Genomic DNA, 142,834 nt, shown 5'->3' on the forward strand with positions numbered 1-142,834 from the left:
GCTCCGGCTCCGAGCACCCTAAGGACGCAGTGAGCCGGGCTAGGGCACTACTGGGGAAAGGCGGCAGTCCCCATGAGCCCCAGCCCTAGGGTTGCCGCTCTTTAAATGTGGGGAAGTGAGTGATAAAAACCTTCGGTCTCCATTGATCCACCTGGTCATGGTTTCTTAACCAGATAATTCATCCCCATGTGGACTTCCTGACCCCAGGTGGGTCATTAATTTGGCGATTCTTGCTGTCCTCCAGTTTTTACCTGACTCCCACCCCCCAGTAGCCCCCAATTCATACTGGGAGGCCAGAGCATTGATTTCAGAATGAGGGTGTTTGGCAATGAGGTTGTCACACACTGTGACCACTCTGAAAACAAGTTACTCATACTCAAACTGCTCCCTGCCGAGATAATATGGACTCCCAAGGTACCATCACTCTCAGACCTCACATCCTTGAATTAAAAACTCTAAATCCTATGCTGCGGATCCTAAAGTCAAAGAAACAGCAGTGTCTTGGGAAAGGACCAGATTTGGAATCATGTATATCTGAGTTCAACAGCAACAACAACAACAGGATTGAGAACCTGTCAGTCATTGTCCTCTGCCCATTTATTTGTTTTTCTATCTGTTTTTGAGCTATCTAACCATTTGGCTGACCATCCATTTATTCCTCCGTCTATAATATACCTGCCTGCCTGTTGGTGATCTATTTTCATCTGTATTCATTCATATTCTTTCTCATTCTCTCTCATCCATTTGTCTATTTACTGATCATGCTGTTTCTTTGTTCATCTGTCTGCTGTTGGTATATACATGCACATACTATCTATCTGCCTCTCTTATGGCCTGTCAACCTGCTTGCCAAATTGCCTGTCCATTTCCATTTATATATCTGTACAACATTTTGTCTATATTTCTATTTTCTTCCTTCCTCCCTCCCTATATCCTTCCTTACCTTCCTTCCTTTCTCCCATCATCCATCTACAGCTGTTCATTTGATAAATATGTATCCAGCACTTACTGTGTGCTCAGCTTTGTGCTAATCTGGGGATAAGATGTGATTCCTATCCTCAAGGAATGTGTGACCTGGAACTTACCGTGAAGAAGAGTAACAATGAAACAATTTTCACCGCACAGCGGGTAAGGGCTGCTATGGTGTTGTGTAGAGGTGGCTGTGGGAACACTGAGGAGACTTCAAAACAGACTGGGGTCAGGGATGGTTTTCTGGAGAAGGTATCGGGAGCCTGTTTGTCTGCGTATGTCTCCATCTGCCAGTCCTTCCATTTATCCCTCCATGCCCCAATCCATATTTACATTTGTCTAATCCAGGGGTGGGGAACGTCCGGCTCATGGGCCATATAAGGCCCGTGAAATCATTTGGTTTAGTCTTGCCAAGGCATTAGGGGTGAGTTAATTAAATGTTTGACCAAATAGAGCAGGCTAATTTTTAAGTTGATAATTTTGTATGGCCCGTGAATGATGTTATAAATATACAAATGGCCCTTGGCAGAAAAAAGGTTTCCACCCCTGGCCCAATTCACCTCTGTCCATCTGTCTACTTACCTAGTATCCATCTACAAACCATCTGCTTATCTCTTTGTCAGTTGACGAGTCTTTTTATTGTCTAGCTGTTGGTCTACTGGTCATCTATCTGTATGTCTTTCTGTCTACTGGTTGGTCTCTCCCTTCATGTATCTCCCCAATTTTCCATTACTTGTCTGCCAATTTGTCAGTTGATTTTTATAGCAATTGCGATACTTTTAGCTGTAACAGATAACCCTACCAAACGTGGCTAAGATGGTAAGAAAAATATTATCTCACATAACAAGAAGTTTGGGAGGGAGATTCCCAAATGGTTACTGTGGCCCGGTGGCATCCTTCGGCACTCAGAATCTCTCCACATCTCTCCTCTGCCATCCTTAGCATGTCAGCTTTTGATTCAGGAGAAACCGCAAGGTTTCAAAAAGGCTGCAGCACCTCAGCACATTATATCTTCACACAGAAAAATCCAAACTCCAGGAGGAGAGAAAGGAGCACATCTCTCCCCCAGGTCCTTCTGTAAGTGTGAGGTAAAATTTCCCCCAAGAGGCTGAAACCGGTTTGGCTCAGCGGATAGAGCGTCGACCTGCGGACTGAGAGGTCCCAGGTTCGATTCCGGTCAAGGGCATGTACCTGGGTTGCGGGCACATCCCCAGTAGGAGGTGTGCAGGAGGCAGCTGATCGATGTTTCTCTCTCATTGATGTTTCTAACTATCTCTCTCCCTTTCTCTCTGTAAAAAATCAATAAAATATATTTTAAAAAAAAATTCCCCCAAGAAAGTCTCCTTTACAGGCTTCTTCCCACATTAAAATGGTCGTAATTGTATCATGTGTCCATTCCTAAATGAATCCCCAGCAAGGGGAATGGAAATTACCATGATTTTCCTGGATCAATGAAGAGTACCCTCTGAGGCAAGAGAGGGGTTCAACCCTCCCCAAAGGACTTGGTCTGCAAACGCCAAACAAAAGAGTGGGTTCCATTAGCAAGGAAGGAGGCTAGAACATGGGGCCTGACTATTGGTAGGCCTATTCTGCATGCTGAGCTATACATCCATCTTTTCTGTGCAATCAACTGCCCATCTAGCTGTCTATCGATCGGTTTGCCTGTCTGTTGGTCTGTCAGTCACTCCTGGAGACTGTCTGCCTGCCTGACTATTCATGTCAGTCTGTGTGTATATCTGTACATCTATTTATCTGTGTCTCTATTTCTCTTTTGGTCTGTCTATCAATAAATCTATTCATCAGTTTGTGTTTAGTCAGTATGTCTATCTGTCTCTGTCCATCCATCCATCTTCAGTTTCTGTCCACTACTGCCCTTCTCTCCCCTACTTGCCCCATAGTTAACAAAATGGCTAGCTCATTTCCTTGTTTCCACCACAGAATAGTCTGAAATAACTCTTGAAACTCATCACTCTGAACAAAGCACAGACCACATGGCCCACATTCCCGTCAAGAGAGATGGCAGCAGGAAAAGATCAGCGGAGTTCCCACCCGACTACCCCACGGTGCAGCGTCTCCCCTCTTTCCAGATCCTGCCCAGAGTCTGGGCTGCTCATGGTCTCTACCAGCGGTGGTCAGGCTCTCCCTAAGCTACCTGAGCTCCCAGAGTGATTTTGTTTATTCATTCATTCTTGAATGAATCTTTATTGTGTACCTACCATGTGCCATCCTTTCTTAGGTGGTGGGGATACAGAATGGATACATGGTTCCTGTCCCTATGCATAGGGGCTTATAGTGTATGCATAGACACAGCCACACTTATATAGGCTTATACACCATGATGGATGCTCCCCTGTGTGTGCACACACAAGTTCTCCAATATATATTTATAGACAAGCACAGCCACACGCAGACCCTGCCAGCCTCTGTTGAGCCTAATATGTGTATGGCCCTTAAGTGAGTGCTGTTCAAAGCACATCTTTAAAAAAAAAGGACTTCTTCTCGCCGAAACCGGTTTGGCTCAGTGGATGGAGCGTCGGCCTGCGGACTGAAGGGTCCCAGGTTCGATTCCGGTCAAGGGCATGTGCCTGGGTTGTGGGCACTTCCCCGGTGGGGAGTGTGCAGGAGGCAGCTGATCGATGTTTCTCTCTCATCGATGTTTCTGACTATCTCTCTCCCTTTCTCTCTGAAAAAAATCAATAAAATATATTTTAAAAAAATAATAATAATAATAAAAAAAAAGGACTTCTTATACACATACAGGCACACATTTACACAGCCGCCTGCTCTGGAACCCCAGCAGCAGAGCACAGGAAACTGGTAAAGGACTATTTCTGTCCCCACATCGAGTCTCATTCATTTATTATTTTTTAATCCTCACCCAAGGATATGTTTTCCATTGCTTTTAGATAAAGTGGAAGGGAAGGGGGTGAGAGAGAGGGAGAGAGAAACATCAGTGTGAGAGAGACACGTCGACTGGTCACCTCCCTCACGTGCCCCAACTGAGATCAAGGATCGAGCCTGCAACCGAGATACATGCCCTTGACCCTCAATTGAACCCGTGACCCTTTGGTATGCGGGCTGTAACCACTGAACAACCAGCCAGGGCCCCACATCTGGTCTTGGCTCCCTGCATGACCTCGAGCAGTCACTTCTTGACCATGCCATGTGCAAAGGGGCAATGCCTGGCCCAGAGATGATCAACCCCCTCATTCCCTTGAACCACTCTGCTCCTGGTCCTTTATGTGTAAAAGCTGCTTCTGGCCTGTCTCTCACTGCGAGCATGTCTCTCCGTCCTCCCCTCTCTGCCTGTCTCGTTCCCATGCCTGAGTTCATGTCTGAGTATACGTTTGAACTGCTGTGTATGCCCATGTGTGTCTGCTGTAGCTCTCTGAGTATTTTTGCCCAAGTTTGTGTGTGTACACACACATACACACACACACACACACACACACACACGCACGCACACGGATACGCGCTTGGCTCCCCTAATATGCTGAACGGGCCATTACGCCTCTTGCATGTGGGGCTGGGGGTAGGTGGGGAGGGGGGACACAGGGAGGCAGCAGGATTCTGTAAGAACATTAAATCCCAAATAAAGTAGAAATATTTTTTAAAATTACCGACTTCCCGTTTTCTCCGAAATGGAGTGAAACGAGGCTGGTCCCGAGGCGGGGGCTCCGCGGGGCCAGCCACTGGAAAGGGGCAGCGCTTTATTTTTTATTTTTGTAATAAGAGGAACTGAATTAGAAAAAACCGGGAAGGAAGAGCAGAGTCAGATTGTTAAAGGATTCAATGAGCTGTGGCCAATGTATTCGAAAGGTGCTTAAGGCAGCAGAGCCGCTCACCAAACACACTCGCACGCAAACGCGCACACACACTGTCACACACACAGTCACACACACAGCCACACCAAGGCACCACGCACCACCATCACACTCACACCACCAAGACAAAGGCACATCAGCCACACTGGCTCTGGGGCACACCCCGGAGACACACACAAGACACGGAGACACACAAACCCACCCCACACACAGCCGCACTACTCCCCGCGATGCACGTGTCCAGCTTAGTGCCAGAGAAACGCACAGGCACCTCACAAAATCATCTCCTGCAAACAGATACACACACGAGGCCAACACCCAAAGACACACACACACAGTCACAGTCACACAAAGGTATTCACACTCACCACTCCTGGACCCACACAGACATTTTTATATATTTTACTAACTACCAAATACACATCTAACACCTGTACACTCACTCGCATAACAAACTCATTGCAAATAGCTCACACTTACTCAAATACATGTCCTCTCACCCAGGCACCCACTATGACTGATACACAAAGACAGTGAGTCCCCCAGGCACACCCACACCATTGCACTGTCCCCCATCAGGCCCCACATGCAGTTATTAACAAGGAAACCGCACGCTCAGGGAGAGGTTTACAGTTGAACATTTATTTCCGTCTATTTAAGCCCCACGATCGTCCTGTGAAACAGGCACCCTGATCTCTCCTTAGAGGGACTGCCATGAAGCTTAGGGGTTAAGTGATCTGCCCACAGCCACACTCCTGAACAGGCTAAGCCAGGACGCAAGGTCCTGGTTTTAAAATTTAAATTCCCACATGCAGAGAGCTGAACTAACAAAATATGGTCTCATGAGCCCAGCCTTGCGCTCATTTATTCACGCAGATTCACTTTCACACCCCGGACGACACCCGGTGTGTGGCACCGCACACAATGTCACGCACCCTCACGCACAGTCACCCCTCCACCTCCCTTTCTGTTTGTGTAGGTGCTTCCTAAGCCTGCCTCCCCGGGTAGGCGGAGCTAAGGTAATGTTTTAGGGGCACAGAGCGGGCACGAGCCAGGCTCTTCCTCTCAGTTACACCTTGGAGCCACATTCCTCCCACTCCCCAAAGGAAACCCCGCCTGGTGGCGGCCCCAGCCCCCTCCTCCAGGGCCTGGGAAAGGTGAGCTCCAGCTTCCCTCGCCCCACCTCCCACACATTCTAACCAGGGGACATTAAAAAGTGCTGACAGGGCTGGGGAGAGGCCACCTGCCTTCCCGCCAGTAGGGCCACTTTCATCTCAGCCGCCTCCTACCACAGCCACCCTCCAGGCCTTCCCTCCCCCAGGTCCCTCTTTATTAATCTGGCCCTGTCTAGCCAACCCGACCCGCCAGGTTGCCCCCATCACCCTTCTCCCCTCCAGTGCCAGAGGGGGAGGCTCCTACTCCCCAACGTCCCAGGCCCAGCCCAGCCAGGCAGAGGCTCCACTCCCCACATTAATCATCCCAGCGGCCATGGCGAGTGCCGCCAACAGCCTCGGAGATGCTCATTCTCCTGCGGATTTACAGCAGGACCCGAGGGCCACGCAGGCCCCCAGACAGAGACATGCACACCTCCGAACCTCCCCACGTCAGGGCACGAGCGCCACACCGACAGTCCTACGTTCACCCTGCACAGCGGCACGCAACCTCCCACCCCATCAGCCACACCTGCTGTTGTCACAGTTTACACAACACCCACCATGACAGTCCCACACAATGACACCGATAGCCATACGGTAACAGTGACGACACCCACAGTGGCCATCATTTATAGCACCACAGTCTACACATTCACATACAAGCACTAGAACATATCTCCCATCAGGTGGGTTGCCCATGATGATAATCAAACAGTTACTGGGCTCATAGTGGCACTTAATAACTTAATATTTATTGAATGAATAAATGATGGAGTAACAACACATTCACACACTACACTGCACACACTACACTACCTTAGAGTCAAAACGCATATGACACAAAAAGTGGAAACAAGCCCTGCTGAGAATGCCCCAAGCAGCATGTGACCGATGTCAGTAAGGCAGACAGAAGAGGAGATGGAATGAAAGGAACTCAGCTTGCACAGGGTTGGATACAGGGCATTCAGTTACCTTTCGCAACTGGAGACATTATTTTTTAATCCTCACCTGGGAATATTTTTTCCATTGATTTTTAGAGAGTGGAAGGGAGGGAAGAGGGGGAAATGGGGAGGGGAGATGACGTAAGAGAGACACATGAATTGGTTGCCTCCTGCACACACCCCAAATGGGCTGGGGATCAAACCTGAGATGCATGCCATGCCCTTGACCGGGAATCAAACTCGTGACCATTCAGAGCATAGGCTGACACTCTAACCACTGAGCCAAACTGGGCAGGGCAGGAGACATCTTTTTGAAACACAAATCTAATCCTAGAATAAAGCTCTTGTACTTCTAATATATATATAATTGATTTCAGAGAGGAGGGGAGAGGAAGGAGGCAGCCAATCAATGATTCTCTCTCATCATTGATTTTTCTATCTCTCTCTCCCTCTCCCTTGCTCTCTGAAATCAATCCTATATAATAAAAGGCTAATATGCAATTGTCCCCTCAGGAGTTTGACGGACTGGGAGCCCTATGAGGGAAGATAGTGTCAGTTTTTACTTCCATTGACTCCCATAACTGGTACCTACTAGTCCTGATGGCCTACTGTGTGCCCAGTGCATAGTAGGTGCTCAATGAACATTTGTTAAGGCGTGAATGACAATCACAAAGTATATAAAAGAACACTAGAGGAACAGCTCAGCTACAAGTTGATGAGTCCTAGAATTCTAGAACTGAGAGGAATTTGGGGCAATCCCAAGTTTTTGTGAACTTGTGCAAGTCGCTTCATCTCTCTGGACCTCAGTAAATGTTCTCGCTTGCAAATAAAGACATCAGACTTTCAGGATGTGCTCCGCGGAGCTCTAGGGGTTGCCAGGAGCACCCAGAGCTGCTATGGGCAAGAGCTGGAGCAAAGGTAAGCAAGCTGCAGCCACAGCACTTCTGCTTTTATCTCTGTGAGTGCACGGATGCATGTTTTCAGAGTTGAATAGAGGTTCTAAAGTTTAAAATAGTCTTTGAAATCCCTGGGCTAGGTGATCTCTAGTTCCCTTCCAGAATATGAGGCAAAATGGTTCTGAAACAGTAAGACACAAGAGCACCTGCTGCTTTTTATCTGCAACGGCATCTAAGTGGACCCCCCATCTGCAGAATCGACAGAGGAAAGGAGCAATAAGAATTGAATGAGCCCAATTGGAGGAGGAGTCCTAGAGGAGAGGAGTTTTCAACATCTTCGGCTGATTCCTGGCTCTGGTGACAGACTCAAAGAGACCAGGGAGCTGGGGGAGGGACCAGGGCATTGCTTCCCAGAGGGGCTGTGATCAAAGCAAGAGCCAAAAAAAAGGCAAGTCTGGCCTGAGTAGGAGCAGAAGACGTGGGGGGAGGGGAAGAGGGCACAGGGTGGTCCACAAGCTTTCTATAAGGCCTACATGCACAAAGGATGGCCAACATGAAAACTCTAGTCACATCACCTTCCGGGAGCTGAACTCTCCTGGGGAAGGGAAAGCTGAGGGCAAAGGAGTTGGAATTGCTGAGTCTGGAGGGAAGGGTAGGAAAGTCAGAAAAATCAGGATAGTTATAGAACAGGGCTGTTTTTCTGTGTTCCCTGAGGCTGGGGAAGAAGGATTAGCCTAAACTGGGGACTTGGGAGATGAGGGTGGGGGAAGGGGGGTGGAGCACAGAAAGGCCAGAGAATCTAATTGAGTGGAAGAAATCCACTACTTTGTACCTAAGTTGGGGAAGGTGGGAGTGGTACCTTGGGAGCCCCTTAGCTCAGAGAACCACCCCCTCTCCTACTCCTTTCCCTCCATCAGCTTCAATGTCCCCTCTCATATACATCCTCTTCAACCTGCCTTCAGAACCACACTCCCTCCTTCTTTCCTTGAACTCCTCCAGCCCACCAGCCATCTGCACCAACCGACTCCTTCCTTCCGTGCTCCACTGTCTATCTCTGCCTCCACCTTACCCTTGTGGCAGTCACTTGCTTTGGAAGCAGCCAGCCCCAGGCCTCTTCTCTGCTGTGATGTCCTTCTGGAAGCTCTCAGCCCCCTCCTAGTTCTCTGACCTCACTCATTCTCTCCCAGCAACTCTTCCTCCCTCACCTGCATAAAGGGCCCGACTCAGTCTGAAGGTTTTCAGTGCTTCCCCCTCCACACTCTCTTCCCATGACCAACTTATCTACAAGCAGGAATTCAAATTCAACTAGCAACCAATAGGAATGACCCTCAAAGGGCCCTATTTTATTTTATTTTTTGATTTTATTTTAAATCTTTATTGTTGAAAGTATTACATATGTCTCCCCACTTCCCCCTCACTGACCCCTTTCAGCCACCCCCACCCCAGGCCTTCACCACCGTATTGTCTGTGTCCATGGGTTATGCATGTATGCATACAAGGTCTTTGACTGATTACCTCCCACCCGCCCACCCTTCCCCGCCTTCCCTCAGAGTTTCCGAACTCAGTTCCATGCTTCCATGTCTCTGGATCCACTCCGTTCATCAGTTTATTTTGTTACTTAGATTCCACATATGAGTGAGATCATGTGATACTTGTCTTTCTCTGACTGACTTATTTCATTTGGCATGATACTCTCCAGGTCCCTCCATGCTGTCTCAAAGGGTAACAGATCCTTCTTTTTTACTGCTGCGTAGTATTCCATGGTGTAAATGTACCAGAACTTTTTCATAAAGGGCCATATTTTATATGTATATTGAGCATCATGGGTCCTCAATGGATGTGGATTAATGACTCCCAAATTGGCACTTCAGTCCTGACTTCCAACTGGCACCTCCAGCTCCTCACCAGATCTCCCCTCACCAGACATCTCCTCCCAGACTCTCCATCATCACTGTAAACTCACTGTGATCACCTTAAGTCATTAACAAGCTCATCTCTCCCAGAATTCCCTTCCAGGTCAGGCACCTACCAGATTCGGCCCAGCCCACTCTGCAGTCATGCATCTTTACACTGGGCTTTCTTTCAAGCGACCCACAGTATTGCTACTGCACACTTCAACCCCAAACCTAGCCCAGGTGCCTTTCCTGCCAGGGTTTGGCCCCACTCTCCTAGTTGGTGCCTAGATTCTCCCCTCCCACCCAATCTCTTCCCTGACTCCTTGAATGGTCTTCCTAAATATGTCATGCCCCTCATCCAGAACCACATGGCTCTCTACCTGGAACACTTTTCTCTCCTCTAGTCTCCTAGTTTAGCATTAGCTCCTGGTTCCAGGTCACTTTCTAACTAAATGCTACAGACTGAATGGTGTCCCCACCTCCCTGCAAATTCATGTTGAATTCTGCTCCCTGCCCAGAACCCTCAGCCTGGCCTTCTGGGGTTTGGTTCCAGCCTACTTTTGTAGCCTTCCCCCTACCCTCCCATCCAGGAAGCTTTTCTTCTAATGGGGTCTGACTCTTCCCAGCCCTTTATAGACCTCCAAACTCATTTCAAATGCCCAACATTTGCTCAAGCTGCTCTAATCTCTGAAACTGCTACTCTTTTGAGGAGTTAAATCCCGAGCATCCTTTCCTGTTGAGTTTCTCCTGCACATTCTCAACTGGGATATGACTGACCACTGGCTCCTGGCTCCTGCCCACTGAACACCAGTAGCTCCTCCAGGCCACTGTGACAACAAAAATATCCCTGGTTGAGAACCACTGGTTGGATGCTATTCTCGCACCTTTCCCTCACTAAATTACCAACATGAAGGCATTGAAACTACTAGAAAGGGCAGATATTGAGAATAGTCAAGTTCTAGAAGGGAAAGGAAGGACAGAGAACCTCTAAAAATTACCAATATGCACCAGACCTTCTTTCACTTTCCTCAGAGTCCTTAGCTTCTGGCTGGAGTAATGATAATAATAACAATAACAGCAGGTATAATGATAGTAATAATAATACATAGCATCCCCTTAAGTAGCACTTTCACTAGATACTGTTTTAAGGCAGATATACTAGTATATATATTGATTTAATCCTTACAAAAATCTATGTAATAGTATTACTATTAGTCTCACTTTACAGATAAGGAAAGTGAGGAAGAAATTAAATACTTGCCCAAGGCCTATCTACCTAGTAAGTAGTTGATTAAAAGGGATATCAACCTGGCCAGTGTGGTTCAGAAGTTAAGCGTTGACCTATGAACCAGGAGGTCATGGTTCCATTCCTGGTCAGGGTACATGCCCAGGTTACGGGCTTGATCCCCAGTAGGGGGTGTGCAGGAGGCACTGATCAATGATTCTCTCTCGACATTGATATTTTTCTCTCTCCCTCTCCCTTCCTCTCTGTAACCAATATAAATAAAAAATAAAAATAAAAAGAATAATTTTTTTAAAGGCATATCAGAAAGCACAGACTTTGGAGTCAGAAAAACCTTTCAAATGCCCCCAACTGGCTGTGTGACCTTGGCCAACTTACTTCTTCTCTCTGAACCTCGATTCCCTCCTTTGCAAAATGGTAATAACAACACCTAATTCGAGCACTGATTATGCCTGGTGTTCTCTAAAGTGAGATGCAACCCAGCGCCTCCTCTCTGAAGAGCGTAGCGTTGCTATTAATCACGTGGCATCTTATGAGCTGCACATCAGTGATGCTTATTTACCTACGGCCTGTTATTACATTGAAGGCCCAGGAGAACCTCTTTTTGCCACATTCTTTGAAGACCAAGCTGAGGTGAAAAGGGAACATGGAAAGCAACTCATAAGATATCTAAGAGGACGTGCGAGTAAAATCTGCCTCCCGGTGGTTAAGAGGCCTGAGGTAGATGAACCGGAATACTAACTAGAACAGGGGTGGGCAAACTTTTTGACTTGAGGGCCACAATGGGTTCTTAAACTGGACCGGAGGGCTGGAACAAAAGCATGGATAGAGTGTTTGTGTGAACTAATATAAATTCAAAGTAAACATCATTACATAAAAGGGTACGGTCTTTTTTTTTTTTTAGTTTTATTCATTTCAAACGGGCCGGATCCGGCCCCCGGGCTGTAGTTTGCCCACGGCTGAACTAGAGTCTGCTCTGGAACTGGAGAACAAGTTCCCAAGCTCCTGCTGGGCCTGCTGATCACAGCTTCTGCCAACAATGAATCTGATCTCTTACGCTTCATAGGAAAGCACCCGGACAAAGAGAAGAGGAACACAAACTACCTGGAATGCCAGCTTGTACACCCAAACTTCGATTCTCGAACATCTCCCTATCTCGGACAATTTGCTTCTCAACCTGACAACCCTTTCATGCTGATACCTATATGACCAGCCACGTGTCTCTCAGGCAAAAACAAGAGAGAGAATGCAGAAGTATGAGTCAGTTTACCACTGTTAAGATCTCAGGATATTGTGCTGTGCATATTTTCATGGGTTTTTTTTGCTTTTGTTGCTGCTTATAATTATTAAATTTTCACTTTTTACTGTACATTTTCTTTCCTTTTTGTTAAATTTTCATTTATATTTCATGTCCTTTTTGTTTTTAAGAAGTTTATTTATAGATTAAACAGTACATTAAACATGTACTGTATATAAGAAAGGTTAAAACAGGGAGTCATGTGGGAGTCTGGAATGGGTTAATTCAATTTAAATTATTTCAAATGGGGGGAAAAATTATTCGGTTTTTGAATAGCCTTCCGGAATGATTGAAGTTCGAGAAACGAGGTTCCACTGTATATCATAAGGAATTAGAACAGCAGGCCCAGGAGGAGGACGATCCATTTAAAAACCCTGCAGAAGTGTCAGGTGAAAAGACCTAACATCCAAAGGCAACAAAGCAAGTCTTCCCATTGCCGTAGGTCCCAAAATCTGCTACTTAAGAATCTTAAATCTTCTCTATTTGACAGAAGACTGCTTTCCTTCATTGGTGTGTGTACAAATAAATCTGGTTTTGCATTATTAAAAACACACACAAAAAACCTAATTCATGGGGGGGGGGGCATGTCTTGTAAGGATTAGGTTAGTTAATATAGAACAAAGTTGGGCACAAAGCAATGCTCCCTTCCCCTGCATCTCTTCATGCTCTTCTTCCCTCTCAGAGCCCATCTCAGATACTTAAAAATAGTAATGGTGATGCCTCACATTTCAACTCAGACTCTTGACCCCCACACTGCATGGCCACCACATTGCTCCATGAAGCCCTCCAGGCTGGGCTCTAGCAGCTACCCCTCCTTTCCCCCTGGGGGTGGGGGCCCTCACTGCTCTTGTGGTGTCCTGGCCTCTGGGCTTCTGAGACTGTTGTAATTTGGTTGTACCGTGGCTGTTGCTCCATCCTTCTCCCCAAATGCAGAGCATCAGACCTGGTCCAAGGCAAATCCTAGTCCAGCTGCACTGGGTCCTTGGCCTACTAGGTAATACATTGGATGTCCAGACTGCTCCTTTGGTTCCAACTCTTCTTCTGTGTCCTTCCAGCCCAGCCTACCCTGGCCACCCTTACGTCAAGGACCGACCTCAACCTTGACTCCTACTTTTAGACCAAAGCCTTCGTTCAACCGGAGCCCCAAGACTTCACCCCTTTTTCCCCACCTGAAGCTTTGACCTCTTCCAGGCCCTGGCTCCCTATTCTTCCTTTCCCTTCTACAACTCGGCTATTGTCCGTGTCTGCTCTTTCTAGTAGTTTCAATATCTTCCTTTCCAATGGCTCCTTCTCCTCTGTCTTCTGTCCACACATTTGCTCCTCTCCTGCTGACTAACAAAGCTTTGCTGCAACTTCTTTTTCAAAATATGAGCCTGTCTCCAGTCCTCTGTGTATTTCTCAAAGGATAACACAGTTGTCTATACTTGCTGCCTGCATTTCTTCTCCACCAACTCACTCTTTAACCCCTACCATTCTGTTGACCTCTTAATCGCCAACTCTAACGACCTTCACTGTGTCCTCGGCCCCACCCCCTACACCAAACTCCTCTTCAGAGTCTGAGCCTGTGACCATCCTCCTGTGTCCCCTTCCATTTCAATGATCTCCAAACTCTTGGTTCCACTCTGCTTACCTGGGAAGTGCTTCTCTGGCATGTTCATACCTGCCCCTGAAACCCTCTTCTCTCTCCATCTCTGTGGGTGCTCTCACCTGATCCTCTAGTTCCAATCCTCACTGCCCATACCCTGAATTTCTTTCCTCTTGTTTCCAGCCTGTACCTCCTGCTATAGCCAGATCTCTCTGCCCTCTTTCTCACTCTGCTCTAACAGTGGTCCCAGCCTCCTACCCTAGCTGATTTCCTTACTGTCCTCCAAACCTCAGATGAATTCAGGGCTCTATAGCTTTCCTCCCCTGTAGACAGACCAACATGCCCCCTTTTTTCACCCCAATATATTTTTCCTTCATTTTCCATAAAATCATAGTCAGAAAAAAAACCACTAAAAAGAAATCCGATCCATTTTAAGGTGCAGCTCCAGCTGTCCTTGCTCTATGGGGCCTTCCTGGCAGGTGCTCGCCACCTCTGACCTCCTAGGTGTTTACCGGCAGAGCCCACAGCCTCCTACTGATGCTACAGAGTCTCCCTTTTCTGTAGGTAATGTGTGAGTCTTGTCTCTCAGGCCCTAGAATCCCAAGAGGCTTAGAATGTGGGGTATCCACACAAGGTGTCTATTCCCCAGCACCAAGCTGAGGGAGACTGCATTGGATGGTATCTAAGTTCGCTTCCAGCTCCATATTCAAAAATTTGGAATCTGAGGATTCTTTCTAGAATGTTCCTTTGGGAAGGTCTTCAGAATTTCTGGAAGGTGTTTTCAGTGAGCAGACATCCACATGTTTATGAGCTGCTGACAAGAATACTCCCTTTTGGGGGGTTGAGACCCAAGAGAAACCAAGCAGATCAAACATTATTCTGTATATGGAGGGAGGTAGAGGAAAGAGGAATGTTCTAGAGACCGAGTCCCTTTCCTCAAGTCAGTCAGGAAATCCAGAAAGGATCTTTTAAAATCTCATTGCATAAGTTAACCTTCGCCTACACACACACACACACACACACACACTCACTCACTCTTCATCTATATCCCCTGGGAGCAGGAAAGTTTCCTTAGAAGCTCTTAAGAAACAACACAGTCATAGCCTGGGCTCAAGTCTTCACCAGGAATCACAAAGCATGGCTGCCCCCATGGGGCTTCATTGAGCATCGCAGTCTCCATCACTGTCTTCTTGGCTACATGATACAACCCCCATCTCTAGCCCCCCAGGAAAATGCCAATGTGCTCCATCCTATCCTGTCAGCTCCTTTCTCTCCCTGTACAGTCTGACCTCATGTCCTTCAACAACCCATTTAACTCCACACTCCAGTATACCACACAACCCCGTTGCTCCACCACTATGTGTCCCCCACCCCTGGTGCCAGCACCCCAACTCCTCTATGGACTTCAGTACATTCAATCTTTTCATTTTGTCTTAAACATCCATTTGAAGTTAAATATTGTGTCCCATTTCCAGACCCTCTTCCCACCATCTTGGCTACAGTCACCTGGAGAGCAAGCCTGTGGACTCTTGTCAGCTCACCACCATCCCCTCCTGTGGGCTCCAAGAAAGAGAATTAAAGCACACTAAATAGACTTGTATGTCCTAGGTCAGTTTCTCAATATGTGGTCAGAGGACCATGGACATTAGAACCATCTGGAGAAATTGTTTTAAATGACAATTTTCTGAGCTCCATCCAGGACTACTTTAATGACTGATGGTGAGAAATCTGCAATTTCAAAAAGCTCTTCTGGTGACTCCTGTAACAGTCATTGCCCTAGATGCCTTATTCATTCAATCCTAACAACTCCATGGACTTGGCAGTGTTGTTCTACTTCAGACAGTTAAGGAATGCAGGGAATTCAGGCTTGTGCATGACCCCATAGAGAGGTGCCAGGGGGAACCCTCCTGCCATAGGAGCAGCCCTCTGCACCCTGGGCTCTGTGTTGGAGCAGACAAGAGGCCACATGCAGAGTACCTCAGGCAGAATGCGTGGCCCTAACAGTAGCCACATCTGGATTCCATGTGTCTGTGCTGCAGGCAAGCTTTTCCATGCCCAGTCATCTTGCCACACAAGAGGTGCCCCACCCCCACACCTAAGCAGAGAGGCCCCTAGGGCTCCCCGCAGTGGGGAGTGCAGGAAGTACAGCTGCGGCCTAGAGGCCCAATCCTTTCCTGCCACAGGCTCAAGATCCCCGCATGGAGCGAGGGCGCCACACTGTGACAAAAGTGAGAACTGCACGAGCCGGGGGAGAGTGCTGGAAAGGTAGTACTTGAGGTCCAAATTTGCAGGTTCCTCCTCACTTCACGCCCCATCTTCAGCTCACTCCCATACTGATCCCCATCCTTAGTAACTCCTAATCCCCTGACTTCAGGAAAGCCTGGGATGAGATTCACAGACCAATGCCTTTGGGTACCGACAGGAAGTGAGGAAAAAGCAGCCCCTATATCTTCTCCCAAATCCCAGAAAATTGCTTCAGATACAACTGTATTTCCCCCAAGGGGGTGGGGGGTGGTCAGATTACACAACACTGTCCTTCATTCCAGAATCTCAACACTACAGAATTTCTGGCAAATTTCTGGTAGTATTCAGGACCATTGCCATGCTGGCTGCTTGTCCAAAATATTCTCTCATTTGTCACCGACCTTTATAAGAAGGACCTCAGCATTGGACCCAGTATTCCAGAGGTAGTCAGACAATCTCAGAAAGCATCTCCCTTGATCTGGCTGCTCCTTTTTGGTTAATGCAATTCGTGGCTGTATTAGAGGTTTTAACAGTCACATCACACCATTGACTCATATTGAGCTTGCAGTCAACTAAACCCCCCAGGTCTTTTCATCATGAACTGCTGTCGAGTTGGGCCCGCCCCCCACCCAGTACTTATGTCATTGATTTTGTTTTAACCTAAGTGCAGGACTCTACATTTATCCCTGTTAAATTTAATCTTGTTGGTTCCAGCCTGTTGAAGTCGTTTTGAATCCTGGCTCTTTCATGCAAAGTATTAGCTGCCCCTCCTAGCTCTATCACCTGCAAACTTGATGAGCCTGCTTCCTCAGTCAGTTGTCAATAAAAATGTCAGACAGGACACAGGCCCAGGCTGAGCCCTAAGGCATACTGCTGGAGACTTCCCTCTAGTCTAGGCTGACATGGCTCCATTAATCAACTCTCTGGGTCTGGCTCTTTACCAAGCACATCGTCATTTGATTCAGATGTTTCTGCTACATCTACAGATATTTTGAGAGGCTGTCGGCTGCATTGCTGGAAATTTCTCCTGCCCCAGGCTGTGGCCCCAACATCACGGACATGTCCTCTTTCTACTCTCCAAATCTTTATCATCATTTATTTAACCATGCCTTCAGGGAATTATAGATTTCCAATGGTGCCTCCTCTGGCATCTCTTGAGTTAAGATGTTTCTGAGCTTCAGGATCTCCTTGGTTATAAACAACTGTTGCTATTTCCTATCCCATCACCCTGGTGCCTCCTCTGAGGCCTTATTCACATGCGTAAAAATGCTCTCCTGCCGCCTTCTCCTCTGCCTACAAATAGGTGTGGTGGCTTCTCTTACCTCAACAGCCTTCTACTAGCTGCCCTCCTAAACTATGTTGGCTTCTGTCTCCCAATCCAGTAACTTCCACCCTCATCTCCCATGTCTCTTGAACCTTCACCAATCTTCCAAGCCTCAGTTGAGTAACCACATTGCCCAGACCGTGAGCAGTGATGGTGAACATGGGGTCAGGGCTTGAGAGTCAGTCAGAAAATTCACAACCAACCCTGAGAGATCAGGGATAATCAGGTATGGGAGCTCATAAAGCAGAGAGCCTGGGAGCCCTCACACAGCAAAGCAAGGCTGTGGTCAAATAATGAGGTGATCAGGAAGTTCACAGGAACTGAGACATGGGGTTGGACCCTAGGCAAACTGTCTGGGCACAGACAAGTGCAGCAAACACGAAGAAGTCCAAGCCTGAAAACTTTTTTTTCTCTCTCCCCTTTTTCAATCATTATTGTTAAAAGTATTACATATGTACCCTTCTTGCCATCCCCGCCCCCATTTCCCCCCTTCCATAGGAACTTCTTACATATTTCCTGTAGGGTTGACACCAGTCCTGGGCCCAGGTCAGATGGGAAAAGACAGCCCGGCTGGAGTAGGGAAAATAAAAATGGAGAGGAAGGCAGGGCCTGGCGCTTTTCCAGGGCCCTTATCCCAGGCTATAAATCAGCTGTTAGGAACCTCAGAGAGCCTCTAGTTCAGGGGTCACACATCCAAAAATCTATGTGGGACAGACAGGTCACAGAAGTCAGACAAACCAGGTATCAAGTACAAAGTGAGGAGTGGTGACAGTGGTAAGCTGGAAGGAACATGCCCAAGGAGTAGAACCTATTCAGCTCCAGTCAACTGTAGTTGCACGGGAAATGGGGTTTTATTGCTGTAGATCTTCTGATTTCTCAGAGAAGCCAAAAATCTAATTTTTTAGATGAAAAGTTTATCTTAAATGTTGCCAAGTACTTGGATAAGCTTAGTGACTTGGGTTTGTGGTAATACTACACTTGAGTTTCCATGTGAGAAACAACTCTGACATCCATAAGAGTTATTTTTGTGCACAGAAATAATTATCCAGAAATTACTTGGTTTTAAAAGTTATATTCAATTTTCAAAGTTATATATTCAAAATCCTAGTTCTTGTCTAAGCTTTTAAGTTCATCTTTTACAAATTTTGTTTATAAAACAAAGTAGTTTAAGATTAATATATTTGATTTCCTTAAGTACTTCATTTATCAGACTAAAACAAACCTTTGCAAATAATTACTATATCTCCAGTAAATTAAGTTTATAAGTGTAGCAAATCTTTTAATCATTTTTAAATGTTCCAAAAATATATAGAAACTTAGCAAGACTTCAACTTAAAATTCAAGTCAAAATAAATTACTCAACACACTTTAGTTGGTATTACAAGGTAAACCTATTAGAGGCAAATTCTCTTCTACATGTCAAGGATATAAAATACAAACAGTATATATTCCTTAAAGCAAAGAGTAATACTGTGGATTAGATGTTCTTAAACATGTCTATCCATCATTCTAAGTCCTCCAGCATTAGAAGATGCTTATTGACCAAGGAAACAATTGATGGGGATCTTTTGGATGTTGCCTTCTCAGATGGCTGAGGTTGTAAAGCAATCAGAAACATGGGTTAGGCCACTGACTGGATTCTAAGGGACCCAGAAAGCCATTGTTGTGGCCTGTGTAAGCCCTATCGCCGGGCCTCCATTACTTAGTGAGGTGGTCACCCAAATCATACCCTGAGGTTTGCTGCTCTTCAATATCTAATTGCATTTTCTCACAGAAGCCTAGAATCCCACCTAGGCTACCATATACCTTGAATGGGGATAAATTTCCTTGGCTCTGAAAACACAAACCTTTTCATCTTGATTTCTGCTTTCTTTTTATATTCTTCTTTTAGAGGAAGACTACTCTTCCCGGTATTAAGATGACAGCTGGTTGAATGCGGCACTTCTCTTACAACTGACTTGTAGTCACAAATCCTAAGGTTCTCCCACAGATCTGCCCTGTCCTCTATTCCACACTGCCCCTGGATTGGCTTTTCCCTCTTGCACTCAGCACCTACCTTCTTTCTGAAAACTCTTCTCTCAACAACCTCCTTTCTTCACCCACGCTTGTGCCACCTAGATGACCATAATAATATCCCTACTCTATCTCCAATGTTGTAGAGTCCTGCCCCCCTCTCCATGATTCTTCCCCATTCACACTCCTATTCCTTTAGGGCAGCAAATTTCAATCTTTTTTATCTCATGGCTAATTATTAAAGTTCTGTAGCACACCAAAAAATATATTTTTGCCGATCTGACAAAAAAAAAAAGGGGGTATAATTTTGATTCATTCACACTGGACAGCTATTGTTGTGTTGGCTGTTGTCATTTTTAATTTGACAATGTAAGGGAAAAGAGGTCAGTGCCCCTAAGTATCAGGTATTGCATGTTTTAAAAATTCTTGGGACACACTGGTTGAAAATCGCTGCTTTAGGGCAACTGATCTCACCTTAAAAAAGGGAACCCCTAGCTGATGTAGCTCAGTGGATAGAACTGAAGGGTCCCGGGTTCAATTCCGGTCAAACCCACATGCCTGGGTTTCGGGCTCCATCCCGTGTGGCGTGTGCAAGAGGTAGCCAATCAATGATTCTGTCTCATCACTGATGTTTCTATCTCTCCCTCTCTGAAGTCAATTAAAAAAAAATTTATTTTAAAGGGAAAACTGATATTACTTGTTTACACCAAGGCATGGGCAATGAAGTCCCTTTTATGCTGGGTCAACTGGATGCTTCCCAAGGAGAAATAAATGGAGCTAACATTTATTGGACACTTCCTAGGTCGGCACTAGGTACTGGGTTGTTTCACTTAAGGTGTATCATTCATTCCCAACAAGTCACATGAGACCTGTTGAGAAATCAAAGCTCAGAGATGGTAAGTAATCTGACCATCTCAATTTTGGAACGATGAACACAAGATTCAAATCTAGGCCATGTAATTCTGACCACACTTTTTCTTCTTAAATAAAAACAAAATCTTTACTAGTCAAATGTTGGCAGAGCGGAAGAACAATGTTGTGCTGGGAAATGCCCCTTTACTATTTCCTACCGAAGTGTGGGAGGCTTGAATCTGTGAACTCCTGCAATTCTGTGGCCCACCCACTCTGGAAAAAGCTCCCCTAAACCCTTAACAACTAACATAGTGCTCACAGTATTTTCACATATATTGTCCCAATCTTGTAAGAAAGGTAGCAGTGTTAACCAATTCTAAAGATGAGGGGACTGAAGCACAGAGACGAATAGGCCCCAAGTCACCCAGCCTGTGAAAAGTACATCTAAGGCTCACTGTCCCAAACCTTGTGTTCCTTCCACTCAGCCCTAGCGTCTTCCTCAGACCCCCTCCTGCCCCACTGTCTTTGTTCTTCTTGGGACTAGGTGGTAACCTAGAGCCTAGGTCTCTGCTTCTGCTCAAGACCCCATCTAAGCATCTTCATCCCATCTTTCATGGATTTTCAGTCTTTTCCACAACCCTAGGATCTTTCTCGTTTTGTTTTTTGAAATATTTTTTTAATTTATTTTAGAGAGAACGGGAGAGGGATGGAGAGATAGAAGCATTAATGATGAGAATCAATGATCAGCTGCCTCCTGCAGGCCCCACACTGAGGATGGAGCCCATAACCCAGGCATGTGTCCTGACTGGGAACTGAACCGGGACCTCCAGGTTCATAGGTCAACGTTCAACCACTGAGTCACGCTGACTGGCTCTTTCCCGCTTTGCTTCCCCCACCCAAGTCATCTCCTCTGATTCCACTCTGAGCATCTTGAGAGTCAGAGTAGGATCAAAAAAGCCCTCTTGCCAGCAGTTTCTTTCTATTCAAGCACTAACTAAACACTGTTCAGTTTTTCTAAGAAACTATTTTCTAGTGCCCACACTGAACAGGATATTTTAAAACATTATCATAGCCCTAGCTGGTTTGACCCAGTGGATAGAGCGTTGGACTGCAGACTGAAGGATCTAGGGTTCAATTCCAGTCAAGGGTAAATGCCCAGATTGTGGGCTCAATCCCTAGTGGGGGGTGTGCAGGAGGCAGCTTGATCAATGATTCTCTCTCATCAATGTTTCTCTCTCCCTTCCTTTCTAAAATCAATAAAAACATATTTTAAATAAAATGTCATCATAATCCTCCTAACAATGTTACAAGTCATCTGCTATTTCCCACTCCCCGTAGGTGAAGTGGCTAAGACCTAGGATTTTAACTTACCTAGGATTACAGTCAGGAAGAGGCAAACTGAGATTCCACCTCAGGAGTCATATCTAAGGCCTCATTCTTCTCAAGACATCACACAAACCCTGTGGGACAATGACCACACTGATTGTAGAGTGAGTGGGGTTTTGCTCAAACAATATAGTCAAAGGCTCACTATCCAAAAACTTGAAGGGGAGCATTTGAGATCTTACTTCCTAGCATGTCATCAGTTTGGCTCAAATAAACTCATATACAAAACTTAAAGGGAACCTCAAGCCATTCTGTGGCACACCTCTAGACCAGCATGGCAGCCTCTGCATCAACCTCGACTCCTGTGTCCCTGCCTGCTGTGCGTCAGCTTGCACACACCTACAGTGCCTCTTATCCAGTGGCAGCAGGTCTGAAGCCTTCTATTTTCAATGGCAGTGTGGTTCACATATTTTTTTAATTCCTATTTTATTGTTAATCCTCCCTCACCCAAGGACATTTTTTCCATGAATTTTTAGAGAGAGTGGAAGGGAGAGGAGACAGAAAAACATAGAGGCGAGACAGACACATCAATTGGTTCCCTCCCCGATGCTCCCTGACTAGGGCTGGGGATTGAGCCTGCAACAGAGGTATGTGCTCTTGACTGGAATCAAACCCATGACCCTTCATTCCAAGGGCTGGTGCTCTCACCACTGAGCCAAACTGACTAGGGCTGGTTCACATATTTTTAAGATTAAAAAAATTTTGGAAGAACATTCCCTAAATGTCACTAAGAAGGGATAGAGACTAACATAAGCAGTAAAGTTAATCTCCTCCCTCTGCTTTGCTGATGAGCCGACTACTATACTTGCCCTAACACTAGAAGCAGGACCTTAAGTCAGGAAGCTAGATAGGCAAGAAAGGTAAAGGCTTTGAAAGAGAGAGGGCTGGCACCACTAGAAGCCACTGATGACTGAGCTCTTGCTATGGAAGTCACTCTGTTAAGTCCTTTTTAACACACTTCATGTAATCCTGACAAGGTAGGTAATGTTACCCCACACATATGAAGATGAGCTTCAGGCAGTTTGTCATTTGCCCAAGGTCACATAGCAAACAGATCTAGGATTCAAAGACAGGTATGTACAGCTCTCATTCTCAACCAATACCCTATATTGCTATATACTCAAGGTAGTAAAAACCTAGCCCAGATGTAGCTTAGATTTTGAAGCAAACAGGTGAATGCAAAGTGACTACAGAATAGCCTATAGTCCAGAGAGGGCTTAATACAAGTTAGAGAGGGGTCCTTTTCACCTATGGCTAGGGACCAGGGTCAGAGGACAAGAGGATGCGAGTGGCCACGGCAAGGGGGGCGGGGGGGCTTAGTTCAGAGAGGGGAGGGGAGAGTGGCTAGTGGTGGGAGCAGAACCTAGGAGATCAGTGGGCTATGTGTGCAAGAGGGGGAGAAATTCAGGCAGCCAGAATGTATCTCGGGTTGAGTTCTGAATTAATTGAGTCCAGCAGCTCTTCCAAGTAGGGTGGCAGGGCAGCTCCAGAGGCCAGTCTTCTGAGGAAGAGGGACTGCAAACAACCAAGTCCAATCCACCTGCACCCCAGGATGAACCTGGGCCAAAAACCAAAATGACTTTCAAAGATTCGTGGCTAACCAAAAGGCTTTCTTCTTCTTGAGGTCCATTGCCTGGCTGACAGTCCCTTCCCAGGAGTGATTAACAAAAGCCTTAAACATGGAGGAACAGAGTGTTTGTTTTGGAACTGGGAGAGAAGTCAGAGGAGAAATTCATGCCTTTTACTACTCCCCAACCCCTGGTTATCTTTCAAGCATTCAGCTTAAATATATTACTTCCTGCAGAAAGCCTACTGAGGTTGTCAGGTGTTTCTCCTCTGTGCACCTGTAACGCTAATTGCCTGCTTGTTGCCCCCATTGAACTGCAAGCACAGGGTCTGAAACAAAAATGCTCCAGAGCGCTCCACAAATGGTAGCTATTACGAGCCCTGTCTTATGTATTTCTGAATTCTCTTCTGAATGCCTCTGTCCTAGAACAATCCAACTTAAATACATCGAGGGACATGGGATAAAACTGAACCAATGGGACCTGATTTGACTGCCAAGGTACCTCACAGTGTGAGGTTGGCAACAGCTTCACCAGGTGTAAGGGGAGCTCATTCAGTGTAAAGAGCACTCTTACCTGACAGCTTCCCACCCTGTCCCCAGGCTGCTGTAGGCAGCAGTAAAGCCTGGCCGACAAGGCAGAAGATCTCAGACTCATTCCTTTTTTCCCTCCCTCTGGGACAGGTTTAGGTAACAAGGCTCTTCTGTCCGATCCCAGCTCAACATGGGTTTCTCCGGGGTATTTTCCTTATTCTCCCCTATGCTTTAATTAAGGGAGGAATCACTGAAATCAAGTTCCTGAATAAGTCACATAATGTAACCACCACCACCACTACCCTTCCCTACCACACATACCATTACAATTGAGGAAACAGGCTCAGAGAGGTTAAGTCAAACCCAGCTGGCAAGTTAGCAGAGCTAGAAGTCTGAACGAAAGACATCGGATTCCAAAATCCATGATTTTAAACACTGTGTTAGAACGTTTCTCACTGAAGTTAAGGACACTTCTGCTTCCCAAAATGTCACTTGAAGACCAGATTTTAGGTGGGGAAGAACGTGAGGCCCATAACCAGCTACGGTACTTGGAGTGGAGAGAGTGTGGGTATACGCTGACCACTGGGCCCCTGTTGCCCCAACCTCCCAGGCCTTTCTCACCTAAGATCTCCGCTCCTGACACAGGACTACTCGATATGCTGTTTCCTCCCAGAGCATACTGAAATGAAAAGAAAGCTAAACTTGGTGACTCGGGGCATCGCCAAAAACACCTGAGAGCCCTGGCTGGTGGTTAGAGCATTGGCCCATGCACTGAAGGGTCATGGGTTCAATTCCCAGTCAAGGGCACATACCTGGTTACAGGTTTTGATCCCCAGCTTGTTGGGGTGCAGGAGATTACCAATCAATGTCTCTCTCAAATTGATGGATGTTGTCTGTCTCTATCTCCCCCCTCCCTCCCCCTTACTCTATCTAAAAATCAATAGAAAAAATATCCTTGAGTGAGGATAAACAACAAAAACAAATTTTTTAAAAAACACACCTGAGAAATGCCCCCATCCCTGAAATGCTTGACCCTAAGGCACACAGACGCATTTAAATGGAAAAACAAACTGGTTCTTCCTCCCTCCCTGACTTGCCAGGCCTCACTACTGGGAAGTCTCCTGCCCAATACCCTCTCATTTGTTCTCCACTGTTCACAACTCTCTAAGCACCCTCCCTCACCCACCTCTGGAGTCCTCATTGACCATCAGCCCCTGGACTTCAAGGCTGCCAGTGTCTGAGGCTTCATCCCCCAGAAATGCACCAAAAGTTTTCAGCAGGACTCTGCTAAGGATCTCAAGACCTGTGAGGATTAAGCAGAGCTGGCTTAAGACTAGCAGAAAGAGTTAGAAAAGCTAAACCGGAAGGTACAGAATGGACAAAATAGCACGAGGTCAGAGCACACAGAGAACAGATGCACTAATCTTGAGTAAATAAACAGAACTACCACAGGTCAGAAAAGTAAGAAGATCCAAACTGGCACTCTCCACTCCTAAGACTGAGCCTTTTCGTTAATCTTATTACCTGCTCTCACATCTGGGCAGGGGCCTCAGTGCCCTCCATGTAACTAAGCTGTACTGTGGGGGGAATCAATGTTGCTGGGAGGCCCAGAATCCCTTTCTGGGGAGTCCAGGTGCTTGGAGAAGCCTGGAGGAAAGAGCTCTGCTTTCTGCTGGTCTCTCTCCTTCCTCAGCAGCCTCTAATCTTGTCCTCAGAGTGCACAATCCATGCTCTCATAACTTCTAGTGGTTTCCTGTGGTTTCTTCTCCAACTAGGCAGAAGCTCCTAGAGCAGTGGTTCTCAACCTTCCTAATGCCGCGACCCTTTAACACAGTTCTCATGTTGTGGTGACCCCCAATTTCATTGTTACAAATTGAACATAATTAAAGCATGGTGATTAATCACAAAAACAGTATGTAATTATATATGTTTTCCAATGGTCTTAGGCGATCTCTGTGAAAGGGTCGTTCACCCCCCAGGCTGAGAACCGCTGTCCTAGAGGATAAAGACCAGGTTTCCTCTGCTCTGCAGGATTGGAATGTAGTAATTACTTGCCACTGGTAGGGCACCTGGAGAGCTGATTACAAAAACATTCTTCACAAACAGCACCCATCAAAGGTACTCCATTGTTAGTCTTTGCCCTACGGTGCACTTGACACCCATCTCTCCGTGCTGGCTTATGCCTGTACGTGTGTTCCTGTGTCCATCTCAGGCTGGGGACCTGGCCCATCTCGTCTGTCTTAAGAAATACCACCTCAGCCTCCTTGTGGGAACAATAAAGGGGTGTATCCTAGGGGGCAGAAGCGAGGGTCTCCCCACACTGGCTGGCCCAGTGATAAGGATTCTTCCCCTCTGTCTCCTAACAGATTCAGATTAATGATGGCTCATTCCTAATTGTCAAATTTCTTTTCCTTCATCCTGTGTCTAATCACCAGTGACAGAAACCATTACGCAAATGAGAGCAGACGACGTCCCCCAACTGTTCGCGTTGGTAAAAACCTTGTAATTTAGAGCTCTGATTTGTAGGGGAAGCTGGTCTCCCCCAGGCATCCTGGGCATCTGCTCAACTGATGCCCAGAACAGCCCCTCCTCCATCCCCCAAACTCCAACCCCCCAACAATATCTGACTTCACGAAAGAGTAGTTTCCTCTGTACCTATTGGTGTAAAAATAGGAGCCTGCAACATGGCTGACCTCCATACAGACACAACCCCCCACCTTCCCATGGTGTCTGCCTCCACAATAGGGGTAACACGGCACAAATGATTCCTCCGTCCCAAGTAGAATTTGAGCCCAAGTGGCCCTAACCTAGGCAAGTAAAGGCAAAAGACTCAACCTCTTCTTTGGGGGATAAGGAAACAGCAGAACATGAATCAAGGTTCTTAGTGAGCACCTAGAACTAGGTCTTCAGTTCTATCAGTGCAGAAGCCAGCTGGGACAAGTCATGGACCTACTCAAGGACACACTAGGAACACGATGGGATCTAGAACTCATCCCCCCGAAGCTCCTTGCAGCACTGAACGTTACATGGCTTCCCGGCGTTTTCCCAGACGTCTTTAGCTGGAGCCCAGGAGAGCTGACACCCACTGCGGTATCTTCTGCACTCTCTTGGGCTAAACTTGCCAGCACCAGACAGTGTCCAGTGGAATGAGATCTGAGGTAGTACAAGGGAGGAGGTAAAAGAATCAACATTGGTGGCAAAGGAGCAGCAGGAGTTTGTAGCCAAACAGCATAGGTTGGAATCCTGATTGCCACAAATTACTGAACCTCTCTAAGCTCATTTCTTCAGCTGTAAAATGAGAACATCTACCTTGCAGGATAGTGAGGAACACAGATAAAAGCACTAGGAACACATTAGGTGTCTAATAATCAGGGGTCAGTATTGTATTACCCAAGGATCACAACCAATCCTGTGCAGGTCCCTGCCCCCCATTCCCCTTAGGTCAGCACAGCGCCCAGCAAGGACCAGCTGCGTGGCACACACCTCCCTGCTGCACACCACCCACATTTTTGCAGGCTGACCCAGTAATCTGCTCTCTTTCAAAGTGCGGTTGTGGTCAAGTTTATCCTCCGTTTGCCTTGGTTTCTCTGTGTGCTCCTCTTTCCCAAAAAGAGATGGAGAGATGGAGATCACTGCGATCACATTTTCCAGCATTGGCTATATTTGAAAGAACTACACTTGAGAAGGTACCGTGTTTGCAGGCACACACAGTGCATCAGAGAACCCAGAATCGGGTACTTAAAATACATACACAGATGCGCACACACAAACACACGCATCCTCAGTCCATCAGTGCACTGGAACTGTAAACTGAGCTTGGGGGTAAGAGTCATAGCTCAGACACTGAAGTAAACCTTTGGTAGGAAAAAAGAAAAAAATACATAAACCCAAATACTCCACCTCCTCTTTCCTTCCAGAGAGAAGGGACATGAGATGGAAGTGGAGGTGACAAGACACAGGGCCACCACACTGCCCAATCCCAATGAATACATGTGAAGAGGGCCCTTCGAGTTGTGCAGTGCACAGCTGCCCAGTGGTAAGCTGCAGCCCTGAGGGGTTCTCATAAGTAGCTGTGAAAAGGAAATTATACTTCTGTGCTCCACCAGTTGCCCTGACTTTTGAGGGTGTTTGTGGAACATTAGTGGGGCCTGGCAGAGGTGCTGGCTTTAAGAGACAAGGCTACATTTTTGTCCTTGTCATGAGGTGGATGACAGGTAGTGAGTTAGCTGCTAAAGCTTGACCCCATTTTGTCTACTGAGCCAGGAAGCTCTTCAGACATAGAGCGTGCAGCCTGCCTAGGCAGAAAAGGTTCTAGCCAGTCAGCCTCAGGCAGGTTGCAGTGAGACCTGACCAACATCCAATGGCTGAAACTGAGTTTAAAATCTTTAGGTTAGGTCAGGCAGTATTGCCCTGGGGTTCCCACTGCAGTAGAGAGACTTGGTAAGCAGAGAGGCAGGCCAGTGTGAACACACACACACACACACACACACACACACACACTGCACACAGGTGTGCACCCATAGAACCTAGAGAAGCCAATGCTAGGACTCCCTTGGTACTCAGCACAGGGAGTAAGAGCTGGTGCTGAAAGAGAGGAGCTGTATGTAACTGCAATTTGAAATTTATGCACAATCCTTGGTTCTTGTGTCCCAAGGCTCTTCTCTATGTATGGCTTGAGCATGAAGGTCCAAGTTGGAACCTAATTCTCTCTCATAGGAAGCTCTCCCGGCTCTCAAAGCAAGCCTTCTTCTCACTCTCCCCAGTAGAGTCCCAGTAGCCATTCCCACCCACCCTAGAACCTGATTCTGTGAAATCTGAAGGAAGCCGACCGACCTAAACATCAGGACAGCTCTGGCCCTGTAGCCTGATGTAGCGGGCATCCAAGAGCATCTCCTCTATCTCAGGCTGAGGCACGGAGGTTGCAGGAGATAGGTCTGGGACAGAGTGGGGTCCTGATCCAGAAGGGCGCAAGGAACAGAGACACACATGGGTGTGCATGCACACACACGCATACACACATCCCAAGGTTGACAGACTGACACACACAGACATGATGAAAACCAGAAGCTGGAACTCCACACACTGAATGCAGAACTTTAGGGGGGCAGGGAGAGAAGGTGCTGGGGCACAGAGGCAAGGGCACCAAGTCCCTCCAAATGGGAGTGGCTCGCCAACCACCCTGCCCTGTCCCAAACACCTGCCTCCAGGGCCATGGCAAGAGTCCAGTCCATTAAGTGCTTCGTGCAATACTAGTGCTTGGAGTCTCCTGTCCTCATCAATGAAGCGGTGTGGATGAGCTAGCGGTCACCTGGCAGGAGGCCTCGACTCCTGGCAGGCTAGTTGTATCGGCCCTTGATCATTGTGTTCAACAAGGGCCCCACCTGCAAAAAGACATGAGGAGCCAGTTAGAACTGCCTGTTCCCAGACCCTGGAGCCGGACAGGCGTGTGTCTAGAGACATTCAATGTCTAGCCAAGGGGAGGGAGAAAGCTTTCATTCAATCTTGTAAGCCCTCTAACCAACTCTCTTCCTGAAGGTCAACCCAGTGTTCGGGGGCATGGCTATCTTCTTTGTGCTCACCTTGTATTATCTTCCCTCTCACAATACCCTGTATTTGCAAGCAGCACCAAACAACAGACAGAAGGTCAGAGGAATAATAATCCTCAAATACCTAAGAGTGTTTGCATGTTTCTTTAACGTGCCTTAAGAATGTTACATGCCTTTATATACTGAAAAGATCACCTGCAATCGAGGGTAATGCCATCTCAAAACCCCACAGGTCCTTTGGATGCTGAGGATACCCACAGGATGGAGGCTAGAGTGTTACGAACACAAACCTCGCCCATTTGCCCGATGAGCCACTGGCACACCTATGTGGGAAGCAGGTCTCAACCTAGAAGAGCCTTGGCACAGCTGGGAGAGTGTGAGGAGATGCTTTACTGCTCACTTCCTGTTCCAGAAGAATCCCCTCAGGGGTCCCAGCTGGCACACAAGCCCCACGGGGAACATTACTACTAGCATGGAACAGATTATAATTGATCCGCCAGTCAGGCCCAGCTCTCAGCAGAAAACAAGGCTTTTCTGAACATACCCATAACCTCTATGGAGAGGATAACAGATATGAAACAGAGGAGCTATGGAGATTGTGACACCAATCCTGACTTTCCCTGATCACTGCCACCGAACCACAGGAGTGCCACCTTGGGGCAGCCACATACCTCTTGTGGGTTCCCCAAGGCCTCTCCAAGCATCTTCTCAATGTTTCTCATTATGGCGACTTTCTGATGGGCTTTGAGAGGATATTCAATTCTCTTAGGGGTGGGGGCCCCCTGCAAAGGAAGCAGCAGCTCAGGAAATGTCTTTAGCAGAAAGCTTCAGTGTCACCCACCATTCCTAGGCACCATCCTCCCTTCTAAGAAATACCGTTCAAGCCCATTCCTCTTCATCTCCCCAAAGACCTGGGATCACTCCAGAAATAGCCAACCTCCCCACTCTACCCCCAAATAATGTATTACACCTACCTCACCCCAGCCCCATCTAGGAAAAAACCCATATTCACCTTATACCAGAAGTTCACAGTGATGGTAATCCCCCCATTTAGTAATGACTCTATGTGATGCCACCTGCAAGAAAATAAACAGGCTCCTGTTTGCCACCAATACTTTTCAGAGGAAGGGATGGGAAACTAGGAGGAGTCCAGCGAAGAGAAATAAAAATACAGGATCTTTGTGCTCATCCTCTCACACACACCATGGGGCTAGAGATAGGGCTGTGATCTCCCCCACGTTCAGGATGCTCACATCTGGGTATACCAGCCTTCCTGTAGATCACATTAGACCAATCCTGTCACAACTCAAGGGACACAGATGAGGCTTTTCAGGGAATGGAAAAGGAAGCTCCCAAGAAGTCCTCAGTCCTAGCCCCCTCCTCACCAGTACATTGGGATGTAAAGAACATCACCAGGACCAACCACTGTTTCGTAACCAACCACGTTCTGGAAATTGGGGAACCTCTCGTAGTCAGGATTGTCAAAGTCCACCTGAGAGGTTCAAGAGAAAGAAAAAAAAATCAGTTGATCACCAAATTTTTATCATTAAGGACTATGTGAAAGTTACTCTGGTAGTCTACAAAGATGCCTTAAAAAAAAAAGACTTAAAATTTATATCCAGCAGAAAACACAGCATACATTAAAAATACACAGAGTTTCTCAGAGGATGATGTAGAGAGGCCACACTCAATACTGAGCGGTAAAGAATCCTCGGCTTCGGGGCTCCTGAGGTCAGAAGCCAAGCATCACAGCTTGCAGGTCAGAAAACCTACTCATGGCCTGCAGATATGAAGAATGAGGACTCATCCTTCACTCAAACCTTCAGGAACTTTCTCCCAGACACACTTTCTAACCAGTCAAAATTCCTACATGAAGTAACTAGGCAGCTTTCAATTTAAGAAAAGGACCTCTTTGTTTGGCCACAAAGTAAACCATATACCTCACTTGGATCCAGAAAAGACATTAAGTGACATATCTCAACTCTATTCGTCCTCCTTTTTATCAAAAAGTGAGAGCATCCATGACAAAACAGTTATTAAATCCAATAGAGACATAATCACATTTTGTTCCATGAACTATTAATCCAATCAAACAGGGTGGTGACCTGACTCCATCAGCATCAACCGTAGGGTCTGCCCTCCAGAATTAGCTCCACAGGGCTGTTTGTATTTATAAGCATGTGGGGACTGCCACAGAGGCCTGAAATATACAGGGTGGGACAAAAGGAGGTTTAGAGTTGTATGTGAAACAGTTTATTCCTGTATTATTAATTACTGTATTATTTTCCATATGAACAACTGTAAACCTACTTTTGCCCCACCCTGTATGAGCTACACTGTGAAATTATCCTCTGAGTTTGTCCAAACCTAGCATACCACCACAAGGAAGGGGAAAGTCATGCCAACCTTGGATCCCCAAGGAGTTCTGTACCTTCCTCAGATCAGGAGCTCACCTGGCTCTGTCTGTCACACGGATGATGAACAGGATATGGGTAGAGGCACTCAAACTGATCCGGAGGGAATAAAATGCATCGCTTGTAGCCCTTTATCTGAGCAAAGAAGTTCTGCTGTTCATCATAGTGAGCAGGTGTCACATTTCCTGGAAGAAGAAAGACATTTTCTTATTCAGAGCAGTGCCTCTATTTCACAGGCTGGAACACAGGGCCCAGTGCTGGAGAGAAACCAGCCTGCCCACTCAGCTAAGGCTTCCTAATAAAAAAATCAGGCAGAATCTCAGCGAATTAGGTGTTACACTTTTTAAAATACATATATATTTGAGGAGGTATTTTTTTTTTAATTTTTTTTATTGATTTTTGAAGAGGAAGGGATAAGGAGAGTGAAAGAAAAACAGATGTGAGAACAAAACATCAATCGGCTGCCTCCTGCACGCCTCCTACCGGGGATGGAGCAGGCAATCCTGGCATCAGTCCTAACCGAGAATCAAACCACCGGGAATCAAACCACCGGGAATCAAACCAGTAACTTTTTGGTGCATGGGACCATGCTCAAACAACTGAACCACACCGGCCAGGGTGGTGTTACACTTTTAATCAGTAATAAGTCCAGCAAGAAGGATTCAACATTAATTAGCAAAGTAGACTTTCTTAAATGATGGCTGTTGCCCTTACTGGAAGCAATAGCACGTTAAAATCATACTCACAAGTCTAACAAAGTAATATATTAGATATACTTGTACGCTTCTTGACCATGGCAAGAATTCAAGGGCAGTAAAACAAGAGTTAGAAACAAATGAAATGACTGGTATCAACAATGCCCTTCTTTGATCTGCATGATCTTCTTTGATGGAGTTCACTAGTCATTTTAAGTTGCATGAATACATACTTGCTTTGGGTAGCTCGTTTTTTATTCTTTATTTTGAGAATACGTTTATTAAAGCTGGGGACAGTGAAACAAAGAAGGGCCTACGAGAGAAGAAGCAACAGGAGAGAGACTAGGCAGGGATGCTTTGGCTCTCTAGAAACCTTATGGGAAAGAAATGAGCCAAGGCATAGCTGCTGTCAGCTCACTGGAGAGTCAGAGAGAAGCAGACAGGTTCTGGGGGTTAGCCCAGGACGAGCTGCAGCCGCCCACTGCTCCCCTGGTTGCAGTCTCATGGGAACCCTAGAGTTTCCTATAGGTCAGGAATTCAGAGGTGGCTTAGCTGAGTGCTTAGAGTTTAGGAGATACACACCTGTGGGGGAAAAAAAGAGGGGAACGGAAAGGCCCGAACATATTCCCGGGAGAGTGTGCCTGAGTAGTCCTTTTGGAGGGCAAAGGTTCTCAGCCTTTCCTCCCACGTCAACACACCTGTGAGGTGCAACACTTCTTAGCGCAACACTGGGGATGTTGATTCTCATAGGGGTACGAATCAGATTCCTAAAAGAGAGCTATTCAACTTGAATAAAGCAAATTATTTTAAATGCCACCTTGAATTAGTTCTGCCCTGTATGTGCTCTATCTACTCAATATAACTGGGCCCACGTATGTTGTTTATCCTTAAAAACTTAAGGGCCCCTGCAGGGCCTGGAGTGTAGAAGGCATTCTCCAGGTCTACCTGGGTGGGTCAAGATAGCTGCCTTCTTAAATGCTGAGAGTCCCTGGCATCCCCAAAGGGGGTCTGCTCTCTCAACTCTACCCGACAAATCCACTTGCCTACACTCTACCAGAGGACAAGGCAACAGAAAAATGCAGAGTCAAAAAAACCAGCTGATGTGGCTCAGTGGTTGAGCGTCAACCCATGAACCAGGAGATCTGTTTGATTCCTGGTCAGGGCACACATGCCCAGGTTGTGGGCTCAATCCCCAGTGCAGGGTGTGCAGGGGGCAGCCGATCAATGATTCTCTATCATCACTAATATTCTATCTTTTTCTCCTCTCCCTGAAATTAACAAAAATATATTTAAAAGAAAAAAAATGCAGAGTCAAGTAAACTAGAACTGGCTCCTGACAGGTCAACCAAGAGTTGGTTTCCAAGGGACAGGTTAAAAGTCAATCCATCAACTGCGCCTAAATCTGAAGTAAGGATAATCAAAGGGCGGAGAGATCTGAGTCCAGCAGTGAACAACAATGAATAATTACTCTGCTTCCTTGTTCAACCCAATTTATTCACCATTTATTTAGTATGAGCCTGACACCAAGCTAGTGCTGGAAATAATAAGAATGAGATAAGTAGCTCTCCTTTTTCTGACTGGAATTTAAAGGCTTCTCATTTTATTCAAAAGAAAACACACACACACACACAAAAGAACATATTCACATATTTGCTTGTGTGTACATAAAATTCTCTAGCAAGATACACAGTCTACTAATAACATGTGGTGCTTCCAGGGAGAGAAACTGGGTGTGGAAGAGAGATTTATCACTACGTATCTACTTATACCTTTTGAATTTAACCCCATGAATGTATTATTTGTTCAGAAGTTAAGGTTCAGCTTATATTGGAAAAATACATTCCCTCTTCTACTGGGATAAAAATCTTCTGAATACAAACAGATCCAATAGAGAAAAGCAATACTGCAGAGATCCCTAATATCTGAGTATACACATTCACACAATAACTAAGGAAGGGCAAACTTTTTAGAGTGCATGAAACTATCTTAAAAACAACATAAATTATCTTATTTCACCTTCACAGCTACTTATAAAATACTATCATGGTCCTTTTGCAGATGAGGTGGCTGAGGCTTCAGAAGTTAAGTGACTTGTTCAAAGTCAAGGAGGGAATAAATAGTGGACACAGGATTAGGAACCGGGTTTGAATGACTCCAAGCTATGCTGCTTTCTGAAAGATTTCTTACCTTCCATGCCGATGAGCAGCAGATTGGAGGTCAGCTGCCCCCAGCCACGCTTTCCCTGTTGCTTATTAATCCAGTTCCAGTTAAAACCCAAGAAGTCCATGACAATCTTCCTGCCCACAGTGTCATTGAGTGTTTGCTGCAGATACAACCTATGTTCCCCAAGAAGAAGATCCCATTAGTGCATGTACACACAGTCCCTTGGCATGGCCTCCCCACATCTGGATTCTAAGCTAAACCCACAATATCATCGCCCACAGAACAACCACTATCATGTGAATCTTAACCAACATGGATTCTCACAGAACTGAATCCTTAACGATCCTTCTTCGGACACCAAATTTCTTACTTTAAAGAAGTGATTAAGTTTTTCTGGGTCACAGCATAAATCCTTTACGAATCCAAGGAAGGTTCCCCAGAAAAATGCACATACACAGAACTTTCATACAATTTCTTTCATAGATTCCTCAAAGTCTATCCAGAGCCTACAATGATGAATCACCCTTGTTCCAGAGATTCTCAGGGCCCAAGGCATCCCTTTGGCCCTCAATGGCCATCGTAACAAATCATATAACTGTCCACCAAGAGCCAGTTCCTTCCCTGCGGGAGTGTTATTCTTCTGTACCCCTTTGAAGCCATTTAACTTGCTTTGATCATTTAATGTGCTTTGGCCAAGGAAATGTCCACAGAAGTGACTTGTGTTGCTTCCAAACTGTAATTTTAAGAACCAGCACACACTACCACCACATCTTTTCTCTCTGCCACAGCAACTGCAAAGTTTCAGATAGAAGCTACTGGGCCAATCCAGGCCCTGAAGCGAAAATGATGATGTAAGAGCAGAGCTTCCTCCTCTGTTCACTTAGGCAGCACGGACACTACAACTGGAACGATACAGAGAAGATTAGCATGCCCCTGCACAAGGATGACACACAGATTTGTGAAGCGTTTCATATTTCTCAAAAAAGAGCACAGCCCACTCCAGGTGACCTGTGATGAACATGTAGTGTGAGTCAGAAATAAAGTTGCGGAGCTCTGGCTTGAAGCCTAGTTTATCTTAATTGATTCAGCCACCTCTCTGTAGCAGCTTTCTACATCTGAAGGAAGATGCCTCATCAGGCCCAAGGCTCCTAACACCCCTAAGGAAGATCAGAAGTTACTTAAGGTATATGAAAACCCAGACACACGTAATCAAGCCCACAAGACACATTAATAAGGGGACAAGCTGGAAGGTAAGTACAGAAGCAGTCCTTTCCTGGTCCTGAGAATGTTACTTCAAAAGGCTCAAAGCTATCAGTGCCTAGCCCTAGAAGCATGATGTTTAAGGCCACTTTAACTAGAAATCTCAGTAAACTAGAAACATTAGCTACCTTTTTGGGGACATGACTCAAATGCAACCTTTGGACTCTTCCCAGAGATTATAATATACATACACATACAAAAATTTTACAAGTAACTTTAAAAGAGGCAGGACCATTCATGAAACATGAATCTAAACATTTTCCATTATACCTAAAGAGTAAATATCAAAAGAGCTCAAGAGGATGTTAATAGCCTTCATCCCAGAATCACAACAACCTGTACAATTATGCAGTGGAGTTGGTTGACGCTCAAGTCAGCAGGTAGGGTAAAACTTGCTCATAGGAAAATTTTTCCTTGAGTCCCCCATAAAGAAGAGACTACACTCACAGCTCATACTTAGGGAGGGGGAAATGCTCTCACTATAGGATAAGAAACTTAAAGTGAATGAGGAACCAGGGGATTCTTGTGTTTTATCTCATGCTTAGTCTAGTCCATATGTTCATTAAATGGAATTACACTCCACCAGCGCTATTTAAATAGCTCTCAATCTGAAGGTTGGATGTGTCTATGCATATGCACTCACATGTACACGCTGTTAATTTTGAGGAAATTAATGCATAAGACAACTCAACTCAATCAGGCTTTATAAGACAAAAATAACACATCAATCATAGTTCAGACTCTGGAAACTCTTTTAGTCGAAGTCCTCTCATTGTGTAACTGCTAAGTGTCAGGAAGATGGAAAAAAGATATTTCAAATTCATTCACTCGGCCACATACTGCTAACAGGGAGTAAGAAAGAGAACTGAGGCAGGAAGGTTAAGACGGGGCACCAAGGTGAGCTGGAGAGGGTGGTTGGCCATGAGCTTAGTGAAAGCAATTCCCCAGACGCAATGTCTGGGACCTACCCAAGAGGCTGTCCTCGTACACAGGCATGAAAGCAGAAAGAAGGAAACACTTCTTTGTGTGGTGCCTTTGCTATTGCCAGCACCACCTGGCACATCAATATCCGCCCCTCCCCCAACCTCATCTGCCCTCCCCAAAGCTAGAGGACCCTAATATCCTTCACCCCAGAATCTCAACATTTATGTAACTCTTCGGCCTTAACTATCCCCAGCCATTAGCCTGCAAACGGGTAATCTCAAGGCCAAATCCAACAACAGACATTTCTGTTCGGCTCCTCGCAGCATCTTTAAAAAGGTGAACTAGCCGTGCACATTTAAGTAAAAAGATCTTAAGTAAAAATCCTCCATTTCTGGCTTCTCTTGAAAAGCCTGAATATCTGGCAATCCTGAAACGGAACTCCCAAATGGATACAAGTCAAGCCGCGACTCCTGACTTGGAACGGGGTGTATACATTTCGCCTCACGGTGGTTTTTACCAAAACGACTTCATTTTTGTTCACCTACCGGGCCCTGGCAGGCAACGGTGACCCTCACTTAACGAAGCTGCCAAAGAACTAGAGGACCACAGTGCACGGGTCGTCCCCCTCTCATCCCTCCGCTGAGAACGCACCCGGCTCCTCCGGCTCCTCACACGAGCGCCTCCGGGCCCACAGGAACCCACCCCCGGGACCGTACCTCTCCCCGCCGCCCCGCTGCTGGATGTCCTGCAGTTTCTCAACAAACTCATGGAACTTCATCTCCTCCCGGTTGGACCTTGGCTTGAAGTTCTGGAAATTGGCCATCTTCTTCTCGTCGTAGTACAGGAACTTGTGGGTGCTGGCGCTGTACACGGAGAAGTCTCCGTGGCCAATGTTCTCTTGCAAGTAGTCCAGGTCCCATTTCAGGGCAGGATACACGAGATTCGTGTCGGTCAGCACCACAGGCTCCTGAGGGAAAACATCAGGTGAAGCAGCACAAAGGAAGTCACCCCGAGGACTGGTGGGCTCTGGTTCCGTCATTCCAGCTACTTCCCAACTTCCGAGTAACCCCGTCTGCTAGCCAACACGAACCCCTCAAGTCCCGTTTCTCCTGGCCGCCCTCTCCAGCGCCCCTCAGGCCCCAGTCCACCGCCCCGCCAGGTCCCACCTCCGTCGTCGCCCGCCTTTGACCTCTCCACCCAACCTGCTCCCTCCCCCGCCCCCGCAGGGGACACGGCCCCGCCCCCTACCTCATTCTCGATGAACTCCTCCGCCCGGGGGTCGCTCTGGCTCAGACGCGGGATGGGCCGCGTCGGGAAGCTGTAACTTCGCAGCTGGGACTCAGTCCAGGCGGGGCCGGGAGCCTCAGCCTCTTCCCGGGGTCCTCCAGAGCCTGAGGCCGCGGCCTCCGCCGCTGTAGCCGCCATTTCCGCCGCTAGGGACGGCCCCGCCGGAACCGGAAGCTCCGCCTATTCCGGAGAAAACACAACGGAAACCATAGAGATGGGCTGCGAGAAAGAGCGGCCCTGAAGCACAAAAACAAAAACAAAAACGCGGAGCCAAGACGTGGGGGAGCGCCTCCTATTGGTGACCAACAGCGCTACACCCTAGGCTCCGCCCCTGAAGACCTGGGCTAGACGTGAGTCCCACTGATGAGCGTTGCTAACCAGGTTAACCAATTCACAAAAGAGTATTGCGGCCTCAGTGTGCCCAGGCCTACACAACAGGCAAAGAAGGAGGCAAGTTTAGCGAGGAGAAAAGCAAATGATAGACCTACCTAAGGAAGTCAGAAGGAAAAGCAGTTGTCAGATTGATAGATGCTGTGGAGAGGGGAGGATGGGGGCGCGGGGGGTGCAGGATGTGGGCAAAGGTTTCTTTGAAGGCCTTTGCAAAAGATATATGGCAAGTTGAATTCTTTTAAAAGCACAGACGGGGTTGCTTGTTTGTTTGTTTGTTTGGCATCATTTGATTTTTCTACTTGTTTTTTTAAATTATTATTATTATTTTTTTAATATATTTTATTGAGTTTTTACAGAGAGGAAAGGAGAGAGACAGAGAGTTAGAAACATCGATGAGAGAGAAACATCGACCAGCTGCCTCCTGCACACTCCCCACTGGGGATGTGCCCGCAACCAAGGTACATGCCCTTGACCGGAATCGAACCTGGGACCTTTCAGTCCGCAGGCCGACGCTCTATCCACTGAGCCAAACCGGTTTCGGCAGATTTTTCTACTTGTATCACCATCTCTCCTACTTGAAGGTATTTTTGCTATGGGACCAATGTTATAGTCAAGCATGAGCATCCCACATATTCAAACAATTTATATTGATTATTAAAGGCCCTATCAATGACATCTATTACTTACTTAGTTCTTATGGCTGGCTGTTGGAGGTCAAATTCTAAGATAGATCCAGAGATTTCCATCCCATGGGTTACATGCCCTATATAATAAGTCTCTCCCCTTGAAGAAGAACAGGACTTATGACTATATAGGCTATCACTCTGGCAATGAGGTTATATAGCAAAAATATAATTAATGTCCCTAATCAGTTCACTTTGAGTTCAGCAAAGGAGAGATTTACCCTGAGTTGGCCTGACCTAATCACTCTAGCTCTTTAAATCTGAGTCTAGAAGGCAGAGACAGAAGTTAGAGAGATTTGAAGGTACAGATGATTGCCGGGGTCCAACCCCAGCAGGTCCAGGGGTCCCCAAAGGTGTGGATGGAGTCGGCGAAGAAGGAATGACACGGAGACAGCATTCAGTTGATCAGCAGCCTAGCCAGGATCTCTAGCCAGGATCTCCAGCCAAGTTCTGGTCTGGATCTCCAGCGAAGTTCTGGTTAGGATCTCCAGCCAGGTTCTGTGTCCATGTTCTCTTGCTAGGTTCTCCAGCCAGGTTCTGTAGCCATGTTCCCTCACTAGGTTCTCCAGCCAGGTTCTGTCCAGGTTCTCCAGCCAGGTTCAGTCACCAGGTTCTAGTCAGGTTCTCTTGCCATGTTCTATCCAGGTTCTGTAGCCAGGTTCTGTCTCTAGGTTCTTCAGCCAGGTTCTCTCGCTAGGTTCTGTCTCTAGGTTCTGTTGCCAGTTTCTGTCCAGGATCTTTTGCCATGTTCTCTCCAGCGAAGTTCTTCTGTCTCTAGGTTCTGTGTAGGTTCTGTCTTCTAAGTCCTGTCTTCTAAGTTCTGTCTCTTGCTGTCTTGTTACATCTGTATTTATACTAGTTGATTCCAATCCTATCAATCTCTATTCCAAAGGTTAGGGCGTTTCTTATCTCCATTCCAGGGCGTAAAGATTATGTAGCTTAAGCATGATTGTTCGTAGTTAAAGTGATTAATTACCCGCCTGGCACTTAGTTAAGAGGTTTTATTCCCTCCCTAACTTCAGGGGAAAATCCCTACCTGGGGAAACAACCTTTCTCAGAGACCTTGGTTAAAACACACAGTGCCAAGAAGGTGAGCAAACATATTAAGAACAGTATGCCATATATGCCAGGTCCCTTGAAACAGCAAGGATGGACCGGCTCCCGGCAGATGATGTCCTGTTGGCCTTTAAGAAACAAACTATATGTGGCAGAGAATGACAGATAGATTCTAGGAGTTGAGAAAGGCACGTTCAGGAAGCAACGAATCAATGTTTCTCTCTTTCCCTCTCTAAAAATCAATAAAACAAACCCTTGGGAAAGGAATAAAAAAATACACACTACAATGAGATACAACTCATATCCACTAGGATAGTGATAATAAAAAAGACAGACAGTGACAAGTGTTGAAAATTTGGAGAAATTAGAACCCTCATATATTGCTAGCAGACATATAAAATAGTGCTTCTTTGAAAAATAGTTTTGTAGTTCTGCAGAAATTAAACATAGAGTTACCCTATGACCCAGACATTTTACTAATACTACAAGAGAACTGAAAACGTACATTCACACAAAAACTTATACAAGAATGTTAACAGAAACATTATTCATCATAGTCAAAAGTAGAAATAATCCAAATACCCATCAACTGATGAATGTATAAACAAAATGTTATATATTCATATAATGAAGTATTATTTAGCCATAAAAATGAATGAAGAACTGACACATGCTACAACATGGACAAACCTGGAAAACATTATAAATGAAATGTGACACAAAAGGCCACATATTATGATTCCATTTATACAAAATGTCCAGAATAGGCAAATCCACAGAGGCAGAGAATAGATTAGTAGTTGTGGCGAGGGGAGGGTCGGGGGGGGGGGGGGGCGGGCGGCAGGATGTGCTAATGGTATGGGATTTCCTTTTGGGGTGATAAAATTTTTTAGAGTTAGTGGTGATAATTGCACAACTTTGTAAATATACTAAAAATTAACTTTATTATATACTTTAAAAGGGGGAATTTATGGTATTTAAATTAAATCTTAAAAATAAATTAGACCAACTCTGTTTTTTGACCCAAATTGGATCAATTGACTACAGATGGTGTCCAATTATCCTGAACATCAACTACTGATGCTTATTTACTAACTAGAGGCCCGGTGCACGACATTCATGCACTAGGAGGGAGGAGGGGTTCCCACAGCCGGCCTGAGCCCTTTCACAATTTGGAACCCCTCAGCAGACGTCCCCCAAGGGGTCCTTAGCGCTGCCGCAGAGGTGGGAGAGGCTCCCGCCACCCCTAATGTGTTTGCCAGCCATGAGCTCGGCTTCTGGTTGAGCGGCGCTCCTCCTGAGGGAGTGCACTGACCACCAGGAGGCAGCTCCTGCATTGAGCGTCTGCCCCTGGTGGTTAGTGTGTGTCATAGTAACAGGTTGTTCTGCTGTTCAGTCAATTTGCATATTAGGGTTTTATTATATAGGACTAGAGGCCCATTGCACAAAATTTGTGCACAGGTAGGGTCCCTAGGCCTGGCAGGTCTAGGGGGTGACCAGCAGGGCGCCCCCCCGCCCCCCTCCCCACCTTGGCTGGCCTGGAGCCTGCGGGTTGGGGGCAGCTCCTGTGTTGAGCATCTGCCCCCTGGTGGTCAGTACGCATCATTTGGCTGTTCAGTCGATTTGCATATTAGGCTTTATTATATAGGAAGGGCAAGTTGCTGTGATGTAGTCCTTTCCAAAATTTATATACCAAATAGTATATATCAGTTTTTATTGCTCTGATATATGAGAATGTCTATAATAATGAATTCTGCTCCAAAACAGTGATCACCCTAAAAGTTTCTGAAAATATGTGCATATTTACACTGTGTAAACCAAGCATGTCAAACTCGCGGCCCGAGGGCCATAAAAATTTCATAACTTAATTTTTACAATATTCGTGTTTACATAATTTTTAATAATGAACTACAAGGTTCACTAATGACTGATTACTATATTAGTGTTGCATTCATTTCCCTTATGCGCCTTATGTGCAGGTGCACCATTTCTCTCCACTAATACTAGCAGAGAATGTTTTAGCAGCCAATTGCCACGTCATTAGTCTTGGACTGACCTGTTTAGTGTGCACAACAAGAAATATTTTGCTTTCGGAGACAAGAAAAATAGGTTTATTTGCGTTACGCTTATTAATTGGTGCAGTTATTCAGTGTCTGGTAAGTTAATGTTCAAGAAAAACTATTAATTTTTATTAAAATGATTTATTATTTTATGTTAATGATTACTCATTTATTTCAGCCCTTTGTATTCAGCATGTCTCTATCAAAATAAACCTACGTTTCTATGAAAATTGAAGCTTTTGTTTTTTTTGCGGCCCACATAAACTTAAACCTTGTTTAGTTGGCCTGTGTTAGCCTTTGAGTTTGACATGCTTGGTGTAAACTATGCAAATTCCACTTGTTTAAATAAAATGAAAACATATTCATATGCAAATATAATAATGCCTTCCCTCCCCATTCTTCTAATGCTTGTTAATTGTGTTAGTAATGTAATTATCTAAATCCTGGCAAATCTGAGCCTTTATGCGGGCTCCTAAAAGCTGCCTCTGGTGATGACAGCATTGGTTTTACATTTGTTGGGTAGAGGTGACTGGGACAATCCTAAGTTAACAGGACTGAAAATGAGGAACCAATTCGAGGCAGATTTACCTGTTGCACCGCACATCAGCTGAAAGATACCCACCAATTTGGAAAACAACAAAAACAAGTAGGACCAAGGGCTGAATTTGAAGAATGATCACGTTTGGGGATGGACGGAGCAAGTGCCAGTAAAGGAGAGGAAAAGGCAAGCCGTCAGAGATGAACCCGGGCTCACTTCACTTGTGCTGCTCTTGCTGGAGGGGGTCAGCTGTCCACATGAGATGCTCAGGTCCTGAGTCCTCATTATCCTTGGATGCGTCTAAGGTAACGTGGGGAGAAAAAGAGACACAGCAATCTGAAATATGGAAGCAATGACCTGCTTGGTTTTCTCCCCTTCCAGCGTTCCCTCTCAGCCTCTGTCCCTCTGCACATCCCGCCTCTGCTTCTCAACACCCTCCACGCCCCACCCTTGTTGAACCCTTAGGACGTGTCTTCGCTACCTGCCGCCTCCACGCCTTTTGGCCCAGCTCAGCCGCCGTGACAGGCCTTTGCGCATGTGCGGAGTGAAACCTCAAGAAGGTCAAGATGGCGGCGGCCAGGGCGGGGGTTCTGGGAGTCCGATGGCTGCAAAGGGCAGGCCGGACCGTGGTACCGCTGGGTGCACGGACAGGTCCGCGAGAAAGGGCGAGGCCTCCGTGTGGGAAGGGGGTGCCTGAGGGTTGGTGTGTTGGGGGGGACGTGGGTATCGTGGGTACCGCGGCGGCCGTGTCGGGGCTGGGGGCGGAGGTGGAGCTCGCGTTTCCAGAAGAGCGGGTGGAGGGTCTCGCTGGTCCCTGGAAGACTCGGGCTCCGGCCTCCGCTGCCGCTGCCGCTTGAAATCGTCGGGGAGGCAGGCGGAACGGGGTGCCCTCTGACCTGCCCTCGCCTGCCCTCTAGCCTCCCACATCACCAAGGACATGCTCCCGGGGCCCTACCCCAGGACCCCAGAAGAGCGGGCCGCCGCCGCCAAGAAGTATAACCTGCGGGTGGAAGACTACGAGCCGTACCCGGATGATGGCATGGGGTGAGAGAGAGGGGGTCTGCGCGCACTTGGGTAGCGATGGGAGAAGGCGGCTGGGTTAGGCGGCTCGACTCTGACCCTCTCCCCCGCCCCCCAGCCTTCCCGTGACCCCTCCGAGTCAGTGGTGTGGGTGCTTTTCTCGGTGGAGGGAGGAGGGAGGAGGGAGGGGGTGGGGGTGAGCAGCTGCAGCCGGGAGGACTTCAATTTTCTCCTTGGCTCGGGTTATTTCCTCAAATGAGGAAGCGAGGTGGTAATAGCTCCCCGAGGACCCGTGAATAGCGGGAATCTTCCTTGGCTCCATCCAGAGCGCAGGGTTTCATTTGGATGGAGCATCTGCTGGGCTCAGGTGCTGTCATGCAGGCACGTGACCGGGCTGGACCTGGACTCCTGTCTTGAGAACCTTATTCGTAGATGGAGTACTCTTATATGTGTGTATATCTCTCTTTAAAAAAAAAACAAAAACCCGCTATCATTGCCGTTGGGGCTGTGGAAATCCTAGCAACTGCAGAGCAGATTAAATAGCCAATTCCCTTGCTCCAATTAATGCTACTCCCTCCTCCTCCTCTCCTGTCCTCATAGCTACCGCCCATCTCACATCTCTCGGGTTAATTATCTGAAGTGATTGCCAGCACCCTCATTTTCTATCCTAGCATCACTCTTGCAGTGTGACTTCAGCAGCTCCTATTCGTCTTGTTGTTTTCCAATCGCTTTTTGTAGTGTATGTCTAGTTGTCATCATTTCCTGTGTCTTTGATTGTGTTGTGGACAAGAGCAGCCTTGACAGCCGTCTGTATAAGTTGAACCTGGATTGGTTGGAGGGAAACCTAACTTGGCAAGAAGTCCCTTGAGGTGTTTGGAACATGAAGATGTATGCCAACTTGGTTGAGGAAAATGCTATGAAAATAATACTTTTCTAATCTGTACCCTTTTTGTTTTTACTCCAATTAGTCACGGGTTTAGACCCCATACTTCAGTTTCATTTTCTGCTCATGAAGAAATCAGAGTGACTGATAACGCCTTCCAGGCCTAGCATTATAACATTATGGGACTTTTTTCTTTTTGTTGAAAGAAGGTGAGAAAAGCTTACGGTGTTATAATATTTCAGAGTTTCATTTGAACTTTTTTTAAAAAAATATATATTTTTATTGATTTCAGAGAGGAAGGAAGGGGAGAGAGAGAGAGAAACATCAGTGATGAGAGAGAACCACTGATGGGCTGCCTCCCGCACGCCCACACTGGGGATAGGGACAGAAACCCAGGCATGTGCCCTGACTGGGAATCCAACTGTGATCTCCTGGTTCATAGGTCAACACTCGATCACTGAGCCATACCCGTCGGGCTGATGAACTTTTCATTACAATCTGGGCTTCTTTGGTTAGTTCTTTGCTTAGTGACTAAAAATTGAGATCTTGATTTGAAAGTCAGTTCCTCTGTCCTTAGGTGAGACAGTTATTTCTGTCAGTTGGTTTCTTATCTTTGAGATGAGGATACTCTGAATTATCTGAGAGACGTTGCTCAGAGCCCTTTCCAGAACTCTTGTTGTCTCTCAGGTATGGCGACTACCCAAAGCTCCCTGACCGCTCACAGCATGAGAGGGATCCATGGTATGACTGGGACCACTCAGACCTGCGATTGAACTGGGGTGAACCGGTGAGAGAACTATATCCCGTTTAACCTTTCTTCCTTCTCCCTAATGTATTCCTGGGATTTTTTATTTTTATTTTTTATAGTTCAAATAACATTTCTCTGTCCAAATAACACTAAGGTTTACTGCCCAAAGAAGCCAAGTCCATGAATCTGAGATCTGATGTTCCATGTGTGGCATGTGGAATGTGACTTCTGGAAATTAACAAGCTCTGTAAATTTCCATGATTGAGCTGTCTCTGGTCAACGGAAACTACCCAGAAACCAGCATCTCAAACTTGGCTCTCAGAGTATTGTTCAGGGCAGTAGGATGCCTTTGTCAAGCCCTGTGTCAGGCTCTGCCCACTCTGGACTGCCTGCTTTTGTAGGAAGAGCGGTATGTGACCTTCACCTGTCTTTCTGCCTTAGCTTCACTGGGACCTAGATATGTATATCAGGAACCGTGTGGACACGTCCCCCACACCTGTTTCTTGGGATGTCATGTGTAAGCACCTCTTCGGCTTCGTGGCCTTCATGCTGTTCATGTTTTGGGTGGGGGAGACTTATCCCTCCTACCAGCCAGTGGTGAGTATCTGAAGAGTGCTTTCTTATGCACATTTACTTAGCCCTGCTTCCTGGGGGAATGAAGTCTCTGGAGTAGGGACCGCCTGTGGAGGGCCTTGCACATGGGCGTGGCACAAGTACCAGAGCACTGCTCCGTCCTACATCTTGGATCAGTCTGAGTGAGAAAACACTTTAGGACTCTGTGAGGAAAGAGAATATGGAAGCCAGCTAGTCTCTAGAGTTGCCATTTGGGGACTGTACTTACCAATTATATTTCCTCAAGCTATTCACTCTAAGGTAGAGTCATGGAATCTGGCGTTGAAGCCTTATCCTTTTTGAAAGTGTGAAGGGCACCTCCTATGAGGTATTGGAAGCAGTTAAATGTCTACTATAAGCATAGACAGTTATATTTTGGAGAATGTAAAAGAAAAAATACTATCTAGCTTTAATGAAGTTGAATTTGAATAATAAGAAAATTCAAATGAGCAACATTTGAACAAATACAGGAATTTGGCAGATTTTCTGTATATATATGTGCGTAGTGAATGTTTGTACTAATGGATATGAGGTGCTGTTAAGAAGGGCTAAACTAGATGCAAAAAATATATATACACTTGGGGTGGCAGGGAGAAGTTGGAGAGAACGTTTGGGGCAAGAGAAAACGGAAGGACAAGGAGAGAGTTAGCTGGAGTGGCGCAGGCATATAAAATAATTCCTAGATAACTGGCTGCATTGGTTACCTTGAGAGCTGCTAAAAACTCAGAGTCCTGGGCTCCACTTCCTGGAAAGCCTAATTCAGTAGCTCCACAGTGGGATTCTAGAATCAATATTTAACAAGTCCCCAGGTAATCCTGATGTCCTGGGAAATCAGATGTGGAAATTGCTCTGTTAAAAATGATTGTGAGGTGAGCTGGTCAGTTTACGTTGGACAGCTTTCACTGTATTGCTAAGGGATTTGGACTTGATGGTGTAGTAACACATTATTTCAACAAATATTTATGAAGCCCCAGTTGTGTACCAGTCCAGACCTTGCTAGGGTTTGGGGATACAGGGATGACTTGGTCTGCCTCTAGGCCAGTGGTTCTCAACCTTCTGGCCCTTTAAATACAGTTCCTCATGTTGTGACCCAACCATAAAATTATTTTCGTTGCTACTTCATAACTGTAATATTGCTACTGTTATGAATCATAATGTAAATATCTGATATGCAGGATGGTCTTAGGCGACCCCTGTGAAAGGGTCGTTTGGCCGCCAAAGGGGTTGCAACCCTCAGGTTGAGAACCACTGCTCTAGGCAACCGGAAGCCATGTTGAGTTTTTGAACAGAAGAATAACATAATGAAAGCTGGGTTTTAGGACGATTATCTGGGAGTAGTCTGCAGCAGCGGTCACCAACCTCTCTGACCTCACGGACCACTGGTTGGCGACCGCTGAACTGCAGGCTAGATTGTAAGGAAAGGAACGGAAAGCAGGGAAGCTGCTGTGTTTGCAGTTGGCTGCTCAGTGCTACCTTTGCAGAGATAATCAATGTCCTGATGGTAGCTGGTATGTCTGTGTGCACTGACACGAGCCTTCCTACCAAGCCCCAGGGGCCCCAGGCTGGAGAGTGCACGCAGGGCTGGTGTGAGCACTAACTTCACTTCAGGAGAGCAAGAAACACAGTGTGGCTCTGCCATTTTTCAGTTCTGTAAGCACATCACCCTTTTCTCCTCCCCTTGAGCTGTGTTCTCTGACAGCTGTTTGTTGGTAAAGCCAGCAGCCCCTAAAGCACGTCCCAGCCGTGTCTCCTCTGTGCTTTCCCTCACTGCTGCTCCTGCACGCCTCATTTGCTCGGCCACTTTAGTGGTGGAACCATTAGAGGCTGAGTGACTTAAAGGAGATTGAGTCTGTCTCGACCCCGAGAGAGTGGGATGGATGGATGCATCGTCTCATTTAGAAAGCGTTCCCTGGTGCTCTCCCTCATTCTCATTCATTCTCTCTCTCTCTCTCTCTCTCTCTCTCTCTCTCTCTCTCTCTCTCTCACACACACACACACACACAGTGTAGGCACCATGTCTCTTACAGTCTAGGCTTTCTCTCTGCCTTGGGCTGAGCAGGGAGAGGAGTGCTCTTCCTGCCATTCTAGCCCAGCTGGGTCTGACCAGAGGCTACCACATACCCATTTACTATGCATGACCATTAAACTCAGAGTGGGATGTAGCCAGGTACTGGCTGATGTATGTTCTTGCTGACCTGTGTTTTTTCCTTAGGGGCCAAAGCAGTATCCTTACAATAACCTGTACCTGGAACGTGGCGGTGATCCCACCAAAGAGCCTGAGCCTGTGGTTCACTACGAAATCTGAGGAGGCTTCATGGGCTTCGTGCCCACTAACTGACTTCCTCATTCCTAGAGATTTAACCTTAATGAAATCCCTGATTAAACAGTCCTGTGGTATCTGTGCCTCATTTCCCCAGGATCGGCCACTGCCCGAGGAACCTCTCTTTCTTCTGCCTGCTGTCTCCCCTCCCCTCCCCCCAGAGATTGGGAGGGTGGGGGGAGTTAAGCACAAGAAGATGTTAATTTGTCGTCGCTGGGACTGTGAAAGTAGTGAGGGTTTCATTTGTACAGCAGGTGCTAAGGGTAGCTTCTTCTTTACAGGGTTGAGGAAGAAGGACATTCCTAACTTCCCAAGTTGGAACAAGAATTATGTCCCATTAAAAGACCTTTTTAATAATAATGGTTAGCTAACAAAAAAAATGGCATTCTAACATGTTGTAAGTATATTATAGGACAAATAGGTAGTGTTTTTGGACTGGCCTAGGGCTATGACTGCCTCTTAATTTTACTTCTGTTACATAAATACGTATGTCTCCTTCCAAAGCAACTTCTGAATCCTAGCTTATAAGCTAGCATTACCTATATTTACGAATTAGAGGACAGTTCAGTGAGTTACTACTGAACCTGTGGCTTTTGTTGCCTTAATAATTCATCCAAGCGCCTATATAGCCTTAGAAAGAGGAAAACCATGTTTTTGAGAGTCTATCTCAGTGTATCTGTTTTTAAGTGAACCAACTTATGTTCTTTTCTTCCTTTGGAGACATCTTCTTAAATTACAATAATATTGCCGAAAATCTGACCCATTGAAAAAGCATACATTCAACAAACCTATAGAAGCAAGTCTATTCAAGTTAAAAAAGGGGTCCTTTAATGGTTGTCCAGGCAGTGAATGACTTTTATGAGATCAGGGAGTACTTCTCATGAAATGCCTTTCTTTGAAAATCTCCACTGTCTTTTTCTGTCTTCATTCTCTGTCCTTTAGAGCAGTGGTCACCAACCTTTTGGACCTCACGGACCACCAGTGGTCTGCGGACCACCGGTTGGCAACCGCTGCTTTAGAGCATTGCTCATCATTTAACATCTGTGTGCCTCATATATAACAGACACTGATAGGCCCTGGGGATATAAAGTTAAAACAAGACAAAATAATTTTCTTTAAGTAGTTACCTAGAAGAGGAGACACAGTTAAACAAAGTGAAAAGAATTAGGGAAGAGTACACTTAAAAAAAAATCCTGCTTGACACTGATCTTATGCCTTTGGTTCAGATTTCTTTCAGAGAACTTAATCAGTAACATTTCTGCCTCATTCCCCAATTTGAGGTATTGCCTGTGGTTCAGTTATCAATCCTGTTTACTTTCCTCAGGTCTCATCCACTGTTGTGGTGCTAAATTGAAGAAATAGTACAAGGAATGGGCAGGCACAGACAATGCCCTAAATTGTCTTCTGTCCTGAATTGGAAACTTCCAAGTCCACATGAAAGGAAATCTAGGATTGTGTCACAATGACGTGGGGGCTGCCATAAGATAACCCGGTCACCATCTTTGGAGGCTATCAAGCAGGAATACAGTGGGATTTATGCATTAAATGGAAGTTTGTTTGTTTTTTTTTTAAAGCTTTTGTCTTTTTTAAAAATATATTTTATTGATTTTTTACAGAGAGGAGGGGAGAGGGATAGTTAGAAACATCAATGAGAGAGAAACATCGATCAGCTGCCTCCTGTACACTCCCTACTGGGGATATGCCCGCAACCAAGGTACATGCCCTTGACCAGAATCAAACCCTGGACCCCTCAGTCCGCAGGCTGACTCTCTATCCACTGAGCAAAACCAGTTAGGGCTTAAATCAACGGTTCTCAACCTGTGGGTCATGACCCCTTTGGCGGTCGAACGACCCTTTCACAGCGGTCGCCTAAGACCATCCAGCATATCAGATATTTACATTACGATTCATAACAGTAGCAACATTACAGTTATGAAGTAGCAACGAAAATAATTTTATGGTTGGGTCACAACATGAGGAACTGTATTTAAAGAGCCAGAAGGTTGAGAACCACTGGCTTAAATGGAAGTTTTTAATCAAATAATTTTAGATAAAAGATTTTCAGCTGCCTACAGGACATTTTTATTTGGAAATGCCATAATTCCCTCAATGAGCATAAGAAATATATGATCTTTTCATCTCCAACTCCTTTATCAGTCACAAAAGCGTGTCCAATTTTGCTTTACAAACATTGCCACTGTATTAATCCAGGCTTTCATCACCTGATACCTAGGTCCTATTAGTCTCCTAATTTGAGTTCATGCCTCCAGCCCTCTATTCTACCTCCCTGAGTGGATCCATATTGCTCGTCTCAAAATACAATCTATATCTTATTGCATCCCTACCCACAATTTTCAATAACTCCCTATTTGAGTTGAATTGGTATTTCTCAGTCTGTAACCAGCCTACTCCCCCAACTTCTAGCTCAGCCGTGGGCAAACTATGGCCCGCGGGCCGCGTTTGAAATGAATGAAACTAAAAAAAAAGACCGTACCCTTTTATGTAATGATGTTTCTTTGAATTTATATTCGTTCACACAAATACTCCATCCATGCTTTTGTTCTGGCCCTCCGGTCCAGTTTAAGAACCCATTGTGGCCCTCGAGTCAAAAAGTTTGCCCATTTAGCTTCTTTCATCCTTGCTGAGACATTACCTATGGGGCAACTCCAAGGTATACGCCTGTCTCATGTCCCGGAAAGCTTCCAGGAAAGGAAGCCCCTGGTTTACAGTACCTGGCTCTCTGCACACCTATAGCCTTTATCAACCAATAGTTTTCGGCACCAGTTGCTGGGCTGCGTGTGTCACAGCTAATTATGGCCTCGATTGCTTTTTGCCTGTTCAATTAGGTTCTACTGAGGCCCAGTCTTCTCGACTTAAGTAGGTAATGAATTAAGTGTTTTCCCTTTTTAGAGCTGGCTCCAGGCCTCGCTCAAATTGAATATCAGAACTTCCTGGTGGTCGGATCTGACCCCCTGTGGCAGAACTGGGCAATCAGGCCAGGTGAGGGGGGCCCATTAAAAGCTATCGTCCTATTACATCCTCTCGGTGGGTGGGCCGGCCCGGTTCTCAGCTTCCCGCTTCGCAGCGCGCATGGGCTGCGTGCCCCGCGGCCAGGACTATTGGCCCTTCACAGCCGCCGTCCGCAGCCCGCGGAGCCCCGCAGCCCTTCAGAAGGCCCGCCCGGCTCGCCGCTGACCCCTGACCTGGGCTCCCCCGCAGGTTGGTCTCCTCGCCGGTCTGGGGCCCTGAGAGCAGAGACACAGCCCGGGACTCGGCGGCTGCTGGCCGCGGGGGGAGCGTGACCTCCGCGGAGACCCTGGCCCGCCCGCCTCTGGCCGTGCGCCTCGGGGCCCGCCGGCTCCTACCCTCGCATTGGACCCGACTCCACGCCACCTGCCCCGGTCCCTCTTCAGCGCGGCCCCCGCACCTCCCCGGCCCGGCCGCTCTGAGTCTGCGTCCCGCTGGACAGAGGGTCTTCACTGACCCCACGCGCCGCGCCGGGAGGCGGGGAGCAGCGGTGCTGGCCGCCCTCCGTGGGGACGGCTCTGCCGGGGGAGCGGGCGCCCTCCGTCCCCGCACGTCCGCTCAGCTCTTGCTTGAAGGGTCGCAGCTCTCCCAACTGCAACGCCCCGTCCCTGGCCATTCTGACCCCATCGAGGGCCCTATTTGTGAACAGATGTCTCTGAACAAAGTAGATTAAAAGCCCTTTTCCCCAGTTTCTAGGCTGTCGGGATTTAAACACTTTATGGAGTTTCGTGTAGTTTAGACCAGTAGAAAGGTTCAAAGCATTGGGCTCTGGAGGCTGATAGGGGTTCACATCTTGACCTACCCTGTTTTCTTCTTTGTAAAATGAGGGTGATAATAGTATTTATCGGAAAAAAAATAACCCCATAGTGAGCGTTAAGTTAGTTATACATGTCAAGTGCACTAATAGCAACTCCTACTTCAGTTACGCGATCTTTTCCCAGAAACATGAAAAAGGCTTTGACCGGCAGGTGGCACTGGTAACTATAGTATGAGGTGTAGCCAGCCGGTCAGAAGATTCCTGGTGTAGCCTCAGGTGTTCAGAGGCCTCCTGGAAATGGCTAAACTTTCTTCAAGCTGGAAAGTACATTAGACATTAAGTAAAACTACTCCCTGGTTTGGTAAGTTGAGAGCATTCTGAGTGTGACTTGCTAAAGCAGGTTGCAGTAGGTCCCAAGTTTCTTCCCACAAGTTCAGTGTCACTTTTTTTTCTTTTTTAAAAAACACACCTTTTCTGCCTCCTTGTGAGCTCATTGGGGTAGTACCTTGAATGTGTGTTAGAATGGATGTCTGCATTCACTCAGCAAATATTATGAAGCACTAACTATGTGTCACGTTGCTCTGGCACTACACGATGAACAAAGCAGACACAGTGCTAGCTTCGCTCTCATGATGTTTACTTACTGGATGAGACCACTGTAAATGTAGATAAATATATGATTATAAATTGCTGCAAAGAAAAATATTGAGGCTGTTTTCGATTGGGTGGCTTACCTCTCTCAGGAGATGAGAAGCTGAGCCCGGAAAGATGGAATAAAGAGCCAGTCATGCAAAGATTGAAAGGAAGAGCATTCAAAGTAAGGAACGGATTCAAAAAGGCTCTAAGGTGGGAAGAAGCTAGGAAATGCACAAATGCTAATGCAGCTGGAGCACAATGAGTAAGGGGGAAAGTAGCAAGAGATGATGTTGAAGTAGGCTGGAGCTTTTGAGTAGGGCCATACTAAGGGGTTTGAATTTTATTCTGAATGTGGTAGAAGCCATTGAAAGATTTTAAGTATGGAATGCCAAAATCCCATTTTTTATTTTAAAAAATCATTCCTGATGTTATGTAGAGAATGAATTGGGTGATGGTATGGGTAACAGGGAGATGACCAATTGGAAGATTATTGACGTAATACAGGTGAGAGATGATATCTTCAAATAGAGTGGTGTGGTAGAGATAAAGAAAAGTAAACAGATTAAGATATACTTTGAAGGTAAAGTCTGGAAGACTCAATGAATTAGAAGGAAATAAGGGAGGAGGGAATCAGGTGATTTTCAGGTTTTTGGATTGAGCAATTTAGTGGATAGTAATACCATTTACTGAGCTAAAGAAGACTAGAGAACAGATTTTGGGGGGATAAGATGTGTAATAGAGAATTCCATTTTAGACAGACTAACTTGGTCTGCTATATCCAAGTGGAAATATTTGATTAGCCGTTGTATGTAAAAACTTGGAGCTCAAAGGAGAGATTTGTATTGGTCATATAAATTTTGGAGTCATCAACATATGGTGATATTTAAAACCAAGGGAAATGATAAAGTCATTGAGAGATTATCTGGTTTGATGGTTATCATCACCATGGGGCCTGTGACAACCATGCTTTTTGGATTTAAAGCATTAGATTTTAGTAATCAGTTAATTGAACTGTCCTTACAGACATGCAAATGGTCATGTGTTTGTCACTCTGTGTTGCCCTGAGTTGCCCCATCCCGTGATGTTGAGAGTGAAACAAGATCTTGTGTCCACAGGTGCTCCCTGGATCAGGCCCGTAAGCTGGCTGGTTTCTATTTTCAGTGAGCTGAGGGCCATGTCAGATTTCTGCCACCTACCGGTCAGACCATGAAGCTGAAGGAAATTGAGAGACCAGCTGTCCAAGCGTGGAGCCCAGCCAGCCAGTACCCTGTGTATCTGGCCACAGGTATGGTGATACTGTGGACTAGGAGCCAGGGAGGTACACAGGTCCTGGGAAGCTTAATATGCAGAATTCTTTATTGAACATCAGAGAAAGCTTTAGAGTCATGGGGTTGGCTCACAGCAAAGCAAGGAGATATTAGCTGTTTTTGGTACCTGGGGGTAGCCTTGGACTATGGCTCAAGGCTAGGCACCTCATTTTTTTTTGCAGTTACCATTTGAAAAAAGGTATACTCAGTCTTTGCTTGTTTCTCCTCCTCTCCACTCCCTATGTAAATATACCCCAAATCCATGCATATTTTGTTGCTCATACGTTGCCTCTTCCTAACTTTTCTCATGCCTAGGAACATCTGCCCAGCAGCTAGATGCCTCCTTTAGCACAAATGGCACATTGGAAATCTTTGAGGTTGATTTCAGGGACCTTTCTCTGGACTTGAAACGCAAGGGAGTCCTTTCTGCCTCAAGCAGGTACTATGTCTGAAGTGCTGGTGGGTACGCAGGGTAGACACTGATGGGGGATCCTGGGAGTAGTGTGTGCTTCTCAGGGCTCATGAGGAGACCAGTGAGGGAAGAAGGATCCTCACTAAGTTGGAGAGAAGTTAACTCTGGGTTTATGTTGCAAAACTATTTAAAAAGCACCCACTCCTTTCTGGTCAGCAGCAGCAGCAGGAGTGTTAGGCAGAATCATGTGATAGAGATGCCACCCGCAGGCCTGGACCTATGAGTACCTGATCTCTCTCTGAATCCAAAGATGCTGACTTCTTCCTCCCTTGGCTCTTGTGAAGGTAAATACCTTACACAATATCCCCGTCTTCTGCCAAAGGGAGGAGAACGAATGATCCTCTCCTCACTGCTGTCAGGGACCGACTGGGACTCATGACTCTGGCAGGCTTACAGGGCTGGCATTCACTTACTAGCATTTGGTGAGCCCATGTATACATGCCAGGCACTATGCTAAGGGCTCTGTATATCTTACTCATCCCTTGAAATGAGCCTAAGCAATAAATAGCATTATTCCCATTTCACACAGGAGGGAACCAAAACTCTGAGAAGCTAGGATTTAAGCCTCCACCTGTTTAATTCCAAAGCCTACCTTCTTTCCATTATTCAATTGCTCTTTTATAGGTTTGTAAAGATGAGGCTTCCAGTATGAAGCAATGGTCTACACATTTTTGTGCCATTGGAAAAATGTGAATTACTATATTCAAGTCATTCAATATAAAATTATATATTCAGCCCTAACCAGTTTGGCTCAGTGGATAGAGCGTCAGCCTGCAGACTGAAGGGTCCCAGGTTCGATTCCAGTCAAGGGCATGTACCTTGGTTGCAGGCACATCCCCAGTGGGGAGTGTGCAGGAGGCAGCTGAATCGATGTTTCTCTCTCATCGATGTTTCTAACTCTCTATCTCTCTCCCTTCCTCTCTGTAAAAATCAATAAAATATATTAAAAAAATAAAATTATATATTCAATGTAAATAATGTACATTTATTGTACTATTACTAAAGTGTAATTTTTAAAAGTGTAATTTATATCATTTCTTAGATTAAAAATATGAATCTTTTTCTTACAGCCCAGAGAATTATCTTGCCCATCCATCCCAGTTTAGAATACAGTGTTCCATCATCCTCTTGTGAATTTTTGGGTCCATCCGAGAGATTAGTTAAGATGTTTAGAAAGAGGTATCCTCTTCTTTATTTTCATGGTTTAATCTATAATGAGGATTAGTTATTGTCTCCTTTTTCTTGAACCCCTGTATAATTTTATGACAGTATCTGTATTTTGCAGTTTTTCATATATCTTTGTATTGCTAGTATTGGTACCTTTAGAAGAGCAGGCACTGGAGGGTTTACCCATCATGATGAGAAATTCTTAGCCTCTAAACAAGCATTTCAGAAAGGGCCTCTGACAGGGGTGAGCTAATTCAATAATGTTTCAATTCCTGGAGGTAAGAAAAGGGGCAGTGGGCAAGGGATCTTATTCTTGACAGGCCAAGCAGCAGCTTCAGCACAGTCGTGGTTCCTTAAGCTTAGAGTTCCTAAAAAAGGGGCAATATAATTGCTTAGGAAACCTTGAAATTGAATCCTAAGATCCATGTGGGCAGAGATTTTTGTCAGTTTTATTCACTGCTGTATCTCTAGCACCTAGAACAATGCTTGGCATGAGGTGCTTAATAAATATTTATTGAATGCATGAGCGAAGTAAGAAATTCCTGGGTTATCAAACTGAGCATTCCATCTATCACTTCAGTTAGTTATATTAGTCTTCACTTAGTCTAAGAGCTTTTCAAGGGTGATGGTCTTGTGCAAGTGAACTGAAGTGAAAATGTTTTGCAGCCAACTAGGTTGAAGGGACCCTTTTTGAAATGTTGGTACTGAACGTGGGCAACATGAACTTTACCTCATGTCCTGCTCCACCCTGCAGGGATTTGTGGGCTATAACCAACATAAATAGTACAGTTAATTGCACCATAATTGTTTCCAAAGATTGGTTCTCATTCCCAAAGACCTAAGGGATTACCTTTAACACAGTCCTGTTAAGGTCCTTTCAAAGAAGTCATCTGAGATAGCAGAAGCTTAAGACACCCACTTCTTTCTGTTCCAGCCTGGGTTAGGTCACTTACTCAAAAGTCAGTATCACAAACTATTGACCAAAATGATCAGGGTAGATAGAGGGCTACCCATCTACCCCTGTTTTCTCTGCTGTAAATCTTTATGCTTTAAGCTTTACTCTTTCTTTTCTTTAGTGTCATTTTCTGCATGGTTTAGTGCAGCAGTCGCCAACCTTTCGGACCTCACGGATCACCAGTTGGTGACCGCTGGTTTAGTGGGAAGCACAGTTGTGTTGGGTTGCAGCCTTAATGAGAGCTGTGTGCCTTTGGGCAAATAGAGCTCTGTCAGTGGTCTCAGGTTTCCTCACCTATGTATAAAGAACAGGCTTTACAAGATGACTTCTCAGAACCTGCTGAGCTCAAAATTCAGGTCTTGTGTTCTTTTTTTTGGCTTAGTCTCCTCCCTCCCTCCCACCTTTCTAAAAACTCCTCCTTATGTCTCTTCATTATTAACTAAACATACGCTTTTTAAAATCTTCTCCTTTCCTTTGCCTGCCCTGTTCACCAGACCCATGCCTCAACCACATTTGAATCCTGAAAATCCCCTTCTCCTCAATCCATGATGCATCAGAAAAATATCCATTTAGAAATATCTGACTGAAGAGAAGCGTTCTGAAATACTGGTATGGATGTAGATTCGTGACCACCTCAAGCGATAAATAGACTGATAAATGTCACCGAATGCAATCAGAATCAATATGGATTAGCATGTGCACTGAAGCAAGTGATGTTTGACTGGTTAGATGAATCTCACTCAAGAGAAAAGGTTTCTCGGAGAATAATACATTGTTTATGTATTGATTTTTGAGCTGAGGACATAGCTGCCGTGGTTGAATGATGTCAGAGGCCAGTGTGTGATCTGCTCTCCACCGCTGTCTTCTCTGAGGTTCTAGATCTCTTGAGAGGCCTCCATAATCTCTGTATGACCCACCCTCTTCACGTGGAGAAAGCAGGTGATCTGTCTGCCAGTACTTCCACCTTGGTTCTATCTTCTTTGGGAGCATTTTGATCTCTCTTTGGGTGCCTGTGTAAGAGACAACACCAAGCAGAAAAAAGATCACTTTGTATACTTCTCTTAGTTTTCCAGTTTCTAAGACTTGCCTTCCCTCTAAAAGATGCTAAGATCACAGAATAGAGAGAGCATGTGCTTTGCTGTTGGACATACCTGGGTTCAAATCCCAGTTTTGCCATCTACTGTCCTCTTGGACATGTTATTTAACTTCTCTGGCCCTGTTTTCTCTGCTGTAAATCTAGGATATATAGTAGGCACATAATAGGCTGGCACATACAAAGCATTCAGAAACGTAGTTCTTTTCTCAGACAGCCATTGCTCTACTCCACTGTCTTCATCTCTAGCTTGGAGCACTGCCTTCAACACTCAGTGTGACTTTTTAAGGAAACTTGGAGTTCCTCAGCTATTTTGGACTGGATGTGGACAAGCTCATTTTCACTTTAGTTCACCTGCACAAGGCTGATATTTTTCAAAAGGAACCTTTCTAAGCAAATAAAAGCAAACTCCAAAACAAAAAAAAGTACATAAATCATAGCAAGAATTTATATAGCACATATTCCTAATCACTAAAGCTTGGCCTCAGAGGAGCTTAACTGGTGTGATGTTCTGCTTTCACACACTTGAGTTTATCCTCTTCAGCCCTGTGTTTTGCTTTTCACTAGAAGCATAGCAATGAACTGGTTGTTAGGGCTGGTTCTATCTTTATGAAATTCAGTGTCTTCCCTGATTGTTCTAGGCTGGTGTGCAGTCTGATGCATCTAGTACAGTCGTTCTCACCCTCAACCTGGCTGCTGGTTAGAATTACCTGGAGGGTCTTGCTGAAAATGTAGGTTCTAAAGTCCTGTCTCTGAAAATTCTGCTTCACAAGGTCTGAGTAAGAGTCAAAGAACCTGTGTTTAGGTGCCACCTATCATTCTGTCAGGTCCTAATGTCTCTAGTGTTGCCATCATTATCCTGGGAACCTCTTTAGCAGAGAATTACATTTCTATTCTTATGTTTTCCTACCTTCCCATACAAACTTTTCTTCCTAAACCTTCCCCTTAAATGGCTTAGTTTCTATTTTCAGGCCAAGGCCACTATTTTTATTTTTACCTTTTTTTTTTTAAGTATGCTAACATAGACAAGTTGCAGACTAATACAATAAACACTTGTGTACCTTCACTTAGTTCATTGCTTGTTAACATTTTGTCACATTTGCTCACATGCTCGCATGTGCTCTCTTTCTCTCCACACACCCACAGCTGTCTCTGGTCCTCTGTCCATTTGCAGAGCAGAGCTGATCGACACTCCTTGAGCCTACTGAACGATCAATCCCTGTCCTTGCTTGAATCATCCCAGGTGTTCTCTATCACGTCCTATTCAGGCTCCAGCTTCGCCCTCACTCATTCAGTGGCTAACAAAATAGAATGTGCCGTCTACATGCTTACAGAAAGAAAATCATTTTGTCTGCATTGCAGCCACTGTAGAGGAACTGAGTCCTCTTCTCAAACCCTTTGGTGACCCCCCAACCTTGAGGTCTCTGGTACCTTCTACTCTGGTCTGTATGTCATGTGCTCTGACCATAGTGAGGTCACTGCACCTCTTCTACCATCCCCAGGTGAGGTTTTCACTACCATACCCCTCTCTGGTTCCTGTGTGACCTGTTATGGGCTTCTCTAGTCACTCTGTTGACTTTCCCACTACTACACTGACCTCTAGCCCCAGGATGCCTCTAGCCCCAGTATACTAGTAAAGCACATTCTTCTGCCCTATTAAGATCAGACAACCTTAGAAAACATAGCCTTTCTGACAATAACTTTAGACCACCATTTGTGTCACCTCTGATGTTTTTTTGTTTGTTTGTTTTTCAATCTCTTGGGGTGACATATTAATAATATATCATCTGTATATTGCATTGTGTGCTCACCACCCACAGTCTAGTCTCCTGTCACCATATAATTTGATCCTTTACCCTCTTTATCTTCTCCCCATTCCCTTCCCCTCTGGTAACCACACTACTGTTATCATAGCTCTGCTGTTTTGCTAACCTAGTCTGAACTGGTGCTCAGCTCTTGACTTCTGATAGGTTGGCTCTGCTCTTATGACTGGCCAAACAGGTTCCTGACTGGTCACCCCACTCACTTTCTTTGCTGACTGTTCCTAAGGTGAGGGATCTTAGGACACCATTCAGTGTGAAATCTGATTTCTCGGAAGGGCTGTGGAAATACCCTTGGCTAGCAGCTGGGAAATGGACAGACCACTTAGGAAGCTTTGAAAGGTTTCACGTTCCTTCTTTAGGGGCTTTGCAGAAGACCTACACCTGTCTGCAGGGGGCCCAGGGTCCATCCTTTTTTTTTTTTTTTTTTTTTGGTAAGACACTGGCAGTATCTTGTTAGAAGCATCCTCAGGAAACCAGAAAAGTGTTTCCCATAAGGTGTGTTTATTCTTCATGCTTCTGTGTCTCTAGGGCTGGGCCATGGCAGCCACACAATGCTTCAGTGAGCTAGCCACACGGGGAAGGCATGAAGTTCTTGGTTTTTTTCTCACATCCAGTTTGAGAGGGAAGAGGGGACATCAATTCTTAGTCTAGCGAATCTGCTTCTAGTTAGGGGCAGAAAAGTTTGGTCTTCCTCTAAACAGGCATTATAGATGTCAGGCATTAAAATAAAATGGGCTTGACTTTGAACCTCGATTCTGCTACTTCCTAGCTGTAAAATGGGGATAAAATTACTAGCTGTACATGCATAAGTTTCATAACTCCTCTGGCCTCAGTTTCCTCAACTGAAAGTAGAATCAATAATAACACCTTATGGCAGTGGTTCTCAACCTTGGCTGCACATTAGAATCACCTGGGAATCTTTTTAAAATCCTGATTTCTGGGCCCCATCCTCCGGAAATTCTGTTTCTTTGTTACTAATGTTGTGGCCCCACCCCATAACAAAGAAACAGAATTTCGGGAGGATGAGGCCCAGAAATCAGGCTTTTAAAAATATTCCCAGGTGATTCTAATGTCCATCCAAGGTTGAGAACCACTGCCTTATGGGGTTGTTGAATATTCAATCAGTTAATACATGTAAAGCACTTAAGATAGTGCTTGGTACATAGAAAGTATTCAATAAATGTTAGTTGTTATTTGAGTTGCGAGGATGAGGTGAAGTGACCTATTTGAAGTAGTGATCTAGGCCTATATAATATTAACTTTTAAAAAAAGTATCCCCACACAAGTCTGAGGCAGTGGCTTCCTGGCTTCTAATGTAACATAGAGGGAATAGTTTTCAGAGAAAGGGCAGGACCCAGCAGAGGAGACCTTCATTCTGGGTCTGGGATATGAGGAAGACAGGCAGGCCCCAGCTCAGGGTGGGAATGCCTGCATAATGGCAGAGGCTGGCAGAGATGCTTGCTCATATGGACCTGAACTGGTGCTGATTCAAGTTCCTCCTCTCCGTAGGTTTCACAAGCTGATCTGGGGGAGCTTTGGCAATGGGAACCTGGACGGCACCGGGGTTATTGCAGGCGGCGGGGACAACGGTATGCTTACACTATACAGTGTGACCCACATCCTGTCTCCAGGAAAGGAGCCTGTGATTGCCCAGAGACAGAAGCACACGGGGGCTGTCAGAGCCCTTGACTTTAACCCTTTCCAGGTACTACATTTCATTTGGTCAGACATGGCCAAGCCCCCAAGCAATAGATCGAATGGAAGCATTCACTTATGACTTTCAGTCTGTAACTCTGAACCCTTCCCAGGCTTTTTTCGGGGAGGCTTTGGGAGCCTCATCTATGGGTCTCTTTCCCCCTCTCCTGTTCCCATCTCTTCTGGGATGGTGGTCTCCAAAGACCTGTGCTTTGTACAGGGCAACCTGCTGGTCTCAGGGGCGAGTGATTCTGAAATCTTCATTTGGGATTTGAATAACCTGAGTGTGCCAATGACCCCAGGATCCAAGTCACAGGTGAGGAGGCTCCGGGGCTGCTGGGTACAGTGTTCAGCTGACTTTCCCAGGGAGGCAGCCAGAGCATAGGAGATTTTAGGCTTTACCACTGGAGGGCAATAAAGCTCCACAGACAATGTGCTACCAGCCAGATGATGACAGGGTTGGAGGGGAGGGGTGTGTGTGTGTGTGTGTGTTTGGATGGGTGGTTTGTGGTCATTAACTGTCTTAGGGGTTGGAGTAAGACATTGAGAGAAGACATTGTATAGCTTAGGCAAGGTTAAGCAGGTTTGGTGCAGAGGGACTCCCAGATATACCCTGGTCCTTTTTGTGGGAGGGTCAGCCTTGTCTCTGTATCTGGTTTTCCCATGCAGTCGGGGGTCTCATGTATTTCTGTCTCTAAGTGTGCCTATCTGTCAGTCTATAGCTGGGCCTATCTTTTTGCTTCCTGGCTTTTCTCTGGCTTATGCTTACAGTATCGTGAGGTAAGTTAAGAATGAATTTCATAGCATCTGTGCCCTAAAAGTAGCAATGGCTTTTTTTTTTTTTTCCTGCCTTGCTCTCTCTGGGAATCTTGGGTGTTTATGTTCCCCTTCCACACTTCCTCCTCACTTCCTCCTTTTATCCGTGAGGGTTATTTTTAAATCTTGACTCTATCCTCTCAGGAGCACCTTGAGATAGGAGTGAAACCCAAGTGTGCCTACCATTGTCTCAGCTCTGCACCAGTACCCTAAAGGAACCTCTCTGGAAAATTCAACTCCAGCTCCCTGAAACTGTCTTGGTTTGGGTAGCACCATATCTACCGTTAGGCTTTCTGTGGGTGGCTGGGAGCAGTGGAACAGCAATTGCCTTTTGGTTGGAGGGGGAGAGCAAGTTGTCCTTCACCTGCTACCCCCATCCTGCCTCAGCAGCCCCCAGAAGACATCAAGGCACTTTCTTGGAACCGGCAAGTTCAACACATTTTGTCTTCTGCTCACCCCAGCGGCAAGGCAGTTGTATGGGATCTCAGGAAGAATGAACCTATCATCAAAGTCAGTGATCACAGCAGCAGGGTGAGTCATGAAGCAAAATATAGGCTTGGGCTGTGGCTTCTCTCTCAGGCGTAGTCATTGCAGCTACTCCTCCCCAGGCCAGGGTTCTATTTGCAGCTGTTACACATGTGGATTCAGCCCCGAACAGATTTCCTATTGAGAGTGAAAGCTTAGGGACCTAAACAGACCTGATAAAGGGCGCTTCTAAGGCTCCTTACTTATCCATGGTCATCACTTATTCCCGATGGCTGTGGTGGTCTCGGTCACCTAGACGAGACACAGAACCTGTCCTTGGAGGGGTCCCATCCCTATTGGGCAGAATAGGTTCTCACTAGAATGGGCAGGTTATGTTACCCATTGGAGTCTGCTTTGTTCACAGATGCACTGCTCAGGCCTGGCCTGGCACCCAGACATAGCCACTCAGTTGGTGCTATGCTCAGAAGATGATCGTCTCCCAGTGATTCAGCTGTGGGACTTGCGCTTCGCCTCCTCACCCCTGAAGGTGCTGGAGAGCCATAGCAGGTAGTATCTCAAACTTCATCTGAATCCTTGGTGGAGAGCAGGGGCATAATGACCTGGGTAGGGGGCAATGAATGCCTCACTTTAGCCACCAAACATCCTCCCTGTCTTCACAGCCATCCCAGTGAACACACAGTCACCCAGTCCTAGCTCCAGCCCCAACCAAGAGGAGTTCCTTTAGACCCAGAGGTCATGGAAAAGAGCCTGAGGTGCCATCTAACTTCTAGAGATGGGAGTGGAGATGGGGAAATGAGAAATATTGGAGCCAGTGTTTAGCCCCTAGGAGAGTCCCCAGGCTCCCAGTTGGTAATGTTCATTTCTTTAGTGATGAGGTTGCCTTCTCCAAGACTTCTCTTTAGTAGAAGAATCTTGGCTTCTGTCTGTCCTGCACACAGGCCTGCCTCTGAAGCTGAGTTCTGGGGCCCATAGCAGAGAAAGCAGCCCCACAGTCTGTTCTTTGTGACTAAAAGGCCATGTTGCCTTTATACCTTCTTGGGAACTTTTGAGGGTTAGGTCCTCGCTACTCTCCTGAGCTAACAAGCACCTATAGGGAGGGTGCTTCTGTGATTCATGCTGATTCATAGTCCCTACTCTACAGTCAGGGAACAGAAGAAAGCCATCCTGCAGTGATCTGTGGAAGGCAGAGTGATACAGTGCACAGTGCATAGGCTCTTAGAATTGACTTGGGTTCTGGCTGTTTGCTGAAAATTCCTTAATTTTTTAAAACCCCATTTTTCTCATTTGTAAAATGAAATCAGGCTGCTCATTTTGTAGGGATGAGATTTATCAGAGCTATATAAAGTACCCTATTCAGAGTAGGCCTTCGGCCAATGCTGTGGACAGAGGGACCTCCTTCCTTTTTAGGGGTATCTTGTCAGTGTCATGGAGCCAGGCTGATGCTGAGCTGCTGCTCAGTAGTGCCAAGGACAACCAGGTCTTGTGCTGGAACCTCGTGAGCAGCGAGGTAGGCTGGCCCTTCTGTGTGCGTTCTGGGATGGGAGATGAGATGGTAGGGGAAACCCAGCAGCAGCTATGCATTCTGGGCCGCCTTATCTGTGTCAGGGTTTCCCTGATGGTGTGTTCCCTTATATTAGGTGGCATATAAGCTACCCACACAGAGCAGCTGGTGCTTTGATGTGCAGTGGTGCCCTCGGAACCCTCCAGTATTCTCTGTTGCCTCCTTTGACGGCTGGATCAGTTTGTACTCTGTGATGGGTAGGAGCTGGGACGTCCAGCAGATGAGACAGGTTGACAAGGTTTGAAGGGCTTAATAGAAAATGCTGGAGGGAGGGGGCTGCCTCTCTTTGTGGGGAGAGAGCAGGACATATGGCCTGGGAAGAAGTGGGGATATTGAATAGTAGGAGGGCAGGGCCCTGAGTTTGGGAGGGCTCTACTTTTGCTCCAGTGCCCATCTTCCTGGGAGGAAGTCAGTCCTGCCACAATACAAAAGAGGCCTTCACCTTCACTTTTGTTCTTGGGTGTTCCCTGTGATATTTCAGGGACATTGGACCTTATGCTGGGACATTATTTGGAAGTATGAACTGTCTTACCTCCCTTGCTCCTACATATCCATTTTGTGTCACATTCCTCTGTAGACCTTAGAGCCAATAGGCTACTTCATGGGAATCCCACAATCACCATTAGAGTACAGGAATCTCGTCTTTGTGGGCTAGATTAGGTATCTCAAGGATTTCTCCCAAAATGGAGTTTGTAGGTGGAGTTCCTGGCTAGGCCACCATTTCAGGCTGGTGATGCAGGTGTCCTTTTGCCCCCAGATCTCTTCCTCCTTCAGCAAAGGCCAGCCTCTCCCACCATTGCAGATGCCAGAGCAGGTGACCCAAGCATCATTGATACCTCCTCTGAAAAAAACCCCCAAATGGATGAGAAGGCCAGCAGGTGTTTCATTTGCTGTAAGTGTAGTGTGTGTATGTGCGAGGTTGTGTGTGTGAGGGCTTGTGAAGCCTACTGTGTGCCCAGCATGGAGCTACATTCTGTAGGAGATACTTTTTCCATCTACCTGTGTCTCAGAGTAGGTCCTGCTTTACTGCTCAAGCTTCCCTCTCTACCCCTTCACCTGCTTGCTGTCAGTCCTGTATAAAGGCATTGATTGCTTTAGACCTCCCGGTTATGGAGAACTGCCTGAGATGCCAACTGATTTTTATCTAATCTTTATGTGTCTGAGTAGTGAGTACTTTAAGTAGTGAGTCCAGCTATGCAAGGGTTAGCATACAAAGCAGGAAAGAAAAAAATAGATTTCATCCTGTCAGTCCTCTGCTCAAAACCCTTGACCCGCATTACCTTATTGGCTCAAAGCCAAGTATACACAGCGCCCCTTTACCCTTCCAGTTTTTATTCCCACCTTATTCTTATGTGTTCTCTATGGTCCAAATAAATATGACTCTTATGTTCTATGAGTAATTCCCCAACTCTGCTGCCTCCACCTGTACCCCATCCTTTAGCTTCTCTCTCAGGCTATTGAATCCTGGTACAGCCCTTCAAGTTTCCTCACTTAAATACCACCCCCTTTCGGAGGCCCATCTTTAACCTCATCAAACTTAACCTCACTTCTGTAATCTCACAGATTTATACTCCTGTAATGATACATTCTAACTGTACTAAACTTATGTAGATGCATGTCTCAGGACCCTACTAAGTAATAGACCCCTAGTGGATAGGGACCACATCTTCTTCATTTTTATCCCTAAAGCAGTGCTTCTCAAACTTTAGTGGGCATACAAGTCATCTGGAGCTCTTATTAAAATTCTAATTTTGGTTCATTCGGTCTGGGGTTGGGCCTAAGATTCTGATTTTCCAACGAGTTCCCAAGGTGATGCCCTTGCTGCTGGTCTGAGGAGTAGCAAGGCCCTAAAACACCTAGCCCAATGCTTTAAATACTAGGCTTGAATTAAAAGCAGAGGGATAAAAGTAGAGGCTCTTGTTTTCAGAGCCAACAGTTTTATTAGGGAGGTTAGACCAACACACTCAAGAGGCAGCGAAGTGAAGGATTCTGAGGTCACGAGACCTAAATTATTATCGATCTGTCGATTATCAGCTGTGTAACCTTGGGCAGGTCACTTCATTTAGGACTTCAGTGTTCTTATCTGTAACACAGGGATAGTGATAGCTGCCTAGCTTACGTTAGTGAATTGACATGAAGCTCAAATAAAAATATATGTAAGCACTTGTCAAACTCTTCAGTACTATACCAATCCAAATTCAGGTGGTTTTGTTTAGCACTAATCGAAGTACAGTATAGATTTTGTGCTGTAGGAGTCAAGAGAGGATTTCTGCCTGGGAAAGCTCATTAAGGAGGGGGTCTGAGGAAGGGAAATAGTAAATGGCTAGGGCAGTGGTCGGCAAACTCATTAGTCAACAGAGCCAAATATCAACAGTACAACGATTGAAATTTCTTTTGAGAGCCAAATTTTTTAAACTTAAACTATATAGGTAGGTACATTGTTATTAACTTAATTAGGGTACTTCTATGGCTTAGGAAGAGCCACACTCAAGGGGCCCAAAAGCCGCATGTGGCTCGAGAGCCACAGTTTGCCGACCACGGGTCTAGTGGAAAGATAGATATGTAAAAAATAAGTAAAATTTGTAAATGCCATAATTGGGGTATGATAAGGTGCCATAGATCACACAGAAGAAAGCAGTTTACTCTGTGGGGGATGGATGTTTAGGGAATATTTCAGAATGAGTATGATGTTTGATCTCAGTCTTTTTTGTTGTTAATCCTCACCTGAGTATATTTTCCTAAGGCTTAGGAAGAGCCACACTCAAGGGGCCAAAGAGCCATATGTGGCTCACAAGCCGCAGTTTGCTGATCACGGGGCTAGGGAATAAAGCAGGAGTTGTCAACCTTGGCTGGCTGTAATTGGAATAACCTGAAGAATTTAAAAATACTGATGCCTGGTCCCACCCCCAGAGATTCTGACTTTATTGTTTGGCGTAGAGCCTGGCAACTCCGAACAGCTCCCCAGGTCATTTTAATAAGGAGCCAAGGTGGAGAACTGCTAGAGTAAAGGGCCTTTACTAAGCTTTGTATTTATGCCGAGTGCTTTATTTTTTATTTTATTTTATTTTTTTAAATATATTTTTATTGATTTTTTACAGAGAGGAAGGGAGAGGGATAGAGAAGCTAGAAACATCGATGAGAGAGAAACATCGACCAGCTGCCTCCTGCACATCTCCTACTGGGGATGTGCCCGCAACCAAGGTATATGCCCTTGACCGGAATCGAACCTGGGGCCTTTCAGTCCACAGGCCGATGCTCTATCCACTGAGCCAAGCCGGTTTTGGCCCGAGTGCTTTATATAAAGCACCTAGTTTGGTGAGAAGGATGCTCAGGTTGAGGTGTTGTGGTGGGTGAGGGCACAGAGCAGGAAGGAACTGGGGACTTGGGGGATGTGGCGCAGTCACATAAATGAGCAGGGAGAGAGGTGCTGCAGAGGCAGGTCTGGCCATGGTTTTGAAGGATTTTGTGTACAACAAGCAGAGCAGCTTCAGGTCTCTCCTGTGGCTTTACGAAACCATTACAAGTCCCTGTGTAGCAACAGATACAGAGTTGTGGGATAATGCTTGGATTGGAGGGAGGAAAAGCCTAGAGGCTAGTAACCTATTCCAGTATTCAGGTGCGCTAGCACTGGGAATGGGACAGAGGGACCTTCACAAGAGACATTGAACAAGAGGTAAGACTTTGTTGTTGCTTGGCTATAGTTGTATAAAGACTGATGATGCCAAGGTGTTTGGTCCAGGTGACTGGGAGAAGGGTGGTGCCAGGACAGATGAGGAGAAGATGAGTACCATGTGCTGAAGATTTAAGCTGATGGTACTAAAAATGCAGAGCTGGTTTTGATATGGGGGCACATTTGCTACTCAATTCCTGATTCTATTCCATCCCCAAGTGTTTTCTTATTATTGATTTCCTATCCTAGGGTTGACCAATATAGGCCTGTCCTGTGATCCTGACTTGGTGTTAATTTTTAGCTCAAAGGCATGACCATTACCTTTCTTGTTTTTCCTCATCAGTTTGGGGGGAAGCTGGTTACTTTTGGCCTTCCCAGCACCCCTGCCCACCAGGTGCCACAGCCCTGCCTTCGCCTCGTCTTCATCAGTCAAGTCACCACAGAATCCGAATTCCTGATGCGGTCAGCTGAGCTGCAGGAGGCCCTGAGATCAGGAAACCTCCTCAATTATTGTCAGAACAAGATCCAGCGAGCGTCAGTGCAAAGTGAAAAGATGCTCTGGCAGTTCCTGAAGGTAGGAAGCCTGAAGGCTGGATGCTCAGCGGTGTTTCCCCAAAGCTGGGTACGGCAACAGCAGGAGATGCATAACCACACTGTGACCCAGATTTCAGAGGCCCTGACTCCTAGTAGGTTTTTTCCTACATGACACCCACCCTCCGGACACAAACTCTTCACCCTTTACCAGAAAGAGGCTCAAAGACCATTTGCACTAGGAAAGGTGAGGGGTACAAGTGACATTTGCCCTTTTTGCTGCTATTGCTCATGTCCTGGATACTTTGCTGGAGCTGAGGTGAAGACTTCCACAGGGCCATGCCAAAGGGCAGATAAGATGATGGGAAGGGAGAAGATGGGAAGGGAAAGGAAGGGAAGATTAGCTGAAAGAATATATCATTATAAGAAGGCTTTGAGTTTGTTTCAAGTAACCCAAGGCAAGTCATTGTGGTGGGACTCGGGGCTCAAGCCCTGCTCTACTCTGGAGGCATGGCTTCAGTTGCAATACTGCTTTAACTTCAATTTCCTTATGACACCAGGAGGAGTGCTATAGATCAAAGGAAGTAAGCAAATGAGAGGAGAGGGCTCACGAAAGAAAGATAAATAACTGACCAGGCAGACAGTGAGAGGGTTATTCAGATGTTTGGGATTGTAGAGAAGAATGCAATAAGGACATGGCCTTGTTCCAGGGGATCTGAGAAGGACGTGGGTCTGTGCCTCAGACATAGAACTTAATGAAGAAGGACACCCAGAATCTGGGACGGAGAAAGGGATTTGAGAAAGATCATCAACTATAGAGTGAAGCTGGAAGACATGTGGGAAGAAAAGAGAAAGGGAGCTTTTGTTATAAGCAGGATACAGATAATAGCTCCAGGAATGGTGGGGTGGGAGAGAGAATAGAGGGAGCGGTCAGGAGTTCAGCCTTTATTTACTCAAGCAGCGGTGTCCAGAGGACAGAGGGAAGACTGGTTGAAAAGCTACCCCAGAGCTGTCCATCAGAATGGTCCTGAAGCTGAGTGCAGATGAACATTTCCAAGGGAAGAGCATGGAAGAAGGAGGGGCCTTGAGAGGCTATGGAAAAAATTGTAGTCAGAATTCATGATTCAGTATAGGATCAATGAAGGGCCCAGACCAGCGAACCCAGGTTAGGGTATGGCTTCAGGAAGGGTTGGCCCTCAGTATCTGGTACACTGAGTGGGTAAACTGACTTTGTTTACTGTATCCATGTACTTTCCAGCAGGAGTCTTCTCAGCCTGACATTTAGACTCAGAAGACTCACTTGGTATCATCTCCTCAGAAAGATGTGAGATAGAAACCACAGCCTGTCAGCAGGGCAGCATAGGGTGCTCCCTCCTGGGGCCGTTCTTGCAGCATCCATGCAGCAGTGCAGAGTTCTCTTCAGCGCCCCAGAAGGTAGCACAGGTGCAAGGAGTTAAGATGTCCACCAGGCAGGTATATAAGTTGTCCTGGCTTAGAAGCCTCAAGCCCTTAAGAGCCAATATCTCTTGTACCAACTCCAAAAGTGTAGCTTCTAGAGCAGGGGTGGGTAAACTTTTTGACTCGAGGGCCACAATGGGTTCTTAAACTGGACCGGAGGGCCGGAACAAAAGCATGGATGGAGTGTTTGTGTGAACTAATATAAATTCAAAGTAAACATCATTACATAAAAGGGTATGGTCTTTTTTTTTTTTTTTGTTTTATTCATTTCAAACGGGCCGGATCCGGCCCGCGGGCCGAAGTTTGCCCACGGCTGTTCTAGAGTTTCTGCAAGGGATCTATTCAGTTACAAGAGTCTTTGCAATCAGGGAAGCCTAGAACATGGTGCCCCCATTGATTATTTATAGTCTATATAGTTCCAGTCCAAATGCAATTTACCAATCACAAGCAATGTTGCCTAGAAATATAGCTCATATTTTACTATTATCAGGTTACTAAGGTAACAAATGTAGGAAGTCAACTGAAGGTTCAGTTTTCAGGCAGAGAGGGAAAAGGTTTTGTTAACACAATGCCTACAGCCCAGCAGGAATCAAATCTGAGGAGAAAAAAAGGGAGAGTACAAAGAACTATATTGGAGAGTACACTGGCACAGATGTCCAGTTTTAGCAGGAGAGGGTTATTTACATTCATATAATGGAGACTTCTGTGTCCTGTGGTTCCTTAGGTGACCTTGGAGCAAGACTCCAGAATGCAATTTCTAAAGCTATTAGGATACAGTAAAGATGAGCTTCAGAAGAAGGTAAGCTGCTTTCCCATCAGAATCATGTACTTTATATGCAGAGAATCCTATCAGTGGAAACTATCTCAGAATGCCTCTTCCTGAGCGTCACTAATGTATATACAAACTTAACCTCCTGGAGTTAGGCTGTTTCCCAGGAAAATAGCTCAAGGATCTTAGTCTAGTTGGTGGGGTTTGGAGGTGGAAAGAAAGCAAAATGCTTGTTTGACCTTGTGCCGGGAGATTGGTACTCACAAGTCTCTCCCTGCAGGTGGCCTTGTGGTTGAAGAGAGACTCAGGGCTGGGTAAGAGCCCTCAGCCCAAGGGAGATAACCTCAGCAGTACCAGACAACAGGCCTTCGGCAGCCAGGTGTGGTAGGAGCCCAGCCAGCCAGACCTACAGTAGCACAGGAGCCCGGCTTTTAGGGCATTTCCCCCTTCCTGGCCCTTTGCTTTGCTCTCATGAAGTGCTCAGCTTCTATAGAAGTCTTCAGACTCCTTCCTCTGTGTCAGTGAGACACAGAGTTCATAAGCTTTTGGGATGGGAGTGGATCAGTGTTTTAATCATGAACTTGAGCCCTTCCCAAACCTTACCTGCTTCTTCTTTTAGCTTTACCCATTGAGGGTCAAATTTATTACTGTTCCCAGAGAGAGCTACTAAGCCAGCTCTCTGTCTTTGGGGTTCATTTCCTAAGTAGCCACCTTGGTCCTTCCTTGTTCAGGCCTCCAAACACACCACAGAAGTCTCTGTCTCCTCAGCTTTCTTTGATGAGCTGGTCCCTCAGAACATGACTCCATGGGAGATCCCCATCACAGAAGGTACCCTCTGCATGGGAGTAGGTGGGCTCAGAGTTCTCAGACTTGAGGACATTGCTTTCTTGTCCCTTGCCTCCTGCCTCCCTCCCACCATCACAAATGCTGGGTTGTTCTGTTACAGGTTAGAGCACTCTTTGGCTGTTGATTTTCATGGATGGGTCTTTCCTATGGAAACCTTTCTACTAAGATATTTTCTCAATCCTTCTGTGTTCTTGCTTTAAGGACTGTGACCCTATCCTTGCTGAGCAATCAGACATCACCTGTGATACTGCCACATGAGTTACTTCCTCATCTTGGGTTCTCTCCTTAAAGAGTAACCAGGACACCCCACTGTATTTTGTTGTTGAGGAATGAAACTTGGGAGTTTGGGGATAAGGAAGCTGAATGATACAGACATAGGAGGCGTGCTATGGGCTCTGCAGGTGATGGGAAGCTAAGGTTTGAGGGCAGGTTAACGTGGAGGGGATGCCTCTGCCCCCAGACACAGATGGACTCCTGAGCCAGGCTCTCCTGCTTGGTGAACTGGGCCCTGCCGTGGAGCTGTGTCTGAAAGAAGAGCGCTTTGCTGATGCCATTATCCTGGCCCAGGCTGGGGGCGCAGATCTGCTGAAGCAAACACAGGAACGCTACTTGGCCAAGAAGAAAACTAGAATCTCCTCGGTAACTGCCCACTGTGCTGGAGAGGAGAGGAGGGCATTTCTTGGACTTTGTGAGGTGGATGTCCACACTTTGGGACTGGTGTTCGGAGGATCTGCCAAACTCTTTTCCCACTCTAACCCCGGGCCCCTAGTATGTGGTCTAACAGGGAGCCTGCGCCTGCTGCCTGTGCTGGATGAATGGTTGATGACCTAATTCCCTCCCTGCCCATTACAGCTGCTAGCCTGTGTTGTGCAGAAGAACTGGAAGGATATGGTGTGCTCCTGTAGCCTGCAGAACTGGAGAGAGGCACTGGCTTTGCTGCTGACATACTCAGGGCCAGAGACATTCCCTGAGCTCTGTGGTAGGTGGCCCTAGGCTTTAGAATGGAGTGGTGTGACTTCCGTGTGGAGTCAGTGGACATGCTGATGGAGGAGGCAGAAGGGCAGGCTGAGCTCTGGGAGGCCAGGCCATGTTATCAGAGCCAAGGTCTGGTTCAGCTGGGAGGCAAGGACTATAGTGCATGCCCCTACTTTCATTTGTTGTCCTGTTTTTCTTGTCACCTCTTGAAGCAAGAGTTTTGCCCTTCATTGTAGAACAGGGTGAGCCTCAGTGTTATCCAAAGCCACTGTGGCTACTTGTCCCATAGCTCATGATCCACCACCCATTTCCAAATTGGGAAAGGAGGAAGAGCCAAGGGAAGCTGTGACATTAAAGAAGTTTCCATCTCTCTGCAGACATCTTGGGTACTCGAATGGAGCAGGAGGGCGACAGGGCACTCACCTCTGAAGCCAGACTCTGTTATGTGTGCTCAGGGAGTGTGGAGAGGCTGGTGGAGTGCTGGGCAAAATGCCACCAGGCTTCATCCCCCGTGGCTCTACAGGTACCCCTTCTCTGCAGGGCACGGTCCCTTCATTACAGACCCTAAGGAGAGGCGAGTGGTAGGGATGTGCAGGGACATCAGAGCGAGTCCTCTGGTTACCCAGACTGGAGTCAGGGTATAAGGGAAAATGGGCCCTTAATTCCTGGGACCTTCTCCCAAGGATGAGCTGTCACCTCCTCCCCTCCTCAGTCAGGGAGACTGAGCAGAAGCTACTTAGGTATTAATCTTCATAATGTTTTCCTACTTCAGATTTGGTTATACAGGTTCATTCAGTATTTGAGTAATTGTGAGCCTGGGCCTCCTATTAACTGCTATGAAAAATTCTGTGGATCTAAATTATACCAGACACTCTTCAGGCAACCAGAGAAGATGGGGGTCACAGACTCACAGGGAGACAAAGTCATACATAAAACAGTAGCATAAGTGAGTCTGAAATTGCTGATGGCCTAGCAGAAAGTGTAAAGAAAATAGGCAGAGATGTACGAGAATCTAAGAACCCGATGGCCCCACTTGAGCCCAGTGCTAAGAGCTTGAGAGATGAGGCCAAGTGGCTCTTCTTTAACTGTCATGTCTCTTGTATGTCATCACCTTCAATTTCCATCTGGCTGTGGCCAGATGCCCTCCTTCCCATAGTGGGAAGTCCCTGGGTGAGCTGTCTGGGTTTAGAGAGCAGGATGTGCTTTGAACAGGGCTGACTACCCTCACCTTGTTCCTCTAGGACCTGATGGAGAAAGTAATGGTTCTGAACAGGAGCCTGGAACGACTGCGGGGTCCTGATGGGGTGAGCCCAGGCCCTGCCACAACCTACAGAGTCACTCAGTATGCCAACCTCCTGGCAGCCCAGGGCAACCTGTCCACTGCCATGAGCTACCTACCCAATGACTGTGCTCAGGTGAGTGGGGTCTTGGGGAAAGAGCAAACCATTTAATTCAGTCATCTAGCACTGGCTGAGCAATTCAATGTTCCTAGGCACTATGCTAAATGCTGAAACTCCCAGGATAAATAAGATCTAGTCCCTCAGGAAGCTCACAGCCCCTTGGGGGTGAGGGGTCGGGGTGGGGGTGGGAATTAGATGTCACTAACTCATAGTGCCATAACAGAAGTTTATACTAAGCACTATGGGACTCCAGGGAAGGGGCTGGTTTTTGCCTGCAGAAGTCAAGGAAGGCTTCTGAGTTGTGCTGCATTCAGCATTGCCAGGGGTGAACCTGAGGTGGGGGGTAGGGGGGTCGGTGAAGGATTAAAGAAGACAAGAGAATAAAGCTGGGCCTAGGTGGGACACTGCTCTCGGATGGAGAGACAGTGCCACAACCTGCAAGCGAAGTCTTTATTTTATAGCCAGATTCCCTAGGCAAAGTAAGGGCGTGGTCAGGATGTTTACAATGTTCTCTGTTTCAAATCTATTCAGTTACATGCACCTGAACTCTATCAAGCTTTGTTTTGGCAGCACTTGCTGTACCTCCCACAGCCTGTATCACTTAGCCACCTGGGACCACAGGTTTGGACCATAAGGTCAAACCTACAGCTATAGCCTTTGGCTATAATTGTGCTGGGAGGGCTTTGCCCTCCAAGCTGGGACTTGTAGTGGCTTTGCCACGAGCACGAGAGGACCAGGCCCTCTCATTAATTCGAGGCTTGAACCTGTCCAAACACTGTAGCCGCTCTCCACACTGAGTGGTTAAAATTGTTGAGCTGGACCTTCAAAGAGAAGTAGATATAGGGCAGTGGTTCTCAACCTTGGATGGACATTAGAATCACCTGGGAATCTTTTTAAAATCCTGATTTCTGGGCCTCATCCTCCCAAAATTCTGTTTCTTTGTTATGGGGTGAGGCCACAACATTAGTAACAAAGAAACAGAATTTCCTGAGGACGAGGCCCAGAAATCAGGATTTTAAAAAGATTCCCAGGTGATTCTAATGTGCAGCCAAGGTTGAGAACCACTGATAGAGTGATCTAGGCAAAAAAAAAAAAAAAAAAAAAAAGGCAAGGAGGAAGCCTTGGCAAGGATTGTAGCTATCTTTGAGTCATCTAAAGTGGCTAGAATGTCGAGAGTCATCTGAAGTTTGAATGCTATATGGGTCCAGGCTTGTAAGAGAGGATGTTTACTTGTTTTAATTTTACTTAACTCAGTTCTTCATCATTATGACTTTATAGCCATCAATTCAGCAGCTGAGAGATCGGCTTTTTCATGCCCAGGGTGCTGATGTCTTGGGCCAGCAGTCTCCTCCTTTCCCCTTTCCTCGAGTCATTGTGGGAGCTACTCCCCACTCTAAAGAAACGTTATCTTGCAAATTGGGATTCCAGCCTTCTCACCAGGTAACACCCTGTTTGTTCATTCATTCAAAAATACCAATTAATGTCTACCAAGTGCCAGGTATGGTTCTAGGCACTCGGAATATATTAGTGAACAGAAATGGTGAAAATTCTTGACTTCATAAAGCACAGATTCAGTTATTTTTCTAATAACTGTTTATTGAACAGTTGCTTGGCTCTCAGAAAGGTGCACAAGCCATGATCTTGCCTTTAATTAGCTTATAGTCTAGTGCAGTGATCGGTCTGCAAACTCATTAGTCCACAGAGCCAAATATCAACAGTACAACAATTGAAATTTCTTTTGAGAGCCAAATTTTTTAAACTTAAACTATATAGGTAGATACATTGTTATTAACTTAATTAGGGTACTCCTAAGGCTTAGGAAGAGCCACACTCAAGGGGCCCAAAAGCCGCATGTGGCTTGAGAGCCTCAGTTTGCCAACCACGGGTTTAGTGGAAAGATAGATATGTAAAAAATAAGTAAAATTTGTAAATGCCATAATTGGGGTATGATAAGGTGCCATGAGATCACACAGAAGAAAGCAATTTACTCTGTGGGGGATGGACGTTTAGGGACTATTTCAGAATGAGTATGATGCTTGATCTCAGTCTTTTTTGTTGTTAATCCTCACTTGAGTATATTTTTCCCCATTAACTTTTTATTTTTTTTTAAATATATTTTTATTGATTTCAGAGAGGAAGGGAGAGGAAGAGACAGAAACATCAGTGATGAGAGAGAGTCATTGATCGGCTGCCTCTCCTGCACACCCCACAGTGGGGATTGAGCTTGCAACCAAGACATGTGCCCTTGACTGGAATCGAAGCCAGGACCCTTCATTCCACAGCTGGTGCTCTATCCACTGAGCCAAACTGGCTAGGGCTCCCCATTAATTTTTTTAAATATATATTTTATTGATTTTTTACAGAGAGGAAGGGAGAGGGATAGAGAGTTAGAAGCATCGGTGAGAGAGAAACATCAATCAGTTGCCTTCTGCACACCCTCCACTGGGGATGTGCCTGCAACCAAGGCACATGCCCTTGACCGGAATCAAACCTGGGACCCTTCAGTCTGCAGGCTGACACTCTATCCACTGAACCAAACCGGTTAGGGCCCCATTAATTTTTAGATAGAGTGGAAGTAGTGGTAGAAACAGCAATGTGTGAGAGACATATTGGTTGGTTGCCTCTCACACATACCTGACCTGGGCCGGGGATTGAACCTGCAACTCACTTATGTGCCCTTGACTGGGAATTGAACCCAAGACCCTTCAGTGAGTGAGCCAGCACTGTAACCATGAGGTCAATGCTCTGACCACTTAGCACACTGGTCATGGCTGTTTGATCTCAGACTTGAAGATTAAAAGTTATTTAGGCAAAGGAAGAGTTAGGTGAAGGCTATTTTAGGCAGTGGGGACAGCATGTACAAAAGCATTGAAAGGAGAGTGAGCAAAGCCCATATGAGGAGCTACTAATATTTTAGTGACATTGTAAAACAGGTCTTTGTGGCAGTGGAGTAGGCTTAGATGAAGCTGGGGTAACAGGAGTTATATCAAGAAGGACCTGGCAGTCTGAACTAAAGAGCTTAGACTTGACTCTGAAATTGATAACAATCAGGAGCTATTGAATAGTCTTATGCAGGGCAATAACTAGCTCTGTGTTCAGGAAGGGCAAAGCTAGAGGCAGTTAGGAGGCTATATAGAAAGAAACGATGAGGACATGAAATAATCTAAAGCTAGAGAGTGAGGTTGGATTTGAGATATTTAGTACATAGAATTAACAGAAATTAATGATAGTTAAGAGGAGTGTGTGAAGTAGGGAGACTGGCTCCTAGTTTCAGGCCAGATGGATAGGGTGCTGTTAACTTATGATGCCATACTGGAGGGGCTGGAGAACAAAATCCAATGAGATTGTAAATAGAGGTATTAGGCAGAAGTCACATAGGAATGAACTGGGAAGTCTCATGTATCCTAACCCCACCCCACCCCATGCCAACATCCTACAGCAACCACACTGCAATAACAAAACCAAGAAACTGACATTAGTACAATCCATAGATACAGATTTGAGATTCATATTTCACCAGTTTTATATGTACTCGTGTGTGTGTGTGTGTGTGTGTGTGTGTGTGTGTGTGTAACTATGTAAGAACTTGTCTTTTTATCTTTTTAATAGGATCCTTCACAAAGCAAAAGTTTTTAATTTTATAGAGTTCAATTTATTGTTTTTCTTCTATGGATCTTGCTTTTTGTGTCAAGACTAAGAACTCTTTGCCTAGTCCAAGGTCCCCCAAATTTTCTCCTATGTTCTTTCTAGAAGTTTTATAATTTTACATTTAAATCCATGTTACTTTGAGTTAATTTTTATTTAAGGTGTGAAATTTAGGTTAAACTTCATTTTCTTGCCGGTGGATTTCCATTTACAGAAAAAGCTGTCCCTCCTCCATTGAATTTATTTTGCTACTTTGTCAAAAATTCATTGGGCATATTCATATAGATTTATTTATTAGTTCTCTATTCTGTTCCATTGATCTATGAGTTTATCCCACTACCAATACCACTCTCTTGATTACTACCTCTATGTAGTATGCCTTGACATGAGGAAGAATAACTCCCCCACTTTATTTTTTTTTTCCAAAATTTCTTGGGTATTCTAGGACCTTGCCCTTCCCACATAAATGTTAGAAAAAGCTTGTCTATGTAAAAAAATTATTTGCCCATATAGATGTGAATTTATTTCTTGGCTCTCAGTTCTGCTTCATTGGTCTGTGTGTCTGTTTTATGGCCAATACCATACTGTTTTGATTATTGTCACTTTGTAGTATAATTTGAAGCCATCAAGATCTTGATAACTTGTGTCTTTTCTCCTTATCATTGTTGATTTTTATAGAGATTTATCAATTTTATTGATTTTTTTTTTAAAGAACTAGCTTTTTGTTTCATTTTTTTCTAGTTTTCTGTTTTTTAGTTACTTACCCTTTTCCCCCTTTCCAAGTGCTAATCCTTTATTCTCTTCACAGGTTCCCACTCCATCTACAAGGCCAAGGATTTTCACACCCCAGTCATCACTAGTGATGTCCTTGGCACCTTCCCATGCTGGCCCTTATCAAGGCTCCAGAATGCAGAATATAAGAGACTACAGGGTACCTGAGCCCCAGGTTGCCCAGCCTCTGCCCCTGGGCCCTGGGGTAATGCCTGGTGAGTGAGTGATCCGTCTGGGTAGAACATAGAAGAAAACAATTGGCATGGTCAGCGTGGATTTGAGAGGTAGTGTGTCTATATAGTGAGAGGAGCTTGGAATTTGAAGTCAGAATTCCCAGTACTGTCACTTGCTGGCTTTGTACCTGTGGGCAATATACTTAGCAATATACTGTTTCTTTTGAAGAGTAAGAGTAGTTGTTACGTTGTTCATTTCAACCCCACAGGATTGTTTTGAGGGTCTAATAAGGAATACAGTCAAAAGTACTTTGTACATGGTAGATATCCATATGCATGAGTATTAATCATTTTTGTTATTACTGTGTTTTAAAAAATTATTGTTGCTGCCTAGTCTCCCCTCATGTGCTCTGAGTCTCTCTCAAATTGAAATTCTGTTGCACTTCAGCTTTATCTCAGCCACAGCTGTTAAGAGGGCAAAGGACGCAAGCTCCTAACCTCATGGGATTCCCTGGAACATGGCCTCTTCCTGGTCCCCCTCCACCCATGGCACCCTCAGGCATCATGCAGCCTGATTCTGCCCCCCTGCCTGAGACTGCTCGACTGCTTCCTTTCCTTCCGATGAGACCACCAGTTCTCCGCCCTGTGAGCTCCCAGCCCCCAGGCCCTCCTGTCAGCTTCCCTGCAGCACACCCTCCGGGAGGACCAGGCGCTCCATGCTCTGGCACCATTCAAACCACTGGCATCTTGACTCCTCACCCAGGTCAGTCTCCTTTCCATGGCTTTCTTTTTCTCGGCCATTGCCTCCCTCCCCTCTCCACCCCTCCCTCTACCACCTTAGGAATCTCTTCCTCAAACCAATGAACTGGGGCTCCTTTGGTTGGAGCATGTCAACTGAGAGCATAACTGGTTTTCAGAGGGAGGTGAGGTGGACTCCAACTAAAATCATTTGGATGGTCTTCAGACTAAGAATTTCCAATGTTCCTGACCATGCCCCGAAATACTTTTGTCTTTGTATTATACAGGACCTCAAGATTCCTTAAAAAATGCTCCAGCTCCCAGGGCAAACCTCCAGAGGAGACAGGTCAGTGCACCTCCTTACCGACCCCCTCATACATTTACTAGTGAGTAACCCACATTTTAGTTCCTTACAGAATTCAGCCCAGTCCTTCCCATGCTCAGACATGCATTCTGCCCTCTCTTCCCTCTCACTCTTCTTCCCTCAGCCCCCTCCTCTTTCCTGCTTACATGGTACACCAGTCTTCCCACTTCCTGGTTTCCCACTCACTCTTCTGTCCACTGTTCACTCATAATCTCTACCACTCTCTCACATTAAGGCCTAGGGAGTCACTCAGCTTAGACTCAGGTGCCTCTCTTTCTCTCTCTTCAGTTGGCAGAGACATTTATGTCCACAGCACCAATTACTGCTCCAGTTATGAGCCTCACCTCTGAGCCACGAGGGGTCCTTTCCTCACAGCCCCCTGTCCCTGGTGTGGGGCATGCTCCCCCTGGAGCGCCAGGAGAACTCGGCCTGCAGGTGACGATGTGTTCCCCTCCCTTCTTCCAGCCCTCAGAAAAGCAGGGAGTGCCCTGGCCAGTGCGGCTCAGTTGGTTGGGCATCATCCCACACACCAAAAGGTTGCCAGCTCGATTCCTGATCAGTGCACATGCCCAGGTTGTGGGCTCAATCCCCAGTAGGGGGCATGCAGGAGGCAGCTGATCCATGTTCCACTATCACATTGATGTTTCTTTACCTCTCCCGCCCTCTCTCTCTCTAAAAATTAATTTTAAAAATCTTTTTTAAAAAAGGAAAAGGAAAGCAGGGGCTTGGTAGATGGGCCTCATTCCTAAAGGTAGAGTCAGACTATGAGCTGGGGAATGGGGAGGGACAGGCACCAAATGTCCTTACTGTAGAGGGTGCCCCTACCCAACTCTGCTATGCTCCAGTGAGAACAGTGTGGTGCCGAGTCACTGAGGACTAGTCCTTAGGGAAGCTACGAGAGAGACAGCTTGCCCATCTGTCCCCTCTCCGCTTCTTCCTCAGCAACGGCCACCAGAGAAGGTGTACAGGAAGGAGCTGCCCCCAGAGCATCAGTCCTTGAAAACCAGCTTTGAGGCACTTCTACAACATTGCTCCCAGTCTGCCACTGACTTAGTAAGTCTGAACCTTCCCCACAATGCCCTCCTCATACCCTTAGCTGGTTCCGGGACCCCTGAGCTCTAGAGCAGTTCTTTGTGTGATCAGCTCTTTTCTCACTGTCCCTTGACATCGTATGCTTATTTGATCTCCATGCAGGGGATTGGGGTGGGGGTGAGGGGCGGACACTTGTCTGATCTGAAGTCCAGCTCCTTGGCAGCAGGACCCAGTAGCATCGGGACTAAACTCTTGGAAAGGCAGCAGGAAGTACTCAAATGAGAGTGAAACCAGGAGTAAGGAACTTGCCATGCATTCACTGGCTGTGTCAGCTTGAGCAAGTCACTTACCCGCTTTGGGTTTCCATTTCCTCCTTCAAAATGAAAGAAGTAGCCTTTAGCCATTCTGGCTCTAATCTACTGTGATTCTTTATAGTCCTGTGTAGTGTGCGGTTTAGGGGCTAGAATCAGAATCCATTTTCCTCCCTGTAGAAGACAAAACGGAAGCTGGATGAGGCAGCCCAACGCCTAGAATGTCTATATGAGAAGCTCTGTGAGGGGACAGTAAGTACACTTCGTGTGCTCCTCTGCCTCCTGCCCTTCCACCATCACCCATGGCCAAAGGGAGCTCAAGTGTCCTCTGTCCTCTCCCCGAGGTCTCACTGACCTGGGTTCCCACAAAATACATCCACGTTGCCTGGACTGTGCTCTAGAATTCAGTCCTCTCTTATCCTTTCCATGCCGCCAGGGTAGGGGCTGGTGTGGGCTTACTAACCGAAGGGCCAATCCCTCCACAGCTCTCGCCTCAAGTCCTGGCTGGGCTCCACGAGGTTGCCCGATGTGTGGACACAGGAAGCTTTGAGCAGGGCCTTGCAGTGCATGCCCAAGTGGTGGGCTGCAGCCGCTTCAGCGAGGTCTCCAGCTTCATGCCCGCCCTGAAGGCTGTCCTCACCATTGCTCATAAGCTGCACGTCTAAGCCAGGCAGCCTCTCTTACCAGGAGGTCACTGCTGCTGTTACTTAACTGTTCTCCCTGCGGAAAAGGGAATTTCAGAATAGATTCTGTTTGTATTTCCCAGCCCTCATTCTTGTTGCCGGGTATATGATGCTGTAGGCTTGGCTCCAAACTGGCAGCGTGCCTGCTTTCTTTCCTGTGTGCCTGGCCCTCGATCTGTCCAAGGCTTGCTCAGCCTCTGAGGCAGAGCATAGGGCCAATTCTGTACTTCCCCTAATACTGTTCTCTGGGGCAGGACGTGGGGCAGGGTATCTTCTCCCCAGGGATGTTCTGTTTAAGTGGCTTCTAAGAGGATGAGCAGGATCCAAGTCTACCTCTGCTGTACCCATCTTTTGGGTCTTTTGTTTTTCTCCTTCTGTGGGTTATGAGCCTAATCTTACCTTCTCCTGGCCTCTGACTTCATATTCCCAGGTCCGTATTTCTCTGAGCCCCAGTGGCTGGAGTAGAGTTGACTGTTCATCCTCTGAACAAGTCATAGACATGAGGGATGGGTACTGAGCAGAACCAAGAGAAGGAATGTTGGCCCTTTTCTAAAGGAATATCTCATCTGCCAGCATTATTCGGGGTGGGTGAGGTTAGGTGGAAGGGGTGCACTGCCTTTTGCTGGGAGCTATCTTGGCCTTGAGATAGAAGCAAAGGGACCACCGCCTATGGGAAATCGCCCCTCACTTGACCTGTCTGAGCCCTGGTCCAAGGAGGGCTAGACCATTCATTCTGTATGAGCCCAGCTCTGGAATAGGAGCCATAGTAACAAAAGCCTCTCTTTTTAGCACTGCTCCTCGAGGGTGGGAGGCCCTCTCTCCCTCAGCCTCCACATGTCTCAGGGCTGCCTTCTCTGGCTGCACGTCCATGGTTGGATGCTGCATTTGAACCACTGATGTACTTAAGGTGCAATAAAGCTGCTTTGATTTGGTTTCCTCAGTCATCTCCCAATAATTGTCTCCTGGGTCCTATTTTTCTCTTACCTCTCCTCCTAGTCCTCTGTTCCTGCACCTCAATAAAGCAGGGGAGAGGCTTTGGGTCAGCTGGGGAATCAAGAGAGTTGAAGAAAGGAGGTGTCACTGAAATACTCTCCTTGCAGCATCTGTGTGTGTGCGCGCACATGTGTGCGTGTGTGTATCTCCATCCGTGCCTGACCATCAGCTCCAGGGTTTTCCCCACACCACTTCAGGGCTGAGCTCAGCTGCACAAAGGGACTGGGTGTGAAGCCAGGGGGGACTGTCTCTAATCCTGTTGTAGATCCCATCATGTCTGTGGGCTAGATGTGTGTGTTTGGGAGGAAGGGATTGTTAGGCAGTATTTGTTTGTAAAGCCACTTGCTCTTCAGATAATACTTGCACTAACTTCTATTGATGAAGCAGTGTGAGCCCCAGCAAAGTTCTTTCCCAAAGTGTCTTTGAAGCCAAGAGCCCATTGAAGGGAAGAAAGGCCGGGAGAGGGGATTAGTTTGTTCAGCAGCTGTGAATTTCAGTGGGAGGTTGATGAACTCCGAGGTCTTTGTTTAAATTAACGCGGGAGGGGGAGGGAGCCACTGTTGGAGCGAGAGCCCCACTTGGGGCCCTGAACTAACACAAGGAGAAGTCTGAGCTGCAGGGAGCTGTGTACTGACTGCGAGGACTTTTCCCAAACACTTTCGGAAGAGGTGCTGTGAGAAGAGAAGGGGGCGGAGTGGGGGATTAGCATGTGAAATGAAGTTTTCATTGACTCCCGTGGGGGTAGAAAGCTATTTTAATGGCGTTTTGTTCTCCTATTTTCTCTTCTTGAGCTCTTTAGAGGTATTGTTTTGCTAAGGCAGGCTTTCTTCCCCCTTCTTTCCAGTCTGTGGATTGCCTCTATGGGAGCCAACATAAATATTTCTCCTCCAGGAATGCGGGTTAATTAAAAGGAAATGAATGAGTGGAAGCATCCAATCCAGACCCACAATAGGCGAGTGCCCTGTCCTGCCCTCCCCTCCTACCACCACTAGCACCACCAGCGCTGAGCCTGACCCTGTCTCTGTCTCTGCCCTAACCTGCTGCTAAGGCCAATTGAGGCTCAGATTCTTTTCAAGAAAAGAAAGCCCTGCCTGTGTGTAGGCTTTCGGGCCAGGGACAGGAAGGAGACAGTGTTTTACACCATCTCCACCCCCCACCGCCGGAGTCCTTGTCACTTCTCAGGACCTCCCTCTGTTTCTGTCCCAAAGAGCACACAAGAGAGAAGGGGCCTGCGTTTCACTGCCCACCCCATGGTAACGTACTAGCCGATGGAACAAGCCAGACAGCGTTCTCAGCACCAGTTTAAATCTACAAAACGGAAGGTTTGACTAGCTGACTGGAAGGTGTTTTCCCAAGCAGCCATTCTGGAGTTGTCCACGTCTGTAAGGGGAACACAGCCCTGGTGATTGAGTCTGAGAGAGAATCTAAACTCCATGAATGCAGGGAGAGCAATGTAGTGTTTACCACTGTTTCCACTCTGGTGTTTGTTGATGAATGAATGGATAATGCAGAAAGTGTGTGTGTAGCGGGGGGCGGGGAGAGAAGCAATACAAATGTAAGGTAACTCGGCAATGTTTTCTTTATAGAACTTGAATGTATCTGGTATCAAATATATCCATTTGGGAATACAAACAACCTGTGAAAGAACTTCCTGGCAGTGTGACATGTTTTGGGTATTGACCTGAAGTTATCAAATATGAAGGACAAAAGTTCTCCTGCTTTTATGCTGAGAGACTCCCCTGGAGAATGCAGCTTTCCTTTACAAAATCATGCTTTTTTAGATTTTGTAGTTGTCTTGCCAGGTTTCTTACTGTACACTGTCAAATACTCCGCCACGTGGGACAGCCAGGTTGGTATATGCTGCTGCTTGATGAAGGAAGAAGGGCAAGTTGGGAGACTCAAGAGACCCAGATCAAAGCTGAGGGAAGCCGTAGCCGGTTTGGCTCAGTGAATGGAGCGTCGGCCTGTGGACTGAAAGGTCCCGGGTTCGATTCCGGTCAGGGGCATGTACTTTGGTTGTGGGCACATCTCCAGTGGGGAATGTGCAGGAGGCAGCTGATCGATGTTTCTCTCTCATCGATGTTTCTAACTCTCTATCTCTCTCCCTTCCTCTCTGTAAACAATCAATAAAATATTAAAAAAAAAAAAAAAAAAAAGCTGAGGGAAGAAGCAAAGGCGTTTTGCTGGTGGAGCTGGGAATACAGCACTAGGGAACCCTGAAGGGAAGTGTGTCCCCTATAAGGAAGGAAGGAGAACCGCTCTTCTCATAAGTGTTAGGACCAGAAGAGGTATAGGAATGAGGCCAGGGCCTTGGGGTCTGATCTGGCCACTGTCTCAGTTTGGAATATGGGAGCCCTTACACTCACAGGTTGGCCCCTAGAGCCTTGGCCCCTGTTACCTACTTGGGGCCACACCATCTCTGTGCTTTCTCCTGCTCTGGGAGAAGCGGGATGAGGTTGTCTAGCATCTGACCAGTTCTGCTCCCAAAGAGCAGACCCACGGCCGGCCTAAAGGAAGAGAGTTGGCTGGGAAGCTCCTGGGGCTGCAGAGTGACAGTCGGGATTGGCTCTTCCCTTCCCATAGCCCTCTGTCCTAAGCAGGTCCCTGCTGTACTGCTTCTGGGACAAGAACCAGGAGACTCGAGCACCACAGCAGCATGCTCTCACTACTGAGTGGACGTGTTAGTGGAAGATTTATGTGGCTGATTGACTGACTAATCCTTGGCAGATTCGCCTCAGGCCAGAATAACTATTTAGGCCATCAGGGAAGTGAGGCTCTACAGAGGATGGTATTCTGGCAAGGTGGGACCAAGGGGAGGGCCTAGAGCAGTGATGGCGAACCTTTTGAGCTCGGCATGTCAGCATTTTGAAAAACCCTAACTTTGGTGCCGTGTCACATATAGAAATTTTTTGATATTTGCAACCATAGTAAAACAAAGATTTATATTTTTGATATTTATTTTATATATTTAAATGCCATTTAACAAAGAAAAATCAACCAAAAAAATGAGTTCGCGTGTCACCTCTGACACGCATATCATAGGTTCGCCATCACTGGCCTAGAGGTTGTATCTTCCACCCGCCTTCCTCTATGTCCCCAAGAATAAGTTCGATCCCTGGAAAAAAGGGCACATATCACAGCGACTGCAATAAATCAAAAATCCAAGGTACTGAACTTCCTATTAGTTCTAGTTTCATGGCAGAAAGTTTACTTATTAAAGGAAGGTATCCAAGGCCCTGAATCCTGCCTGTTTGAGAACCAGGTTAGTGAAAAGGAAGGGTCCCAGCTCCTCCTTTCTTATACCTGCCTTTAGAGGTGCACAACCCAATGGGAAACTGGCTTTATGAAGCTCAGTCTTGGCTCGGAGGAACACGGATCCTGTGGGGAAGGAGAAGAGGTAGAGATGGTTGCTAGGGGGCAATGGGTTAGGGGCAGGGAGGGTAACTTAAAGGGTAGGAAATGACTGGCCATCTGACCTTACATAGTTCCTAGACCTTGTGGGTATGTGTCTGGAGCACCTTGGTGATTGTCAGGAAGTCATTGTCCCACCGGTAAAGTCCATTAGACACGGAGTCACAGGATGAGTAGCACCCTGGGTTTTCAGCAGGCAGCACTCTAGGGTACCCACTTTCCCCATCTTCAATCCTTGCCCCAAGAACCGGTCCCTCAACACATGCTTTTCCTGGGTCAGTTTTCTCACAGTTTCTCTTTAGGGAAAGAGGGTAAGGGAGAAGGGGAGAGGAAAGCATTAGAGATTCCTGGGGAGTGGCTCTGCAGAAGGAATATGTAAGTGATAGAGACCTGGCAGAAAAGGGGGCGGGGCGCAAAAAAGGACAAGAGAGAAGCCAAGGCTCCCCCCACCCCCAGCCCCCTGTGAGCCCTGTATATTTGAGCAGGGGTCTTCCTGTTCCTACGGCTCCATAGGCTAGGTCCAGCGTTAGGGCAACTAGGACGGGGAGGAGGACCATCTATTCTCATCCTCGTCCAAAGAAGATCAATAGCTCAAACCTCAGAAAGTTCTCAGAGTAAGTGTGGGCCGTGAGGTCAAATGGGGAAAGGAGCGGGAGAGGAGACCCTTAGGGTTTTCTCGAGGGTTTGTGCGCAGCGCCCCCCCGCGGCCGCTCCGCGCGGCTGCAGAAGTACTTGGTGACGCGCCGGCGGCACTGCTCGCAGCGGACCGCGCAGCACCAGTGGAACTTGCAGTTGCAGCTGGACACGGTCTCGGCGCGGCGCTCCTCCACCGCCAGCCCGCAGTCCCCGCAGAGCCGGCGGCAGCTGCGGCGCTCCCAGCGGCCTAGGGAGCGCCCGCGCCGCAGGCACTCTCGGCCCTCCGTGCCCAGCAGGCCTAGCGTTTTGTTCTCCAGGCAGTAGTCTGGGGAGTCCTCCAAGTGCACCAGCTCCCGCGTGGAGATGGAGCGAAAGGTGTCGGCGATGGCGCCGCGTCCTGCCGCGCTGTTGCCAGCACCTTGCAGCAGGTCCACCTTGAGAGCTGCGTGGTACTTCTCCTTCAGGTGCGCGCCCACCTCGCGGAACTCCGGCAGCTGCAGCCAGCAGGTCTGCGTGGTGCAGCTGCCAGACACGCCGTGGCACTTACACGTGCGTTTCATGGTGCCCTTCACCGCCTGGGGGGAGAGGAGTGAGCGGGCCAGGGATTTAGCGCGTGGGGAGTCTCTGCTTCTTGCGGGGGATGGCGGGGGGGACGTTGCTAGGCGTCTAGTACCTCCTACGCCTCAGTACCTCGTTTTCCCAAACTTAAATGAAGTGAGGAGTTGTCCTCACTTAGGCGTGGTAATGGATGGAGCCAGCTGCCAACCCCAGGGGCTGCAAGACTCACCTTGCGGCCGGCCTCATTGTTGTGCAAGTTCATGGCTGCCCGGGCATCCTGTCCGGTCTCCAGGGCATCAACGAACTGCTTGGATATTGCCTCTCCGAAGCCCACGTTGTCACTGCAGCCTCCCCACAGCCAGCCTTGACCCCCTGGAAAAGAGCAGGGGAGAGGGACGGTCGTTGAGCAGCTGTTTCTAATTGGGAATCTGAGATTAAGGTTGGGTGAATGCCTTGTCTCCAGATTAGTTTCAGCCTAGACTTGTTTTTGCCACTTTTGAGCGCCCACGTGTAGCCTATCATCTGCTCAGGACTCCATGACGTAAGTAGTTGCCGAGTGGATTCGCTGCAAGGTGCCTGCGCGCCCATCTTCATACAGTTTCTGGCCTTTGGGCAGAGTGTGCATGTGCCCGTCAGCGACTGACTTCCAGGAAGGACAAAATGGCTGGAAGGGAGGTGAGGAACGCGCGAGCACTGAGAGAGGGAGAGAGAGAGAGAGAGAGAGAGAGAGAGAGAGAGAGAGAGAGGGGGGGGGGGGGGAGAGGAGCAACTGAAATAATATGGAACAACTAAGTTGGAAGTTGAGCCGCAGGGCAGGGAGGATTGGGACAGTGGAGGAAGAGTGGAAAGGAGACAGACAGACAATATGGAAGGATGTCCGCACTGTGTTTGAGAGAGTGACCGATCGACTCTGTGGGGAATGTTCTTCCTTTATCATTATTGTGTTAAATTAAGGAAACTACTCAGTAGGTGAGGGAGAGCCCGTGCAGCATTCAACCTGGTTTGACACATTAGGGTTTGGGCTTAAACTGGTTCACCCTGATTTTCCTCAGATTTAGAAGAATACAATTCCTCTGCACCCCACCCAGCTACCCATCAAGCTTTTCATTCTTTAAGTGAACTCTACCGGCCTGCCCTACCCACCCCCAATGTCACTACTCACCCAGCTGCCCGTTGCGGGAGTCATCACAGCCACAGTTGTCAAAATCCCCAAGGCTGCAGTTCCGAGTCAGAGTGTACATGACGCCGGCAGAACTGATGGCGTGTACGAAGGCTGTCTCCCGGTTAGCTGGCAGGAACCAGAAATTGGGTGAGTTAGAGGGAGGAGTCGCAACCCAAAGAAACACCAGCCATGCCACCTCCCTTTAATACAGTCATTGTCCTCCGATCCCAGCTCTACCCTATTTCCCCACCTTTATAATGTTCCTTACTCTCCAGGGTCCACTCCAGCCCTGGTCTCAGCCCTTCCTTTCTCCCCTCCCATCTTTTCAAGTCATACCCTTTGTGATTAGGTGGCTAGATAAAGGATTTCGGTGGGAAAGAGCCTGAGGAAGAGAGGAATCTGAAGGCCAGGCTATCAAGAACCCATCCCACTTCCTCCTGGAACACTGAAGTCTAAGAGGCATGCGCCACCAGTTCTGAAAGAACCTCTGACTGCCAGCCCTTATTTACTGGCATGGCCACTCTCTCTTCTCCAGGGAAATCTGGTCTCCAGGTCTGTCCCCACTTGCCTTGTACCTGGCTGCTGAGCCTGCTGAAGGAAGGGGCTGAGAGGAATGAGGGATTATGACCCTACCTACCTCCTGATGTTATTTATATAGTGGGGAAGCCATTAGCCAATTGATGAGGTCCATTTGTTGAACAGTGAGGGTTTGGGGGAAGAAAGAGAAAGCTCTTAGGTAGGAAAAAGGAGCTAGAGATGGAACAGAGAAGATCCCAGAGAGGGAGATCACCTGAGAGTAAAGACCAGGTGAGGAGTTAGGGTATAGAGGAGGCAGGGGCCATCCCTGGGGAGTGGGGCTCTAACCTGTGGCCAGGGGGTCCAGGGAGCTGTGGCCGAGGCTTTCCTTACCACTGCGCAGGCCGCCATGGCTGGACAGCTGCAGGGCTCTCTCAGGGCAGTTCCAGCGGTCCCAGGCGAACTGGTATTTGCATTCTTCAATCCCGCTCTGGGCACCAGCTGCCACGCTGCTGGAGTAGATCAGGTAAGCCTTCGGGGACACAGGGGTCAAAATTCAGACTTACAAAAGCTGGACTTGGAGACACTTGCCCCTAAAGTGGCCAAGCCCCTCTCTTCCTGCCCACTTTCCCATCCCTCCAAAATAATGACAGAGTAAGCACTTTAAATGTGTTGTCTCATTTAACATCACAAATAACCTTGTCAAATAGGAACCATTTTATAGATTAGGAATCTGAGGCTCAGAGAGGTGAAGTAAAGCAATTTGCCCAAGATCCCACAGCTAGCAAATTATAGAAGTAGGAAGAAAATTCAGTTTATCAGACACTAGACCTGACTTTACTCACTATACTATTATGCCTCTCCAAAGTGATTCCCAAATTACATAATTCATGAATTTTCGCTGTTCTCATCCCATTACCATCTTAGAAAATAATATTTTGGAACTGGAAATGTCCTTAGAGATAATGCAGTACAATAGCAGCTTTGTAAAGACTGCATCCCTCCCCTCCCTGAGAAGGTTGTGTGACTGCAGCCTGATGCTGTGAAAGGCTGTCAACTTGTCTAGCTTTAGAAATTCGGCTGTAAATTTAGAATCAATACTCGTGAGTTCTTGCCTTGGCTCTGACACTAGTCTGCTGTGTGGTGTGGGTTGTGTCACTAATCCCCTCTGTGCCACAGTCTTTGTCTGTAATAGGTACAGCACAATAAAAAGTGTGGATATAATGAAAAGAAATTAGCACGTATAGTGTTCAGTTAAGAAGCTAAGATTAGTGAAATCTAAACAAATCAAAGGGATATTTTTCTTACCTTTGGACCAGTCATCAGAAAATTGTTCACTGACCTAGAAGAGAACAAAATCACAGAGTGTAATGGAGATGCACCAACTCATTTCTGCTGCCAAGAGTTGTAAGGATTACTTTAGAAAATAGAATTGATGGGAAGAAAGGGGAAATGGTTTGCCAAGGAAAAATTAGGCATAAGGAGTCTACTAAAGACCACTTATTTAATAAAAAAGAATATGTATTATGCTCCTTTTCAAATACCAAAAGTATTGGGAGTAACGTTTGGTCATTATTTTGCCATGGGTGGGAATAGAGCTAGCATTAACTCATTACTGTGTAATAGATGCTCTACTCTCAGTATTTTACATGTTGATTTTGTTAAATCCTTACTATTGCAGGCATTATTATCCCTATTTTACAAATAGGGAATCTGGGACTCAAAAAAGTATTTAAGGTCACCCAGCTAAAAAATTATTGAATCAGGATTGGAATCCAGGACTACCTGGATTCTGAGGAGGGTAGTTCAGTTCTCTAATCAGAAAGATGTAAATAGTAGGATATCTTTCTAGGGATTGAATTGTAATTAAAGTCCAAAAATAAATAATCTGACTCTAGAAAATAGCTAGGCTGTTCCTTTCAAAACTAAAAATAGATTTGTCATACAACTTAGCAGTTCCACTCTTGGGCATTTATCCTTGAGAAATGAGGACTTATTTTTATCCAGGATCTTATACTTGGATGCTCATAGCACTTTATTCATAATAACCCAAAATTTGAAAGTGTTTAAATGTTTTTCAAAGCGTGAGTGGTTATAATAACTGTGGTACAAGGCCTGGCTGGTGTGGCTCAGTTGGTTGAGCATTGTCCCATGCACCAAAAGGTTGCTGGTTCAATTCCCCAGTCAGGGGCACATGCCCAGGTTGTGGGCTCCATCCATAGCAGGGGACATGCAGGAGGCAGCTGATCGATATTTTGCTTATCACATTAATGTTTTTCCCTCTTTCTCTCTCCCTTCCTCTCTCTAAAAGAAAATCAATGAAAATATTAATATCATGGTGGTACATCCATACAATGGAATACTACTCAGGAATGAAAAGGAATAAACATCTGATAAATGCAACAACTTGAATGAATCTCAAGGCAATTATACTGAGTGATCAAAGCCAATCTCAACAGGACACATACTGCATGATTTCACTTATGTAATAATTGTGAAATACATAATTATAGAGCTGGAGAATAGATTAGTGGTTCCCAGGGGTTAAAGAGGAGGGATGCATGTGGCTACAATAACACCAGAGAGTTTTGTGATGGTAGAATTAAGTGTCTTGATTGCGATATGATTATGCAAAGCTATACATGTGGCAAAATTGCATTGAGCTATACATACACACCGAGTGTATGTAAAATTGGTGGTCTGAATAAACTTTATAAATATTGTACTATAGAACTTTATAAATATTATAGGATAGTTGTACGATGTTACCATTGGCAGAGGCTTGTGTAGGACTTCCCTGCACATTCCTTTGCAATCTTCTGCCAGTCTATAATTATATAAAAATTAAAAATTCAATGTATACATACTTGTATATAACCTGGCAAATGGACTTCAGGATAGGCATTTGAAAATTAACCCAAATATATTACCTATTATTGCTCTTTTCCCATTATAATGGAAGAAAGTAACATGGGAATCATTATGTATTGTTCCATAAAAGTTGGTGTACCCTGCAATTGTAAAGGCCAATAAGATGCTGGCCATCATCAGAAGTGAAAAGAGCTTAGCCGACTCTCTTCACATCAAACACAAATAACACCTAAAATGTGGGTGGTTTTTGAAAAACAGTATCATAAACTGGGAGGCTGCCATGTGAGAGATGAAAAAGATTTGGAAAGAAATGTAACAGGTTTTTAGAAAATCATAAAAAACTACATAGTCAACAAAACTTTAGAGCTTGGTAAGGGGAAAAGGGTATGTGAAAAATACAGGAGTAAACATGTTTAAACATGAAGATGAAAGATCCTGATTTGATGGAGAGCTCCTATGACTGCTGTTCTCCCTGTGTTAAGTTAGGTCATTCTCTCTTACCTCTGCACTTATTTTTATTAACAATTTATTGTCTGTCACTGCTCTTATGTTCACATTGCAACTCCATGTTTTGTCAGTCATTTTCAATTCTCACTTTTGTTAAATTAAAGAGAGATAAATGAGCAAACAAACAAACAAGCAAACAAACAAAAAACCCTCCTAAAACTTCAAAGCTTGGCAGGCAAAATTAAGTTGACTAAAAAGTACTACTATCTTGGGAGTGGTAGTACCAGCAAAGAACAAAAATAAATTCAAAACAATTTAAATGAATTCATAACTGCTGAAGCCATTATGGGTTTGCAGATAAATTTCTGATCCTGAAAGAGCGGTGTCAGAGGAGTCAGCCAGGCCCTCTGCTTGCTCTGGCTCCGGACGGTGTTTTTTCTGTTAGATAACTGCCAAAGACGCTTGGACATTACCAGGCAAGACAGAGGCTAGTTCCCATCCCCCAGGACGGACAGCGTCAGGAAAGAAAGCAAAGCAACAAAACAAATATCAAGTGGTAGACAGAGGAGAAAGCTCTGCCATGAGCATGGGTGAAGAGACTCCCTGTGAGAGGATGCGAGGTTGGAATCGCGGGGAGTGTTGCGCAGAATACTGGAGGACTCTTCCTTCCTCAAGGGCGCCGCAATATGTAAAGTTTTGTATGACGTGCTGGTCTAGTTCAATTGATTAATCAGATTTAATTGAGCAACTGCCATGAGACACGACTGCCAGCCTTAGTTGGACAGCATTCCCATAAACTGACTTGTGTTGGAAACCCTGAGTTATTGGCAGACATATTTGAACCATTGTGGCTGACTTGCTCATAACCAAAATAGCCAGTATTAAGAAACGACTTGTCGTGATAGATGTTAACTAGACGCATTGTAATGATCAGTTCACAATATACACACACATCAAATCATTATGTTGTCCACCTGAAACACAGAAGGGCAACTATCTACAGAGATAGGGGAATAGGAGAAAAACCCTTATTCATGCCTGTGGTCTTAACTACCGTGATTATGCGATGTCTCCCAAATCTTTACCTCCAGCCCTTTCATCTTAAGATCCAGAGCTGCATTACCAAATGAATGCTAGACTTCTCCACTGAGAATGTTTCAAATTAAGAAGACAGTATGTCCAAATGCCAACTTATGCCCAGCCAGTGTGGCTCAGTGGTTGAGCATCGATTTATGAACCAGGAGGGCACGGTTCAATTCCCCGTCAGGGCATATGACCAGATTGTGGGCTTGATCCCCAGTGTCGGGTGTGCAGGAAGCAGCCGATCAATGATTCTCTCTCATCATTGAAGTGTTTGTTTTTTTTAATATGTTTTATTGATTTTGTACAGAGAGGAAGGGAGAGGGATAGAAAGAAACATCGATGAGATAGAAACACCCGTCAGCCGCCTCCTGCACGCCCCCCACTGGGGATGTGCCCGCAACCAAGGTACATGCGCTTGACCGGAACCGAACCCGGGACCCTTGAGTCCGCAGGCCGATGCTCTATCCACTGAGCCAAACCGGTTCTGGCTCATTGATGTTTTTATCTCTCTCTTCCTCTCCCTTCTTCTCTGAAATCAATTTAAAAATATATTTTAAAAAATATAAATAAAAGCCAACTAATATTCCCTGTTGAACTTGACACTTCTCCTGACTTGACTATGTTTTGTTAATAGAGCCACTATTTCACCACATCTCTCTCAATCCATTTTCACTATCTAATCAGTAAGACTTGCATGTTTTACCTCCATTATACTTTTCACTTACCAGCTCCCTTTTTTCTCTCTCACTTTCTCAGGAATTCTCACTGTCATATCTTATTTGTGGCCTCCAACCTAGACAATTGTAGAAGCCCTACTAATTGACCTCTCTAGTTATAATTGTTACCCCATTCCAATCTAGTGTATAGTCAGTCTGCAGCTAGATCAATCTTCTTAAAGCCTAATTCTGATATCCTGCTCAAGTATCTTCCTTAGTTTTTCAACTCTTGCACTCAAGGCTCTCCATAATCTGGCCATACATGTGTTTTCAGCTTAATTTCCCATGAAATATCCCTACTTGTCCAATCGTCTAGTCCAGTGGTCGGCAAACCGCAGCTCACGAGCCACATGTGGCTCTTTCACAAAATACCACGTGCGGGTGCACATGTACAGTGCAAAGTTGACTTAAAACTTTAAGTAAAGTTTTTTAAGTTAATTTTAGGAAACGTGGAATGAAAGAAGATGTAGTGTCGAGGATTGAGAAAGGTATGTTGAGATGGTTTGGACATATAGAGAGGATGAACGAAAGGAGGTAGACGAAACAAGTATACAAGACGAGTGTGGATGGGAGAGTTGGAAGGGGTCGACCTCAGCGAACATACTTCAATCAGACTGAGAACATTTTTTAGCAAAGGCCAGCTTAGGAGTACCCTAATTAAGTTAATCACAATGTACCTTCCTATATAGTTTAATTTAAAAAATTTGGCTCTCAAAAGAAATTTCCATCGTTGTCCTGTTGGTATTTGGCTCTGCTGACTAATGAGTTTGCCGACCACTGGTCTAGTCAAACTGAAGCAGTTGCTGTTCCCAATACCATGCATTTATGCCTCTAAACCGTTGCTCACACTGTTCTCTTAAATCTTGCCTAGTCTTAGTGTTTTCAACCAATGGTGCTGGAACAACCCCTGGATGTCCACATGCAAAAGAATGAAGTCGGTCCCATATCTCACACCATATACAAGAATTAACTCAAAATAGATCAGAGACCTAAATGTAGGCACTAAAACTATAAAACTCTTAGAAGAAAATATAGATATTAAGTTTTCGTGATCTGAGGTCAAGCAATGTTTTGTTTGTTTGTTTGTGAATCTGATACTAAAAACACAAGTGACCAAAGAAAACATTGATAAACTGGATTTCATCAAAATTAAAAAGTTTTGTGCTTCCAAAGTCACCAAAAAGGGAAGTAAAAAGACAGCCCACTGAATGGAAATATTTGTAAGTCATATATCTGATTAGACACTTACATTCAGAATATACAAAGAGCATTGATAGCCCAAGTAAAAAATGGTCAAAGGATCTTAAGAGACATTTCTTCAAAGAAGGTAAACAAATGGCCAATAAGTGCATGCTATTATGCTTAATAGCATGAGTTACCAGAGAAACCCAACAATTACTACTTCAATCTTCTAGAAAATGGATGCTCCATCTACAACAGTAATAAATTGGTGATCATTCTCCTCTTTCTTTTGTATCTGGATGGAGCATCTTCCAGGTTTGGTAGCTCTCATCAGTCCTCTAGGAAACATGCTAACTACTTCTACTCACAGAAGGCTTTAATGCCATTATTATAATTTTACGTCCTTTTTTAAAAATATATTTTTATTGATTTCAGAGAGGAAGAGAGAGATAGAAACATCAATGATGAGAATCATTGATCAACTGCCTCCTGCACATCCCCCACTGGGCATGTGCCCTGACTGGGAATAGAACCGCAAGCTCCTGGTTTATAGTTCGATGCTCAACCACTTAGCCACACCAGCCAGGCTATTTTACATTCTTAGACTGTCTCCATACTCTTATCAATCCTGAAGTGAGTCTAATTCATTCTTTGGTCTATACTTTTTCCTACAGCTTCTAATGCTATCTCATCATTCTCCCAAGTTAATTTACCAATAGTAAGAATTTGCAAGAGCGATCAGGACTCTCTCTCCATCATTCATTCTGAACTCTCACAATAACGTTTCACTGTAAGTAGCTTCTGCTCTCATTCCCATCAAGGCTGGGTAGACAAGTCCTTTTGTCCTCTTCACTTTCTGCCACAACTCCCCTACTATTAACATTTGCAAGTTCTTTTCTCTTCCTTTTATTGTGTATAGACTAAATCCTTGCTAGTCTCTTCATTACTAAATATCTTTTCAACTCTTATTAAATACCGATACAAATGCATTAGTAGTTTTGAGGCTATGGGTAACCGCTAAAGCAGAGCTCTGGGCACCTTCTATCATTTTCCCTTTGTGTCTGCTCTAGGGCCCAACACCACAGTGGCTATAAACTAGCCATAATCAAACCACTATACAAAGTTTCTTGATCTAGGGCACAATAGCTCCTCAAACACCCCCGGCTTTCAGCATTATGCAGCTTCTCTCTTGGGCTATACTGTCTCCTAAATTGCCTATTTTATAATATGTCTGATCACCAGTAAATATTTTTCCTAGGGATCTGGGGCAGAAAGGGAGGGGCTTTAGATCAACCCAAATACAAATGTCACAGCTTTTCTTTTAGCTCTTGGAAAACCTCCAACTTTCTTTTGTTTGTTTGTCAGTCTTTTTTGACCTAATATTTATTACCCATATATCCATGCCCTCTAATTTTCAATGCTTGTCTTTCTTTGGTACCATTTGAAGAAACCTTTAATCATTATTTATTACTATTTTACCATCTTAGAAAGTTCATGAAAAATTGCAAGTTCCCATTCTCTGTCAATTATGTCTAATGATGGACGAGAGGTTTAAGCCACTATCCAATGTTTCAACCATTTACCCCTGTTTGGGGGTGATTCTCCAAACTAGCACAGCCCACGAGGTGGTCTGTAGCACATCGCATTGTATTGTTGGGAGTTTAGCTGCCATGGTGAGAACATGTGCCTGATTCTATATAGCCTGTGACACAGATGGGCACTGGATCAGGAGTGCCAAGCACCATGCTACCTTCAGACTTCCTTCTCCCTTTGCACAGCCAGGACCCTGTTCCTAGGCCAAGTTTGTGTGCCAGACTCCCTCTCCCTGAGTATGGGAGTTTCTTCCCAGGAGAGCACTAAGTCTCATGCAACAAGTTTCTTGCAGGCCAACCCCACTAGTTTGCAAGTGTGCCTGGATACATTTAAATCCCAGTGGTTCGTGTAGCTTAAATTCCAGTTAGGATTCCCCCATTCCCTTCCCCTCACATAGTTTTAAAAAGCAAAGGTTCTGCATATGAATATCCAGAATTTAGTATTTTCCTCTCCACGCCCAGGACTTTCATCTCGATGCCTTCTGACTCCTCCGCTCGCCCCCCCACTTGGTTCTCCCTCTCTCCACTTTCCTCACAAGTCTTTGAATACTAGGGTTGGCTTCTCTCTACCCTTTAATCTCATTTCTTGAGGTCCATAAAAAGTCTCAGGGTCGTGAAGCTCTAGTTGGCCTACTTCTGGAGAGACTGTGTAATTATAATTTGGGGTGATAGCCCAGGGGCAAGGAGAAGTGGTAGTGAATGAATGTAGATGCACTTCTCTCTCTGGAGATTTAGCAGAGAGAATACAGGGAGAAAGGTCGGGGGAGATTAAGGAGAGCGACCAGAGTAGGGAGCTGCCTGGAGCTGTAGCCAGAAGGTGTTCCAGTGAAGCAAGTTTTTCTTAGAATGAATGTCTGACAGCGAGCTTTTTACCTCATTGAATGCACAAGATGCCTTGGGCCCAGGACATCCCAAACATAGCTCTTTCTGAACAAGTTTCCTTGTGAGTCCCTCTATCTGCTATAGCATATGACCCCCAGAACACACATGCACCAACACACACACACACACACACACACACACACACACACACACACACCCCAATATGTACACACACACCAAATTACAGAGAAGGCAGGCCTTACTAAGCATTGTGAAATAATATCCTACGGGTCCCAAATTTTTTACTACCCCCTCTGACAATACCCAAGGATATTTAAGCTAGGTATAATTCACCGTATAATTAGAAAGAGTAAAGTTTAAAAATGTTTTTCAAGGGTGAACAGCGTGACTAATTCTTATCCGTTGTAAAGTATAAGTAATTGAAATCGGGCTCTTTCCTATTTAGCCAGGGGAGGATTAGGAAGTAGAAGCCACAAGATAATCTGAAGTCTTGTAGGGAAGAGAAGGGTTCAGAATTTCAAAGACAAGTTTCTTCCTACTTAAAAATTTGTCCAGAGGGAACAAAGGTGATATTAGAGGGGAGCTCTGTTTCAGTAGAGCAGTGGAATAGAAGGCAGATAACAGTGCGTAAACAGTTCTGAAACTAAAGCAACTAGTACAGACTCATTGAAGGAGTATGGATGGCATTGAAAGGAAAGAGAAATGCAGTGGCGATTCGGGCCAAGTAGAAGTTTTTTCCAGAAGAGTATAAAAGGAAAATGAAGGAATATACAGGTTTAGGTCATACCCCCAGAGCTATTTCACTTATTTAAACTCCATCTGTTTCTTCAAAGGGAATTCAGCCCTATAAGTAATTCCCAAAATTTGTTTTATAAATGTTAATTTTCTACGTTATAAGGCAGTGCCCTAAAACATATTTTTTTAAAAGTCTTATAAAGTTGATTAAGCAAAGTTAAACAGATGTGTCAGATTTGGTAGTAGTCTTATGTTAAATTTTATGTTAAGATCCCACAATATCTCAAATCCAGTCCTTGACAAATAATTACTGGCAAAGACCACATGATAGCCCTCAGGACAACTGTGAATGATGGGTTCCTGCCAAACAATCTCAGGCGATTCTTTCTCAGGCAAATCACAAATTTTCAAGGGATAATCTTATTCCCTGAAAGTGAAATGTCATTTGTATTCCAGGATATTTTATAGAGCGATAGCTGTCTTTCCTTGTCCTCATTTCCTTCCTTCTTTATGTATTGTAGCAACGCTGCTGAGAAACACTGAGCAACAAAAAAGCACTTCAGCACTTAGCATTTAAATGAGGACTCTAACTGGGAATAAGCTGTGCTCATTCTCTGTTCCGAGGTCTCTGAGTGAAAGCTGCTAAGGAACAGCTCTAGCCACTGTTCCCAGAAAGCCTGGGATTGCAGGAACCCCGTCCAGGACCATTATGGAAGCTGAGCATTTGGTTTTGTTTTCTGACCTCGTTACCTTGGTCCCTGTAGTGGAGACTTTAGAAAATATTCACGTTCTCAATTGCACTGATGGATACAATGCCAGTTTATGTCAGGATCAAGAAGGTAGGTGTGCATGATAACTCTAAGACTTGCCCTATAAAACAACCAGTAAACAGTTCAAGGTAGGAAAATTGGCAGGTTTTGGCACTTTGGTACCATTTTCACTACTTAATGGAACTAAATCCGTGGATGGTAAAAATGTCCTCACCTCAATCTGAATAGCCACAGCTCAAACAGAAACAAACTCAAATTAGTAACAAATTCTCCTTTTACTAATTTGTGTTCTTGATTTTTCACCCCAATGGGGGTCATATCTGTATGATGTTCCCCAAGATTCACTCTAATTTCTGGCACTAGATCTCTTGAACATGGGATAGGGGGTTCCTTTTCCTGCCCTTCTTCTTCCTATTTTGAACCACAACAGTATTTGGAAGATTTAGACTAAGGGAATACATGCAGTTGAAAATGCTACAGAAAGTATACATGAAGCAAGTTTAGTCAAGGGTTGATAACTGTTGAAGCTGAGTTATTGGGCGTTGTTATATGTAGTGTTCTATGTTTTTTTTAAAAAAGAAAATTTCAATAATATAAAATTAAACAACAGAATACACCTGAAGCAATAATCTATGCAATTTGGGCTCCACCAGACACCTTGGATTAACATGAAGAAACAACAGACAGGATGACATGGCCCATCTATTGGTTTGCTATTTATTATCCTGGATATTGGCCTGGAATGGAAACTTCAGAGTCTGATACGGTGAACCTGAAGAGCCCAAGTAAATGAAAAGGACTGAGATGGTAGCAAAAGAGAATTACAGTTTTTAATTAAAAATATTTATTTAAAAATATAATTGCTATCTCTATCTAGTTGCATATATGGGAGAATTACAGTCTTGAATGAAGGGGAAATTCTTCTTTATGCAGAATGGTTTAAGCTTGGCCTGGAAAACACAAGAATTTCATCTATGGAGCTGCATAGAAATACTGAACCATTGGCCCACTTACAGGGTCTACTGAGACTCCTGAAGCATAGCTTCAGTCTGTGCTGTGACTGGGGCATGCTGACATTGGGAAAGCAACCTATCAAGAAAAGTGAATTTGGACTGGGCAAATAACAGTGAATTTAAATGATCCCCTATGGTCTGATTTCTCTTGGTCTGGAGAAAACTATGACCTAAGAAGCATATAGAGAGATGATATAATCAAGGACCTACGATAAAGATTGAGAAAAGCAAACCATAAAAATTTGGCTTATAATGAGACGAGAGAGTCTGCCCAGAGTGGATGATAGTTGTTTTTAAGAGGCCCTCAGAGTGTAGGTACATTTCAGATGGGAGGCAAGGGGGCTGTTATTTACCTTAACCAAGCTCAGAGTTTCCCCCAACTGTTAACCCAGTCTGATCTTTTACCTGGGAGGAAAAATCTGCTTTCTGGGGAGATAAACGAGAGTTTACCCTAAGTAAAATTGTACTGACCTCTCTTTCTAAGCCCTCTGAGTTCTTCTCTACCTCTAATAGAAAATAAAAGGGTAAATGGAGCACAGAAAAAAAAAAAGGGATTTTATTATCAGTTCCAAGAGAGACTAGCATTACCCAATATAGAGCAGCACTAAACCAATTGTCCCAGCTGGGTAAAAGGGGGCGGAGGTGGGGGGAGTAAACTCCTTCATGGAAGAGAGAGGGGTTGGGTTGAAATTCCTTTTCTTCTGATTATGTATATCCCATTTACCTCTATGTAATGTCACAAAAATGCGATCCTCCTTTGTGTCATATTATCTAACACACACACACACACACACACACACACACACACGCACGCACTGTAGAGCATCCTCCTCATTACTTATGCCAGCGGTTCTCAACCTGTGGATCGCGACCCCTTTGGGGTCAAGGGAAAACTCAAGACCATCAGAAAACACATATATAATTACATACTGTTTTGTGATTAATCACTATGCTTTAATTATGTTCAATGTGTAGCAATGAAAATACATCCTGCATATCAGATAGTTACATGACGATTCATAACAGTAGCAAAATTACAGTTATGAAGTAGCAACGAAAATAATTTTATGGTTGGGGGTCACCACAACATGAGGAACTGTATTAAAGGGTCGCAGCATTAGGAAGGTTGAGAACCACTGACTTATGCAAATTGGTCTCATAAGAAAAGCTTTAAAAAAGTGTCTCCTCTCAGGACCATAGCCTTTGTAAATCATAATAATAACAATTATAATAGTTTGTTATTGTTGCTATTATTTATAGCAGGAGAAGTAGAAACTCTGAAAGGAAAAACTCAGGTCTCAAGTTGTTGAGGAAATCAATGACACAACTGGGAACTGAGCTTCCCTGATCATGTCTCAAGGCCTTAGAACCTCTTACACCACAGCTCCCAGCCTAATCCTGCTCAGAATTACCCCACAGACCCCGCTTGTTTTAGGGGACTGTGAACTTTCCTTTACTGATTAGGGAAGCTATTAGGTATGTGACTCCTTTATTGGCGTATTATTTTCCAGATTCCAAAGCAGTTTCTCACACCTGACTTTTTCCCCCTAACTTTCTAATGTGACAAAGCTTAGTGGGTCCTCACTGGATTGTCTGTGTTCTTTTTGTATCTGTTAGAGGGAAAACTCAACAAAAACTTAATAGGACAACACATTACCATGAATTCAATGATTTTAAATGAGCTGTGTATTTTACTGGTCATAATATACATTTGAAAAAGTGTTGCATATATATAGCTAACGATGATGCTTCATGAGAATATGGATTCAAAGACCCCCCCCCCACACACACACACACACACTTAATAACTGAAGCCTTTGCTAATCAGGGGTTTTGCATGTTGTCATTAGTTGAAATTTCAAGAGCCATAGACAGGTTACTCTAAAAACATAAATGTAGAGAAACAAGGGATGATGTATTGCAAAAAGTGCTTTAACACAAGATTTCAGGTAATCTTGCTCTTCTGCAGAAAAGAAACTGACCATGTTTAAATCCTTTGGAAAAACTAAGGGTAGTGATCTCTGTTGAAGAATTCGACCAGAGCCATGGTTAACCTCTGTGTCCCAGTGGATCTTTCTGATTTGGTTATTGCGTTGAGGAGAGTGAAAGAGAGAGAAAGAGGGAAAAGGGGGAGGGGGAGAGAGGAGAGAGAGAGAGAGAGAGAGAGAGAGAGAGAGAGAGAGAGAGAGAGAGAGAGAGAGAGGAACTGGAAAGACCCAGTATCATTATGATAATCATTTGGAGTTGAATGAAGTCAACAGTTAAGGAAAAATATGTTCTAGGTCCATTCATTTCAGATGAGTAAATGTATTGGAAGTGGACAGTCAAATTACTTCATCTCTGGCCACCATTATAAGCATCAGTGTTCGCTTGGCTATAACATGCTTTCCCACACTCATTTCTTCCTTCCTTCCTTCCTTTCATTCATTTTTTTTAGCCATTAATAAGAAACAACAAATTAAAAAAAAAATATTTTTTCTCAAGTTACTAAAGGATCATTCTTTCAAAAGCATCCAGACAAGAGAAAACTATGGAGAATGCTCTTTCCCCCAATTATGTTGCACTGAGATACCTAGTAAAACTGCATATTGTAGGCACATGTCATTTTTATCCGTTCCTTTTCAAGCCCAGGAATTTCTGTTGATGAACTCGTTTAGGCAGTAATTTCAGGCAAGCCTACAATTGAACAGCCAAGCAGAAATTGTGATTCTCTATTTGTTAAATGCTTTTGAGGTCCCCACAAAAAAAGTTGATAATGAAGTACTAAGAGAAACATCTGAAAGGCTGCGGTTGGTCAAATTTCTCTGCATGGCACAAAGGGAAAGATGACCTTAAGCAAAACCCTGATAGTTCCATTATAAGAATAATCGAGGTTGAACGTTAAATTTAAAAATCACATTTCAAATGCCACCAAAACCAGACTCAGCAAAGTATAAATATTCAAATTGAGGTTTATGGAATGCAATTTTAAAAAGTTAACTGCCTTATACAGATTTGTACACTTTCTCCTCAAAGTCAGGGAAAGTGAGAAGGGGTTCTTAAACCCTGTTTTAAAATAAGGATTTTCTTTCACATCTCTTTTTTTCTTCTTTCTCTTTGAATCCAGACACTTGAATTTGGACAGACAAGCAACCCAGCCACCTTTCAGTGTGGCAGTGTCAGTATCGGAATGAAATGAACATGACCCCTCCAGCAGGGAAGGAACACACAGTAAAGGTATTTTTTATAGAACAATTCTTCACACTGCCCTGGTGACTGGGGAAAGGAATCTCGTGTTTCTCTTTTGCTGATACTGAATCAGCTGAAGAATACCATGAACATCAGTAGAAATTCTCTGAACTAGTCTCCTCGCCCTTTTGTCTTTTTGTTCTCATGAGAGAGAGAGAAAGAAGATTTTTTTGGACATGAAATATTTAATTAAAATACCAATTAAAAATCGACCAATTATTTGGTGGTTCCGTTTATAATCAGGAATGTTGCAAATTATTGCATTAACCGGCAAATTGTATTAATTTGGCAGACTTGTTATCAACTCTTTAATAATGATGGCTATACTCATTTATGATAAGAACACACTCTCAATTAGCACAGGAAGCTGATTTCAGCAAAGAAACCCCTATTCTTGCTTCCTCAACAGTTTATGTAGCAATTGGATTCGTAACTTGGTTAAATAGATGGTCAAAATGAGAACTGATGAAGAGAGACTGAGCTCACATCTTAATTGAGGAGAAACCCCAAGCACCCTGGCAACATGCATTTCCTAGGTCTTACAGTCTGCATGTCATTTTGTACTTGCTTATTAACTTTTCCATGTATAGGTACTTTATGTGTTTTCCAAGAGCTAAGTGCAAATGATGATCATGTCATCTATTATTTGTGTGGTGATTTATAGTTTACAAAACACTTTCACACATGCTATCTTATTTTCTGAGCAATTTAGAAATATTTGTAAATGGAATAAATTAAACAAATTTGTAGAAAGTTTAGGTTCCTAAAATATTTAAATTCAAACATGTTGGCTGACCTAGTACCAACTCAGTAGTTAATTTTTAATCTCTAGGAAGTGATGATATGAACTATTCCTTAGAATATTCCGAAAACATTCAAGTCAGACAGTGCAAAATAAGATCCCATTGAATTTTTGTCTTCAACATACAGTAGAACTTGCTTTGAACTACCATCCTCTTCTCTACAATGCCAAAATCAAGATTTGATAAAAAGGGCTACTGTCTTTCCCAAAAAACCATGCAGAATATTTGTGATACAGCACTTTAGAAAAATAGGAACCCCCATCTTTTAATTCTTTTATTGGTAGGGGTCTAAGGATTTACTGAAATCAGCCACAATTTGGAAGAGCTCTACTCCCTGGAACACTTTTTCCTAGGAGAGATCCCAACGCGCCCTACATTCCTGGAAATGAAAACGAGCTCTCTCCCATATATTACATGCATTTTCCTACTTCTAGGTTCCAGGTTACTTACCAGGTATGGCTGAGGTGGAGGACACAGGTGAAAAGAAAGATGCACACAGAAGGCTTCATAAGTAACATAATCCTCTGGAGTAACAGAGATAGAAAATTCTAAAAACTTGGGAAGCAGTGCTAAGATGGGACGTATTCTCCTCCTAGTAGAGGGATGGAATTCTCCTCGAACCCCAACTTCCTTGGTGTGTAAGCGATCCCAAACAGAGTTAAGGGGAGGTGAAATGGAGCTGCCAAACTTCCAAAGAAGAGATTATCTACTTAATTAAAGTTTTTCCCCCCTCTAAGTCCTTCAGCCAATCAGAACTCAAGTGCCAGAGAAAGATTGAGTCGATCAAAGGAACACTCCAGGATCCTCCCAGACAAATGCAGAAGAAGGGGACGAGGAAAAGGGGACAAAGAGAGCAACACGGAGAAAAAGCACAAAGAAAGAGGGGTGAGGGGAGGAAAGAGACATAGCAAATCCCCTCCACATAATCACTGCGTGGAGTCTCTCTCCTCCCTCTTGCCAATGCCCTCCCACCCCACCTCAACCTCCCCCACCATGCACACTCGCGTGCAGACTCGGGCACAGAGAGGAGAGCCTGGTGCCCAAGGGGATTTACAAGGGACTGTGCTTTCCCGGTTGTCCTTTGTAGGGCTTTGAGACTTAATTTGCATTTAGGATAGCCCTCTTCAGAGAAAAAGGTACTAGGTGCACCTCAGCCCTCTGATTTGAGAATATGGGAAGGGGACCCAACCATCTCTGGTATTCTTCTAAGTTAGAAAGGGAGCCTAATGGTTTCTTCCTTTCAACTTTACCATCAGACACTTACTTGTTGAACACCTATTACATCCTCAGTCCTACCCTGGGCATTGTGGGCATCTTTAAAACCCTCAAACATGATTTCTGCCCTGAAGACATTTATAAGCTGGTAAGGTGATAATGTACGGATGCAATTTAATAAGGTAGTAAATTGCTGCAAACTGACTACAAATCATACAGGCTGATTTAGGGAAGGTTTTCTGAAGAAGACAGAATTTGAAATTCAAAGAAGGGATGAGATTTCAATAGACAGCCACATTCCTACCCTCTTAAACTCAGGTGGTGAAGCCAGTAGGCGTCAAGCTCACACATCTCTGAGTTGCTGTCCCTTCTGTCCCAGTAGAGAGGATGGGTCACCTCAGTTACAGTGCAGGGTCCTCAGAGGGCCCCCCAGCTTACTTCCACACGGACACATTTTCTACTTGAGCATCCACATTGCCTTTCCTCAGGGCTCCCCAGAGACAATGGTCTGTCTCTGTATTTCCCACTTTATCCTTCTTTCTCTCGCTTCACAACCCGCTCTGGCAAACTGAACTGGAAAATAAAGAATGACTATATTAATTAATTATCTAGATTATTTAAGCCAGATGATTTAGGTGTTTTCACCTAAACATTTGACCAGGTAACTTTGTTACCCACTTGGGATCTTGAGTCTAGATCTATTCTAGACCAATCTTTATTTTGGATTCTTTTTTTGTTTTAAATATATTTTTATTGATTTCAGAGAGGAAGGGAAAGTTAGAAATATCAATGATGAGAGAGAATCACTGGTTGGCTGCCTCCTGCACCCTCCACACTGGGGATTGAGCCTGCAACCCAGGTATGTGCTCTGACCGGGAATCGAACCGTGATCTTCTGGTTCATAGGTAGATGCTCAACCACTGAGCCACTCTGGCAGGGCTATTTTGGATTCCTTATTGCAAGGTGAGCTTGGGCAGTTTTGAGTCCCACACAAACAACTTTAGGTCCTTCTCTCCCCCCACCCCAACTTTATTGAGGTATAATTGACAGATAAAAATTGTATATATGCTGAAGCCGGTTTGGCTCAGTGGATAGAGCGTCGGCCTGCGAACTGAAGGGTCCTAGGTTCGATTCTGGTCAAGGGCATGTACCTGGGTTGCGGGCACATCCCCAGTGGGAGATGTGCAGGAGGCAGCTGATCGATGTTTCTCTCTCATCGATGTTTCTAACTCTCTATCTCTCTCCCTTCCTCTCTGTAAAAAAATCAATAAAATATATATATTTTTAAAAATTGTATATACTTAAGGTGTATAACTTTGTTGTGAGAAGAATTAAGATCTAGTCTCTTAGCAACTTTGAAGTTTATCTAATCTTCTTAAGCTCCTCTCATCTTTTCCAAAATCTAGCTCTGCAGTTTCCTCTCGGTCTCCTCAAATCAAGGGTTCCATGTAAAAAGGAACTACTTTGCATTATTCCTCTAAAAATGAATTATATAACATTATTCAATAACTTTTAATATTATATATATTTGAAAAGAAGATGTTCGTAGGTCTCCTGGAGTTTTGTACCAACAACTGATATATTGAAGCATTTATAATCAATTTTCTTAATCTTCTTTCTACCCTAGTTTATTTTCTGAAGATGTTTGCTTGATATTATTATTTTAGACCTAAAAATGTGGAAACCAAGGCACAGGGCAGAAAAGCAAGTACTGAATACTCTAAGTAATACTACTCTTTAAATTATTATTTCTCTCCTCTGCTATTTTGTTTAATCCTTATTTAAAACTTTGATGGCAGTATATAAACTTTTTCCTGAGAAAACATGGAAATGATCATTTGTCTGTGTATTTAACTGGCAAAAACTTAATGGCCTCTGATGTGTCAGACCCTGTGTAGGTCCCTGAATTGTGGGGATAGAGGAGGCTGTCACCACATTTATAGTCTTTTGGAAGACACAGACTAGTAAATGCTCAAAAGTGCTAAGAGAGAGAAAAGCCGGGATCACTATGAAAGCAGAGAGGCCATACTAGTATACCTAAAGGAACGAAAGAGAGGCAGAAAGGCTCCCTAAGATGCAAAGACATGGTTGAATCTTAAAACAACAACAACAACAACGAAAAACACAACCAAATGAGTTACCAGTAGTGACAAAGAGGAAGGGGGTTCCACATAGAAGAAATAACAGTAGATTTTACAAATCTGTGAAGCAACAGGTATGTTTGGAGAACTATAATGTGTCTGTTATGGCTGGAATGTGTATGACATGGAGATAGAAGGAAGGCCCAAGAAATCAGGTGGGATGGCCGTAGGGTAGGGCCTGTGCTAGGGAGTTTGTATTTTATCATAAAGGCGGTTGGACACCATCAAAGGGGATTAAGCAGATATGTGACATAAAATTTATAGATCAGATTGCGGGGGGGGGGGTTTTCTTTTTTTTTTTTTTTTGGCAGTGATGAAAAATGGCTTAGATAAGACTACAGGTAGCGACCGGTTAGGGCCAGTTGCAGAAATCCAGGTGAGAAGATACAAAGGCTGCCCTATGGTAGTGAAAAAAAGAGGGTGGAATTAGATAGCTATTTCGTGTCACAGAGGCTGCCATGATAGAACATTTGCTCATTACGTAGTCAGTATTCAGTTGTTAATATTTACTCTATTGTTCTCCACAGTATTTTTAAAAATCCATTATTAAAGTTGATCTGAGGACAATTAATATTTAGGTAAAAGAATCCTTTTATATTTAACCAGGTACTCCCCTCCCCGACCCCCCAAAAAAACACCACTCTATAAACAAAATAAAAATATCAATAGAAACATTTTCAATATATATTTTAAAAAGTGAATTTCTTTAATATGTAAAGAGTTATAAACCATTAGGATGAAAAAAACAACCCTATTTTACAATGGCTAATTCATATGAATAAGCTCTTCAAAAATGAAGGAATAAAAATATCCATAAGCCCCAGCTGGTTTTGCTCAGTGGATAGAGCGTCAGCCTGTGGACTGAAGGGTCCCAGGTTCGATTCGGTCAAAGGCACATGCACAGGTTGTGGACTTGATCCCCAGTAGGGGGTGTGCAGGAGGTAGCCAATCAATGATTCTCTCTCATCATTGATGTTTCTATTGTTCTCTCCTCTCCCTTCCTCTTGGAAATCAATAAAAATATATTTTAAAAATCCATAAAAATATTCAACTTTGCCTAGCTGGTGTGGCTTAGTTGGTTGTGCATTGTCCCATGCACTAAGAGTTCGCTGGTTCAATTCCCAGTCAGGTTACATGCCAGGGTTGTGGGCTCTATCCTCAGTAGGGGCGTGCAGCAGGAAGCCAATAGATGATTCTCTCTCTTTCTTTCTTCTTTCTTTCTTTCTTTCTTTCTTTCTTTCTTTCTTTCTTTCTTTCTTTCTTTCTTTCTTTCTTTCTCTCTCTCTCTCTCTCTCTCTCTCTCTCTCTCTCTCTCTCTTTCTTTCTTTCTTTCTCTTTATTGTTGAGATTATTAGATTATTACAGATGTCCCTCTTCCCCCCCACCCCATTGCCTCCCTCCACCCAGTTTCTGCCCAGCCCCAGGACTTCACCACCCTATTGTCTGTGTCCATAGGTAATGCATATATGCATAAAAGATCTTTGTTTAATCTCTTTCTACCCCCCACCCCCTTCTCTCTGAGAATCATCAGTCTATTCCATTTCCTTGCCTCTGATTCTATTTTATTCAGTTTATTCTGTTCATTAGATTTCTTATTTGTTTATTTTGATTTTTAGATTCAATTGTTGATAGGTATGTGTTTGTTGCCATTTTGTTCATATTTTTATCTTTTTCTTCTTCTTTCTCTTCTTAAAGAATACCTTTCAGCATTTCATATAATACTGGTTTGGTGGTGATGAACTCCTTTAGCTTTTTCTTGTCTATGAAGCTCTTTATCTGACCTTCAATTCTAAATGATAGCTTTGCTGGGTATAGTAATCTTGGTTATAGGTCCTTGCTATTCATCACTTTGAATATTTCTTGCCACTCCCTTCTGGTCTGCAGAGTTTCTGTTGAGAAATCAGCTGACAGTCATAGGCATTCCTTTGTAGGTAACTAACTGCTTTTTCTCTTGCTGCTTTTAAGATTCTCTCTTTGTCTTTAGCATTTGGCATTTTAATTATGGTGTGTCTTGGTGTGGCCCTCTTTGGGTTCCTCTTGTTTGGGACTTGCTATGCTTCCTGGACTTGTAAGTCTATTTCTTTCACCAGGTAGGGGAAGTTTTCTGTCATTATTTCTTCAATTAGGTTTTCAATATCTTGCTCTCTCTCCTCTTCTGGCACCCCCATAATATGAATGTTGGTATGCTTCAAGTTGTCCCAGAGGCTCCTTACACTATCTTCATAGTTTTGATTTCTATTTCTTTTTGTTCTTCTGGTTGGGTGTTTTTTGCTTTCTTATATTTCACATCATTGATTTGATTCTCAGAATCCTCTACTCTACTATTGAATCCCTGTGTATTATTCTTTTTTTTAAAATTAAATCTTTATTGTTCAGATTATTACATTTGTTCCTCTTTTTTTTCCCCCCCATAACTCCCCTCCTCCCAGTTCCCGCCCCACCCTCCGCCCTCACTCCCCACCCACTGTCCTCATCCATAGGTGCACGATTTTTGTCCAGTCTCTTCCCGCATCTCCCACACCCCTTTCCCCCCCAAGAATAGTCAGTCCATTCCCTTTCTATGTCCCTGATTCTATTATGATCACCAGATTATTTGTTCACTTGATTCTTAGATTCACTTGTTGATAGATGCATGTTTGTTGTTCATAATTTGTATCTTTACCTTTTTCTTCTTCTTCTTCTTCTTCTTAAAGGATACCTTTCAGCATTTCATATAATACTGGTTTGGTGGTGATGAACTCCTTTAGCTTTTCCTTATCTGTGAAGCTCTTTATCTGACCTTCAGTTCTGAATGATAGCTTTGCTGGATAAAGTAATCTTGGTTGTAGGTTGTTGGTATTCATCACTTTGAATATTTCTTGCCATTCCCTTCTGGCCTGCAAAGTTTCTGTTGAGAAATCAGCTGACAGTCGTATGGGTATTCCCTTGTAGGTAACTGAGTTTCTTTCTCTTGCTGCTTTTAAGATTCTCTCTTTGTCTTTTGCTCTTGGCATTTTAATTATGATGTGTCTTGGTGTGGTCCTCTTTGGATTCCTTTTGTTTGGGGTTCTCTGCGCTTCCTGGACCTGTAAGTCTATTTCTTTCACCAGGTGGGGGAAGTTTTCTGTCATTATTTCTTCAAATAGGTTTTAAATATCTTGGTCTCTCTCATCTTCTGGCACCCCTATAATTCTGATGTTGGTACGCTTGAAGCTGTCCCAGAGGCTCCTTACACTATCTTCGTATTTTCGGATTCTTTTTTCATTTTGCTTTTCTGGTTGGGTGTTTTTTGCTTCTTCGCATTTCAAATCTTTGCCTTGATTCTTGCGCTCCTCTGGTCTGCTGTTGGGAGTCTGTGTAGTATTCGTTATTTCAGTCCGTGTATGCTTAATTTCTAGTTGGTTCTTTATCATAGCATCGAGGGTCTCATTAGATTTCTTGAGGATCTCACTACATTTATTGATGGCTTCTAGACAGTTCTTAAGAGACCTTAAAAGTGTGGTTCTGAACTCAATATCCTCCATTGACAGTTTTGTCCTGTTTCTTTGTCTCCGCATTTTTTATGCTTTCTTGGTGCACCCCCTAGTGGTCTTTGTGCGCAGTCTTGTTGTAGTTAAGCCTTGATTTTTGTCGGCAATACCGGGGGTGATTTGACCTCCAGGCTAACTGGTTATGAGAGTCTGCTGTGTCTGCAGTGGGAGAGCTTCTGTGCTGGATCTCTAGGGTGGTGCTAATCTAGCGTTTGCCTGAGGCTATCCGGCAAATGGCTCTGCGCAGGGCTTGGGCGGGGCGGGTCCCCGGGGATCTATAGGGCGGGCTGGAGCGAGCAGTTATGGCTGCTCTCAGTCCCGTCCCTAGGGGCTCTGCCTCACAGAGTCCCAGCAACCGCTGCAAACCTCGGAGAGAAAGCTGCCTTTGAGTTCCGACCGAAGCCAGACAGTCCCGCTTCTCCCGTTTGAGTCTGGGTCCCTAGAGACTCGCCCGGATCTGGAGCTCAGAGTCTGAAACTCCCTCCCAATTGAAAACAACAACCGCGCCCTCCGCCTCCAGCCCTCTGCGCGTGCACTCCGCACCTTAGTATTTCACTTCAGCACTGCGCCTCCTCTGAGTCTGGGTATGATATTCTCTTTCCTCCTAGTTGTAGAATTTCCACTCAGCCAGCCTTCCTGTGGTTCTGGATGATGTCCGTTCCGTCTTTTAGTTGTTTTTTGAAGTGGTTGTTCGAGGCAGCAATCTCCGGCGTTAACCTATGCCGCCATCTTGGTTTCCTCTCCCTGTGTATTATTCTTTATTTCAGTCAGTGTTTGCTTAATTTCTGACTGGTCCTTTTCCATGTGTTTGGCCTTCTCACTAAGATCCTTGAAAGCCTTACTAAGTCCCTTGGAGGTTTCTAGAAGATTCTTGAGTAGCCTTATAACTGTGGTTTTGAACTCTATATCCAGTAGTTTGCTTTCTTCCATTTCTTTCATTTGTGACATGTTTCTTTGTCTCCACATTTTGGTTGCTTCCCTGTGTTTGTTTCTATGTATTGGGTAGAGCTGCTATGTCTCCTTGAGTTGGTAGAGTGGCCTTGTCTAGTGGGTGTCCTATAGAGCCCAGTGGCTCAGCCTCCCCAGTCACCTGAGCTTGGAACTCTAGGTGCACCCCTTTGTGGGCTGTGAGCACAGTTTTGTTATAGTTGAGACTTAATTACTGTTGGTGTCACTGGGAGGAATTGACCTGTAGGCCAATTTGCTCTGAGGACCAGCTACAACTACAGTGGGAGGGTTGCTGTGCAGGAGACACCCATATGGAGCAGACTTGCTTCAGTGGGGCTTTGGTGCTCACTGAGTCTGCCCCTTGAGTGTGTCGCTTATGGATATGTAGAGTTGTAATCTGGTATGGTCTGAGACTGGCCACTGAGTACACTGGCTCTTGGGTCTCCTAGGAGATACAAGGTCAGCCATTGCCTGGGGCCACCCAGCAGGAGCTACAGAGAGATCTGCAGATTCCTCCTCTTTGTATCGGGTTTGGAAGTGCCCAGACAATGCCCAGCTATGAAGCAAGGCAGGCTGGTGCTGGTGCCAAGTCTTGGGCCTTTTATTGATAGATTTGGAGCTCCCTGCCCCAGCTGTAGCTTGTTTTAGATTTTCAAGGACAGGCCATTCATATGCAAAAGCCACTGCAGGCAGCTTGGGTGGGGTTGTAAATTGGATGAGGCAAGGTCTTAGGTAATCTCCAGGGGGGAGCAAACAGAAATGGCTGCCAGTCAGCCCTGCACAGGAACAATGATCCCTGCAATTACCTCTGTCTGGGAGAAAGCCGCCCTCAAGTTCCTGCCCCAATGCCAGACAAATGTGTCCCCCAGAGCCTCACCCTGGTGCTGGAGCTCAGAGGAAGTAGGACCTTATAAGTTCAGTTTGTGGTGCTCACCTTTTAAGAGGAACAGCTGGGTCCCCAGCAGCCTCTGTATCATTGAGCTCCAATCTGCACTGGTTTTTACAGCCCATAGTTATGGGGACTTCTTTTCCCAGCTCTGGGACCCTGGGTTGGGAGTCTGGTATGGCACTGGGACCCCTTGCTCCTCCGGGTGGCCTCCGCAGAGGCAATCTCCCTCCTGATTAAAAAAGTGGCACATGTGGGTGCCAGACCAGCCCCTTCCACTCTCCGCACCTCCTACCAGTCTCAGCGTGCTTTCTTCTTTACTTCTCTAGTTGTAGGACTTCCATTCAGCCAGCTTTACAGTGGTTCTGGATGATGGTTGTTCTGTATTTTAGTTGTAATTTTGATGTGGTTGTGGGAGGCAGCGAGTACAGGCATTTACCTATGCCACCATCTTGGTTCCCCTTACATGGTGTTTCTTGATGTTTCTATCTCTCTCTTCCTCTCCCTTCATCTCTCTAAAAAAATAAAAAACATTTAAAAAATATTCAGCTTTACTGATTATAAGAAAAAGGCAGGTTTAAGTAATGAGATACCACCTTTATTCATCAAATTGGCAAATGTGTAAAATAATGAGATCCAATATTAATAAATGTGTTGTTTCATCAAATGGTCATTCTATCTAATAAAGAAGGAATATGCTAATTGACCCTCATGCTGTTGCAAAGATAGCGGCACCCACAGCCAACAAGGAGGGAATATGCTAATTGACTGCCCGCCCTCAAAGATGGTGGCGCCTACAACCAATAAGGAGGGAATATGCTAATTGACTGTCACACCCTCAAAGATGGTGGCACCCACAGCCAATAAGGAGGGAATATGCTAATTGACTGCTCTGCCCTCAAAGATGGCGGTGCCCACAGCCACAAGATGGCCGGCAGGGAAGGGCAGTTGTGGGTGATCAGGCCAGCAGGGGAGGGCAGTTGGGGGGCAATCGGGCTGGCAGGGGAGTGGTTAGGGGCAATCAGGCAAGCAGGCAGGTGAGCGGTTGGGAGCCAGCAGTCCCGATTGTGAGAGGGATGTCCGACTGCCGGTTTAGGCCCGATCCCGATTGGGTCTAAACCGGCAGTCGGACATCCCCCGAGGGGTCCCAGATTGGAGAGGGTGCAGGCTTGGCTGAGGGATCACCCTCTTCCCCCCCACCCCCATGCACGAATTTCGTGCACCAGGCCTCTAGTTTTATATACTGCTGGTAGGAATGTGAAATAATTCAACCTTTGGAGAGCAATTTGATAACATGAATTTAAAACTTTAATCATACTAGTAATATATTTTGACCCAATAACTCCACCTTTAGGAATTTATCCTAAGGAATTAATCAGGTAATGTTTATCAGAATGTATGTATAAGGATATTCATTAAATTAGTATAAATAATAGCTTTAGTAGAACACTTGGAGTGTCTACCCAGCTCATAATGACTGCTTTTATGGACTATCTTATCTCCAATGGGAACCCTCCAGCAGATTTTGACCCACAGAGCAGCATTCCATTCTACTGAGCCAATCAGGTTTCCTTCCCTAGGAATTTGATGAGAGGGATGAAAGAGAAAATAGTATCTCTGTCAAGTTAAGCTTCTCACTGTATCCTGAATATTCCTTTTTTTCCCCCCCAAACAGAGATAGCATGGGATAGCACAATGCTTTCTAAAATAAGTGACTTAGAGAATCTAGAACAGGGGTCCTCAAACTTTTTAAACAGTTCACTGTCCCTCAGACCATTGGAGGGCCGGACTATAGTTTAAAAAAAAACTATGAACAAATTCCTATGCACACTGCACATATCTTATTTTGAAGTAAAAAACAAAACTTCAAAAAAATAGGCCCTCCTAACTTCAAAAAAAAAGGCCCTACTAACTGCAAAATAAAAAAAAATAGACCTCCTAACCTCAGGCAGCAGCAGACTCTGCACAGGCAAGCTCGTGACTCGTCCGATCACACCCGAGACTGAGAGGAGGAGGGAAGTCTGAGAGTGCGGCGCACATTCCACACACGGGCCGGGATGAGTCGGCTGCTGAGCAACAGGCAGCTGCAGCAAAAACACCCGGCGGGCGGGATAAATGTTTTCAGTGGGCCGCATGTGGCTCGCGGCCGGTAGTTTGAGGACCCCTGATCTAGAAGTTCTATAAAAGTGGGTGGAAGGGGCCAAAGTCTTTGTACAACCAAAAAGGACTACATCAACTTTAAAAAAGTGATATCTGGCTGTTTAATGTTGATGAGCAACTTGTGGCTATGATCCTCTTTCATGGTAAACAACCTCTACTCAGAATTCTCTCTCTTTGTAGAGAAAGTCTACACAGGAACTAAATAGCAACCCAGGGGTTCAGTTTAACCCATCCCATTTTACTTTACTGTTTCATTTCCATTGGTTTTTCAAGGATGCTTAAGAGTGGAAGAGATGTGCCAAGGCTGAGAAAGAAAAATTGATATAGAGAACTAATGTATATTAGTTTCCTGAGGCTGCTATAACAAAGTACCATAAACTGGGAGGCTTAAAACAGAAATGTATTCTCTCACAGTTCAGGAAACAAAAGTCCAAAAGTAAGGTGTCGGCTGCATTGGTTCCTTCTTGGGGGCTCAGAGGAAGAATCTGTTCCAAGCCTTTTGTTTGTTTGTTTCTGGGGCTGTCAGAAGTCCCTGGCGTTCCTTAACTTGTAGACACATCACTTCAGCCTCTGCCTCTGTGCTCCGATGGTGCACTCCCTCAGCGTCTGTGTCTCTTCTCTGCTTTTAATGATGCCAATCATATTGGATTAAGAGCCCCCCCTACTCCAGTATGTCTTCATCTTAACTAATTACATCTGCAGTTACCCTATTTCCAAATAAGGTTACATTTTAAGGTACAGGGGGTTAGGATTTCAACATATCTTTTTGGAATTACAACAGAACCCATAACACATGGTATATGTAGCTTTAAACATGTAACTCCAACAAATCTTGTACTCTTACTCAGATGTTGTATAATCTCAGATTTTAACACTTCTTTAAAATATATTTTTCGCCGAAACCGGTTTGGCTCAGTGGATAGAGCGTCGGCCTGCGGACTGAAAGGTCCCAGGTTTGATTCCGGTCAAGGGCATGTACCTGGGTTGCGGACATATCCCCAGTAGGAGATGTGCAGGAGGCAGCTGATCAATGTTTCTCTCTCATCGATGTTTCTAACTGTCTCTCTCCCTTCCTCTCTGTAAAAAATCAATAAAATATATTTTTTTAAAAATAAAAATAAAAAAAATAAAAATAAAAATAAAAAAATAAATAAAAAAATAAATAAAAATAAAAAAAATAAAAAAAAATAAAATAAAATAAAATATATTTTTTATAAATTTCAGAGAAGGGAGAAAGAGAGAAACATTATGATGAGGAAAAATCATTGATCTGCTACCTCTTGTATGCCCCACACTGGGGATTGAGCCCACAACCCACACATGTGCCCTGACCAGGAATTGAACCATGACCTCCTGGTTCATAGGTCAACACCTAACCACTAAGCAACACTGGCTGGGCAGATTTTACCACTTTGACCCTTTCACTTCGGTGATCAAATCCCACACATCAGATGTTGAAAAAAGTTCTATAATTCTAGAGCCTACATTTTGCATATTGGATGCTTTCTCATTGAGCCATTTGATTTATTTTGTAGGTGGAATCATTGAAGGTCTTTTTGAACAAAGGAATAACATGATTAAACACTTTTACCAAAAAAAATAAATAAATGTTAATTTGTTAAAGAATGAATCAAAGGGCAGAGATTCCAGAGATAAGAGAACCACTTATAAAATTCAACATTACCAGGCGAGAAGTAATATGGATTTAGACTAGGGTAGAGAAAAGGGAGTGGAATGGAAGGGACTGATGAGATGAGAAACAATTTGGGGGCAGACTCAATTAACAGAACTTACTAGTGGAACTGATTGAAATTAGTAAGTGGCATAGAAGAAGTGGTCAAAGGTTATTTCTGAGATTTTTGAATTTGGATGCAAGGATGCTGTTAAGGGGATATGGAGTACAGAAAAGGAGATCATTTGGGGCAAGAGGAAGTAGGATAGATTGGATAGATTTATTTTACAACAAGGTGAATTATATTGAACACATCTGAATCATACACTTAAAATGGTTGAGATGGTAAATTTTATGTTATGGGTGTTGTTGTTTTTTACCACAATTTTTAAAAAAAGAGGAAATAGAATAAAGGAAAGTAATAAAGGCAAGGTATTCTGTGTCAGCAACAGCGATCTGCTAAAGGACAGGATGGAATGAAAGAAGAATGCCTTAGTTTGGTGAATTGTAGGGCAAGTCAGGGAGACAAATGGCCCAAGTCCTACAAGAGTGAAACATGCTGTCTAGAAACCACACGAGCCTGTCCACAGGCCAGCCCTCCAGGGAACTCGGGGATCTCATTTTCCTCCGGACTCTTGAAGATGTATGTTTTATATTTTTTAAAAACGAGCACCAAGTAATACACAAAGTGTCTTTACCCTACTGTGCGAGGGGAGGGATGATTAAATTACGCCTCACCTCGCATTATAAATGGCTACTTGTCAGACCATTGCCTCTATTTATTGTTTTGCCACCTAAGTTTTCTGAGCACCAGCATGGATGGATCCCTGGAGGGTGTTTTATTGGTGTGCTTCCCACCATCGTGGCTGTCTCTTCCTCATCAGTCATTCCCCTAGTCTTTTTATTTTCTTCACCTTATTTGAATTACAGTTGGCAAATATCATTGTAAGATATTTTACATATAAATCCTGATGATTTGATAATATGTATGCTTGTGAAAGGCTTCCTCCCATCTAGTTAATTAACACATCCATCACCCCACATATGTACCTTTTTGGGGGTGTGAGAACATTGGTAAGTTCTACTCTCTTAGCAAATTTGAATTATACAATACAGTGTTATCAACTTCTGCTCCTCTCCAGCTTCCCATCCTATTTTCCAAACAGCTACTGATCTGCTTTCTATCACTATAGTTTGCATTTCCTAGAATTTTGTGTAAATGGATTGTGCAGTATGTACTCCTTTTGTCTGGGTTATTTCACTCAGTTTAATGTTTTTGAGATTCTTCCATGTTGCTCACTTATCAACAGCCCAACTGTTGTTTTTTTTTTTTAAAGCATATTTATTTATTTCAGAGAGGAAGGGAGAGGGAGAGATAGAGATGATAGAGAATCATTGATCAGCTGCCTCCTGAACAGGGAATCGAGCCTGCCACCCGGGCATGTGCCCTGACCAGGAACTGAACCGTGACCTTCTGGTTGATAGGTTGATGCTCAGCCACTGATCCACGCCGCCTGCAGCCCAACTCTTTTTATTGCAGAGCAGTACTCCATTGTATGAATATACCACGTTTTGTTTACACGTTCACCTGTTGATGGTCATATGTATTGTTCCCAGGTTTTAGCTATTACAAAGAAAGCTGCCATGAACATTAGGTGTAAGTCTTTGTATGACATGCATTTTCATTTATTTTGGGTAAATACTTAGGAATGGAATGGCAGTTCGTGTGGCAGATGTATTCTTAACATTTTAAGAAACTGCCAAACTTTTCCAAAGTGGTTATATCATTTTACATTTCCACCAGCTACCTGGGGCACTGACACCACCAAATGCTGGTGCTGGTGGACATGCAAAATGGTACAGCCTCTTTGGAAGACAATGTGCAGTTTCTTACAAAACTAAACATACTCTTACCATACAGCCCAGCAATCCTGCTTCTTAATATTCAACCAAAGGAATTGAAAACTTGTGTTCATACAAAACCTGCGCATGGATGTTTATAGCAGCTTTATGCGTAATTGCCGAAACTTGGAAGGAACCAAGATGTCCTTCAGGAGGTGAATAGATAAACTTTAGTGCTTGCAGACAGGGAAATATTATTCAGCTATAAAAAGAAATGAGTAATCAAGCCATTAAAAGACATGAAGGAAATTTAAGTGCATATTACATACTGAAAAGGGTACAGACTGTATGATTCAAACTACATGACATACTTCAAAAAGCAAAACTGTGGAGACTAAGATCAGTGGTTGCCAGGGGTTGGGAAGAGGGGTGAATAGGTAGAGTACACAGGATTTTCAGGACAGTGAAACTACTCTAGATGGTCCTGCAATGATGGATAATGTCATTATACATGTGTCTAAATGCATAGAATGTACAACCCCAAGGGTGAACCCTAATGTAAACTATGGATTTGGGGTGATTATCATGTGCCAATGTAGATTCATCAATTGTAACAAATGCACCCTGAGGTGGGGAATGTTGATAATGGAAGAGGCTATGCATGTGTTGAGACATAGTGTGTACGGGAAATCTCTGTACCTTTCTTGTAATTTTGTTGTTGTAAATCTAAGTGCTTTAAAACAATAGTCTTTTAAAACAAATAATCAAAATTAAAAACACTAGAAGATAGCCTATCCTGGTATTAGAAGACATGAGCAGAAATGGATTTTTTTTTTTTAATGAGGGCTTCCCAAATTCTATAAGCTATAGGATCCATAAAAATCTGAATCAGACCAAGATATTGGGGATCCCAGCGATCCAAGGTGTGCTGGTCCACATGACTTTCCAGCAGAGTGTTCTTTTTTGTAACGAGTCAGGATACCTTCCCTAGGACAGGGAGATTAGTGAAACAACTACAATAGAATTGAATGAACTTTTAATCTTTTTCGATTTTAATTAAACTAAAAAGTTAAAAATTATTTAAAAATGTATGTTCCCAATATAGTTGGGGTCCTTCCCAGTTCAGTATTTGTCAGTTTCTGTTTAATCTGTTTGATTTCTTTATGGTTTTTAAATTTTCCTTTTTTACCCACCTTCTATTTCTTGTAAAGCGTTATCAGTTGTACTTACTGGACTTACCCTGGATACTTTTCTGTTGTTTGTTATGATGTGCTGTTGATTTTCCTGAAGTTTTAGGATACATGAGGTGGTGTTTTAAAAGATGGTGGCTTGCTTTCTGCAACTTCCTGCCATTGTTTCCCTCCCCCACTTAATCCAGACTTTCTCTTTCCTTGTCTCTGTTATCCTAATCCTGATTAATTATGATTCTACACCCAGAAGTTTCTCCTCCGTGTGTGGCCATGCCCTGGAAGGGAGCCCAGGTTGGTCAGTTTCAAGAGTTTATAGGAAAAAAACAAAAAGTTTATAGGAGCTAGATTGCCCTAGCCACTTCAGATTTTAGCATGGGCCTGTGCATTCATCCACTAATGGGATTAGGCCAAACTCCTCCAGTTTAGTCTCTTGTTCTTAAATTGACTCACCTCACTTTCCTATTGGCTATTTGGGGTTTTTCCAGTTTGGGGGCCTGTCTGACGCCCTGTGGCTTCCTCTGCTTTCTCCCACTCAGATGCTGAAATTATACAGATGTGGCTGTGGGTGATTTGTTCTCTCCTTGTGCACGGGGTTCTCCGAGATACCTCGTCACCTGGTCCGCAGATGTTGGTTTTGCTGTCTGTTGCTCTTGGTTTTTATGTGGGGACTCAAAGAGGTTAAATAGCTATACTGTCATCATGGCCAGCTGTCTGATATCTGTATTTTACTTTTTTTAAATGTACAAAAATTATCCATTCTAGCTGTTTTAAAAAATTTAGAGATATATAGAATGAGAATGTTCTCTTCTTCCAGTTCCATTATTCAGCGGTACTTACTGTTAAGAGTATACACCTGCCTGGCTGGTGTGGCTCTGTGATTGAGCATTGACCCATGAACCAGGAGGTCATGGTTCAATTTCCGGTTGGTATACATGCCCGGGTTGTGGGTTCAGTCCCCAGTAAGGAGTGTGCAGGAGGCAGTCGATCGATGATTCTCTCATCATTGATGTTTCTATCTCTATTTCTCTGTCTCTTCCTCTCTCTGAAATCTATAAAAACATATTTTTAAAAAAGAGGTATATATATATATATATATATATATATATATATATATATATATATTTCCTTTCACTGTTTGTATACACACACACACACACACACACACACTCTAGAGGCCTGGTGCATGAATTTGTACAGGTGGGATCCCTCGAGGTGGCCTCCTGTGGGAATTGGGCCCCAGCTTGTGTCCCCAGCCTCGTAGCCCCACAGCCCCACCTGGCACCCCACCTTGGCCTGGTGCCACCCCCTCACCTGCTCCACCATCCCACCTGCGGGGTGATCAGTTGGGGTTGGGGCCCCCCACCCCGGCTCCCTCAGCACCTGGAAGCCGGGCGGTGGCCCCACTCCACACTGCCACCAGTGGTCGTCGTCTGCGGGGTAATCAGGCCCCCACTGGCACCTGCCTTGGCCTGGCACCACCCGCACACCTGTTCATCGGGGCCCATCAGGGCCGGCAGTGCCTCCACGGCTGCCCACTGCTGCCCACTGCTGCCCACTGCCAGCGCCACGTTGCCGATGCCTGCCATGTTCTGCGCCATCCCCTGGTGGTCAGTGCACATCATAGGGAGTGGTCGAACTCCCCGCTGGACAATTTGCATATTAGGTTTTTATTATATAGGAATATATTTATATATATATATCCTAATAATAGACAAACATGGTAATTGACCATACCTTCGCTACACCTCCCATTGGCTAATCAGCATGATATGCAAATTAATTGCCAACAAAGATGGAGGCTAATTTGCATACCAAAGACAGGGCAGGACAGTGTGAGCCGCCATCCGGCCCCTGTGTGCCGCCAAGCCCCACCCCAGCCGGGACCCCCGTGTGCGACCCTGGGCAGTGGGGCTTGGTGGCGCAATCGGCCCGAGGGAGCCCTATTCTTGCAGGGGCTGCTGGGGTCCCGATCAGAGACACAAACATGCAGGCCCGGCCCCCAGCAGCCCCAAGGCCCACCACCTGGGTGCTGGGGCCTGATTGAAGACACAGATCCGCAGCCCCAGCACCCAGCAGATCCAAGCCCTGCCACCACGGTGCTGGGGCTGCTGGGGGATCAGAGACACAAACCCGCAGTCCCAGCACCCAGCAGACCCAAGGCCAGCCACCACGGTGCTGGGGCTGCTGGAGGCCGGATGAGAGACACAACACACAGGAGGGTCCGGCACCCAGCAGACCCAAGCCCTGCCACCATGGCGCTGGGGCTGCTGGGGCCAGATCAAAGGCACACACCTGCAGGGGGGCCCTGAACCCAGCAGCACCAAGCCCTGCCACCACAGTGCTGGGGCTGCTGGGGGCAGGATCAGAGACACAAACCCACGGGGGGGGGGGGGGAGGGGGCGGCACCCAGCAGCCCCAAAGCCCACCACCTCGGCACTGGGGCTGCTGAGGGCAGGATCAGAGACACAAACCCTGCAAACCCTGCACAGGACGGGTGCTCTGCTCCAGGCGAAGTGCTTTCCCTCCAACCCAGCTCTCCCTGGGAACCCGGAAATCCGCCTCTGGGGCGACTGTGCAGCAGCCACGCCTGGCGAGCCACGGAGAGGGTGCCTACCCATGCGGATGTGTACGCTGGCGGAGGCCACGCAGCTGCCATAGTTGAAGTCGTCCTGATGTAGGAGCGGGGATAGCAGGGATCAGAGTGGGCCAGGTTGGCAATGGAACCCCAGCTCCCCACCGGGGATCAACCCGAAACCTAAGTAGGTGCCCTGGCAGAATGGAACCCAAACCTTTGCTGTAGCAGAGGAGCTCCCACCCACAGCAGGGGCCAGGGCAGCTGGCGAGTGCAGCGGCAGTGGCGGGAGCCTTCACGGCAGCACTAAGGAACAGCAAGCTGAGCGGTAGGAAGCAGCAAGCAGGTGGGCAGTAAGGAGGGAGGGGTCCCGGACTGCGAGAGGGCACAGGCTGGGCTAAGGGACCCCCCACCCATCCCCAGTACATGAATTTCGTGCACCGGGCCTCTAGAGTGTGTGTGTGTGTGTGTGTGTGTGTGTGTGTGTGTGTGTGTGTATATATATATATAATCTTTCCTTTTCTCTAAATTTATCTTCATTGTTGGAAGTATTACAGATGTCCCCTTTGCTTTCTTTTCTCATTGACCCATTCCATCCCGCACCCCATGCCTTCACCATACTATGTCTGTGTCCAGGGGTTATGATGCATATCCTATATAATAAAAGGCTAATATGCAAATAGAAAGAACAGCAGAACAACCAAACAACTAAACAACCAAACACCAGACAATCAGTCGCTATGACATGTGCTGACCACCAGGGGGCGTGTGCAGAACATGGCAGGCATTGGCCACGGTGGGATGGTGGAGAAGGTGAGCAGGAGCACCAGACCAAGGCAAGGTGCTGGTCGCTGTCATAGGGGCGAGCTCTGGTGGTTACTGAAAATTCTTTGCTCCTGTGCCCCGCGGTCCTGCCTGGTGCTCACACCTGCTGCTGGTGCCTGGCGCCGGCCCTGATTGCTTGGCGCTGTCAGTGAGTGTGAGTGACGGCTGCTGGCCCCAATTGCCCCTCAGGGCATCTCCATCTCCCCCTGCTCCTGAGGGGCAAGCAGGGCCATCAGTCACCTCTCACCCCACTGCTGGCAACGGCCCAGCTTGCACCTGCTGCCTCCCACCCACCCTCCCCCACCTTCCCTCCACGCACTGGGAAATTGCAATTGTAATGTGTGCTCCTGGGAGTTCTATTGCTCACCAAAGGCTGAAATCCACTAAAGTAATTCTGACTATATCGTCCAAACATTACAGATAGAGAGAGGGGTGGGGAAGGGAATTGAGGATTGATAAGTATATTTATTTTATCTACCTGCTATCATTCTGAGGAGGGAAGGACACTTTCCTTACTTGCTTTTTATTTTTTTATACAAGTGTCCTATCTTTTTGTAAAAAAAATATATTAATTTTTTTACAGAGAGGAATGGAGAAGGATAGAGAGTTAGAAACATTGATGAGAGAGAAACATCAATCAGTTGCTTCCTGCACTCCCTACTGGGGATGTGCCAGCAGCCAAGGTACATGCCCTTGACTGGAATCGAACCTGGGACCCTTCAGTCCGCAGGTCGATGCTCTATCCACTGAGCCAAACTGGTTAGGGCTCCTAACTTTATTTTCATTACAGGTTATTGGTGGCAAGGCCAAGCAGCAGGGCATTAGGACACAGAAGGACCTACGTATACAGTGAGTCATTGGATTACATCGGTCTTGGAGAGAAGTTCTAGAAGTCAAGGTATCAGGTTAATATTAATACTACTAATAACATTTTTTGAACACCATGTGCCAGGCAGGGAGCAAAGGACTTTAAATTGTCTAATTTGAGAGAGAGCAACTAAGATGGCGGCATAGGTAAACACCGGGAAATTATCGCCTCACACAACAATTGAAAATTACCCCAAAGGACTGAGCAAACATCATCCAGAACAACAGGAAGGCTGGCTGAGTGTAAATTCCACAACTAGAAGGACAGAAAAGCACGCTGAGAGCCAGAGGCGCTGCGGAGGTGAAGTGCAGAGGTACGGCGGCGCGCGCGAGGAAAGGGGGTGGCGCCTGAGGACGCGGCTGTCTTTTTGAATCACAAACTCCCGACGGCTCTGAACTCCGGTTCCGGGAAGTCTCTGGGGACCCAGGTCTCACACGGGGAGAAGCTGGTCTGTCCGGCAGCGAGCGAACTTGAGGGCGGCTTGCAGCCGTTACCGGAACACTGAGACGCGCGACTCCGGGCGGAGAATCGGCCATGGCCGCTTTCTCCGCCCTCTGACTCCCTGAGACCCCGCCCCACCCAGGCTGCCGCAGAGGCTTTTGCATGTGAATGTACCTAACTGCAGCCGAACCAGGCAGACCTGGAACTTCCAAGAGAAGGCCCAAGGCCCCGCAGCGGCTTGCATTGCTTCACAGCTGAGCCTCTTCGTGGCTCCTGCTGTGTGGCCTCAGGCAGAGGCTGAATTAGCACCTCCTTAGATCCAGGAGCCACTGTACCCAGTGGTCAGAGGGGGTCCATCCAGACTGCAACTCCTCAGATACATAAGGGATGCACTCAGGGAGCAGACTCAGTGAGCACCAAAGCCCCACTGAAGCAAGTCTTGCCCCAGAAGGGTGTCTTCAGCACAGAAGTTCTCCCACTTTAGACACAGCTGATTCTCACAGCCAATTGGCCTGGAGGTCAATTCCTCCCAGTGATCCTACAACAACCAAGGCACCAAGAGTGCACCAAGAGTGTCCACCCCAGGTAACTGGGGAGGCTGAGCTACTGGGCCCTACAGGACACCTGGCGCACAGGGCCACTCTCTCAACACAGGGAAGCTGCCAAAATGTGGAGACAAAGAAACAGGTCACAAATGGCAGAAATGGAGGAAAGCAAACGATTGGATATAGAGTTTAAGGCCACGGTTATAAGGTTTTTCAAGAATTTTATGGAAACCGCCGATAAATTTAATGAATCCCTCAATAAGTATAGGGAGACCATGGAGGACATGAAAAAGGACCAACTAGAAATTAAGCATACACTGACTGAAATAAAGAATAATTTACAGAGATCCAGCAGCAGAAAAGAGGATCCCAAGAATCAAGTCAAAGATTTGAAATACAAAGAAACAAAAAATACCCAACCGAAAAAGAAAAAAGAAAAGAGATTCCAAAAATATGAAGATAGTGTAAGGAACCTCTGGGACAACTTCAAGCGTACCAACATCAGAATTATAGGGGTACCAGAAGGAGAGAGAGGGCAAGATATTGAAAACCTTTTTGAAGAAATAATGACAGAAAACTTCCCCTACCTGGTGAAAGAAATGGACTTACAAGTCCAGGAAGCGCAGAGAACCCCAAACAAAAGGAATCCAAGGAGGACCACACCAAGACACATCATAATTAAAATGCCAAGAGCAAAAGATAAAGAGAGAATCTTAAAAGCAGCAAGAGAAAGACAGTCAGTTACCTACAAGGGAGTACCCATACGACTGTCAGCTGATTTCTCAACAGAAACCATGCAGGCCAGAAGAGACTGGCAAGAAATATTCAAAGTGATGAATAGCAAGAACCTGCAACCAAGATTACTTTATCCAGCAAAGCTATCATTCAGAATAGAAGGTCAGATAAAGAGCTTCACGGATAAGAAAAAGCTAAAGGAGTTCATCACCACCAAACCAGCATTATATGAAATGCTGAAAGGTATTCTTTAAGAAGAGGAAGAAGAAAAAGGAACTCTTACCATTTGCCACAGCATGGATGGAACTTGAGAGCGGATAAATACCACAGGATCTCACTCATTTGTGGAATATAATGAACAACATAAGCTGATGAACAAGGACTGATCCAGAGACGGAGAGGCATTGATTGGACTGTCGGGACTTGGAGGGAAGGTAGGGGAGGGTGGGGGTAAGGGGGAAAGATCAACCAAAGGACTTATATGCAAGCATATAGGCCTAACCAATGGACATGGACAACGGGGGGGTGAGGGCATGAGCGGGGGTGGGGGGGGGTGGGGGGTAGAGGGTAACGTGGGGACAAGGACACATATGTAATATCTTAATCAATAAAAAAATATATTAAATTGTCTAATTTGAGTCCTATAACAACCTTCAGAGGCAGGTATGGCTATCTCCTATTATAAATAAAGGTTCAGAAAGGGTTAGATACTTTTTTAATGTCCCATAGTTGATGAGTTGTTGAGTAAAATTCAAATTCAGTTCCAAAAAATTGTCAGGTCACCCCTATTCCCTAACTGGGTTGATAAGTACATAGAAGGGAGACAGTGAGGTCTGGACTCGGGAATTATGAAAACACTGAACACGGGTGTAATTAGTAAGTTCCTTAGAGTATAGATGGGCTTATTCAATAAATTGTGCTTTTATTTCCTAGAGAACTCACTGTAAAGAATAGATTCTCACTACATTTGTTGTTATTGAATTGAGAAATGGAAGCTGAGTTTGCTGAATCCTGCAAGAACTCAGTCCCTTTAGAACATTTTCCCCTTCCCATCATCTATAAAAGAGACACCAGTGATCTTCGGGAGAACTTAAAAAAAAAAAAAGTTTTGTTTTTTTAAACTGATTTCAGAGAGAGGAAGGTAGAGATAGAAACACCAATGATAACAGAGAATCATTGATTGGCTGTCCACTGCACTCCCCCTACTGGGGATTGAGCCTGCAACCACCCGGGAATCCAAGGGTGACCTCCTGGTTTATAAGTTGACGCTCAACCACTGAGCATGGGAGAACTTTTTAAAAAGACAGATGACTGGGCCTCTTTCAAACTTTGGAATCAGTCTCTTGGGGTAGACTCTATGAATCTGTATCTTTAAAACAGTTTCCTTAGTGATTTTGTGGGTCAGCCAGGTTTGGGAACTATTGAATTAAATAATCCCAAATGAACGCTTGGGTGAAGGGATAACCCAATTGCAATAGGTCTGATTTGGGTTGGTAGGGAAGCCCTATCTGGCCAAAAGAGCCTGCTTTCTTGTTTAACCTCTCCTTCCTCCTAATTCTTTTGTGCTCCCACCCTGTATATCTCTCCTTGCTGTCACGTCGTCTTTTTCATGCTAAACTGGCTGTAAACGACACTTAGAACAGCAGCGCCACCTTGTGGAGAGAAACAATATAGTGCTACAGAAAGTAGAGGACACTGTCCTAATACATCACGGGCGCTGCAGTTTCCACATTGTCCTGCAGAGGGCACCATTTCCCTGCATTTTTAAAACGAGGACTTTTTTTTTTTTTTTTTTTCCCCTTCCCTACCTGTATGATCTCAGGAAACATCTCCTGGGAGAAGGCATGGGGTGGAACATCCTTGCCAGATCAGAAATCAAAAACCAACACGTTGTGAAACTAGAATAAACGGGGAAAGAGGCCAAGTGCATAGCAGGCACAAGCCTTCTGCTGAAGTTAAAAGTCAGTCTCTGCGACAGTCTTGATCAGGGTAAGAATATATAGGTGGTGCCCCAAGTCAATGTGTGATTTTATAAAGACATGTTTATGTGGGGTAGTATCTGCTTCAGTTGTGTCTTGAGAAGTTTTATTTTTTTCATATGGTACACATGAGTCAGGCATTAATTAATAGATCCGGCCTCTTGTCTGGTGATATTTCTACCCAATGACACATAGGTTTATGTTGGTGGAGCAGGTTGGGTCACTACAGCGTTGCTCTGATTATGCAAACTTTTTTTAATTAGGGGAGAACATGAATACAGTCCCCACCACCACCGCCACCTCAAATTATGCAGTTGATTTTCCCACATTTGGGGAAATTGCAGGGGCCAGCATACCTGGAGGGAAATGTGTGAGCTTTGCCTGGAAAAACCATCTTCCTGATCATGGTATCTCCCCTGCCAAGTGTAACTATGCATCTTTTGATTGAGTCCCACTGGGCTAAGTGTCACTCTGTCTCTCTCTTACACACACACACACACACACACACACACACACACACACTCTTTGTTATTTGTACCTGGATACTTTTTCAATGGTCTAATTATGTTTAGGGATCCAGCTAAATTAGTACAGTTAGAAGGAGAATATGTTACAATTTACATAAATCCATTAGTCTACTTGGTTGCATTCTCTTCTTGTTTTCCAGTAGTTGCATGTAGGCCTCAAAGTAGGCCTCCTAGGGACCACCTAGAAAGATGGACAACTCTGCAGATTTGCATACAGTTTCCTGGTAGATGATGGCATGGCTTTGTTTCTCTGCAAGCTCCTTGGTTTTCCCCTGAAATAGGGTTTTACCAGTTGCCAAGATCACATGGTTTAATGTCATGGTTTTGTTTGCTCAAATGTGTTTGCTGTCTCTCCTACTAGGCAGTAAGCCCATTGACTGCAGGCTCCATGCCTGGATCTCTTACATCCCTTGTAGACTTACCTCCGACGTGGTTGGACATGCACTAGTTGCTCAGTACGGGTTAGGTTGACAGGTTGAATAATGAGGAAAGGTGTTTTAAAAGGAGAACCAGGAGAGAGAAAACCAGAAAGGGATTTAAAAAATGTTTCTGAAAGACTGACTTAACTGACCAACGAAAGGAAGTAGTTGCAAAAGGGGAAATGGAAGAGAAAGTCTAATCAAAGGCATTGTGAATAGAGGAAATACAATTCTAGTTTTTTCAAAATAACTTCTGAGGAGATATTCATAGTAAGTGTAGGAAGAACTAAAATTTTCTTGCTGATTGAAGACAAAAATAAATGCTACAAGGGCTATCCTGTGAAAGAAATCGGTAATTTTGCAATGAGTTCAGGCTGATGAATGAGTCTGCAGATTTAATACAATAGGCCAAGCTTAAAATCCTTCCTGAATGCTAGAATCAAAAATTGAATACCTATCATTTAAAGTTTTAAATCTTGCTTTATTATTCTGTAGAGTTGAGCCAGTTTAAGAGTCCACTAAGATTTCAAAGAATTCTGCTTTAGCTCCTTAGGGACCTTGGATAAAAGAGCATCGCCTAGCATTCCCGACACTCAATCTCCTCAGTGGGATGTATTTTCCAAAGACCCTTATTTAGTATATTTTAATGCTTATGGATATTTATAATCTAGAAAGGATTAAGACTTGCTCAAATGAGAGCTTATTTGGAAATGGATGTTTTAATTTTTTTCAGTTGCTTTTAATTGCGTATATACTCAATAAAATACATCTGGAGTATTTTATTTTTTATTTTTGTTTTTTGGGGTTTTTTTGGCATTTTTTTTTTTTATTGCTTAAAGTAATACCAAGGGTATTACATATGTGTCCATTTTTTCCCCCCCGCCCTTGACAGTCCCCTAGCCTCCCCTATCCCCCAGTGTCTTATGTCCATTGGTTATGCTTATATGCATGCATACAAGTCCTTTGGTTAATCTCTTACCCCCCTACCTCCTGCCCCCCAACCCTCCCCGGCCTGGAGTATTTTAAAGCAAAACTCAGAATTGTATCACTTCACTTACATCTATTTTTTTTAAAGTTTTATAATGGGGGATGGCCTTCCTAACCAGGCCATTGACAACTGACTCCTCTCTCCCTGCCTCTTCAATAAACCTGCTCTCACACTTCAGTCCATAACTCTTTAAATGTCTTCTAAGCTTGGCTGTCGTCTCCTTAAAATGTCCTTTTCTCCTGGACACCTGCCACTTTAAAAGTCTTCAGTCTTGCCCTAACCAGTTTGGCTCAGTGGATAGAGCGTCAGCCTGCAGACTGAAGAGTCCTGGCTTCGATTCCGGTCAAGGGCATGTACCTGGGTTGCGGGCACATCCCCAGTGGAGGGTGTGCAGGAAGCGGCTGCTTGATGTTTCTCTCTCATCATGGATGTTTCTAACTCTCTATCCCTCTCCATTCCTCTCTGTAAAAAATCAGTAAAATATACTTTTTTAAAAAAGTCTTCAGTCTGGCCCTGGCTGTTTAGAATGTGGGCCCCATACATGGAAGGATGTTGGGTTTGATTCCTGGTTAAGGGCACATACTAGGTTGTAGGTTCAATCTCTCTCTCTCTCTCTCTCCCCCTCCCTTTCCCTCTCTCTCCCTTTGTCCCTCCTTCCCTCCCTTCCATTCTCTCTCTTAAAAAAAAAATCAATGAAAAAAAATCCTCAAACAAAAAAAGTTTTCCGTCTGCTAAGGTCCTCTCCTCAAGTGTCTGCTCTGTCTGGACATCTACACTTTTAAATCTCTTCTCTTTGGGGTACCTGTCCCTTAAATGTCTACCTTATCCTGGGCCTTGGACCCTTTGTTTTTTCAAATAAAACTCAGAATTTTATCACTTTACTTGTATCTATTTCTTACTGAAATAATTGCTTTTCTGTCTCTGAAGTAAGGGTTTTGATGGAAGCATTTTATATTGTTTGAGGGAGAGATAACCCATGGATTTTAGTAGTATAAACGTGAAATGGCTGGGATGTGGATCCGTGACTTGGTCATGGTTGTAAAGAAGAATACATAAGCCTAAAAACAGTAAAATCTTGGAGCAGAGCACACTGGTTAATTGGGTTTCTTATTAACTGTGGGTTAATGAGGAGACACTTTGTGTTTGAAATCTCTCTAAGTCACCTCAGTGCATTTTCTTGCTTTAATAAGTAGTCTAATGAACATAATTAGATCTTCTCTCACTGAGTCAGCATTCGGCAATGCCTTGGGATCATTAATCTGAACATAATATATAATTCTATACTGTATTGTTGCTACGAAAGGTATAGGAGTTTAAGATGACTCCTGAACATTTCTATAGTTTTAAAAGTTAAATCTCTGTGACCTGTGCATTCCACTCTATGTAAATTTGCCTTAATTAATTAATAAGTCAATGCCTACCATAGACACATAGACTATTCAATTCAGAAGAGACTTTTGAGATTATGAAACTCAATGCCATTATTTAACAGATAAGAAAACTAAGACCCAGAAAATACCAAGCTCCACTACAATGCCTCTTGATTGAAAATCCAATGGCCCTTGGGCTCTCTATGCTGCAACTTTCAAAAGATTTGGGATTCTTGTCTTTTGTCTCCCTTCCTCCATAAAAGTGGAGTCCATTCTCAAAATTGGTTATTTGGAATGTTTGATTAAATGAATGTAAACTCCCTAAGGGCAATACATTTTATTTGTGTGATTCACTGATGTATTCACAACATCTAGAATAGAACTGTGCCTGCCTCTGAAAAGGCTCTCAGTAAATGTTTGTTTAATGAAAGAATGAATGAAATTAAAATATTTATTATACATAAGATAACTTGATTTCAAGTTCATGGGCTACATATGGCTCTATGTTTATCTACTCAGTACTCATCAAGTATCCAGATTACAGGTTAGAATTATTATGGTCAAAACTTTGGCTTCATAATTAGAAAATAAAAGTAAAAGGATAAATATTAAATAACTGTTGTGGTAAGCCATTGTGAATTTTTGTCTTACTTTGAGTATCTCAGTTTCAAACACCAAGTATTTGAAGTGAGGAACCCAGATATTAAATTGTAAAAATACTCTTTAGATAGTCAAATGAATCAACAAAATAGAAAGTGTCACCACTCAGCTTTGCAAAGCTGTTTGCTAAATATGAATCCTACATAATATTTAAATACACCTCTTCAAACAAGGCCAAAAAAGCCATCAAAACTAGAGAGAATAAAAAAGTCTGGGACACTGTCCCCTGTATTTATTAATCCTCACCTGAAGATATTTTCCCAATGATTTTTTTATTGTTGTTGTTGAGAGAGTGGAAGGGAGGGGGAGAGAAGAGAGAGAGAAACAAAGATGTGAGAGAGACACCTTGATTGATTGCCTCTTGCATAACAAGCCTGCAAAGAAAGTGCGCCTGACTGGAATTGAACCCATAACCCTTTAGTCTGTGGGGCCAATGCTCTATCCACTGAGCAGAACCAGCTTGGGCTGTACCCTGTACTTATTATCAGACATGCCCTTTGACTCTCAAAATTGGGGGGGGGGGGGCGGACGGGGACGGGGGCGAGGGGTTGCTTAAATCATCTGATAAGTGCTTTCCTATTAAGAAATATCTCAGAAACAAACCCAAGAAAAATGAATTGCAAAAGCCCTCTACTTAAGGACCAGTTTAAAATTTAACAGTGTAAACATCTCAGGTTGTGCATACACAGGTGTATTTAGACTTGGAGTCATGGTTTCAATAAGGCAAAACGAGAAGATGGTACTTATCTACAAAAGTAGACCCAGTGTCTTATTACCTTTTTATTCCAGAAAATGCTTTAAGTCACCAGAATTCTTTGAATTTCTTTTTTCTTGAAACACCACGAAACGATTAACTTCCTTGAAGTTGAGGATCAGGTCTAATTCACATTTGTATCTGCAGTGCTTGGCATAATGTTGGAAAATAAAAGGAACTTTAGCAGTATTAGTTGAATGAATGAAAGTTAGGGATGGACTTCTGGGCCCTCTCCTAAATTATAATGATAGATGGAACACTTAACTAGAATTGAAGAGATGGGTAAAGATGACATGAAATAAAGACATCTTTTTGGAGCTCCAATCCCGAGTATTTCTGAGCTTGCCTTAATCTTCATTATCTTGAATGTCCACTGGGAGCAGAGCTTTGAAACACACACACACACACACACACACACACACACACGTTTGCTGTTGCCTGAGTACATTGAAAGGACAGCTTTCCTACAACTTCTTTATTCCTAAGTTTGCCTACTTCCCGAACTAGCCCTCCTAGTAACAGGAGTTTTCTGTGCCATGAAATATTGCTTTCTGGGTAGAAATTTGACTTTCTACACTCAGATTGCTATTCAAATCAACTCTAACCTCTTTTGAACAAGAAATTATATGGTAGGAGTGACCACACGGTGGTGACAATGATTGGACATAGCGAATGCAGAGAAGAGGCGAGGCTTTCCCATCCCCTTAAGTTAGGAAGATAACAGCCTGCAGGACGCAACGGGCTCGTCCTCCAAAGTGGATGGAGTGTGCAGCCTCCTCGCTGACGCGCTCTTAGAGTCCAAGGTCCCTTGGAGGTCAGGGCTGCTGGGAGGATCTGCTTTTCTGAACTTATGGCTTCAAGGGGCATTCTTCAGGCCAGTTTTTCCTGATCTTATAATTCTAGAAATTTCAAGATCAGGGATGGAACCTGTACTTTATCTTCCCGTGTTTCTAGTTAGCAAGTGGGCTGACTGTATAAGCCTCCAGGAGTAAATGTCAGTTTAGGTTAATGTTTAATGTGTTAGCCCTCAGGAAAGGAAGGGTCTTCTTGTATTTGAAGCGTTGATTTTAAGCCTGACAGTAGATCCTTTGACCTTCTTTGAAACTGAGGACTAGGGATGAAGCCAGGCAAAATGATGAAATAATCGAAGTTATCTACCCTGATCTCCTCTCATTTCTATTCGCCCCGGGGACCGCCTCCTTAGCCCTGAGCCTTCGTGTTATTGCCTCATCAAGGGCTTGACTGTCATGTCTGCTTGCCAGGCAGATAGCAGTGCTGTGGGGGGCGGGGGAGGGGTGCTGATTGGTGCCAAGCCTGTCCTGGTTGAGGGATAGAGCTTCGGCTGATGTGTTCTTTTCTTGTCAAGCCTCTTGCTAGGAATTTTATTGTTTTTTGTCTTTTTAAGAAAAAAATACATACTTTTCTGAATGTATCATGTCTTCATTAACAAAAGAAAATACACATGGTGTTTACTAAACTTGTTTACTATTTTAAAATTTTCTTTTTATTTTTAGTAACCCAGGTTCTTGAATTTTTCAAGACAGATTTTTTTTTTTCTTAGCTTGGGTAAAGTTCTAGGGAGAATAACTAATTAAGCCACAATTTTGTGTGTGAAAAGACAGTTTCCTTTCCAGGTCTTCTGATTGTCAGAGGGTGGGAGTCTGAGGGTGCTCCAGCAACAGAGGATTCAGTCCCTGTGTGTGCTGGCCTCCAGCTCTTGTGCTCATGTGTACAGACCTGAGATAGCACTGCATTTTCTACTTACCGGATCTATTCGAACAGTAGTATTTGAAACACTAGCCTCGTAAATAAAGGTCTGCCCCATTGCTACTGTGCAAAAAAAAAAAAAAAAAAAGAAAAGGGCTTGACTGCACTCCTGCTCTTCTCCCTCTTTTTAAAAATAGTCAAGTTCTTTGTTTTATCCTCTTTGGATCATCAATTGTTTTTAAGAATGACAGTTCCCTAATCTGATAAATGGATTAATGCTGTGCTGACATTTGCTAAGTCCATTTTCTCTCTCCACTTTCTCCTCAATTCACTCTGGCTTTTGTCCACCACTGTGTTGAAACTAAGCTGTGTTGCCTCCACTGTTTGAGTTAGAAGCATGGGACACTATTGATTCCTTCTTTCTTAAACACTCTTCCCTTAAACCTCATTCCATTTTCTTCTGGACTTCCTCCTACCCAGAACACTCTGGCTCAGTTCCTTTGTTGGCTGCTACTCCTCTGCACAAGCCTCAACTGTTACCTCCTCCAAGTGCTCTCCGAGGGTCCCTTTCTTATTCTACACCAGCGGTTCTCAACCTGTGGGTCGCGGCCATCAGAAAACACATATAGCATATCAGATAGTTGCATGACGATTCATAACAGTAGCAGAATTACAGTTATGACGTAGCAACGAAAATAATGTTATGGTTGGGGGCCACCACAGCATGAGGAGCTGTATGAAAGGGCCGCGGCCTTCGGAAGGTTGAGAACCTTCTAATGAGGCTATCTCACCTATCCTGTGGCTCTGACTGCTTTTCTTATGCCCACCGCTGTCTCCTGAGGTTGAGACTTGCATTTCTAACCACTTCCAGGACATTTCCCCCTGGATGTTTCACAGGTACCTGCGACTCAGCATTGTCAAAGCTCATCCCTCAGACTCCTCCTTTCCCCTCCATGTTCCCAGCTCAGCGAACGATTCCACCATGAACCCATTTGCTTGCAGCCAAAAATATAATTCAACCAACAAATGGTTTTTAAGCACCTACATGTGCCACACATTATGTAGCGCATGTGCACAAGGGAGAAAGTGTTGAATAAGGTTGACCCTCGCCCTTGGGTGGCATATAATCCCATGGGGAAGGCAGAAGTTAAATCAATAATTACACAAACAACTAATTAGTTATAGTCGTTGTAAGCGCGGCCAAAGAAAAGACAAGGAGTCGTCTTTGACTCTTCCTCATTACTGCCTTGTATCGCCCACCGCTCTATCTGTCCTGTCAGTTCTAACTCCTAAATGTCTCTCCAGTTTGCCCTCTTTTCTCCGTGCCACTGGCACTAATATGCCTCGCTTGGACGATTGAAATAGCTTCCTGACAGGGCTCCTCCTGTCTACCCTTGCCCCCACAGTCTATGGACCACACGATATCCGTAGTGAACTCTTAAAAATGCAGATCTGCATGTTTAAAACCCTTCAGTGGAATAAAGTCTATGCAGTTGTTCCCCAGTATCCAGGAGGGATTGGTTCCAGGACACCCCATATCAAAATATGCAGATGCTCAAGTCCTTTATATAAAACTAGAGGCCCGGTGCACAAAATTTGTGCAGGGGGCGGGATTCCCTCAGCCCGGCCTGCACCCTCTCACAATCCAGGACCACTTTGGGGATGTCCGACTGCCAGTTTAGGCCCCTGCGGGATCAGGCCTAAACTGGTAGTCGGACATCCCTCTTGTAATCCGGGACTGCTGGCTCCTAACCACTCTGCCTGCCTGCCTCATCGCCCCTAACCACTCACCTGCCTGTCTCATCACCCCTAACTGCTTGCCTGCCTGCCTCATCACCCCTAACTGCTTGCCTGCCTGCCTCATCACCTCTGACCACCTCTGCCTCAGCCCCTGCCTCCAAGACTTCATCCAGAAGGATGTCTGGAAGGTCGTTCAGCTGTCTGGTCTAATTAGCATATTATTATGCTTTTATTATTATAAATGGTGTGGTATTTGCATATAACCTATGTGTACCCTCCTATATACTTTAAATCATCTCTAGATTACTTACAATAACGTATACAATGAAAGGCTAAGTAAATAGTTGTTATACTGTATTGTTTAGGGAATAATGACAATTTAAAAAGTCTGTACCTGCTCAATACAGATAGTCACTGTAGGCTAACTACATAGCATACATCAGCAACAACATAACTCCCCCCCCCCCCCCCGCCATATTTTTGAATTTGTGGATGTGGAACTCATGGATACGGAGGGCCAACTGCAGGTCTTATGACGGTTTACAAGGTCCTTCCTTGCTTGTAAATTTACCTTATCTCTGGCCACCCTTCTTGCTCTCTCTTCCAAGGATACGCTACATTTTTAGCCTTAGCACATTCCTTTTCCTCTGTCTAGGCACTATGCTCCCCCTCTTTCTTCTTCCACTAGCCTTTCACTTAATTCCTATTTTCTTCGCGTCTCCAGAAAGTTGATTCTGCTCTCCATATGACATCCTCTCCCAACCCCCTGTGGCTTCTGTTTTTGTGACATTCATCATATTTGTACTGTGATGTTCCATGAAGAGAAGGACTGTGTCTGTCTCATTCACTGCCAACTCTCCAGTGGTACCTGGCCCAAGGGGTGTAGTTGTTGAGCTGCACTTGTCTCATAAACCACAACTAGGAGATGTTTAAAGGACTCACTCTTTAAAGCCTGCTGTCTTTCAGGCAATAAATGTGGGTTTAAATAAAGATGTCCTGCCCAGCGGGTGTAGCTCAGTGGTTGAGCGTGGACCTATGAACCAGAAGGCCATGAGGGATGCAATGAGAACACAGCATCAGCACTTTTGTGATACTCCTGCCACAGGCCCATCCCCTGAATTTAATCATGAGGAAATAGTAGACAAACCCAAATTGAGGAACATTCGGAAAAGTATGTGACCTTGAATCTTCTAATGTGTCAAGATCGCAGAAGTCAAGAAAATATTGTTCTAGATGGAAGGAAACTAACTCTGCAATGCATGATTCCAGATTGGATTCTTGTGCTAAGAATCCAGTTGGGACCATTGGATGGAGCCCGAGGGTTGCTGATTGCCATGTAGTTTTATAATGCCCTTGCATGTTGGAAATGGCACACTAAAAAAATATAGGGGTGATGGTGTATCAGACTGGCAACTTACTTTCAAATGTTTCAGAAAAAAAAGGTTTTTTGTGCCATACTTGCAATTTTTGTAGAGTTTATGGTTATGTATATAAAGAAGATAATGTCACACCAGAAATAATATATGCGCCCCTATGTTCAGATGAGAGGATAAAAAAAGATGTGGCACCCGGCCAGCATGGCTCAGTGGTTGAGTGTTGACCTATGAACCAGGTGGTCACGGTTCCATTCCCGGTCAGGGCACATGCCTGGGTTGTGGGCTTGATCCCCAGTAGGGGGTGTGCAAGAGGAAGTCAAGCAATGATTCTCATTGATGTTTCTATCTCTCTCTCCCGCTCCCTTCCTCTCTGAAATCAATTTTATATATATATATAAAATACATTTACACCATGGAATACTATGCAGCTGTGGAAAAGAAGGATCTCTCATCCTTTGAGACAGCATGGAGGGATCTGGAGAGTACTATGCTAAGAGAAATAAGCCAGTCAGAGAAAGTCAAGTATCACATGATCTCACTCATATGTGGAATCTAATGAACAAGATAAACGAATGAACAAGATAGATCCAGAGACATAGAAGCATGGAACAGATTGAAGAATCTCAGAGGGAAGGCAGGGGTGGGTGGTGGGGTGGGGAGAGATTAACCAAAGAACTTATATGCATAGATGCATAACCCATGGACACAGACAATAGTGTGGTGAAGGCAGGGAGGGGACAGGGTGGAGGGGGTCAATGCGGGGAAAAAGGGGGACAACTATACTAAAATTATAAAGATAAATTTAAAAAAGATAATGTCTAAAGATTAATTAATAAGTAGAGGTGAAAACGTAATCTAGGATTATTGAGGGAAATGCTAGAAGTGGTTCAAAGAGGTTCCCCCTGAAAAATGGTTGCAAAGAGGGAAGAGAATCTTTACTATTCAATCTGCTGTATGTACATGTATTCCTTTAATAAAAATAAATGAAAAATATTGAAAGTTAGTATACACTTAGACCCAGGCCAGAGCAGCCCCTGCCCTGAGCCCCAAGTTTTAGAGCCCTTTTAATCCTTCTTTTGACATGTGAAGGCATCCATGGGACCAAGGGGATAGGTCCACCCTGATCTGTGTTCACCCCCATCTAGACTAGTCTCTGGGGACCTGGAACCCCAGCATTTCTTGCCCAAATGGCCCCCGAGCCCACTTCCAGAGTCAGTGTGGGCCTCTTCCCGGGATCTGTCCTCTAAGGGTGGACGGTGCACCCTGTGCGCACATCGCCAGACCCCAGGCGTGGCTGTTTGAAGGGTGTGTGGCTGCCCTGAAACATATGAGTTAGCAAGTTCACCTGGTTCAGCATGAGGGGAGAGGAGGGCGGGAGCCGGGGGGCGGGAGCCAGCGTTTCCCACGCTCTCTAGTGTGGCACTCTGAGCCGTCCGGGAATTCTAGATCCAGATCTAGCCTTCGAGAATATAAAGGCATATGTGTCAATGCAAAAGGAAAGACTATATCTTTATCCTATGCTATTTGACAGCTTGTTCATTTTCAGTATTTAACGAGTATGTGGGCCTTCATGTGTGCTCTTGTCATAGCTCTGCAAACCTGTTGAAACCTTCCTGATAACCTTTGTTTCTACCTTATCGTTTAAAAACACACAAAGCAACACAACAGGAGATTTGGTTTTAAAGCCTCTGAACCTGTCTGTACGTTCCCCCCCGAGTCTGAGGCTGCTGTAAACGCCCCATCAGCCACGGTAGCTCAGGGATAACTCCGCTGTGGAAAAACCCCGCCAAGCAGTTGCTCCAGAGAACCCAAGGGTCAGCGAGGAGCCGGCCTGGCCCGGTTAGAGGAGCCGCAGCTCCCGCTAACATTTCAGGCCGGGCCTGTTGCTGTCCTAACTCTACTCAGGATGAACCTAACTGCTCTTGTCTGTAGCTTCCAGATGACTTACCTTGTTCTACAAAAGCAAAGCTATGTTCACTCCACTGGCCGAAGGCTGTATTTTTGTAAGAGAGTTTGAATTTGAAATGACTCTGATTCTCTCTTTTCTTTCCTTCTCTCCCTTTTCCCTGAAGAGGGGGGGCACATAGACATTTGTTCCCAGAAAATAAGTTATTGTCAATTTCTTTTGTCCTAGAAAGAAAGCAAGCTTTTTATAGGGAAGAAAGCAGGCTCGGGACTTTGATTTTTCATCTCGACTCTCAGAGGGTCTCATCACGCACTCTTAAGCAAATTCTGTCGATCTTATTTTTTTTTAAGCAATAATTGCGCCTCCAATAAATCTCATTGGCTACGACACTGCCACTGCGCCAGCTCGTAGCTCTTTCTTAACCTCTAGCCACACAGAGCTGACCCTTCTCTCCCTCTGCCCAAAGGAAGTGGCTATCTGCACCAACTGAATAAGGATAGAAAAGTACAGAACGTCATGTGAATATGTTTTATTCATGAGAAACAGTATGAAAGCTGAGTACAGTGAAGAAAGAACTATTGGTCACAGAGAGTACTTTTCTCCAGCCACACCCACGTACTGACAACAATCTCGGCCAGTTGTGTTTTCTCTGATTACAAAGAGGTAAAAGACAAAAAGCTCTGGCTGTGCCCGAGTCCCACTTCACATAAAAGGGACATTTTTGGAGGCAAGACTCACGGGGAAGCAAGACTGAAGGGTAGCCACAAAGACAAAGGTCCCTTCCTGTTCTAAAATTCTAGGATTTTAAGTCTTTGGAGTGTTTGGGAGTAGGGATGCTCGGTGAAACAGGAGAACTTTTCTATGTTAGTGTCAAAATTCTGGCCTAGCCCAGTCAGTTTGAGGTTGAATTTGATACTTTATCTTAATCTGGGCTTACGTCAGTTCTGGCTTTACAGTATTACAAGTGTAGGATTTTTAAAAATGTATTAGTTTTGTTGCATAAGTACAAGAGATAGGGAGCTAAGAAAAAATGTGTGCTTGTCTAGTGCTGCTTTAAAGTGTTCTGAGTCTTAATCCTCCCCCCCCCCAAATAAATATCAATATAACCTCTCCCACCCCCAAAAAGAGATAGGAATATATCTTTTACTGGAATTGAAAAAATGTGACAAACACTTTTTCCTTTTATTGGATCACTCAATTACCAAGATTAGCAAAAGAAATATAGATTTCCAAAACTAAAGAGAATTGAAGGTAAGTCTTTCATTGTTATACCAAGAACATATACCAAGGGCTATGAGGGGTCCGGCTGGTACCTCTCTCTTCCCGGACAGAAGGTGGAGTGGGATAAATAGGCTAAGCACTGACAGAAGTTTATGTTCACAGAACGGAAAGGAAGAAGGACACAGAAACAGAGGCAGCTCCATTCATTCCTGCCATAGTGGTCATTCTGCCCTCTAGTGGGCGCCAGCCTATCACCACTCAATCTTAGAGCCCATACCTGGCTGGAGAGACTCACCTTTATCCTCTTTATTCCACACTACAGCCTTATAAAGTCCCTTATTGAATAAAATGTGAAGAGGTTCCCTTTCTTCACACAAGCCCAGAAAGGGACAGCAGTGTTAAACTCATCTTGAAGTTTGGGAAAATATTTGTAGACTAGGGGCCCAGTGCACGAATTAGTGTACCTTGAAAGAAAGGAACAGTGGGTCTTGGTCCATCCTTCATGACCCCGCCAGGCCCCTCCCGCCAGGCCCGCAGGTCTCCTCTCTGTCGGCAGCCCCGCTCCCACTGCTGCCACTCCCACTGCCACCGCTCTCATGCGCTGCGCCAGCCCCACTTGCACCTGCTGACAGCGTGGAGCAATTGGGGCCAGCGCCAGCAGCTGGTGCGAGTGGGGCCAGCGCTGTCAGTGGGTGTGAGTGGCGACTGCTGCCCCAATTGCTTCTCAGGAGCAGGGGGAGGTGGAGAAGCCCACAGGGGCAATCGGGGCTGGCAGCCACTGGGCGTAACTGCTAACAGTGCCAAGTGATCGGGTGTGAACAGTGGTGTCAGTTGCCGGTGCAAGTGGCGGCTCCAGCACTGGCAGTGGCTGTGAGCGGAGCCGTCACTGGCAGCGGGTGTGAGCAGTGGCTGCCGGCCCCGATTGCCCCTCAGGAGCAGGGGGATGTAGAGAAGTCCTGAGGGGCGATCGGGGCCAGCAGCCACCGCTTGTACCCGCTGATGGTACCGAGTGATCATGGCTGGTGCTGGGCGCCAGCAGCGGGTGCGAGCGCCAGGCAAGATTGGGTGCATGGGAGCAAAAAATTTTCAGTAACCACCAGAGGCTCTCCCCGATAACAGCGACCAGCGCCCCACCTTGGTCTGGCGCCCTCACTCACCTGCTCCACCATCCCACTGGGGCTGATGCCCAACATGTTCGGTGCTCTGCCACCTGCTGCCAACGCCCACCATGCTCTGCACACGCTCCCTGGTGGTCAGCGCACATCATAGCAACCGATTGTTCAGTTGTTCTGCCATTTGGTCTATTTGCATATTAGGGATATATATATATATATATACACATGTACACACACACACACACACACACACACACACACTAGATGCCTGGTGCACAAAATTTGTGCATTGGAGGGGGAGGTGCCTCAGCCCGACCTGTGTTTTCTCGCTGTCTGGGACCCCTCTCCCCTTACCGCCTGCCCGCTCACTGCTCCTTACTGCTTGACTCACTGCTTCTTAGAGCTGCCGTGGAGGCTGGAGAGGCTCCCACCACTGCCGCTGTGCTCATCAGCCATGAGCCTGGCTTCTGGCTGAGCAGAGCTCCCCCTGTGAGAGCACACTGACCACCAAGGGGCAGCTCCTGCATTGAGCGTCTGCCCCCTGGTGGTCAGTGTGCATCATAGCGACCGGTTGTTCTGCTGTAACAGTCGCTTAGGCTTTCTATTTTTTTTTTAATATTTTTATTGATTTTAGAGAGGAAGGGAGAGGGAGAGATAGAAACATCAATGATGGGAGAGAATCGTTGATGGGCCGCCTCCTGCACGCCCCCTACCTGGGATCAAGCCCACAACCCAAGCATGTGCCCTTGACTGGAATCGAACCCAGGAACCTCCAATCTGCAGACTGACACTCTATCCACTGAGTCAAACCAGCTAGGGCAAGTCTTTTATTATATAGATAGATTATGTATGCAGGTCCTCCATCATCAGAATGAAATGAGGGAATTCCTGTGTGTTTCCTGATGATCATTGTAGTAACTAAATCATTGCAAAAATAGCTCTTTCTGTGAAATGTTTATTAAAAAAAAAAGATATTGCAGTTGTTATTGCAAATGTCTTCATGAAAAGAATCTTTTCTTTGCTCCAATCTCCCATCTTGGTCCTCAGAATAAATACAAATGGATTTCTCTCATGAACAAAAACTAAGAATTTTTGCTATGATATGCAAGTACTCACCAATTATCTTCCTTAATGAAAGATCGCCATTTTCCATTGTGATTCTTCATAAAGTCTCCTAAGGTACACATGTTAGTAAATTTTCACGCAAAACCCAACTTCCACAGATATATCCACATGACTAGTGTGGCTTGGCTGGCAACAAAGAACTTAAGGGATATCTTTGGTGTCTGCTCTATCTCTCTCTCAACCTAAAATCTGGGAAGTTTGTAGGTTAGTTTTTAACAAAGAGGGTTTATAAGACAACAGGAAAATATTTTCACCTAAGTTTATATAGCTTTCTGATTTCATTTCTATAGATAGTATCATTAAGTGGATATGTATAAAAAGCTATGAATAAAAATTATTTCATACAGGTCTGTTTGAA

General features: G+C 45.1%; 4 protein-coding genes, 1 non-coding gene and 1 pseudogene across 12 annotated transcripts; 3 read left to right on the top strand and 3 right to left on the bottom strand.

The window, feature by feature from the left end:
• Positions 1-27,350: 27,350 nt before the first annotated feature.
• HIF1AN (hypoxia inducible factor 1 subunit alpha inhibitor) lies at positions 27,351-38,180 on the bottom strand. Its single transcript, XM_036336307.1, has 8 exons — positions 37,972-38,180; positions 37,440-37,690; positions 34,564-34,712; positions 31,721-31,866; positions 30,653-30,759; positions 30,280-30,343; positions 29,939-30,049; positions 27,351-29,102 (listed from the first exon to the last, which is right to left on the bottom strand). Exons 1-8 carry the CDS (start codon positions 38,146-38,148, stop codon positions 29,058-29,060), a joined length of 1,050 nt encoding a protein of 349 aa, XP_036192200.1. The 5' UTR covers positions 38,149-38,180; the 3' UTR covers positions 27,351-29,057.
• Positions 35,414-35,517, top strand: LOC118670411. The gene has a single exon (XR_004972311.1). It is a non-coding gene; the product is annotated as a U6 spliceosomal RNA (small nuclear RNA).
• A 5,050-nt stretch (positions 38,181-43,230) lies between the features above and the next one.
• NDUFB8 (NADH:ubiquinone oxidoreductase subunit B8) lies at positions 43,231-48,397 on the top strand. Its single transcript, XM_036336308.1, has 5 exons — positions 43,231-43,388; positions 43,655-43,781; positions 45,328-45,427; positions 45,830-45,985; positions 48,213-48,397. Exons 1-5 carry the CDS (start codon positions 43,304-43,306, stop codon positions 48,303-48,305), a joined length of 561 nt encoding a protein of 186 aa, XP_036192201.1. The 5' UTR covers positions 43,231-43,303; the 3' UTR covers positions 48,306-48,397.
• Positions 48,398-50,840: 2,443 nt separating this feature from the next.
• Positions 50,841-103,414, top strand: SEC31B (SEC31 homolog B, COPII coat complex component). 8 transcript variants are annotated; one of them, XM_036336310.1, is made up of 26 exons: positions 50,841-51,320; positions 53,856-54,025; positions 54,363-54,486; positions 61,067-61,262; positions 61,473-61,568; positions 62,456-62,599; positions 62,958-63,100; positions 63,962-64,061; positions 64,192-64,353; positions 64,873-65,007; positions 68,129-68,359; positions 70,499-70,573; positions 70,824-70,922; positions 71,275-71,371; positions 71,850-72,028; positions 72,242-72,368; positions 72,742-72,887; positions 73,606-73,779; positions 75,043-75,204; positions 78,218-78,395; positions 78,802-79,116; positions 79,379-79,437; positions 79,744-79,890; positions 80,398-80,508; positions 80,979-81,050; positions 81,284-82,413. In XM_036336310.1, the coding sequence occupies exons 2-26, from the start codon at positions 53,947-53,949 to the stop codon at positions 81,461-81,463; spliced, it is 3,531 nt and encodes a 1,176-aa protein (XP_036192203.1). In that variant the 5' UTR covers positions 50,841-51,320; positions 53,856-53,946; the 3' UTR covers positions 81,464-82,413. The 8 variants fall into 8 exon arrangements, with proteins under 8 accessions (XP_036192203.1, XP_036192205.1, XP_036192202.1 ...); XM_036336312.1 differs by lacking the exons at positions 50,841-51,320; positions 81,284-82,413 and adding exons at positions 51,335-51,539; positions 103,116-103,414; XM_036336309.1 differs by lacking the exon at positions 50,841-51,320 and adding an exon at positions 51,335-51,539.
• On the bottom strand, positions 86,551-90,095 carry WNT8B (Wnt family member 8B). Its single transcript, XM_036336318.1, has 5 exons — positions 90,066-90,095; positions 89,151-89,289; positions 88,242-88,367; positions 87,309-87,451; positions 86,551-87,096 (listed from the first exon to the last, which is right to left on the bottom strand). The coding sequence occupies exons 1-5, from the start codon at positions 90,078-90,080 to the stop codon at positions 86,551-86,553; spliced, it is 969 nt and encodes a 322-aa protein (XP_036192211.1). The 5' UTR covers positions 90,081-90,095.
• A 24,414-nt stretch (positions 103,415-127,828) lies between the features above and the next one.
• On the bottom strand, positions 127,829-128,001 carry LOC118670368 (annotated as a pseudogene).
• Between the last annotated feature and the right edge of the window lie 14,833 nt (positions 128,002-142,834).

Source organism: Myotis myotis, unplaced genomic scaffold, assembly GCF_014108235.1.
Source record: "Myotis myotis isolate mMyoMyo1 unplaced genomic scaffold, mMyoMyo1.p scaffold_m19_p_15, whole genome shotgun sequence".
Classification (NCBI taxonomy): domain Eukaryota; kingdom Metazoa; phylum Chordata; class Mammalia; order Chiroptera; family Vespertilionidae; genus Myotis; species Myotis myotis.

What these genes read in the sequence shown, in the direction of transcription:
- HIF1AN (XM_036336307.1), bottom strand. Translation starts at nt 38,148, where the DNA reads ATGGCGGCTACAGCGGCGGAGGCCGCGGCCTCAGGCTCTGGAGGACCC. An exon ending in GCTGCTCATCGGCATGGAAG is followed by an intron (nt 31,867 to 34,563) that starts GTAAGAAATCTT and finishes TTCTTCTTCCAG; the next exon opens with GAAATGTGACACCTGCTCAC. An exon ending in CTTTACATCCCAATGTACTG is followed by an intron (nt 30,344 to 30,652) that starts GTGAGGAGGGGG and finishes ATTTTCTTGCAG; the next exon opens with GTGGCATCACATAGAGTCAT.
- NDUFB8 (XM_036336308.1), top strand. Translation starts at nt 43,304, where the DNA reads ATGGCGGCGGCCAGGGCGGGGGTTCTGGGAGTCCGATGGCTGCAAAGG. An exon ending in ACCGCTGGGTGCACGGACAG is followed by an intron (nt 43,389 to 43,654) that starts GTCCGCGAGAAA and finishes CCTGCCCTCTAG; the next exon opens with CCTCCCACATCACCAAGGAC. An exon ending in ATCCCTCCTACCAGCCAGTG is followed by an intron (nt 45,986 to 48,212) that starts GTGAGTATCTGA and finishes TTTTTTCCTTAG; the next exon opens with GGGCCAAAGCAGTATCCTTA.
- SEC31B (XM_036336310.1), top strand. Translation starts at nt 53,947, where the DNA reads ATGAAGCTGAAGGAAATTGAGAGACCAGCTGTCCAAGCGTGGAGCCCA. An exon ending in TCAGTGATCACAGCAGCAGG is followed by an intron (nt 62,600 to 62,957) that starts GTGAGTCATGAA and finishes CTTTGTTCACAG; the next exon opens with ATGCACTGCTCAGGCCTGGC. An exon ending in GGAGATCCCCATCACAGAAG is followed by an intron (nt 71,372 to 71,849) that starts GTACCCTCTGCA and finishes CTCTGCCCCCAG; the next exon opens with ACACAGATGGACTCCTGAGC.
- WNT8B (XM_036336318.1), bottom strand. An exon ending in CCATGGCGGCCTGCGCAGTG is followed by an intron (nt 88,368 to 89,150) that starts GTAAGGAAAGCC and finishes GGTTCCTGCCAG; the next exon opens with CTAACCGGGAGACAGCCTTC. An exon ending in ACAATGAGGCCGGCCGCAAG is followed by an intron (nt 87,097 to 87,308) that starts GTGAGTCTTGCA and finishes CTCTCCCCCCAG; the next exon opens with GCGGTGAAGGGCACCATGAA.